The sequence below is a fragment of the Rhinolophus sinicus genome, linkage group LG02 (assembly GCF_036562045.2).
Source record: "Rhinolophus sinicus isolate RSC01 linkage group LG02, ASM3656204v1, whole genome shotgun sequence".
Taxonomy (NCBI): domain Eukaryota; kingdom Metazoa; phylum Chordata; class Mammalia; order Chiroptera; family Rhinolophidae; genus Rhinolophus; species Rhinolophus sinicus.
Window position 1 is genome coordinate 135,967,873 of NC_133752.1, and position 109,428 is coordinate 136,077,300.

Genomic DNA, 109,428 nt, shown 5'->3' on the forward strand with positions numbered 1-109,428 from the left:
GGGCCATGTTATATTTATTAATAACAACTAACTAATCTTTAAAGAATGGTTTTTAAAACTGAGATTTATCTCAGAAACAGTGTTTAGAATGTTTAGAATGCTGAAAGTTTCACAATATTTATGAGACTGTCTAAAATTATAGAAGTAGTCCAAATTCCAAACATCTAGAGATGAATAGTGTTATTTAAAAAGCAAAATCCCAGCAAATGGTGAATACAAACACAGGCTTTTTGTTTCTATTTTGAGAATCAATTAACTTTTTGTTTATTTTAACAAGTTTAAAATATGCAGAAGCATTCAGAACAATTCACATTCAATGTAACCACTGCCCAGAATTCACATTGGTCATTTCTGCTTCAGATATATTTTTAAAATAGAACATTTTTTAAAAAGTTGATAAATAAGACACATAGATGCCCAACAAATACATGAAAATACGCTCAACATTCCTAATTATCAGGGAAATGCAAATTAAAACCACAATGATATATCACCTGACACCTGTTAGAAAGGCTGTTATCAAAAAGACAAAAAATAACAGGTGTTGACTAGGAGGTGGAGAAAAGGGAACCCTTGTGCACTGCTGGTAGGAATGTAAATTGGTGCAGTCACTATAGAAAACAGTATGGAGGTTCCTCAAAAAATTAAAAATAGAACTAAGATGATCCACAAATCTCACTTCTGGGTATTTATCTGAAGAAAACAAAAACTCTAACTCAAATAGATATGTGCACCCCCACGTTCACTGCAGCATTATTTACAATAGCCAAGATATGGAAACAACTTAAGTGTCCATCAATGGATGAATGGTAAAGAAAAGGTGGTACTGTTGGTGGGAATGCAGATTGGTGCAGCCACTATGGAAAACAGTATGGCGGTATCTCAAAAATCTGAAAATGGAACTACCTTATGATCCAGCAATCCCACTCCTAGGTATCTATCCGGAGAAATCCAAAACTCCAATTCAAAAATCTTTATGCACTCCTATGTTTATTGCAGCACTATACACAATAGCCAAGACCTGGAAACAACCAAAATGCCCATCGGTAGATGACTGGATTAAGAAACTGTGGTACATTTATACAATGGAGTATTACGCAGCCATAAAGAAGAAAGAAATCTTACCATTTGCAACAACATGGATGGACCTAGAGAACATTATGTTAAGTGAAATAAGTCAGACAGAGAAAGACAAATACCATATGATCTCACTTATATGCAGAATCTAAAGAAAAGAATAAGTGAATGAACTAATCAGAGACAGTTTTGGAAACATGGAGGAAAAACTGAGGGTTGCTAGAGGGGCGGGGGGGTGGGGATAAGGGGAAGGTGAGAGGTTTAGAAAATAGTCGGTAACCACAAGATGGCCACGGGGTTTTGAAAATTAATTTGGGGAACGTACAGAGGGATAGTGGATGGGGGGAGGGGAGTTCACACAGTATGAGGGATAGAAATGATAAACGTCTAAGTTTTGCTTTGTCTTGTGCACCTGAAACTAAAAAAAAAAAAAAGAAAAAAGAAAAAAAAAAGAAAAGGTGGTATATACAATGGAATATTATTCAACCATAAAAAAAGAATAAAACCTTGCCATTTGCTATGGATGGATCCTGAGGGCATTATGCTAAGTGAAATAAGTCAGACAGAAAAAGACAAATACCATATGATCTTACTTATATGTGGAATCGAAAAAAAAAAAACAAGTTCATAGATACAGAGAATAGACTGGCGGTAGCCAGAGAGGTGTGGCGTGGGGATGGGTGGGGAAAATGGGTGAAGGGAATCAAAAGATACAAACTTCCAGTTATAAAATAAATAAGTCATGAGGATGTAATACATGGCAACTATAGTTAATAACACTGTATTGCATAATTGAAATTTGCTATTAGAGTTAATCAGAAAAGTTCTCATTACAAGAAAAGATATTCTGTAATTCCATGTGGTGACTGATGTTAACTAGACTTATTGTGGTGCTCATTTCACAATATACACAAATATTGAATCATTATATTGTATACCTGAAATGTATATAATGTATGTCAATTATACCTCAAAAAAAAGTTGAAATTCCCCCGTTCTCGTTTTTAATCTCATTCCCCTTCCTCTCTTGAGGCAACCATAATTATCAATTTGATGTGTATCCAGAGAGTCCATGTTTTTGTACATTGACTATAAATTTCTGAATCCATAAACAGTAAGTACAGTAGGCTACATACATACAAGAGGAATTGCTAGGCCATAAGGTATTATTAAGCTTTATAGTCAGTTTCAATATCTAACGGGAAAGTCTCCTTGCTTTTTTCAGTATTGTTTTGGCTCTTCTGGGATGTCACTTTTAAAATCAGTTTCTCTCATACATAAAAAAGAATCCTTTTGGGATTTTGATTCAAATTACATTAGATTAATAGATTAATTTGATATCTTTTCAGTCTGGATTCTTCTCAAACAAGAACATGACATATTGCTCCATTTTTTTCAGTTCTCCCTTTACATCCTTTAATCATATGTTATCATTTTCTCCTTGTATCTTTGGCTAGTTTTTTTTTTTTTTAATAATTTTTATTATTATTATAAATTGTATCTTTTTTCTATTTTATTTCTATTTAGTTATTTCTGAGATATGGGACAATTACTAATTTTTGTATTTTGATCTTATGGCCAGCAATACTCCTGCATTTCATTTTATAAATACGATTAGTTTTTCAGTAGATTCTCTTGAGTTTTATGTAAATAATAATAACATCTGTAAAAATAATCCAGTCTCTTTCTTTCTTATATCTTATTTCATTTTCTTGTCTTATAACCATTAGAACAATTGTTACTTTATGGAATAGTAGCAATGATGGTGGGCATCTTTGTCATATTACTGACTTTAATGAAAATGCTTTTAAAGTTTGATGTTTGCTGTAAGTTTTGGTAGATGCCCTTTATCACATGATATAAGTCTCCTTCTATTCCTGTTTTTCTTAATTTTTTTTAATATGAATAAGTATCCAGTTTTATCTAATGCTTCTTTATGCATCTGGAGATAATCATCTGGCTTTCCTCCTTAATCTGTTAATATGGCGATATTATAATGATAGATTTTCTAATATTGAACCATCATGTATTTACTCCAGTAAACTCTACTTAGTTGTAATGGGTCTTTTTTTTTTTAAGACACTGATGAATTGAATTTTTAGCAGAATAATGTAATAGGATGACATGGAGCATAACTGATATCTAATCCTGTCCTCAGAGGTTACCAAATATTTCAGGGGTTTCAGTAGGGATATTGTCCTGTTGAAAACAGTTACTCCATTCTCCAAGATTAAGTTCAAATAAGGCCAAATTCTTGACCTGAGATTCTGGTTCCCACGAGAGTAATATAAGCTCAACGGGTTTGATGACTTTTACCACTGACAGTTTTAAGGGAGGACCAGGAGCAATATAGGTCATCTTTTAGATGAATGAAGAGTTTGTAATCTCCCATATCCCCCAACTAAATCTGACACTTGTGATCATGCAACTGCAGAACCAGCTCAAAATGGTCCTGTCGTATTTAATAAGGTACTGAGCTGCTTTTCATAGACAACAGACCAAAACTGCAAGTCATGAGGCTAAAGCATGGGCAGAGGAGAGAACTTTGATCTCCAGCTGCACCAGGAGCCAAAGTCTTGCCACCTACCCCCTCACCCCACATACAGAACCAAAGGACCAGGATATAACTGGAGCTTGAACACCAAAACCCTTTCCAAAGCAGAGGGTCTTTTGTCCAGGAATATCCCATGTTGATGCCCCTTACCATAGATGAAAAAAAAAGCTCCAAGATCCTCCAATTAAAACTTGCCCTGCCAGTGCTTCTGCATACATGTTCCTTCTATACCCTTAAAAACCTACCCAAAATCCTAGATTGAGGAGTTTGGGATTTTGAACATTAGCTTCCCATTCTCCTGGGTGTCTCCATTTATAATAATATAGCCAATCTTTTTCCACTGCAATTCTTGGTGTTTAGTTTTTGACTCTGTTAATACTGGGTGGACAAACTCTTTCGGGTCTGTAATAATCATGTCTTGTCTGAAAGTTGCTTAGCTACTCAACTGGCAGAAGAGATAAGCGAGGTTGGGTAGCAATACACTTCCCTTTGATGTGGAAAAGTTGCCAGAATTCTCCACAGGTCAATGGTTCCTGAAGGAGATGGAAGGAGTGTGAGGAGTTTTGCTAGTAGCCTGAAGATGGCCACTGCCTTGGCAATAGAACGCTGGCAGCAGGAACTTTATTGGATCCTGGCATTGGATGTCTATTGGTGGACTGTGCTGAGTTGGGGCATAAGAAGTTGAGTTTCGTTCAGATTTCCCCCGTGCTCTTTACCTCATAACAATAAAGTACAGTATATGCTTGATCAATTTTCTACCGCTGACTTTTGTGATACTATAGACTATAAGCTACACCAGGGCTACTCACCTCTGTACTCCAAGCACTGGCACAATGCCTGGCACATGTTCAGTGATTATCTGTTGAATGATTGACACATGGAGATGGACATATGAGTGTAGTGAAAAAGGTATTCTTTCACCTAGTCTTTTATTCACTATTCCACAAATATGTACTGAGCACTGATTATGACAAGACACTCTGTTTGATGCTAGGAATACAAAATCCCTGGGTGAAGTAATCTAACTGAGGGGACTTTCTCTACTAGATACACTCAAAGAAATAGTCCTTTATTCAGTTGGTAGCATGAATTAAAAGTCCTCTTAGCACATGGAGCACACTGTACTAAACCCAGAAAAGTGGAAAGAAATGGAAGACGTTTCCTTTCATCACAGAGCCCTCCATCTAAAGTCCAGATAACTCAGCCATGTGTAATATACTAAACTTTTATGCAATGACACATATATCAACAAGAAAATATTAACATAACACCAACTGAAACAAATGCTGCAGCTCTCTGAGTAATTGAGTGATTATTACTCATCTTGTCTCTGTCAGACTTTCCGTCTGCCTGCTAAGCTCACCCCACCCTCTGCTTGGCTAACTTCCCCTCATGCAGATCTCATGCAGTCTGTGTCTACATCTATGTCCACATGCTCCTGCCAGTTTCTTTTAAGAAACCAGTTCTTTTCCTTCCAAAAAAATGCAAATTGTGTTTATGTGTTTCTAGTCTTTCTCCTTCACTGCACTGTAAGCTTCAAAAAGGGAAGGACTTTGTTTTGATCAGGCTATCTTTCCAATGCTTTGCACTGTGCTAATAAGTATTTGTTAAAGATATGAATTAAGGTGAACAGTTAAATTCCTGCTTAAAATATTTTCATACCTGTCTGAGAGGATTGCAGTGGTATTTTAAGAAACTCCCGATATGACTGGTCACATGGGATTTATCTTTCCACACTCAGTTAAATGACTGTTTCCACCAATGCTGGGCAAACTTCTAGATTTCTTTTTTTTCAATCAGTCAAATTGGAAAAGATTTTAGTGTGAGGCAATATTCAAATATCTTCATGAAGATTTATGAACAAATGACATTTATCATACCCTAATTTATAACAATAAATGTTTTCCAACAAATTAAATGTCCAACAATATATTAAAATAATGGAACATGGAATATAATGGAGCTATACTCTTAATAGACTTTTAGTAATAGAGGGAAATGCTAAAAATGTTTTTAGCGCAGCTTAGAAAATGATATAAGTGTGATTCAAATTTTTAAAAAGTGTATGTATACAGAGGAGACCAGAATATTTACATCAAAATGTTTAGTGGCGGTTGGAATCTTGGGTAATTTTAATGTAATTTTTATCCTGTTCCATATTTCAAAAATATAGTATTCCCTTTTAACAGGTTTTTATGTGGTAATCTGAGAAGACCATCAGATACTTTTAAAGAAATTAACTCAAATTTATTTGATAGGAATAAGTTGAAATAAATATTAAATTAGGAGATAGTTTAATTATCAGATATCCATAATGGGAATTATTTTGCAGCCACTGACAATTGTTTATGAGACATTTTAACGACCTAGAAAATAGCTCACAGGAGAAAACCCAGATACAAAATTCTATAGAATGATCAAATATGCTAAAAAATAGAAAGAAAAAAAAGGACTCGCAGTAAACAGTACCAAAATGTTGACAGGTTTCTCTGGATAGTGGATTACTAGTGATTTTTACTTTATACTTTTCTCTATTTTCTAAATTTCCAATAATATTTTATTATCAGAAAAAAACTGAAAATGAAAAACATGTTTTAGTACAGCATAATAAGTATGACCCAACGCAGTGCGTTGGAAACATGCCAACTTCCAAATACTGCACTGCTCGTTCCTGTTTCTCCAACAATGGTGCTCTCAAGCATGAGAGGAAACATGAAGTACAATGCAGTTTTTATATGGCAGTTTACTTATGTTAGCATTTTTAATTTCCCCTGGCTTTGATAGAAGATACAAAACACAGACATGTTTGGGAAAGGAAGGGAGTAGAAGACAAAACAGATTTCTATCTGCATGTTTTAAATATCTTTTCTTTCAATGTAAGCTCGAGACCTTGCAGAAAGTATTTGTGGTATTACTGGAATATATTAGGAATCTTGAAAAGCTACTACATAAGCATACAAATTTACATTTTGTAGTTTTTTTAGTGCCTAAATTACTAACGTAGTTGTTGGAAATTAGCCAAGAAAATGGTGCCTTTCTTACATGCTCATAACCGCAGAAGCTTAAGGATTTTTCTTTAAACTCTTTTGTTGACGAGTATTTAGAAAATGAGTAATAATTTCAGTGGTAAAACAAGTTTTGTCTTTCCTAGATGAAAACAAAGCCTCTGAAATCAAAGTCATTTTCAGGCAGTCGAGATTAAAGAACATGACTGGCGGAGCCTGATAACAAATGAAATAAAGAAATCAAAAAGTTCTAACCTTAGAAAATGACAATCAACCTGAAAAAAAAACAAAAACAGAAGAGATGTTGAAAAAAACAACAAATCAAAATAATTGTTTCAGTGGTGAACGGAAGTATTGATGTGGTTTTGACTAGAACAAAATGACTGTTACATATAAAGCTTTACAGAAGTACCCCTTTTCCAACTTTTTCTGATGTGATGAAATTATATTATCGTTTTCACTCAGGAAATGCTTCATTTAAGATAGCAAAGATTGCCAAGTTTGCTCTTAGCATCCAGTTCCCCTTAAATTTGTTGTTCCTCCATATATTATTTCATCAAAGCTCTATTACACCTTCAAAACTCTTCCTTACAGGGCAGCCGGTTGGCTCAGTTGGTTAGACCGCAGTGCTCATAACACCAAGGTCGCCAGTTCAATTCCCACATGGGCGCCCTCCGCTACTAGATGGAAAATAATGACTTGGAGCTGATGGGTCCTGGAAAAACACACTGTTCCCGAGTATTCCCCAATAAAAACAAACAAACAAAGAAAACTCTTCCTTACAGAATACAGCTTATGTATTATACAAGATAGTGACCCTTTGTTATTATTCTGATAAAACTTGACATGATGCCAATTTAACACTCACAAAAATGGTGAGAAAAAAAAATCATAGGCTCATTTTCCAAAAACTTTACTGGTTTTAAAGTAAGAAGATGGCTAAAAAGAAGTGCATTTGGCTCTTTCAACGCTGGTACTATACATCTGTGGGCATCAACTCGCGCCTGGGAAACACTGTCCTTCGTGTAACTTCCTAGCAATTCAAGCATAACTGTTGAAGCGGCATCATTTTTCTCACAATCCACAGTGCCTCATAAAGCAGACTCAAAAGGGGTGGTCCCCCCCCCGCTCTTCAGTGGTGAGGTACCAGTCAGAAATTCATTTTCTAACTTGATCCATCTCAGCTGAAATATACTGGATGGCCCCACAAGATGCTGCCAATTTAACGAGGCTGCAATATACCTTATATCTTACAGGAGTATTCTTATCCATCTCACGCAAAAGGTGGCTTAGCAACTGCAGTCTGAGAAATCACCTTCCCGAAATTTGACCAGCGTTTCACAGAGGTTTTCAATCAGAGCTTCTTGCTTATTTGGTTCCAGAATCAATAGGAGGAATACAAACAACGCTGTTCATCACGTTTTCAACATCTTAATCCTCTTCCTTCAGACATTCATCACAGGCTTCAGTAATTTGAGATAAGTCTACATGAAGTTAACCTTCAGCTCCTTTAGATTTAAGATAAGCTGGAAGCTCAGCTGCCTGATCTTCCTCACCGATGTCAGCGAGGGCCAGGTTCTCATGGTGAAAGCCCAGGCGCAGCAGACACTCCACTCGCAAACCACGCCCCCAGATAAAGCTCAGTTTTGGATTCTAGTTTACTAAAAAAAAAGAAAAAAAAAGAAAAAAAAACCCCACAAAACTACATTTATTTATTTCATTATAATTGTGATACTTTGTTTACTTTCTAAATTGGCATTTAAATTGTGATTTATTTCCACAATTTCATTGATACTGGCTTTACTGAAATTTTAGGAAAAAATGTTTTCAAACATCCACTGATTTAGAAAACGTATCACAAATGAAGTAAACTATATAATTATATATTAAACAAATATCCATTGTTCTTGTACTTTAGTTTTTCTTGCTTACTTTTATTTTTATGGAGATATAATTGACATATAACATTGTGTACAACATGTTAATTTAATACATTTACATACTGCAATATGATTGCCACCATAGTGTTAGCTATCCATCACCTCACATAATTATCATGTCTTGTTTGTGGTAAGAACATTTGAGATCCAGTATCTTAGCAACTTTGAAGTATATAACACAGTATTGTTAGCAATAAGCACAATGCTGTGTATTATTAGGTCCCAGAACTTACTCATCTTCTGGCTACAAGTTTTTACCCTTTGACCAACTCTCCAATTCCCCCAGCCCTACTGTAGACAATAATTTACTTTAAAAAATTACTCTATTAATTTTTGTTCCTATTTTAATGTGGTGCATTTGGATTTATGTCTTTAAATAACTTAAATGTGATGAGGACACTTGTAAGTAAGGTGGTGAGAGAAAACATTTGCCTTACCAAGATTTTTAAGACAGTGGACAGCCTCTAAGCTTGAAAATGAAACCACAGTTAGATTGTGGCATATTCTGGTATTTAGAGGGAGCCATTGCTACTGTTGGCTTTCTAAATCTTAAATTAATTTATAAAGTAACCTCTCTCTGGTATCTTAAAATCAAAGCCTCTTGAAAGTATTTAAATTAAATTTTAGCTCAGTGAATTCCCTTAAATAAGAAAGATCCTAAGAGATAGACAGAAGTGAACAATTGACTAACATTTTAACATTCAGGAATGCTGCCTATTAGAATTTGAATTCATTTTCAGATTTTTCAGAGAAGTTTGAAGGTCCTGCTCTGTTTAGTAACAAGACAATACCAGTTAGAAAACTAGGGAGGGAACCTTTTAAAAGGAAGAAATGACTAATGTCTGACAGTCAGAGTCCTAAGATCCTGGTGAATTAGCAAGTTGCAACACATGGATTTTCCCTAAAAAAAAAAATTCTCTGTTGATTTCTCATTTTGACCCCTGTAATTACTGCTCAGACTATAATTGTCCTTGCTCTTTCATTTCCTCCTTTGATGATAAAGGAAGCCGCAGTTGGGAAATGTTAGAACTGAAAACATCAGTTCAGAGCAACTACACAAGAAAATGAACAAGCACAGGCAGAGCATATGGAGTCTGGGCCCTCTTGCTTTTCCATTTTCCTTTCTCACTCATTTTTTGTCTTCATTTCCTATCATATTACCTTTCTTTCTTAATCTTTTCTGCCACCATTTTTTTCTTCTATCATACCTCTGTCTTAAGCCCACCAGGTAAAGCATTAGAGAATACTTTCTACTCAGACTCAGGAATACTGATACAAACAACACCCCAGTGGTCATTGCAATATAATGTAAGGTGAATTCCTTCCTCTACAAACATAGCATACAAGTTTCTCTAACTAATTAAAATAGTTCTGAAATGAAAACGAAATGGAAATTTTTAACATAACATTGGCAAATATTTTAATTTTCATGGAGACCTATAAATCCATATCTTTCCAAGTTTAGTCTGGGAAAAAGTACCCTCTTATATCGGTCATAGGACTGTAAATTGGCATAGCCTTTCTTTGACCCAGAAAAATCTACTTGCAAGAAGGAGTTGATCCGAAGGAAGTTAAGCTGTGCACAAGGGTTTTTGTTCAGGGAGGTTTATCACAGCACTATTGATAATAGCAAAAAAACTGGAAATCACCTAAACGTCCAGTATTTCTTGGTCTACTAATCTGTGTGATTCCCCAGTCTTCTGGAAAGGCCTGGGGGTTTTACTTTATCCTTGACACCTGAACCTCAGCTGGACACGTGGAACTGTGGAGGTCCATGGACCTTTCCAGTTAATGACTGCTAGTCTTCTCTCATTTCTGAGTACAAATAGCTTGGTTTTCCCTCCATTTTAGATCCACTGCTTAGAACTTCCCACTGCTTGTAATTGCAGCTTCCTCCACCTTGCACTCTGGTTAAATACAAGAACTGTGATCTTTAAAAAAAATTTTAATAATTGTATTAACATCATGATTAATAGGTACTTAGCAAATTTTTCTTGAATGGGCGGATAAATGAATGAAATATTTGCAATCTGCCTTGAATGTGATTAGCTCTACTTCAAGCTGTAGGCCTGGACCCCTCTGCAGAAAGAAATCATTCACATAGTAATACTCTGGGTGGGGGGAATGATTGTGATTCATAGCATTTAACATTAACCTAACAAGGACGATTGTTGGCTCATCCATTCATTAAACAAATGTCCTAAGTACCTTCTATGTGCCAGGTACTATACAAACACTAGAAATAAAACCACAGAAATAGAAATTCAGAAAACTGTATGGCTTTCGCTGCTTAAACTACTCAGTTTAAAAGCTTTTTAATGGACTGATTTGTACACCAGAATATCAATTTCTCAATTCAGAAAGGTAGTGACAAGAAAAAAATTCTAAGATATTCTAAATTAAAATTGCAGTGGCCAGAGAGAGAAAGAGACAGAACAATCAGCCTGTAATAGTTCTGGACCAGCTCTGACAAGAATGCTCTCATTCCTGTATATCTGTTGGAACTTAGGACTAATTTCCAGGTGACTATTTCTGCCAGCATAGCCAGGTGCCATAGAATCCTTGGAGGCTCTGCTTCATATTTACACATGAACTTCCCAATCTGCTGCCCACAGCTAATCCACAGGAGTGGACACTTCTTCTTTGCAGATTCTACTGTGCCTATCCCAGAAGTAGTCCTGATTCACCTTCCCCCATCTCTTTTGTCTACAGATAATGTAAATGCTTTCAGAACGGCATACATCTTTCTTCCAGCTACTTGATGTGTAAAAACACTTGCAAAATTCCTGGAAGGACAGACATGTTGCCTTTTCTACATAGCCATGATGCTGGTGGTTTAAACTCCATGGCCCAAGACCGGTCCTTTTTGTTATTAGGCCATTGTTGTTAGCAATGGCCTAATAAACACTTCCTTTTAAAAAGACTTTTAGCCATGGGAGTTAAAATTTTTGTGTAATAGTAGATATATCTAAAACACTCATTTTCTCTCTATGGGTATCATCTCCTTTTGTATCAAGGGACCTATAAAACTGGACTGACTAGCAGAAAGTTTTTAATGAGCATATAGTCAGAGTTAAGGGAGTAGGCTAGTGTAAAAAGCTATTTCATTCAAGCCATGGAAAGGCCTGGAAATTTTTGTGTATTTCTCTAGTGAATTATTCCCATGCCAGACAATCATGATCAAATCCTTACTATTTAATTCCCCTTTTTATATACTTCTTGTATATAAACTGTGGACGAAAAAGGGGCCATATATTAAACCTGACAAGCTCAGAAGAGGCCTGCATGGCAGGTCCTACAAACTCAGAGACTGAAATTAACCACAGAGGATTATCTGAACATAAAAATTTCTAAACTAAACCAGGTTGTGACCTATAGTTTCCTTGACAAAGGTCAATTTTGCCTTAAGTGAGCCTGTCTATTGTCTTTTTGCATCTAAGATAACATAACCTTGGAATGTCAGAGTAATCTCTTTTTCCTCAGATGCTTTAGGGCGCAACCCACTACAGCAGAGAGCAAGACCACAGAACACTGCATTGTTGTCTTGTTCTTGGAATACCATCTCTATGTGCTGTAAATGTTAATTGTTAACTATCCTGTGCCCACCAATGTAAAAAAGTATGTCTCACCATTTTACTTTTTATCCAATCCCAGAGATTTCCCCACTTGGCCTTCTGCCATCCCCTTAATCTACCACTAATGGAAGCCCTCCTTACATCTCCTCCTTTGATTCTAATGTATTAAATAAACTGCAAAAACTGCCATTCTCCAGAATGTTTTCTTAATCCATTGAGATTTTGCTTCCTAGCAATTGTCATCAGTTTGGCTCAAATAAACTCATTAAACTTCTCTACGGGTTTGGATGCTTCTTAAATATACAAAACATAACCCTCCTTTACTATATACTAGTCTAGACAGGCACTAAAATAACTAAGTTACAGTTTTCATTTTAAGGACACATCCTGTTCACTTATAAGTATGGGGTATTTGTCTAATTCCATCAGCCCCATTTGGGTAAGCCTTTTCTTAGTGTGGGTGATTTCTGCAGATGGTTGTTCACCCAAGTTACGGAACATGTACAACAAAGATGGAATCCCCTCTCAGTGGGGGAAGTACTAACAATTCAGTGAATGGCAGTGAGACAATTGATCATTTGTTTGGATAAAAATAAAGTTAGATTCTCTATTTAACACCAGTCACAAACATAAATTCTGAAAGGATTAAGAACCCAAATATAAAATACGAAACCATAAATATATCAGAAGAAAATATAGAATATGTTTATGAATTTGAGAAACTAGAAGTCCTTCTAAACCAGACCCTAAATGCAAAAGACATAAAATAGATTGATAAGTTTGACCCCATCAAGATTGATAAATTTGAACAGCATGTAAAAGTTCTCTACTACAAAAGGCATCCTAAGCAAAGTTACAATATTGATAAATTTGAATAACATGTACATGTTTAAGCAAAGTTAAAAGATATGTGACAGGGGCAGCTTGTTAGCTCAGTTGGTTAAAGCGTGGTGCTCTTAACAACATGGTTGCCAGTTCGAGCCCCACATGGGCCACTGAGCTGTGCCCTCCACAACTAGATTAAAACAACTACTTGACTTGGAGCTGATGGGTCCTCGAAAAACACACTTAAAATAAATAAAAGTTTGGTTTTTTTTTTTAAAAAAAGGCCAAGTCACAGATTAGGAGACAATATTTGCCATGTGTATAACACAGAAAGAATCAGCATTTGGATCTATATAAAGCACTTCTACAAAAACAAAAGGAAAACTCAAACCAATGGGAACATGAAAAAATAATAGTATAAGTTCTTTATAGAAAAATAAGTACAATTGGCCAATGAACATATGAATAGCTGACCCTCACCAATTATCAAGAAATATTTAGATAATTTTTAACTACTATTTTGGTAAAAATTAAACACATTAATAAGATACTGACACAGGTGTGGGAAAACATACACACACATTGCTAATGGGAATGAAAAATTGATACAGCCACGTCGAAGGGCAATTTGGCAATTTCGAGTAAAATCAAAATACACATATGCTATCGTTACTGACGTTGGGCTCTTTGGCTCTCTATGTAATAGAAATTGCCATGAGTCCAAACCGAAAATTCAGATAAAGTTTATTGAGGCTTATGCGTCAGCACAAGGGAAGCAGCACAACAGGAGGAATTCTCCAGCGGACTCCCAGAAAGGAGACAAAGGAGCCGGGCATCATATAGGGCAGAGTAAAGGAGGGCTTGATGTCAGCTGGGGCAATCCTTTCCTTTCTTCCTGGTTATGGTACTTGCGCAGACATAATCCACGCTGAGGTCCAGGGCGGACTCTGTAGGCTCAAGACGGCAGTGCGGCTCACTAGTGCCACCAAGGAAGGTCATATAGAGGTCAACTCAGGTTTGTGCGCGCCTACAGATGTGGGATCCACTGCTCTGGAGAAGTTTGTGGTTGGCAAGTTCGGTATCTTGGCCCCTGCAAGTAACTGAATCTGGCTGGTGCGAGATCTGGCAGTTAAGGGAGTGGAGCAAAGTCCTGCTCCTATTCTGTCTCATTCCCTGCTGAGAGATTTTATCCTCCTTAATTTTAAGAGGTTAGGGGCGAAGGTCTCTTTCTGTAACCACTTTCTGCTGGGGAAGTGGGCCGCACACTTTGGAGGAATAATCTCTCGCTGACTTATAGGGACTCGAATCCTTTTATAATGGAATAGGCTGGAATTCTTGAGCCACCATCAGCTTCACATGAAATTATTGTTGTCTGGGAGACACGTTTACTAGGAAATTATAAAGACAAAGACTGAAGATTAATAAGATTCTTCCTATGACAATTATTAAGGCAAGGGGACTTAGGAAAGGGCTCAGCCAACTAAACCAGTTGTGAAGTATTTCATTAAAGATGTGAATCCATGACCAGGTTTGGGTCTTTTCTAGGATGTCTCTCTCTATATTTTCTTTAAGTACCTCTAGACTGTCTTCTACTTTTTCTGAAGAGTTTATGTAAAAACAGCATTCCTCTCCCAATAGGGCATAGGCGCCTCCTGTTTCTGCAGTTAATACATCTAGTGCCCTGAGATTTTGGAAGACCACCTCAGCCAGTGAGTTAAGGGATGTTTGTTGTCCCTCTAGGGCTGTGACAGTAGCCTTCCATGATTCCTGTACTAAGATTGAGATGTCCCTAATTGAGCTCTCAAGGTCAGCTATTCCTAAGAACCAGAAGATGCTCCAGTATATTGTGTGTCCCAACGCACTTCTATCAATAATGGGATTACTAGTACTTAGGACTCAAAAGTTTAATGAGGAACTGTAAAGGCTGGGCACTGAGTCCTTCTTTCCTCTCTGGGAGGCTCTTGATGCAGAGAAGAAGTAGCCAATGTTGGGGACTTTTCCTGAGGACCCTAGGTCGGTTAAGTTACATGCTTCAGGAACTACCTTAACAACAGAACAAATCCCTCACCATTTTCTGGGTAAGGTGAGAAGGAGGTTGGTACCACATAACCAAAAGTTTCCTGTGCCTTTGAGGGAAATTGCAGTGGTGAATCCTTATATCCAAGCATAGTGATGTTGGGTGTCAATGCCGACCGAAGAGGGGTTTACCAAGGGAAACCAGGGTCCCCAGGAGTCAACATGGCATGGTCATGTCCCTGAGAAGTAATCATCATTGCATAATGGATGGAAGCTAGGAAATGAGGAGCAAGAATTATGTGAGTGCTTAAATCGGCACCTCAGGTTCCTATATATTAATATGGGGCGCCACCAGGTCTTATTATTTGGGTGGGTGAGGTTGCTCATCGCCTTTTCCTCATTATTTAAGTTCCAGGGTACCCCCGAAAATTGATCAATGCCATATGTTTTGTTACCATATTCATTTCTTAGTGGAAGAATGTCAGCCTCCCACTGGCCTGTGTTATTGGATAATTTATTGCCCCACCACATTGAGACATTAATCGAATCAACCTCATATGTAGTCTCATTATTTACAGGGTAAAGCTATGGTCAGTGACGTTGTATTCTAGTGTATTGTTACGAAGTACATATGGGATCTCTCCTAGACATTGTCCCCGGTCAAATGAATTCCTAATGCAAAGGGACGGCTTGGTCACTAAAATGAGGGCTTGTCCAACAATTTCTGGGTATGTGGCTGTATCCTCTGCCTTCGTCGAGGAACCGTCTAGGGGTCGGGGTCCTCCCCCTACCCCATTATGTTATGTGCGAGTGTATAGGGCGTAATTAAATCTGGAATATGATCTGGCACTGTGTATTAAGGGGGCGAAGCTTGAGTGTATAGCTATGAGGTTAGTGTCCCGCCCCGAATGATTTCTCCGCGTACACATCCAACATTCCAACGACAGGTTGCTTGTTTGTGCTACCTTTTGGATGTCTGGAGTCCATGGATGTCTGGGGGTGGCTGGGGTAGAGAGTCTGAGGGAGAAGAGGGTGAAGAGGAGGAGGATCAGAGTAGACATTGTGTTAAGGGCCCACCTAGAGGTTAAGTATGAGGTCTCTCGTCTGTCTTATAAGATTGGGCCATTTATCTTAAACCTAATAAGGACAAAAAAGTAATTTTCAGGGTTGGGGGGTGGTGTTCAAAGTGGTAAAAGGTAAGTAATACGATGGTAAAAAATATGGTAAACAGGAGTCCAGTCTACTGCAGTACTTATCTGGACGTTATCCAGTTCTCTTAAAGAGATACTTTAGGTTTTCTTGTGGTTCACGGGTGTAGTGCAATGTTTAGGGGAGAAAAGCTTTATCCTGGAAAGGTGCACCCAACCAGGCATTCCGTGGAGTTTGACCATAGTTGGGGTGTCCAAAATTACTTGTTAAGGGCCCTTTTATTTGGGTAATAATTGGTCCTTTGGGGTGCCCTCTCTCCAAGTTTTGAGTAGAACTTGCTCCTCGTTTGACCTGTATGGAAGACGTCTCCCTCTTGGAAGGACTTTGGTAAAGTTTTATTTCTGTATTTTATAATTGCCTGTTGGACTTCCCCTAAATCAACTATATGTTGCAGGTTTGGGTTTATTTTCCCATCCAACAGAAGGTCAGTGGTAAGAAAGGCCTCCTCTAAGTTCTCTTAAAGGCACTGAGCTTTTCACTGTTTCTAGGAGCTGTAGGTTATCACTAGTCTTTCATATACATTTAGGGTGTGAATCCTAATGTTGGGGCTCATCTAACTCCACGTGCACACGTGCACTTTAAAAGCCTATTGGCACTCTGGGATCTAATATAGGGGTTCCCTTTTTTCCCCTTTTTAGAGTCTTATCAGATTCATGGTCATTTAAGAGTGCCAATAAGTGAGCCCCTTGTTCTGGCTCTATTTTTACCTGAATCTTGTCCCTTTCTAGGGAAAGAGTTGTTCTAAATTTATTAATAAATCACTTCCTAATAGCAGGAAGGGGCATTCAGGGACATTCAGAAATGACTGGTGATATTATTAGACTCAATCTCACAAGCAAGGGGGAAAGTAAATTGTCTTACCTTAGGCCATCTGTCTGCCTATTACCATGAAGTCACGATTGGAGAGGGTGCCAATAGGCAGGTCAGGACAGAGTAGGTGACTCTGGAATCCATGAGAAACTCAGTTTCCCAATCTGCCACGTCGAGGGTGACCCAAGGCTCCGCTGGTGATGGAGCGTGTTAGAGTCGGAGCCAGGAAGGCTCTCGGGCCTCATCAGTGGGTAGATGTAGACCTCTCATCTGAGAGGTTGGCAAAGAGAGAGGGTCAGCCAGGGTTGCCTGCTGTCCATCCCGATTTAGGACGGTCAGGGCATTGTTTTCCAGTGTCTCTCTCTTTTACAATAAGCACATTGATTCCATTCCAGGTTGGCTGGCTCCATTCGAGTATCCAGTCATCTGGGTGTCCTAGGGTCACCCCGAGGTGGCAAGGGAATCGGGGCAGCCAAAAGCTTGGCCAGTCTCCTATCTTTATTAGCCTTCTCTGTCCAGTCCCTGTCATTGAAAATTTTAAAGGTCTCCTCTACCAAGGTCAACAGCAGATTTGGGGTCTTGTTTCTAACTTCTGTAGTTTTCTCCTGATGTTTGGAGCAGCCTGGGTGATAAAATGCCTAGTAAGCAATGCCTTGTCTACCACTGATTCTGGACTAAGCATGTCAATGAGAATGTTAGGCTTAACCTAATAAAACTTGTCCCCAATTTTGCCAAGATCTAATTTCTCTATGCCCATCTGTAATCTCCCTAAAAGGAAAGTAGCCCAGGGCAGGTAGTGAGGTGAGGGCGGGTACTTACAGCCTGATTGGAGTCCGACCAGAGATGGCGTTGGGGGTTGTTGACAAGTGGCAATATTACAGATATCACTAATTACAAATACTTTGTCAAATTTACAGTGAGAATGATAATTAATTTTTCATTCCTCTGTCACATATATTGTTGTTTTCATCCCCAAAGTGACTTAAGTTTATATTGCAATCACAAACCTTATACTTTTAAAAGTAATGCTCTAGGGCTTGCTGGATGGCTCAGTTGGTTAGAGCATGAGCTCTCAACAACAATTGCCGATTCAATCCCCGCATGGGATGGTGGGCTGCGCCCCCTGCAACTAAAGATTGAAAATGGTGACTGGATTGGAGCTGAGCTGCGCCCTCCACAACTAGATTGACAGACAATGACTTGACTTGGAGCTGATGGGCCCTGGAAAAACACAGTGTTCCCCCTGTTCCCCAACATTCCCCAATTAAAAATAATAATAATAATAATGCTCTAAATAAGCTCAACCTGAATTTTTCTTCCCCAAAGATATTCGCTGCAACCACAGTTTAAACAAGACTTTCCTGCTTTCTTACCCTCTGTGCTGTGAATGTTCATTCCTTTTGGGTTAGCCCACAGTCTAGGTTTGTTCCCTCTGAATCGATGATCTGTCTTAGAGGTAGACGCTGGAAAAGACAAGCCTTTTTCATAGGCTCAGGGCAGTAAAATGCATTCCTTTAACCTTAGGTCTGATGGGAAAAGTTATGCTAATTAAAAAAGAAGCAAGGCTCTCAGAATAACAGGACATTTTTTTTTTTTTAACAAAAAGTGTGACTTTAGAAATTATGTATTGAAATTTTAAAACAAAATTCTAGAACTAATTTAAATAAAAGGAGGACCTGATCTGGGATAACCATATGTGCTACATTAGGAATAATATTGACATTAGAGAGAACCCTAAAGCCTCCAGTAAAAAAACTATTAGGTCTAATCAATGAATTCAGTAAAGTAGTAGTAGCATAATTAATACTCAGAAAATGGTTACTCCATTTTCTGAAATGGTTATACATCAATAATGAACTATCAGAAAGAAAAATTAAGAAAACAATCCCATTGCAATTGCATCAAAAAGAATAAAATACCTAGGAATAAATTCCACCTATACTTGGAAAACTATAAGACATTGAAGAAGATACAAATAAATGGAAGGCTGTACAGTGCTCATGGATAGGAAGAATTAATATCATTAAAATGTCCATACTACCCAAAGCAATCTACAGGTTCAAGGTAATCTCTATCAAAATACCAATGGCATTTTTCACAGAACTAGAACAAATAATCCTAAAATTTATATGGAGCCGCAAAAGACCACAAATCAGCAAAGCAATATCAAGAAAGAAGAACAAAGCTAGAGGTATCATGCTACCTGATATCAAACTATACTACAAGGCCATAGTAATCAAGACAGCATGGTATTAGCATAAAAACAAACATATAGATCAATGGAACAGAATAGAGAGCCCAGAAATAAACTCATGCCTATACGGTCAATTAATCTATGACAAAGGAGGCAAGAATACACAATGGGGTAAATACAGTCTATTCAATAAATGATGTTGGGGAAATTGGACAGATACATACAAAAAAATGAAACTGGACCACTTTCTTACAGCATATACAAGAATAAACTCAAAATGGATTAAAAACTTAAGTGTAAGACCCGAAACCATAAAATTCTAAGAAGAAAACGTAGGCAGTAAACATTTTTTTTTTGAAAACTTATGGTTTATTTGAGCCAAACTGACAACGATTGCCAGGAAGCAAAATCTCAATTGGTTGAGAAAATGCTCCCGACAATAAACTTTTTGACATTGTTCTTAGCAATATTTTGAGGGGTATGTCTCTCCAGGCAAGGGAGACAAAATAAACAAATAGGATTACATCAAACTAAAATGTTTTTGCACGGTGAAGGAAATCATCAACAAAACGAAAAGACAACCTATGGATTGGGAGAAGATATTTGCCAATGATACATCTGATAAGGGGTTAACATCCAAAATATATAAGGAACTCATACAACTTAACACCAAAAACAAACAAACAAGAAAACAAAACTAAAAACCCCCAAACAATCCAATTCAAAAATGGGCAGAGGACTTGAACAGACATTTCTCCAATAGACATGTGAAAAGATGCTCAACATCACTAATCATCAGGGAAATGCAAAGCAAAACCACAATGAGAAATCACCTCACACCTGTCAGAATGGCCATCATCAATAAATCAACAACAAGTATTGGCAAGGATGTGGAAAAAAGGGAACCTGATATAAGCAACCTAAGTGTCCATCAATAGACAAATGGATAAAGAAGAAGTGGTATAACATATATGCGAGTACAGTGAAATAGCACTCAGCCATGAAAAAGAATGAAATCTTACCATTTGCAACAACATGGATGGACCTAGAGGGCACTATGCTAAGTGAAATAAGTCAGACAGAGAAAGACAAATACAATATGATTTTGCTTATATGTGGAATATTAAAAAATAATAATAATAAACGAACCAGAAATAAACTCATAGATACAAAGAACAAATTGATAGTTGCCAAATGGGAGGGAGGTTAGGGGCTGGGTGAAAAAAGTGAAAGAGATTAAGAAGAACAAATTGCAACTTATAAAAACAGTCACAGGGATATAAAGTACAGCAAGGGAATATAGTTAATATCGTAATAACTATTTAGGGGTACTAGACTTATTGGAGTGAGCACTTCATAAGGTATATAAATGTCTAATCACTTTGTTGTACAACTGAAACTAATATAATATTGTATGTCAACTGTAATTGAAAAATAAATTTAAAAAAAAAAAAAGGGAATTCTGACCCATGCTACAACATGGATGAACCTTGAAGACGTTAATGCTCAGGGAAATAAGCCAAATAGCATGTGATTCCACTTAAATGTACCACTTCCAGGTACCTAGAGTAGTCAAACACAGAGACAGAAAGTAGTATGGTAGTCGCCAGGCGCTAAGAATCCCCAGGGAAATGGGGAGTTAACTGTTTATGGATATAGAGTTTCTGTTTTGCAAAATGAAGAGTTCTGGAGATGGGTGGTGACAACGGTTGCAAAAAATGTGTGTACTTAATACCACTGAACTGTATACTTAAAGAAATAGCTAAGATGTTCAATCTTATGTTATGTGTGTTAGGCCAGGAGCAGAAACCATCTTATCTTAAAAGCCATCTTGTACCTTGTACCTGCTGTCTTGTATTTGCCTTAGGCCTGGAGAAACCACCTGGAGTGTAGAAACCATCTTATCCTAAAAGCCATCTTGTCTTGCTTTGTACCTTGTACCTGCTGGCTTGTATTTATCTCCTAGGGTTATGATCAGTGGGCCTGGGCATTCCAGAGGGTGGCCGGGGAGCCAGGACGTGGAGCAGGAGGTCATGGTCATGCCCTGAAACCCTTTGTTGTGAGAGACTATGCAATGAAAACCCCCTGAAGCGTTGAAGGCGGAACAGCCTTGTTTACCCCCTCCTTTAAAACTCCATATCCCATTTTGCTCAGGGAGGTTATGGTCTTTTCTAGCCTGACCTCCCGCAGCTCAACCATGCCAAATAAATTCCAATAGACCAATTTTGGTCTCCTGCATTCCTTCAGCCGTGCTAACAATGTGTATTTCACCACAATAAAAAATTGTAAAGAAATATTAGATATTAGAAATTGGAGCCAGAGGAGTGGCCCAAAGTGTGCCTCTTGGTCATTCCCTGTATGTTTCTTAGCAGCAACCCATATTTACAGTTGACCTTTGAACAAAGCGGGGGTGAGAGGTGCCTATGCCCCACTCCCTGCACAGTCAAAAATCTGTGTATAACTTTTGTCTCTCCAAAAACTTAACTGCTAATAGCTCTGGGGATGCAAAAAATATTTTTTCCTCTCACCTTCTAAATTCTTCTAGCTAGGTTAATAAACAAATTAACATGAGACAGATTAACAGAAGAAAATGTCCAAAATTTATCATAGCTGTACATGCAGGGGTGCCATAAGAATGTAAGTCCTGAGGACGCAGTTAAGGTTTATATGCCATTTTAGACAAAGAAGAGGCGCAGGGGTCTGGAATTTCAAAGGGAAAGTAGGCAATTCACAGGAAAAGAAGAAAAGAGCAAACATATACTAAATTCTTGCTGGGTCACCCAGAAACGATTGGACACAGAAGGAAGTTCAATAAATAGGCTTTGCTAGATTTCTCCCTGTCTGCCACATTTAGTTTACATTATGATGCTAAGGTAATGCTCCATTCCTTTAAGCAGGATTTTCTACCTGAATTCCTTTAGGCAGGTAATGGGGAGGGTCAAAATTTCTTTCTGAGTCTTTTGTTTCTTAATAACCAGCCTCAAATCGATTTCCCAAAAGGCATATTTTGGGGTGGTACAACTTTGGTCCCCCTCAGCGCCTACTGTTGACTGGAAGCCTTACCAATACAAAAACAGTTGATTAACACATATTTTGTATGTTATATGTATTATGTACTGTATTCTTACAATAACATAAGCTAGAGAAGAGAAAATGTTATTAAGAAAATTATTCAAAAAGTCATTAAGGAAGAGAAAATACACTTACAATATTGAGTGAAAAAAATCCACAGATAAGTGGACCTGCACAGTTCAAACCCACGTGGTTCATGGGTCAACTGTATTTCTTACTCACATCTATTTATTTATTCATTCATTCTTTTAACTTTCCTGAGAAGTTTTACAAATGGCTTCATCAGTTCCCTCCCTCCTCTTGAGCTGTTCTCTTTATTCCATGGTTACATTGTTTCTGGTTCCAGCCATGTATCTTGGGGCAGGACCCAGTCCTAACACTTTTAATCTCACCTGTAGTGATTTCCGAAGCCTCCTTGAAGCCATAACATCACCTGGTTCAATACCTGTATCTTGAAATCTAATCATTCAATATTCTTGTGCATTTTCAGCATTAAGTATCTTAAAACAATAGAAGGTAATTTAAATAAATTATTTTTATAATTTCAATAAATGTACAGAAAATAAAAAACCCTTCGCTGAAACCTACCAACAATTTTTAATATCATATCTGCTATCTTTACTGTTTTCAATGTTCCACAAGTACTTGAAAAGAATGTGTGCTCTCTGCTTGCTGAGTGCAGGGTCCTTGATAAACCTATTAGACAAGCTTACTAACTTTCAGGCTGCTTGCTCTATCAGTTTCTGATAGAGGTGTGTTTAAAACCTCAAATTTCCTTTTAATTTTATTACTGTTTGTTATATTATTCATGATTGTTTATGTTCTTGGTGGACTGTCCTTTCAAAAAAACCCTCTTTGATCTTATTGATACTTTTTGCCTTAAATTCTAGTTTGTCTGATATTAATATTACTTCCCTAGATGTCTTTTTTTCTTTTCTCTCTTACAGAACGAATATAGATTTTGTTTATCTAATGTCTTTGTCTTTAGATAGGTTAATTAATATGAATATAATATACATCCAGTTATGATTATGGATATGTTTGAATGTAATTATGTCACCTTATTTTGTTTTCTCTCTGCTAAACTTTTTCTTTGCTTCTTTTTTTTTCCTTTCCAACTTTCTGTTAAAGAGATGAAAGAGAGGGAGGGTTTGGATGCCTTGTTCTAAACTCCTGCTCTGATGGAAAAAAAAACACAGTAACTCCTGGCACAAATGTACATTTTAAAAGTTGAGAAACAGATTAAGCCACTCATGCACACCCCCGCCACCCCCTGACACTTGTCCTACCTGATACCCAGAGAGACTTGTAAGTGGTGAGTTCTGATCCTTCACCTGTCACCTCTGTGTTTCTGGCCCAACCAGAACGCAAGGATGAAAAACAGGAGGAATAAAAGGCAGGAAGAGTGAGAGGCTGATGCCAGAGCACAAGACTCGGAGTTTTTAGTAGATAATTCAACCCTGAATTTTAATGATAGCTCTTTTATTCCTCCTCTCCCTCTGCTTTCCTTCTTCTAAAACAACAGTGAGGTTCAGGGGGATTCTTTAAGGAAATTAATAAGAACAGCTGTAGGGAGATGAGTTCATTTATTTGTCAAGTATTTATCAAGTGCCTGGCTTTGTATATATCAATGAATAATCCAGATCCCTAACTTCATGAAGCTTACATGCAGGTGAGTAACAGACAGTAAACAGTAACTACAGGAGTACATTAAAATGGTGCAATATAAATGTATAAGTTTTAAGGGGGGGGGGGGAGAAAAAGCAGAGCAGGGTAAAGAGATCCCAGAGTGCTGGGAGTGAGGGCGAGGTAGGCTGCGGTAACAAGGTCAGGAGAGGCCTCACTGAATATGTGAAGTTTTGAAGTGAGTGTTAGCCATGCAGACAGTGGGGGAAGAGCTTCCTAGGTAGAACTTGAGGAAACAGCCCCAAGGTGGGAGCATGCCGAAGTGTGCAGGGACAGCATTAAGGCCAGGTGGCAGGGGCAGAGGAGGAGGTAAAGGGTGAGAGGAGATGAAGTCATATGTTACGTGGCCCAGAGGCCACTGTGATGATTTGGCTTTTTGAATAAAATGGAGGCATCATTGCAGGGTTTTGACTAGAGCGGTGACGTGACAGGACCTCTGGCTGCTACACTGAGAACAGACTGTGGAGAGCAAGAGTAAAAGCAGGGAGCTCCTTTAGGAGGTCATTGCAATAGCAGTGGAAATGGTATGAAGAGGTTGGATTTGGATATGTTTGGAAGATACAGCCAACCAGCCTGCCAGGTTGGATAAGGCAAGAAGATGAGAAATGTCAATAATGACTCCAAGATTTTTCATCTGAGCAAATGGTAAGATAATGTAGAAGGAGTGGGTTGGGGGGGGGGAGTTCAGTTCTGGGTGTGTTCAATTTGAATTATTAGACTTCCTAGTGGAAATGCTGAGTAGCCCATTGGGTAAATGAGTTGTATAGGAGACGCCCCAATCTTATTTCCCCACACACGCTTCTTGCCTCTTCATAAACTCCAAGGCTCCAGTGGACTGAGGAGGTCTGGGGATCCAAAGCCACTAACATAAGACCTGCCTTAAGTGAAGAACCAACAGGGCCAGACTGAGTTAAATACAAAACTCCTTGTAATCAATTTACCTCGTGGCCAAACCTTCGGCCTTATCTTTCCTATTCTCCCCTCATGGGTTGAGGCAGTACTCCAACTATTGGGAGACCAGATTTTACTTTCTTTCTTTTTTTAAAAAAAATTTTATTGGGGAGTATTAGGGGACAGTGTGTTTTTCCAGGGCCCATCAGCCTCAAATTGTCCTTCAAACTAGTTGTGGAGGGCGCAGCTCACTGGCCCATGTGGGAATCGAACCAGCAACCCTGTTGTTAAGAACTCGTGGCTCTAACCAACTGAGTCATCCGGTCACCCCCAGATTTTACTTTCAATCCATTGCAGAGTGATACTTTTGTAAAATGCAAACTCACTTACTTGGCTGTCACAGAAATGTCAAACTGCTATAAAAGTTTTACATTACTTAATCTGAATTTCTGTACTTAACCTTGTTGGAACAGGTAACAAATTGTTCATGGACCAGCACTGGTCCATACCTTGAGTGGCACTGGTCTAGAGGATTGTTATCAATTGCATGATCCAGGAGTAGTTCATCAACCCTGTGATGGTCATTCTTTGAGTGAACTCCATTTCCAGCAGGTTCCAGATGAACATCTTGACTTCCTCTGATTTCTCTGACCCCTGACAGTAGGGAAATTCGGTGCATCTTCACACCAGGAAAGAGGGTGAGGCTAAAGATGGGTTAGAATGGAGATAAACATGACAACATTCGAGAACCCATGATCACAACAGGCCTTTGTCATATTTCTCTGGAGCCACAGTAGGGGCAGCGAGTGGATAGAAATTATAGCTCATCATTTCCTTGGCAAACTGCCTGAGTTTCACAATGGCATTGAGCTTTTTTGGAGGTAAGAGAGATTCACAGGCTTGACATCCCTGTGAGGAATGCTATTTGAGTGCACGTAGTGGGTGTCTTCATTATGTTCTTTGTTTTCAGAAGAATGGTCCTGCATTTGGCTGAATTCTCCATGACAGTCATTCCACGATAATAAGCAGACATTTGCTCCCAGCACACAGGTTCTCACCAATGTCCACAGTCCTGGGTGTGTGGGCACTGGGAGGCCCTCCCGTAAAGCTCAGTTCTCCTATAGTTTTATGGAAGCCTTGGAGCATTATTACAATGAGTTTTTCCTAGGTCCTTGTACTGAATACCTGTAGAATCTTCATACTGACGCCCAGTCCCAAGACCTAGGTATTACCCTGAAGTCATTGGTGATACTTCTTTCTTCATCTACTGATTCAACTTGAAGCAGAATTAGGGGAAGTACTGGGTAGTGGCTGAAGAGGTGTAAGACGGTGGCTGGGACAAAGGGAGTATTGAATAATTGGGGAGTGACCAAAATCAGGGAGCATAAAGACGATGGTGGAGGGCTAGGTAGGCCACCTCTCATTTGGTTGGAAAGTCTGCACCTGGTTGAAACTGTTTCACTCACCACAAGCCAGCAATAACCCAAGGTTCACACTTATCTATGAGTTCCCATGTCCACCAATCCACTTCCACTCTCCATCTACCTCATCCCTGGTGTTTGGTGTAAGGATGGCTGGGGTCAGGGTAGCCACCACTGTATTTTTGTTTTAACCAGCTATATTTACATGTTGCTTCCTGGGTCTTAAAGTCTAACCGATAAAGCAAGCCCTCCATTCTTATCCCTTTTTACCCTAAAATGCTCAATGGCATGCTTTCAGCTGCAAGTAGCAATTAAAAGTGGCTGAAATCAGGACTTACTTTTCACTGAGATCAAGAATCCTAGAAATAGGCACCTGATGGCATTGTGTTAGCAGCTCAGCACTTTCGAATCAGGTTCTCTTCAGCAATCTTTAAAAATTAGCACAATTCTACACATCGACAGCTACACTGGAGGCAGGAAGAAGGCAGGAAGAGGCAGTAACAACCACACCCATCCCTTTTATCAGGAAAGCAAAAGCCTCCCCAGAAATCCTCATCAGACTTCCAATTACGTTTCATGGGTGAGATCTCATATTACTACCCCTAACTATAAAGCAACATAGTGAAAAAGAGAATTTAGCTTTTCGTGCCTCTAGAGTGGAGGTGAACGAAAACAAGGAATGGATGTTTGGTTAGGAAACCAACTGTGTTTTCCACAGCATTGCTGTCTTTTTCCCCCTGTATAATTTTTTGGTAAATTATATAGAACATTCTGATACTACCAAATATGGCCAATGAGTTACTCCATAATTCTCTAAGAACTTCAGTCCAAAGAGGTTAGTCTTGTTTCCAAACTCCAGGCAGAGAAAGACCTGGAGAGCCACAGAATTCTTGTGGTCAATCTCAGTTTTAGAGATCCCAGGAGATTTCAACTGATTAATTTGTTTTGAGACTTCCCATCTCCTGGGCTAAGGCCCACCCACCACTCTCCTGCACTCAACGGCCAGATCTAATTTTAAATTGAGAAAAGAGAAATTGAGAAAACAGGAAACTGACTTATATGGGAGTCTAAGAACAAACAGGAAAAGGAAAATGACATTTGGTTGATACAGATCATTTGATTTTAAAAGAAAAAATAATCTCTTATGGATAACAAAAAAATTCAAAATTTAGAAATGCGTATGAACCTAAAACTGCTCTTAAAGTCAATAATCCCCCTGACTTTAGAAAGCGTATAGCCCTGGCTGGTTAAATAAATATGCAAGCTTATTCTGGTGGCACACATAGTGTTTATGTGATATTTTTAGTTAAATAGAAAAATGTGAATTACTATTGTTGATGAAAAAACATCCAGCCTACAAGAAAGCTTATGAGTTTATTTGAACCAAACTGATGACAATTTCCGGGAAGCAAAATCTCAACAGATTGAGAAAATGCTCCGCAAAATGGCAGTTTGCAGCTCATTTTATATGTAGAATCAAACGAGAAGGGTTACCCGAAATCCATTGGTGGTAGATTAAGGGGATGGGAGACAGCAAAGTGAGGAAGTGTCTGAGATTGGACAAAAGTAAATTGGAGAGACAGGTACTTTTACATAGGTGGGTACAGGATAATTAGTAGTTCACTTTTTATAGCACATACAGATGGTCATCAGGGAACAAGAATACTAATGTGAGATTCTGTAGCTTCCTGCTCTGGACTAGAAAAAAGAAATCACTCTGATATTCCAAGGGTGTGTTATCTTAGATGCAAACAGACAATAGACAGGCTTCCTTAAGGTAAAGATTGACCTTTGTCAAGGAACCTACAGGCCAAGGATGTGACTACAGGCCATGACCTGCTTTTAGTTAGGAATTTTTATGTTCATGCCATACCATGTGGTTATTTTCAATCTCCTGAGCTTGTCAGGTTTAACATGTGGCCCCCTTTCCACCCACACTATGGTTTGGGTGATGTACTGTTTTCCAAATTAAAAAAAGCACAGCAAAAAATATCCCGCAAATAGCCATAAATAATTAATGGAATTATCAATAATTCAGCTCCCAATGATTTCATATGATGTATGAAGCAGCTTTGAGAAATTAAATGAATCAAATCATATGTCTTCTAATATAACAAATATGACAATAAATTATTTAATGTTCTCATTATGCTTCCACGAGTAAAGAAATACAAATGAGCTGCAGCCTCCCTGCAATGCTCAACCCCAGGATCTCCCTGGCTTGCCTGCCCACCATGGCCAATAAAGAAGCAGGCTTTGGTGATGCAGTAGAAAAATGTGTGACCAACAAAGAGTACAAAATATGGCAAAAGAACACCACTTTTCTTTACGATTTGGTGATGGCCCATGGTCTGGTGTGGCCCAGCCTAACTGCGCAGGGCTTCCAGATGTAACCATACTAGAAGGGAAACATCTCAGCATCATTGACTTGTTCTGGGGACACACACACTGGATGAACAAAACTACCTTGCGATAGCCAGTGCTCCCTAACGGTGATGTTCAGTTTGACACCTCGCACTACGACAGTGAGAAAGGAGAATCTGGAGGTTTTGGCTCTATTAGTGGAGAAATTGAAATAGAAACCAAGCACACCCACAGAGAGGAAGTAAATAGGGCACATTATGTGCCCCAGAACCCTTGCGTCATTGCAACAAAGACTCCATCCAATGATGTTCTTGTTTTTGATTATACAAAACATCCTTCTAAACCAGATCCTTCTGGACAGTGCAACTGAGACTTGCATCTCCGTGGACATCAGAAGGAAGGCAATGGGCTTCCTTGGAACCCAAATCTCAGTGAGTACTTACTTAGTGCTTCAGATGACCACACCATCTGCCTGTGGGACATCGCTGCTCTTCTAAGGGAAAGAAAAGTTGTAGATATGAAGACCATCTTTACAGAGCATACAGAAATAGTAGATGTTTCTTGGCATCTGCTCCATGAGTCTCTGGGTCAGTTACTGACAATCAGAAACTTATCTGGGATATTCGTTCAAATAATACTGCCAAACCAAGCCAGTCAGTTGCTGCTCACACTGCTGAAGTGAACTGCCTTTCTTTTTTCTTTCTTTCTTTCTTTTCTCGTAAATTTTTTTTTTAATTTCATTTTACTTTTTTGACATTCAATATTATTTGATATTAATTTCAGGTGTACAGCGTAATGGTTAGACATTTATATAATTTAGGAAGTGATCCCCCTGACTAGTCTAGTACCCACCTGGCACTATACAGTTATTGCCATATTATTGACTATATTCCCTATGCTTTACTTTACATCCCCATGACTATTTTGTAACTATCAATTTGTACTTTTTAATCCCTTCACCTTTTTCACCCTTCCCCAACCCCCTTCCATCCATCACCCCAATAAGTCTAGTACCCATCTGACACCATACATAGTTATTACAATAGTATTGACTATATCCCTTATGCTGTACCCTACATCTCCATGACTACTGTGTAATTACCAATTTGTACTTCTTAATCCTTCCTCTTTTTTAACACATACCCCAAGCCCTCCTCCCATTTGGCAACCATCAAAATGTTCTCTGGGGGCCGGCCAGGTGGCTCAGGCAGTTAGAGCTCTGTGCTCCTAACTCCGAAGGCTGCCGGTTCGATTCCCACATGGGCCAGTGGGCTCTCAACCACAAGGTTGCCAGTCCAATTCGAGTCCCGCAAGGGATGGTGGGCTCCGCCCCCTGCAACTAAGATTGAACACGGCACCTTAAGCTGAGCTGCCGCTGAGCTCCCGCTGAGCTCCCGGATGGCTCAGTTGTTGGTTGGAGCGCGGGCTCTCAACCACAAGGTTGCCAGTTTGATTCCTTGACTCCCGCAAGGGATGATGGGCCCCCTGCAACTAAGATTGAACATGGCACATTGAGCTGAGCTGCCGCTGAGCTCCCGGATGGCTCAGTTGGTTGGAGCTCATCCTCTCAACCACAAGGTTGCCAGTTTGATTCCTTGACTCCCGCAAGGGATGATGGGGAGCGCCCCCTGCAACTAAGATTGAACACGGCACATTGAGCTGAGCTGCCGCTGAGCTCCCGCTGAGCTCCCGGATGGCTCAGTTGGTTGGAACGTGTCCTCTCAACCACAAGGTTGCCGGTTTGACTCCCGCAAGGGATCGTGGGCTGTGCCCCCTGCAACTAGCAACGGCAACTGGACTTGGAGGTGAGCTGCGCCCTCCACAACTAAGACTGAAAGGACAACAACTTGAAACTGAACAGAACCCTCCACAACTGCCGATGCTGGACCTAGAGGTGTGTGGGAGAGGCCACACTGGGAACCAAATACATCTGCCACTAGTACCAGACCTAGGGTAGCTCTGCAAAAAACCAGGACTCCTGGAGGCCTGCTGCCATCTGTCAGCTCCCCTAAGACCTTTCTTTCAGTCCTTAGAGTGAGTTCATTCTTGTTGCAGGATCAGCTTATAAGACTTGGTTCAGCCTTGTGGGAGCTAAGAAATATGAAGGTTAAGTTGCTTTCCTTTGAATCACATAAGGAAGAAATCAGGTTCAGTGGTCACCTCACAATGAGACTATTTTGGCTTCCAGTGGTACGAATCATAGACTGAATGGCTGGGATTTAAGTAAAAGTGCAGAGAAACAATCCCTGGAAGATGCATAAGCTGGGTCACTGTAGTTGCTTATTTGTGGTGGTCAAACTGCCAGGATATCTGATTTTTGCATCAGAAGACAAATTCATGCAAGTGTGGCAAATGGCAGAGAACATTTATAATGATGAAGACCCCCAAGGAAGCATGGATCCAGAAGGACAAGGGTCTTAGATATATATGCATTTCTTGTGATTTTAGACTCCCCTTTTCTCCCTCTAGCCCTGAGGTTGATTTAACACTGGTTTTGAGACCCAGAATTTGTTCAGCTACCCCGCTGTAATAAGTACCATCAGCAATACTATTAGACCAAATTGAGGGTGTTTTATAAATATTAACTGGGAGACTTGATTCAGCAAAGCTACCGACTTATAAATTTTCTTCAGGAATTTTCTAGTAACAAATGTCTAAAGTAACCACTGAAAGGGGAATATTGTGTATGGTTATTTTATTTTTATGCTGTATCTCTCAGTTTTTCACTTATTTAAGTAAGGGCTAGAAGTAAGGAATAGAATGAAGTAGGTATCTGAGCCATGAAGTACAAGCACTGCAAGATATCACTGTTATTCAGGAAATACGGGAGACTTAAGTCATATAAATTCCTACTCTTAAAATTTCACACCTGACTTTCCAGGATGCACATTTTCCTATGTAGACCAGTCTCCTCTCAGTTTCTACAGTTAAAACTACATGCTCCTCTTTCCCCATATGCTTTTTACTGTATTTCTTGAGCTGTTTCCATATTTTCTTTTCTTTCTATGAAATGGTTTTTAAAAAGAACTTGGGACCAACAACTTGTAAAGATGCATGTTTTTACCTGACAGGTATACCACAGGTAGACTGTCCAGTTAAGTTGAGATGAGTGAATTGATAGCTTGTATTTGTTTTTAAAGTCAAATTCATTCAAAATAGTTTTTCTTTTCTTTTTTCTTTTAGGAGTTATTCCTTGATCACTAGATTGATATCATGTCTATCTTGGGTGATGTTTCACCAGGAGGCCTGTTACTCTCCATGACTGTGTAAGTGCTTATAATGGAATAAATTGTTTTTCTACATTAAAAAACAAACAAACAAAAATGCACATGAAAACAGAATTCATGAGTAAACAAATGCACATGAACAAGCAAACAGTTCTTGTAAGGGTGAAACAAATAAGTTCTTTCTCATTAATCAAATCTGCTCTCAATATAAACAAATGAGAAATCACAATTTTACACTGAGAAAGCAGAGACGGGATTTTATAACTGGAGAGCACCTTGGAAATCATTTGGATCCAAGCTCTCATTTTATAGATGAAGAAACTGAGAACTAAATGTCAATCAACTTGCCCTAGGCTACACTAGTAAATGGCAAACTCTGGACCGGAAGCTGCAATCCTGACGTCCAGGCTACCCTGTCCCACGGCACCACACTAGCTCCCAGACTGACAGTGACCTTTTCTTGGCAGGTTTTTCTTTTTATCTATAGCAATACTAGATACAAGAAAAAGCATGACTGGATCAGCCCTTAGTGGGCTTACAAAATTGTTTTTCCAAAGTATGCTACAGTTGGCCAAAGTAACTGTTGATTTTATTAATAGCAACCCATATGACAAAAATACATTCGGGAGCCAAACATAAAACTTCTTTTCAGAGTGAAAGATCATTCCTGTTACAGAAACATGTACATTTCTTCTAGGGGTACAAAGGATTTCTCGTGATTTACAATTTTTTGTAATGATAAATTACAATCGGTCTTAGACTCACACACAAAATACACCCAGTTCATGTCAAGCAACATTCAATATTGCTTGTAATACTGCATGTTGCAATAGCAATGGAATTTTCTATACTCTTGGATTCCATGTCTTTACCTCTCACACACTGACAACTCAATCCACTCCAATTTGCTTTTTGCCTCCACTATTCCACTGAAAGTCTTACTAAGGTCAACAATAAACTGTCAATATATATTATACAATGGCTATTTTTCTGTCCATGTCTAGCTTGACCTCTCAGGAATATGTCATTCATCCACCTTAGCTCCCATTATGTCATCATCCTCATTTTCCACCTACCTCTTTCTCTTCCTTCTCAGTTTCCTTTGCAGAATTATCTTCCTCTACCAGTATATGCTGGAGTTCAAGGCTCAGTTGTGGATTGTTTTTTGCTTTGTGTGGTCTTGTAGGGCAAGCTCATCCTGGCGTTTTCATGCTTATCAGGTGTACTCCAGTCACTCCCCCCGTTTTAGCTCCACTCCAACTCAAAAATGTCCTAACTCCTAGACCTGTATATCTGATTTGATTAACATCTTGAATTGGACATTTCAAAGATGCCTCAAAATCCAGATGGCTATGTATAAACTCATAATCTTCCTCCTCCCACCCCATTCCTCTTCTTGTGTTTCCTCAGAGCACAGCACCATTCTCTTATCAAATTGTGCAAATCAGACACGGGATTGTTGATTTCACCCATTCTCGGGCCCTTCATTTCCAATCCGTCTCAAGGCCGCTGACTCCGTGTATTAAATTTTCTTGACTCTATTCACTTCTATCATCTCACTACCACCACCTTTCCAATTATCACATCTCAAGACAGTAATCTCCCAACTGGTCTCATGGCATCTCTCTGGTTTTCCTTCATTTGTTTAAAGCAAAGGGATTGACTGTGACTATGCTCAGAAGACTCCCTTTTGCTTACCAGACTTCTAACGTAGCCTACCAAATAACCAGATAACCTACGAGCCTTTCCAGGCGCTTACCACACCCTATCCCCCCACTTTGCTATACTCCATCCTTTTAGCAGTTCTTTACACTCATAATTCCTCCAACCAATGGGCCTTTGCGCTATTCCCTTTTACCAGAAATGCAATCCCTTTCCTTTCCTTAGCCCACTTCTATGTATTCATCAGATTTCAGCTCAGCCATCCTTTCCTCATGGATACCATCACTGAAAGCCAATCCGGGCCACATTCTTTGGTGACATGCTCCAGAGAACCATGTTCCTTTTAGAATAAACTCACTGTTTTTATTTAATTAATGCCTATCTTTTCTGCTAGACAAATGTCTCTTGGGAACATAGGACTTTCTTTACATGAAAGGATTGCCTTTGCAATGCCTTGCACAGTACCTGGCACATAATATAAATTCAATAAAACCTTGTCGAGTGAATGAAATTTTCACTGTCTGATGTTAGCAAGTTTAACCCAGTTCAAGTTTGGGAACAGAAATGCAGAACAGAACACGTCTAATAAATCCGGTCTCCATTTTTTAAATCAGAGTTTCACCTTTGGCCATTCTGCATACTTCATTCACCCAAAAACTATTTACTGATGGAACTGATATGGAATGCTGGATGAATGCTGCTGCTTTTAAATACATTAAAAAAAAAAAAAAAGACAACGAATGATTTAAATATAGCCAAGGTTTTAAAAGTATTTTAAAAACTGAAACAGGAGAAAGCTTGCTTCATTTCACAGAGAAAGATTTGTCCTTTATGTTATTTTAAAAGGGAGGAGAGGATTTTCCTATTTGGGAACTGGACAGGACAGCATTACCAGGGCACATACACAGAGATGCTCTCGTTCTCCCACTAGCTCTAACATGCAGCACGAAAGTAAAAGCATCAGGTTCTCTTTATTTGTAACAGGTAAAAACTGAAGTTCAGTCATTTAACGTAGGATACAAAAAAAAAGTGCAGTTACATCTGTAACAAAAGGACAGGGTGCGTTCTTCCACAGCACCGTGTTTCCGGTCTGTCTCTGTGGCTGGTCCTGGTCAGCTGGGACATTTTTTCCCCCACAGGACTTTCCTTTTCAATGGGAAGATCATCTTCAGGGCAAGAAGTGTTTATCGGCCTCTAGTTCCAGTAGTTCGTATTTTATTCACTTATATATCTGTACTCCCACCCTATCTTTCCCCAACCTTCTCAATGCATTCCTATTGACGTCAGTCGTTTATAATAGCCCTCCCCCAACATTTATTATAAACGCCCCCATGTTGTATTTACAGTTAAAAAGAAATTGTACATAGCACAAATCAACTCAAATGTTAGTGCACGGAAGTCACATAATCCTCTCTGTGCTGAAATACTTTTCTCCAGCTTTTGGGAAATAATTATATGCTAATTTAAACATACAGAGAACATTATTAGCTAAACAATGCCTGAGGCTCACTTGGTAAGACAAATTGTTTTGTACTTCTTAGCACAATAAAATATATCCTTGGAAACTAAGAAAAACCAAAGAATATTTAAAACAAAATCAGAAAATCACACATACTAATCACACAACAGACTGACTGATACATTGAAATTCTGTCAAAATAGATTTTCCACAAGGCTTTCATTTTAAACAGGTTCAGGAAAAAAAATCCTAAAAAATGTATTTTATACATGTAGCTCTTTGTCCTCTTAAGAGTTGTTTTCTCATTTAAAATTTATAAATAACATTTATTTAAAAAGATTTATTACAAGAGGGTTTATCTGTCTCAGTCAATTTATTGTGCGAGGCTATCAACAAATACTTTTGATGCTTTAACGTCAAGACGCTGAAAGGCAGAAATACATTTTTGCAATTAAATATGCGGCACTATATATTTCCTTAAGTGGAAATCATGAATTTCCCCTATACCCTAAGCTAAAAAAATTATTCCTTTAAAAACTCATGGAACTAGTTTAATATTGACCATTTTTCTACTTCCCTTTCAAATCCTTCCTAACATTTTCAGTAAGTCTCTGCTTAGTGTTTGGATAGTATTTAGCCTGACTTGTTGCATAAGAATTTTCCTCAGCCACCTCAGAAAGGGTGGACACAGCTCACTCCAAATCCTCAGTGCCAAAGCTCCACATGCCTCAAATGTGGGGCGTGGGAAAGTGGAATTAAGATTACCAACATGAAAGGCTCAGAGGCCGGGAGAACACTTACTGAGATAATACAAAACCTGTTCAATTCCAGCTATAGTCTTTAGTTGGGCCATTTAAATATGGAGCTACGAGGATATTGTTTTTCAACTTCACGTGTAATTTCAAGAGTTCACTGAGAGCTCAAAAACAAGAGAATACCTATAGAAACTGTAGGTTTTTGGATAACGTATAACTTCTTACATCAATTTTCTACTAGAAAAACGGTACTATTGGAATTGGATTTTGTCTTATGGTCTTCTTTACTATACTTTGCTTTCTATAAATTACATTTCATTTCCATAAATTAAATAAGAAGGAAATTATACTACACCAACTAAAATAGGAATGCTAGATTTACATTCTGACTTGAACACTTTGGCCAAAACTATAACAGAGTTCACATTGGGGACTACCTACGAGCAAGTTGAGGAGTCCTATGTTTCCTTCCTTGGAAGAGTTGAATATTTAAAAACCACGACACATTTGTAGTTCAGTGATGTGAAGTTCTTTATAACTATTATAGAACTTTAATTTCACATACTTTGTTTGGTATAATCAAGCCATCCTATTGACTTCATACAATCATCTTTGAAAAGAAGCATGATCCACTGTTTTAGAGGATTACATTTTTGAAACAGTGTACTCTTTTTAAAAGAAAAAGTCATATTTATGAATATTATTTCCTTTGTGTTAACTTCTCGTAAATTACCATTCAATGAACTTTGCAGTGTAATTTCTTTTCTTATTTGAAAGCAACTTACACACTTAACATCTTTTAATCTTCTTGGGGTGACTTTCCTCTCTCCATAAAATCCAATTAAGGACGTTGTACCAATTTACTCTTACTTCCTTCCTGTTCACCGAGTTTAAAATGGGTATAGGCGAGAATGCCAAATAATGTACATAACATGCCAACACCCTGATTCACTGACAATGGATCCTTAAATAAAATATATCCTCCAAATAAAGTAATGCAGAACTTGAAGTGTCCAAACATGTTATAGCTGAGTTTTTTGTTTAAGGATAAAAAGGAGTAACAAGCTAGATGTTACACACACACACACACACACACACACACACACACACACACACACACAGCAATGGCTCCCTGTGGCTGGAAAGAATTGCATGAACCAGAGATTAAACACCAGTCCCCCATCTAAAGAACAACCGAAACTTCAGTGAGGTGCTGGGTCAATCCTAGTTTCCACAGGTAGGTTTTAGCAATTAACCAGAGACAGGAGACAGCCTCAACTATTCTTGTTGACCTCTCCAAAGAATAGAAAAGAGGCTATAAGGTTGAGAAAGGAATCCAGAGCAAGGTACAGAGAAGATAATTTGTACAGCAATTTATGATGTTTTAGAGTGCCAATTCTAATAAACGTCCCTTGGCAAGTGAGGGGAGAGGTGTAAGGTGCCAACCAGAGAGCTGAGTCAAGGTAAGCACATCCAGTATGCTTTAAGTTTAGGAGGGAAATGGGGGAAGGGGAAGGAGTAACACTGAGCAGAATGACACTCCAGGCACTAAGCACCACGTGTCAGCTACGATAATAGTTATCAATAGCAGTAAAGATGCATAATAAACATCTGCCAGGTGCTTGACACATAGCCTCTCAAACACAACAAACCAACATTGTCTGAGAGAATATGTGACAAGAATGAGACTCGAGAGTTCTCGTAGGGACAAGTCAGAGCCGAGAGCGCTCACAACTAGCAAGCATTCCACACTGCGACCCTTCCCCGCCTCGCTTGGTTTCCACACCACTCTCCTTCCTCCCGCCTCGAGTGCTCCTTCCCTGCCTCTTCTGCCTGGCTCCCCTCATCTCTCTGAAAGAAACACTGAAGTGACCCCAGGACTCAATCTTTCGGCCTCTCTTCTACTTGTTTGCTTGGTCATCTCAACCAGTCTCACCGCTTTAAACCACATTTACACACCGCAGGCTCTCTCTGGACTATCTCCAGCTGAGACCTTGACCCTGAGCTCTCAGACATGCTGACCAACAGCTGAGCACTTACTCTGTGTCCAGCATTTCATATCCTCTTTCCTGCTTTCCTTTTTCTCCTTGGCACTTAACACTATCTAACACTGCATATGTATATTTTCTGTTTTTCTTATTTATAGTCTGTCTTCCTCGCCAGAATTTAAGCCTGTGAGAGCAAAGATTGTTACCGATTTGGCTCATTACTGTATCTCCAGTGCCTGACATACAGTAGATATTCAATATGTAAATATTAAGTCAATAAAGGGTTTGGAGTTCGTGTTCAAGAAATGTTTGTTGAATGAACAAATCTTCTTAATCAGGGCACACTTGGATGCCTTGACTTGGCAGCATAATACACGATGTCTGGGGCCAGACTGCATGGTTTGAAACCTGGGCACCACACTTAGCTGCATGACCTGCAGTTATTTAACCTTTCTGCACCTTCATTTTCATCTCTGCAAAATAAAATGATGGACTTTACCTCACAGAGCTGCTGTGAAAATTAAATGCCTAATATACACAAGGTGTTTCAAAAAGTGCCTGGCACAAAATAAACATTTATTAAGTGTTGGTTTTTTTAAAAAATATATTATTGCTGTTATTTGATAGTTGGCAAATATGCTGCTCTTTTGCTTTGATGACATCTCAGTGTTCACTCATTTATATAAATCAGTACTAAACTCTGATAATAATATATAATGTTACTAAACTCTGATTTAAGGAAATCTATTCTTTGCCTTTGCCTAAGAATGGAGCAGAGTGAAATGAGAAGAGAAACAGAGTGACAAGCAGAATGTTAAGAATGGGCAGTTGAGTTTGATTCAGACCTTCAAGGCATGATTTCATTTCTTGAAGTAACATTGAGAAAAAGAGGCACACCCATATCCAAATAAGTACAAAAACATACTCAAAAAGTCAGAGGTCACTTGTTGATTTAAAGGTCTGAAATGATCTTTTGTTATCTGGGTAACCACACCTCTACTTTATTATTATGGATAACTGAGAATTGATTGACAACCCAAGCAGCCATCCCGTTATCCACTCAACAAATATTTATTTAACCCCACTATATGCAAGGAATGGTTCTCTATGTTAATTTTGATAAGGGGAAAGGTCATCTATTAAGAAAATTTAAAAAATGTTCATGAAAGCTAACCCATTTTCTCAGTTCATATTTCTTTAAATTTCTACAGACTCTAGTGTGGAATGAGATAGTAGAATATTAAAGATAACTCACTCGATTCAATTTAGGCCATGCAATAGCAAGTGTGAGACTCAAGGAAATGAATGTGGTGGAGTTTTGGAAAAGACACAAGACTATGCATTTGTAAGTGATTAGGAAAAGGATACGTGACTGGTGAAGTGTTCCCAATGATCCAATAAATCGATAAGTTCACCATGAAAGCTATCACTCCAGAGAGCAGCACCATAAGCTACAAGTAAAGCAAAACAGTTTCAGTCATTAGAATCATCAGGTAAAAATACATTTCATTAGACATTTCTGAAAACTCAAATATCAAACGTTAGGAACAAGATTTAAAACAAGATCAATTTGAAAGACAACAAGAATTCAGGGAAAAAGAGCAGAATGAACAGTATTCAGAAATGTAACTTTATCTACAAAACTCATAGGAAAATTCTCCATTAATATTCTGCCTCTGAATGTGCATGTCCAGGTTCATTTTTCTTATCCATCTGAAGAAAAATTATTTTGTAATAATTTCTTACTATAAAAGTCATATATGTTCATTATAGAAAAATCAGAAACTAAAGATAAGCAAAAAGAATATAAGGAATTCTTATAATCCCAACTACCCACCACCGTTAATACTTCAGCATATATCCTTCAAGATATATTTTCTATTGACTTGCTCATATTTGTTCTTATTTAAATTGAATCAATACGCATTCGTTGGATAAATACAAAACTAGGCCATGCCTTGTGAGGAACACAATCCGTTCTTGTCCTCACAGAGCTTAGAAACCACTTAAGGACATAATAAAAGTCATGATAATCATAGCTTAACACTTACACAGTACTCATTATGTACCAAGAATTGTTCTAAATGTTTTACATATACTAATTCATTTGCTTCTCACAAACACCCGTGAGGTGGCAAAATATTATCACTTTTTACAGACGAGAAAACAGAGCACAAAAAAAATAAAAAGAGAAAGGAAGGAAGGAAGGAAGGAAGGAAGGAAGGAAGGAAGGAAGGAAGGAAAACAGAGCACAGAGAGGTAAAGTAATTTGCCTCAGATCACACAGCAAGTAAGTGTCAGAGCTGAGATTTAAATCCAGGCAATCTGGTTTTGGAGTCCCTGTTCTTAACCCACTCTGCTATGCTACCTCTTGAAACCACATGAAAGTGAGAGTGCAATGCACGATTTCTAGCTCAGGCAATGAAAGAAAATGAACTAGCTCATCAATAGGCAGACAGACAAGAGGTACTATGTGAATTTATATGTAGGACACGCCATTTTGTCTCCTATTTAGGTAAAAAGAATAATACCTTATTTGTTTTATAAAAGTGAGGCCTGTTAGATTTTCAACTAAAAAGGAACTTGTTCCTTAAAGATTTTAAAAACTGTTTCTAGAAACATATCACTATTCATTTTCCTGAGTTCACAGAATGTTACATACATACTTCCTGGTGACTTAACACATCATTGAAAACACAATTTCAAGATCTATTTTGAGGCAATGGTACCCTATAGGGACACTAAAGAAGCAAGATGACTTTCCCTCATTAAATGGCCTCAGATGGCTGTGCACTGTTTCTTTGACTTTTTACGGCCTTTCTGCTGCTCTCCTCTTTTTCAAATCTGTCAGAGGGTCTATCACAAACAGCTTCTCCCTTTCTAATTTAAGGTGTTTACGCTGCAATGGTTTGAAAACCAGATAACCAAGATGGCTAGAGCTTTTGTAAAATTAAGAGGAAATATCATTTGACAGATGGTCCAGGGATTATATGCCAAAGCATACAAATTTGAAACAACTATCACTCTGCTCAGAGGCAGCATAGCGGGTGGTTAAAAACATGGACTCTGGAGCCAGAATGCATGGATTGTAGCTCTGCTTACTAGTTGTGAGATCTCAAGTCAGTTCCTTAACTCTTGGCCTGTCAGTTTCCTCATCAGTAAATATAGGGATAATAATAGTACCCACACAATAAAGTTGCTAGCAGGATTAAGTAAGTTAATATTTGCAAACTGCTTAGAGTGGTGCCTAGAACAAAGAAAGGGCTATGTAAGCTTGATAAGTTAACACCACCAACAAAAAAGGCATGTCATGGGAAGTTATGGGAAGCAGATGTTCTTTCCCCAAGTGGGGGGATTACATTTTCTAATTTAAAATGTCCCCAAAGTATATACCCCTTTGATCTAGCAATTCCACTCTTAGGATTCTATTCCATAGAAAAAAGGACCAGTCCATGGGTCACACGTACAAGGATGTTCATCACAACACTGTGCATAGTGGTCAAGTACAGGAAATGGAACGATGACAGAGACAATGAAAAGAATGAGCTGCGATAATTCAGACTTTCCTGAGATATTGAGAAAAGTCAGATGCAGAAAATTATGTGATATGATCCCACTTTTGTAAAAAGAAACCGATGTTTATTTTGGTTTCAATATTTACAATGTATATAAACATGTGTGCACGCATGTATGTGTTGATATGTGGGTATATATACCATGGAGAAAAATATGTAAGAACAAACACTAGACTGTTGACATGATTTACTTCAAGGGGCAGGATGGGGTAATGTGTGTAAGGGTAGGAGGACTGGAGAAAGGAAATCTGTGATAAAAACAGCATATACGATAAGGTTCCATGTACGTAAAATTACACATACACACATGCAATCACATGCATATGTGTGTCTGGATATATAAAAAAGAGATGCATGAAATAATCGCCAAAATGGTAATTTATCATAAAGTTTGGCAGGATTCTAGGGGACCTTCACGTTCTTTATATTTTTATGTATGTTCAAAATCTATACAATGAGCATGTACTATTTATATTATTAAAACAAAATCAATAAGGCTATATTTTCACTGTAAAAAAATAAAAACAGATGCCCAAATTATTTGTGGGCTATAGCTTGGAAAGGTCAGAGCAATAACCAGGTAACAGGAGACCTGAACGCTAGCCCTGGTTTTACCACTGACTACCTGTCTGACCTTAGGCATGTCCCGTAACCTTTCTGTGCCTCAGTTTCTTCATCTAGAAAACAATCCTCACCTTGCCTCCCTTAAAGGGTGATTACGAAGATTAAATGTGAGAATGGAGCTGATAGTGCTCTGAAAATTAAAATTGCATTCATAATGGAGGATTATTATCTTGTTCCTTAGACACCAAAACAATTAGAACTCACCAAAGCAGAAACTGACCAGGGACCAAACAGACCTCCTTCTCCAAACAATGGTTCAAAGAAGGGCACGGCGACCAGCAACATGGCAGAGGACATCGGGGCCTGGTAGTACAGCAGCTGCATGGAGTTCACTTGCAACTCATGCTGTTTGGCTCCTACCCACTGAAAATTCAGAGATAAAACCCGTTAGGCAGAAAAGAAAAATAGCATTACTCAATAAAGATGCAACGCTAGTCACAAAGATGGGAATGGGGCACAGGGCTGGGGGGAGAGGAAATGCCTAGTCATTCTACAAGATTTCAAAGATCAAAAATATCTGAAAATGTCCTTGAAAAACCTTGGATGAAAGAAGCTTTATAAATTCTACGTCTCGTCCTGTATTTTCTTCTCAATGATAAAGAAGGAGGGGAAAAATCCTCTCTTCCCTCCTGATCCTAGTAAATGAGGAAAGTCAATGCATACAGGGGCCCACGAGCATCAGAGATCTTAGGAAAATAAGGCAGGAATGGAAATTTAGGTGGTAAGTAGGAATACAGATGCAGTGTCAGACTTCATTTCTGTCTAAAAATAGCCCCCCAAAAAGAAGACTAGGGGGCAGGGCAGACTAATTAGAGACTGACAGGAAACTCAGGTATTCTGGGTGGCTGCCACAGTGTGTGGCTAGAAAGGTATGTGAAGTCTTTCCTTTCACTTTAGAAAACCCAACCAATGGTAGAAGGCATTTTCTTTTTTACAGATGACTTTTCTATGGGTAACCCCCACCAATACACCTCAAGAAATTAGACGATCAGAAACCCTAAATGACTATATCATTCAGTAGAACCAATATCTCAAAGTCTCAAATCCCATCATCCTCAAAATGCTTCACAAATATGACTGTTTAAAGAAAGCTTGACAGGACTGTTTGAATAAGATCTGGCAAAAACAGCCAGGATTTTGAGTAACTGCTCCTACACAATTCTTTTTCCTGTAGGTCTGGGTATCTTGTTACATATACTCTAACTCTATAGAAATTCACTGAGACAAAAATAGAAGAGCAGGAAATCTGAAACATACTCCTGCCAGCCGTAACTAAGAGTCTTCTGTGACTATGAAGGACAAAGAACTGATTTTTCTGTTGCTGGCTCCTGGGGCACGGCAGTGAGCAAAAGTGTATGCCTGCCCCTGTGTTCCTTTAGCAGAACCACCTGGAATGGCAGTGACTCTCAAGGCCTCTACTTTCCCTTCCTGCAGTGCAGCCTGGCTTCTGCCCATCACCCCTCTAAGGAAACTGCTCCCCGGAAGGGCACCATCATCTCCTGTGGCCACATCTGGAGGACTCCTCGCCACACTCCCCCTGCTGGAGCTCTCTGCAGAACCTGCAAATTTCTCTGGGATGAACTTGACCTCTGATTTCCACTGTTGCCTCACTCACCTTTTCCTTCACTTACTACTTTTAAGGTAGATGTCTGGCCTTTTTCATCCCCCTCTGATCTCTTTTACTATCCACTGACATCTGTAGCTCAGACCTCTTTCCTTGAGCATCCTTCAACACTTACTGGCCGTCTTCACTTAGATAATCTGCAGAGACTTGTTTAAAATCAAGCTCATTACTTTCTTCTCCAAATTAGTTCCTCCTGTGTTGCCCCAATACTTTACAGAACCTCCTCCAAGGATCAGACTCCTGACTTGCCTGGCTCTCACATTCAGTCAGGTCCTACGAATTCTTTCTCCAGAAGGTTTCTGGAATCTGTTTCTCCTTTCCACGCCCACTCCCACTGCCCTTGCTTAGGGCCTTCCTGTCTTCGCCTTGCATCATCGAGAGCTTCCTAACTGCTCAGCCTGTCACCCTTTCTTTCCTCTCTTGTTCAGTCTTCATTGCCACTAGAGTGAATTTTCTAAAACACGGGGAATGATCGAGTCACACCCCCACCTGCACCCCTTTCCTGGTGCCGCAGGATGAAGAGCACACGTCCTTAGCGTGACAATAAGACTCTGCTATCGGGTCTCACTCACCCCTAAGCCTTGTTCTTCCACAATCGTCTCAGCAAATAAATCAAGTCCTTCAAATGCTCCATACTTTCTCACATCATTGCAAAGAAAGCAAATTCATGAGTGTCCTTCAATTTAAATGAAGTTTTCCATGAAGACTTGACCTCACCACCCTCTCGTAGAACTGCCACTTCCTCCCTGGTTCAGAACTTTCTGTAGACCCTGAGCTGTCCTGCTTGTGATTAGCTATCTACATGTGTTTCTAAAATCTGGATTGTAGCTGCTTTTCATCGTTGTATCCTCAAGCTTGAGCATAAAGTACAAGAAATGTGTGCTGAATGAATGAATGCATCAACAGGGTTTCTACAACTAAAGCTAACAGCTGATCACTCATCTTTTAACTCCTTTTAATGCGACAGCAGTATAAGAAGAAATCACTTAGAAATTACACCTGGATACAATGGGAAAATAGAACCTCCCTCCCTCCCTCCCTTCCTTCCTTTTTTAAGGAGGGCGCAGCTCACAGTGGCCCATACAGGGATCGAACCAACAACCTTGGTGTTATTAGCACCACGCTCTAACCAACTGAGCTAACCGGCCACCTCGAACTGTCTTTAAAATGAATTTTTGGGGAATATACCTATTCTGTAACAGTACTTTTAACATTTACTAATAATGGAGAACTTTGACCATTAGTTAGTCTACAGTCATTCCTTGGTCAATCTCATTTCAAGTATCTACCTGAGGGATATGGAATCCTTTGATTCTAATCTACAGCAATTTTGAGACTAGTGTGAACAAAAATGGTCATATCGGCTCGGGCAGTTGAGTACTCTGAATTGAAATTTTGTATAATGAACACAATAAATTCTAAAATTCAACAAGTAAAATTTATTGCTATACTATTCAATAAATATTTAACCTGTACCGGGCAAAAAAGTTCACTTAGCAAAAAAGATTAAGAAAGTTCATTTATGTATCTAGTAGCAATATTTAAACTCACTGAAGTACACCCAAATACAATTTTCTTAAAGCACAAAACTGAGCTTCCTCTGATTACTGTCTGCAGAAAAAGAATATCTGGGAGCCAAGTGACAAGATGGTGTGGGTGCTCCATCCTTTCATGCCACTGGTGTCTTATTTAGACTGTTTCTCTGCCGCTATAATATTAACCCCAGAACTCTTCCATAACAATGCTTCTGAAATGATCAGTATTAGAAAGTTTAAGATGCTAAGGCTGGGGTGGCCGGATGGCTCAGTTGGTTAGAGCAGGAGCTCTCGGCAACAAGGTTGCCAGTTCAATTCCCACATGGGATGGTGGGCTGCACCCCCTGCAACCAAAGATTGAAAACAGCAACTGGACTTGGAGCTGAGCTGCGGCCTCCACAACTAGATTGAAGGACAATGACTTGGAGCTAATGGGCCCTGGAGAGATACACTGGTTCCCAATATTCCCCAATAAAATTAAAAAAAAAAAAGATGCTAAGGCTCTATTATTAATCCTAACACTCAACAAGAATGTCTTAGTTTATAACCACTGGATGATTCAGAAAAAAGTAAAACTGATTACACATTTTGACTCTGATTTCCCCATGCAGGCACACCCAGAATTTCCAGTCCAAGGTTTTCAGTATAGAGAAAATACTGTTTCACTGTACCCACACCAAGCTATTTTTATCCCCACTATATAAGAAACAAAAAACATACTTGTTTGGATTTTATCGTAATGAAGCAGATCTATGAACAAATTTTTAATGAACGCCTGCTATAGGCGAGGCACTGTGTTCGTACAATTGAAATACCCTTTGCTACAAAATATTGCTATAGACAAATTATTCAAAGCCAATATACAAGTTGTAACAGCAGCATACTTTTTCAGGTAAAGATTTATAAATCTGAAAATTTCCTTTCCCATTCAAAGTTTTGAAAGTGTACTACTCCCTCACTATAATGTTGTACCTTTTAAAGAGCAAATGGCAAATGTAACCAATGAACTAAGTCCTCAAGTAAAAAGTGGTACTACTCATTTTGTAAAGATTTCCAAGAAAATAATATAACATCACCCCAAACTCAGACTATTAAGCATGGGTATTATACACTTACAAACAGGTAGGTAGGTATTTGGTGAGCATCACACACCCAAGTTTCTCTGTCTCCTTTCTTCTCTTCACCTTGAGTCAATTTATGCAATTATGCTTTCTTCCCAACAGTCTATTGTCTCTATACTGTATTTTCTAAACCTTGGGATACAGCTTCAAAATTTATGAAATCTGCTAAAAAGGCACATAGAGAAAAAAAAATTACCAACCACTTGATAAAGGGATGTAACTAAAACACCAAGAGCAGCAAACACCATTCCAAGGAAATTAAACTTCACATCGTAATAAGAATTTAGGATTACACCTAAAGTTATGGGAATCTGTAAAGAAAAAGAGGTAAATGTTGTTCAGATTAAATTCAAGAGCATTCCTTTCACAGTGTCTCACAAGGTTTATCATAAAAACATCACTTGGAAACAATGAACCTCTATACATTTTTCTTCTTTTCTATTTGAAAAAACTGTTAATCCTGTTTCCTCAAAGTGAAATATAATAATTCTACATTATGTGCACATTTAATTCTATATAAAATTTTGGGTAAATGAGTCAATGCATTGCACTTTGCAAGATATGAATACCACATGCATACACATAGGAATAAAAGAACCCCCAAACTAGTGTCTAAACAACATGTAAACATAAATATAAACAACAGCATTCAGATTTTAAATATTGTAAGTTATTAAGGGCTAAAATTATTTTAGTCCATTGCCTTTTATTTGAAACCTCTGCAGTATGTTGCTGCTGACATAGTCTGAGACTTATAACTTATGCTAAACCTTTACCGTTTGTCACACGTGATTTGATTCCCCTGGGGGAGGTGTGAGCTTTTGCAGATATTCTGATACACTGAATTGCACCACCCAGTACAGTTTTCTTTTCTTACCGATCACAACATTTAAGGATTTCTATCAAACCGTAGTTATTAAAAACACACAAGCACACTGCTAGGCTTAAAGCCTAACAGAGTGCCAAGATGGCTTTTTACCACCTCCCCCAATAAGCCTTAAATTTACATGCTCACAGATGATACATGTGTGGATTTCAAGATGATGGGCAAGAGCGTGGCGCAACGTTCCGCATTCAAATTTCCCGGTGAGAAAGACGGTCCAGGAGGTGAGTTGGTGGAAGTGCGCCTTGCGAACTGAAGCTACTCACCAGCGTGAGCTGTATTTTGGTAGAGAAGGTTTTCTTGTAGCAGAGGGTCTGGATGACTATGATCACCGGCGTGGTCATCGCCTTGGCCAGCTGATAGGTGCCTATGGTGTTGCTCTGCAGAGAGAGGTTGGTGAAGACCACGAAGCCACAGAAGCTGAGGGCCAGGAGGAGGAGCTTGGAAGGCGGCAGACTTTTGGGGGCAAAGATGTCCAGCTTCTGGCAGATGTACAAGCCCAGCCAGGTGACCACAAAGTGTACCAGGGTCAGGGTCATGTTGGGGAAGCCGTAGTGCACATAGATCCATTTGTTGAGGAACACGATGCAGATGGACACCAGCAAGTTGAGCAGGAGCCCCGCAGCGATGCGCCCGTTGCCCCGCACTCGTTCAGCCAGCGAGGGCATGGCGCCCACGAAGCCGGGGCTCTTCAGCCCCCGAGAGGGACGCCCGGCCTGTCTCTGGCTGCCCTTGCCCTCCGGCTCAGCTGCCGCGTCCTCGCAGCCGCTGGCTTCAACTTCACGCTGGGGAGAGGGCCCCAGGCGAGCAACAGCAGCGCACACATGCTCTGCCACCGCCCACAGAGCCTGAGCCTACGCGGCAGCACGTCTCACGCGCCCCGCCCCCGGCCACGTGACTCGGGGAAGCGGCACTTCCGGCCCCAGCTGCTAAGACTAGCCTCTACCCTGCGCAGGCGCGTTGGGTTCTAGCTGTAGAAAGTGGCTTCCTGGGTTCTCTACAGCCCCTGGTCGCCTAATCCCGACCTTGGCTAGGCCTATCTGGGACCCCTTTCTTTATGTTTGACGTTTGCTGTGTGTCAGTTGACTATTTGCTAGACAGCTGCTCTCAAGCTAGTGGAGTGGGCTGTGCAGACACTGTTGGTCAATTTTACGAATGAGACAGGTGCAGACTAATTTGTAGTCCTCGCTGGAGAGGGGAAAGCATTACTTCTTGAAAGCACATTTTTAAATATTTTAAAACTCCAAACATGCAGAAGAGTAAACAGTATGATGAAACTTCATATACTCATCTGTTAGCAAACTATTCAGATTTTCTTCTTGATTAATCAGTTTGGCCTTTTATTGTTCTAGAAAACTCCATTTTACTTAAATGTTCTAATATAAAGTTGTACATAGTATCCTACCATATTGTAAATTTATTTCATCTGCTGTTATATCTGCTGTTACACTTATTCTAAACATCATGCTTTTGAGCTTTCTTTGTCTCTTGGCTAGCCTTGCCAGTAATTTGTCGGTTTCATGGGACTTCAAAAGATTACTTCTACTGATTTTGTTTCATGCTGACATTTCCCCCTAATTTCTTCAATAGAATGTTCAGTTCGTTTATTTAAAAATAAAAAGGATTTAAGGCTGTTTCCTCCTGAGGATAGCTTTGCCCACAGTCTTCAGGACAATGTGACATCCTCATTGTCCATAATTCCTAACCAGTCTGATTGAGTTTTAATTTCCTTTTTGATGCAAGAATTATTCAAATATTGAGCACCTGCTTTGTGTCAGGCACTGTATTTGGCACTTGGGAGATAATGGAGAGTAAAACCAATCAAGACCCTCTCTCATAGAACTTAATGAAAGAAGACTCTTCACTAAGCAATTGCTAGGTTGGTGCAAAAGTAATTGTGGTTTATGCAATTATTAACCTTTTAATCCACAGTTACTTTTGCGCCAACCTAATATAAACCATAATAAATGAATGTTCTAAAGTCACAAAATACGGTCCTATGAATATATAAGAGAACCTGACCTAAACTTAGGGAGAGGTAGTCAAGAACTTCCCTAATGAAATAAATTCTTTTAACATTTGAGTCAGAAGTTAGTTAGGCAGACAGAGTCTAAAGTCTACCTAACATGGTCTTTCTGATAAGCATTTCTTCCTATCATGCCACCAAACTCGACCATCTTACTATATTGTGGGCCTTTTCTGTTTTATACAGAGGGTGCCAAAAAAATTTATACACATTTTAAGAAAGGAAAAAACTGAATGAAAATTTTAATACTCTATACCGATAACAAAAGGTGAATACAAGTCATGCGTATACACCCCTGGTATTTATATTATCATCCTCCCTTCCAGTTTGGATCTAAGAACCCAACCTGATCAGTGCTTTATCACATTTACCCTCACCTACTCCCCAGGTAAGAACGGAGGCTTTAGTTAGCCTATTTTAGCCTATCTTCATTTAACCTACTCCATTGTCTCCTTGTAATTATACATTTGGACTGATAACCTTAGCATGGATAAATTATATTTTTTATCATTCCTCTATTTCTCTTATATTCAAAATAGTTAAAATATGAACTCAAATTTGGGTTAGAGATAAAAATATCTAGTGGATTTAGTGTATTCCAACTGCTTGTTTAGGGTTACTGATCCTAATTCTGTTGTTCAAGGCCCTTCTCAGTCTAACCCCATTTTTGACATTCATCCAGTTTCTCACTGTTCCAGAACCTGTACCTCTCCAGGCTGATTTAGTTGGTTAAGTGGCTTTCTCTTCTTTCATCAAAGTGCAGGAGCCATAACCCTTACTCATCCTGAAATGTGATTATTATCCTTATTTTCATTTTTACATGATGGAAATAGAGATTCATGGCTGTTAATCTTGCAGCTAAAATGGGATGAGAGTAAGATTCAAACCAGTTTCTCTGGCTCCCTAGCCTACTTTCCTTCTTTTTGATTATGGAGAATTCCAACCTTAAAGTGCAAAGTTAAAACAGTATGGTGAACCCCCTTGTACCAACAGTCTGGTTTCACCAACTGCCATTCTTGTTTCATGTATACCCTCTCCCCACTCTTCCATTAGATTTTTAAAAGGTAAATTTACAAATCTTAAACTGTTGACAAATGGATGCACCTATGAACCCCACACCCGTTAAGATATAAAACATTTCCATCATCTCAGAAAATTCCCTAGAAAATTCTCACCCTACCACCAAGAGGAAGCCACTGTTCCAATTGATTTCACCAGTTTCGATTCTATAATAGAACTTCATACAATGAATCACACACTATGTATTCTTTTTGTGTCTAAGTTCTTTTGTTGAATAGATCAATTCTTTCCTTTTTATATTGCTGAGTAGTATTTTTGTTATGAACATACAATTCTCCTACTGACAGTGTAAGGTATAGGGGGGGTAGTTCATTTATTTTCCATATGGATATTCAGTTGTTCTGCCACAATTTATTGAAATTCACCCAAATTTTGATTTTGAAAAATTTTAAATCTAGTTAACATTTTGCCATATTTGCCTTACCTTTGTAGACTTTTATTTTAAAGCTAAACCGTTTCAAAGTACAGGCTTCATCTCTAAATATTTCAGCATGCATCTCCTAAGAATAAGAACACTCTTCTACCTAGCCACAATACCATTATCACACCTAAGAAAATTAATATTAATTCAATCATCCCAAATAATACACAATCTGTTTTCTTGCTGGAATATTGATAGGCATTGTGTTAACCTTGTATATCAATATGAGAAGGGACATCTTTACTATCTTGAGTCTTACAATTAATAAACATGGCGTGTCTCTCCATTTATTTTGCTCCTTTGGTTTCTTTCAGCAGCATTTTATAGTTTTCAACATACAACTCCCATACATGTTAGATTTACACTTTTTTATCAGTTCATACTGCTCTACCTCGTTTTTAAAATGGATACATAGTAAGATATAAGAATGAAAGGTTTTGATGACTGAATATTTCATCACTGGATCACTTTAGCTAGAATAAAAACTTGAGGCCGACTCCATTGTCTCTGTACCTCTTCCCAACTGATGCCAGGAAGATAATGTTATTATCAACTCTCGCTGTCTGTGCTGGGTACAGGACTGCCGATACTCATCTCTGACTTAAGCTGGAATGGCCCATGCTTAGCTAGTAAGAATCATCTACACATATTACATTTAAAAATACAAATTCTATGACTCTTTGCCAGGACTCCTGAGCCAGACATCTTAGGGGTGCCATCTATAAATACATACTCGTATTTAACAAATTCCTCAGGGGATTCAGATGATTAGCCCGTTTTGGAAATTACTAACCCAGACCACGTTTTCTATTAGTCACATTCTCTTTAAATTTTTTCCCATTTGTAAGTCCTACGTTCTTGTCGGTTCGGCATCTTGCTGATTCATAAACATGCATTAGCACTTGAAGGCCTTGCTCATATTGGTTTCCTGATCTGTAGTGCCTCACCATTCTTGTTCTGTATCTTTACCTTTGTAAATTCAGTATATTACTCAAACCACAACCCAAATGCTACTTCCTCAGAGACCTTTTAGCTGGAAATAGTTCTTCATGCTCTGATTACTTGTATTTTTTAATGGCACTGAAAAAAAAAAAGTTTATTGTATTTCCCCTAGTAGAAGGGCTGGATTAGATCTTACTCATTTTGTATTCCTCAATTTATTCAGTTCACCATTCACCATGTGCCAGATACTACATTAATTCTTTCCATGCTCCAACTTATTTTAACAGCAGGTTCACTGAATGAAAGTTAATAAACTAGAAATGTCTTCAAAATAAAGAGAACAATAGCTTAATATTATTTTAGAAAACATTTTTGCTATATTCATTTTCTTAGCTTTAATATTTAAAAATTACTAAATTTTATGAGAAATTACACACCTGACTTAAATCTACTTTCCATTCTTTTCAGAATACTTATGATCATAGGAAAAAAATAGGATAACAGGAAATTTAATTTCTTATTACACAACAGAATTTGTAAAGAACAGAAATTTTTAATTTTTATATAATTTTATTAATAAACAGGGAAATAACTGATATAATACACTAAAATTTCAGTGTTACCATAATATTCTGAAAAGTACAAAATTCAAATGTTTAAATTTTACGAATATTTTTCCCCATAATGCAAAAGAAAAAACCCAGTAATTACAAATATGTATATTTTACAAAAAACTCCATTTATCATGGAAATAGTGAGATTACAAAGAGTAGATGAATTATGACTGAATTTCATATCCTAATGGATCAAGCCCCTGATCTAGGAGCATCAGAGAGGATTCTCTTAACTTCTGCAGCAATTTCCTTAGCTCTTCCTTAGAAAATACCTGATTTTAAAAAAAGAGAAAAACAAAAATTAAGAACTTTTAGTCACCTAATCAACTCGATTAGCCTAACATAAGAAATCCCTCTTTGACATTTACGTAGCTAGAGGCCAGTATGATAGCATGGCCTAGGAATTTCAAAGTTATTTCTCTGAGTCAGTCTAAATACTTCTAACTGCTTAGGAATGTATACACATTTTGGGGGAAAAGTACAATAATTAAAACGGGATTATCACTTTAAGAAAATCTAAGTACAGCTAAAAAAAAAAATAAACACATCTCACACAATTAAATATTACTACAGAGCTTACCAAATCATTAAAATGTAAATGTGTAAATGCTCTAGAACTTACCAGATACAGTTTGTGGCGCTCAGAGGACACCATATCTGCTAACTGCAGGCATTCCTGATACTGACCAGTACTATGCAATACAGTGTGAAGCAGAAAACACAACGCCGGCAGACAGAGCTTTCTCAGTAAAACCATTTGATGTGTTCTTTCATGGTCTTCCTCAGCATCCTAGGGACAGACAACATCAAGGAGTCATTTTAACTACTTTAAGCTAAATACTCTGTACGGAATCAAAACCAAAAAGCAACAGGGAGAAGCTAAAGAATTTCTCTAAAGCTTATCATGCCCATTAAAAGTAAAACAAGGCAGAGCTTTCAGTCATGGTATCTAGTAGGCAAGATTTTTTAGCAAAACAACATGAAGATGAACAAAATATACTACAGAGGAGTCACAGGTCTGATAATGAAAACAAAATGCTTCTGATTTGTATTTCTAGTAAACTTACTATGTCTTGAATAAAAACGTGTAATAGGAGTAAGAGTTAGAGACTGAATACCACTAGGCAAAACTCAGAACAGAAACAATCACCATTCCCCTGGACATCCGAGTACAGATGGAAACAGAGGCATATAAGGAGGTCTGAGAAGATGTACCTGACTTGCAGCAAAGACTGTGGCTGAGAAGAAGGGTCAGGATGGGGGCGGGGGGAAGGGGTGGTGGGGGAAAGGCGTGCAGGGAAGGACAACTTCACTGCAAACGTCTTGTTTTTAAACAAAAAACAAATTTATGATATCTTTGTGTTAATTTTTTTAAAATAGAAAAATTGAAAGCACCTATAGATTTGAATAATATAACCAATGAGACAAAACTAACAACTATGTGAGGAAAACTTAATGTGGAGAAAACAAGTAACATTTCTTTTGAGTATGCATAAATCTTTCTAAAAAATTATGTAAGAGTGCAGGAGAATAAACCTTACATTTTCTCCTAACAAATTTGAAAACTAAAGTAATTAAAATATAAAGGTACTCAACCACACTAAAATTTCTGAAATAATCTTAAAAATAGGAAGGAAATCCACAGAACTCATAGTGTAAAACAAAACAGAAAACAGGACACGTTAAAACAACTGGTTCTTTGAAAAGCCTATTGAAGATACACACAATTTTTAAAAGGGTACTTTCTTAGAAGTTTGCATTTTTTTTCCTTATGACAATTATATTAATCTCTAAAAATATCTTCATGTGTGAGGCTGTAATATTAAACTGCTAAAACATTTTTCAAAGGTAGATATAAGTGGAGGTGTGAAACAACAAACTGTAACCTGGTAATTCTACCAATGAGTAATTGTACTAAGTTAGTCTGACCTAGGTCAGGTTTCCACACAGGAAAAATTACCATCAATCTTTTAGTCTTGTTTTGAGATATAAAAACATAAAAGCAAACACTAAAATGCGTGCTTTGCATTTTTAGCTTTAAAAGGGTTAGCACCTTCATTTCTTTTCTCAAATAGGAATTCATCACTACCTTCACAGGGGTATTTAAAACACCTTACTAGTAATTCTTACCAGTGATTCCTACCTGGTGCCTAGAATGAGAGGACTGCTGTCATTCTATTTGTGCTTCAATGTAGTCTTTCCCCCTACACTACAGAGGCCAAGTACCCCTGGCTCCTAGACTCCTTATCCCATGAAAGTAGCAGCAGGTTCATCAATAACCTCACCTCACAGGATGGATTCCGTTTGTCAATAACCTCACCTCACAGGATGGATTCTGTTTATCAATAACCTCACCTCACAGGATGGATTCTGTTTATCAATAACCTCACCTCATAGGATGGATTCCATTTTTCAATAACCTCACCTCACAGGATGGATTCCGTTTATCAATAACCTCATCTCACAGGATGGATTCCAGGAGCCGCTTCTCCTAAATCCTTCTGCTGCCAAATATCAGGGTATGTTCCCAGTGATCTCCTCTACTGACTATATTATATAATGGATTCCCATACCAGCAGACGGGCTGCTGCTATCAACCATCCAGAATCATGCCTGATGGGCCTGGTGGGCCCAGCAATTTACCACAAGGAAAAGGGAATTAACTGCTCTGCCACAACCTAGGATATTTTTCTTATCTGAATGAAGAAAAGCTTTGAAAAATCCTGTAAATATAGAAAACAAGACGATTCTTTCCATCAGGGACATACAGTGCCTTATATATGAGAAAAACTCATTAACTCAAAGTGTTGATAGCAAAAGTGGACCTGTGGTGACAGGGACCCCTGAAATGAAGACAATGCATTCACCCCAATAATGTAGTACTATTCATTTACCAAGTAATTTCTGAAAGCCTCTTACGTTTTAGGTATTATTTGAAGTGCCACGGTCAGAGAAATGAAAACAAGGTTTCTCCCTTCATGAAGGTTATATTCTAATGGGGGCAGACATACAAAAACAAATAAATTGATATACATTGTATCAGACTGTGGTAAGTGCTATGAAGAAAACTAACTCAGGATAAGGAGACAAAACGTTGACAGGTGTGTGTACATATATGTATATGTTATTTAGGATAGGGTGGCTGGGGCGGGGGAGAGTCTAAAAGATGACATTTGAGCAGGCTGCTCAAGGAAGGAAGGGAGCCATCCATGCAGATACCTTGGGGAAAGAGCATTCTAGGCAGAGGGAGAACAGCAAAGAGGTTCAGAAGGATAGAGTATAGGGAGGGGAGAGCTGTAGGACACAAGACAGGGGACGCAGACAAGTTCCAGTGTACATGTGACCTTGTACATCAAGAAAAGTACTTTGAGTTTTATTCAAAGAGTAATGAGAAGACATCAGAAGGTTCTAAGTAGGAGAGTGACATCTATTTCATTTTAAAAGGATTACTAGCTGATCTATATGAGGAAGAGACTGTATAAGGAAGAGTGGGAAGCAAGGGAAAGACTGTTGGAGCTTCAACTAAAATGTAGTGTAAGCAGAGATGGTGAAAAGTAGGTAAAAATGGCCTGCCTGCTCCACACCCTGCTATCGCTGTGTGCCACCAGCCTCCAACACTAATGGGACCATTCCACAGTTACATAACAACTTGGAGGTGTCAGTAGAAGAGACAGTATATAATGCCTTGGCTATCTTGTACATCTGTGCTTTGCACAATAGTAGCTGGCCAGGCAAATGAGTGGGGGCTTAAGTCATGGCTGTGCTCCACTCTACAGGTCATGCTCACCTGGCATGGAATTGATCTGTGTAAGGGAAAGGGTATCATTTCCTACTTCTTATACAAGTGACACATGTGGTAGCAGAAACCCTGATAATTCCCTGTTTTGTTGAACAAGTAAGAGTGTTAAGCTAAACTAAACCACGGTGATTCAAAATGTCATTATTTACCATTTGATTGTTCAAGAAATCTCTTCTTGTCTGGATTATTTGAAGCGGTTGAGACTGAACATTGATTTTTAAATGTTTGATAAAAAAAATGGTATCATTCATTGCCTTCTATTCCACCTCCATTTTTACACTACTCCAGCCTGTTTTGTGGCTTTCATGATCTAATCTACTAAGATTAATTAATAACTAGTATAACAAAGATTTGTGTATTAAGGCACTCAAGTCTTTTTAAAATTTAAATAGCATTTAGCAACACAAAAACTTTTATCTTTGTGAACACAAATTAGAAAAGTTGAGCCTGAGGAACCTGCTAAAACTTCAACATTACTTATGAAGTCAGCAGAGTTCTATTAAGAATTTTAGGGTAAGAAGAAAAGACTTTAAAGATATTACTGTATCAGGGATTAGTAACAAATAGGAGCTCAAAGCTAATCTCCTAGCCCTATTGTTTTTTTGCTTCTGGGAAGCCAGAGAAGCTAGAAAAATGTTGTGGCTAAAAAAAAATAGTGAATATGTTAGGACACGGTAGAAGATACTAGGAATACTCCTATGGTTTTCTCTGTTCAAAATAATGTGCCAGCTATCCAGAATTCAGCATTTCCAAGTCTCTCTGGATAGACCATCAGGTCTGCAAAGGCAAAACTGAGGTAGTTTCTGTCGTGCCCCAGGTTCAAGCTTCAGTGTCCTTCCCTCACTGATTATCACCAGTATCCTTCCTTTCCCCCATCTCAGCTCATCCAAATTCTACCCGATTCCTTCAAGATTCAGTCAAATGCTATACCTTTCAAGCATCCTGTCCAGATCTCTTCCAGGCAGAGGAAGCCTTTTTTCTCCCTGAACTCACAAAATACTTAATTTGTGATTTTCTTATGGCATTAAGTACTTCTGTAGCTGGTTCTCAACCCAGGGTACACATTAAAGCTTGCTATTCAATTAATAAAAAATCAAAAATAAAAAGCCCGTCCCTACCTTAGACCAATTCAACCAGAACCTCTGGGGACGGAACCCAGCATTTTAAAAAAGCTTTCAAGATAAATGGATAGCTCAGAGGTGACAGTCACTGCTTTACATGTCTTACTCATTCTACCAGACTTATCCTCATATCCCTAAATTGAGTTGAATGCTTGTATAATTAAAATTGTAGGTCCAGAATTTAAAAAAATTAGATTTTGGTATCCCGAGTGAAGATATTAAACATGAAGAAACAGTTTACCCAAGAGTTGAATATTCCTATTCCCTAGCTAGTATTTTCAGTTTAGATTTAAATTATGGGATGTTCAGTTTTAAATACAAAGGTTATGTAAGAACTATAGATGCTCCTATTCAGAGACAAAACTTTTAAAAAAAGAGATACACATATTTTTTGCTTTTAGCTACAAACAATGCACACAACTTACCTCTCTAACATCCACCATCCATCCTCCATCAACAAACAATAAGACATTGTACATTTTCTCCTTTACATCAGCAGTTAGGGCATCCAAATGCCCTTTCCAAATACCATAATCCATCTGTAAAACAAACAGAAGGCAGATATATAATGGACTAAAACCAATAAATAATGTATTTGTAAGGTGCACACAGGAATATATATAATATGGAGTATCATTCTGAAGAGTTGACATTCAGCCAAATATAAAAATAAACATCAACAGACTGCATTTAAATAAAACACTAAAATAATAGCTTTGTAAATGAATACGATTGTCATCTGAAGGTATGTTTCATCTCTGGCTAATTATCTACTTTAGAAAGAAAAGTAAACAGATGGCTTTTTCTCAAAGCAGAACATTAACAGGAAGATCACCTGTTATAATAGAAATACAGTTGCTGAAAAAAATGATCTCGTTAAATATATGGCATGTATAAAGATGCAACAGACAGGTCTCATCTATATTCAACTTACTTCGTATTTCTTTTCTTTGTGTTCATGAGCCACTTTCTCAGTAAAACTTGGTTGAGGTATCAAAGCAGGTTTTTGTGGCGCTGAATTCATATGCTTAAACCACTCATTAAACGTTTCATGGGCTTCCTAAAATAGAAAATACAAAAATACAAAAAAAGAACTTTTTATATACATTCAACAAAGCTTTTAAAATTTGGTTCTTAGAAATAATTTTGTGGCATCAAGAAACAAAACTGTTCAGTATTTAAGTTTTTATGCAAAAAAATCACTGTGAATGTTTTGTCTAGTGACAAACACCAGCAAGACGTGTACGCGTGTGTGTACACATCGTTTTCTGGCACCGACTCCTATCTCAGCACCCTGATCACATACGTATCTTGACACTTAGCACTCTGTGAGGTGCACATGTTTACTTGCCTGTCTTTTTGACCAATCTTTTAGCTTCTAGGGGGCAAGGACAGAAAGCCATCCACAGACTAGTCCCTGTAGTCACTTCATTATTGTTGAATGAATTTTGAATGCGCATGTTGTTTTTTTAGTCATAACAAATAGAGAATATCTTGCTTTTCTCAGTTATTGCCAAAGGCAGGAATATTAAAGTCTAGATAAGCATTCAAAGAAAACATTAGCTTCAGACATCACATACACTATCTCCCATGTGAGGTGTCTTGTTTGGTTAGCACTGATTAGAGGCTCATATTAATGAAGACCAGGTCATGGTTTCAATGCCCTTGTGGATCAGTCAGTACCACAGTCACAAGAAAGGTAAGATAATGAGTGAGTCAATCACCACTTCTGGAAACAGTTCCAAGTCTGAGAGTGAATCAGAAAGACCATCATGAAGACAGGCACTTAGTCCTTTTCTTCCCACCCTCCCTCCTTCTCTCCACCCACATTCTGGTTCAAGCCGTTGTTTCTTAGTCTAGTTGTGTAGGACACAGCTCCCTGGCCCATGCTGGGATTATGAGCCTTGCGCTCTCCCCAGGCTGAGGCAGTCGGTCACCAGTCATCAGTGGGCTGCTCTCGGCTGGCTGCTCGCCGATCACCTGCGGCAGCCCAGCTCCAGGGAGAGCGGTTGTTCACAGTCTTAGCTGTAGAGGGCGCAGATTACTGCCCCATGTGAAAATCGAACCTCTGACCTCCGTGTTAGGAGCAAAGCGCTCCAACCACCTGAGCCACCAGACCAGCCCCTGTCTTTTTTTTATAGTCTTACCAAATAAGCTCTAATGCACAAATGTTCTCTGATAGCATTATCATCTTCAGCAGGAAGTGGGCTTTCCATTCCTTGTTCCTCCCATTGATTATAGATTTCTGCTATAGAATCCTGAGGAATTTTCACAAATACTTCTTTTGCAGCTTCATGCTTTTTTGAGGCTGTGAAAAAGACATACAATTTTTCAATATATATGTGGATTTCTGTGTAACGGTTTCTAAAGAAGTATAATCATTGGTTTGCAATTTTTACAGTCAGCTGTAACCATTTCAGGTACTTCAGTTAAAGGTCTGGGCGACCTTTCTACCTAACGGCTGGGCCTTTTCCTTATTTCAAAGCTATAGGCACAAAAGGTTTTATTAAATGCAGTTACTTTTACATACTTCTGAGTCTTAAAAAAAGGATTACATTTTTCAAAGCCTTGAGATTATACACAAAATTGAGCAGGACATGAAAATTCACTGTTAAACATGTTTTGTTTCATAATACCAGGTTTGATATATATATGAGTGGCTTTTTGTGCCCTCCACTATTGGAAAGGTTTGAAAAACAAAACAAAGTTTGAAGAATATATAGATTTGAACAAAAAACTTTAAAAAGAATATAAAAATACAGCATACCCAAGAATTTTCTTATTATTGCATTGCCTTGTTTTAGTGCTTCGGCCCTCTGTGCTGGGTCAAACACCAACCAGTCAATTACATCAATTTTTAAACGGTCCTCCTATTAATTTGAGAGAGAGAAAAAAGAAACATCAATTTTGTTGTTTTCTAAGATATTCTGCAAATTAGAATTAACTTACACCTGCGCTTCTAGTGAACATCACTGTCCCTCAAATTATACAAAACTATGAAAGAATCCAGCTTTCCTTAGCTTATTTTCATATTTAATAGCTTTCTATTAAATTATGGATAAACCTACTTGACTGTGAATCTGGAATTATATATTCTATGTCCCACCAACTTAACCATGTGATTCCTTTAAGTGTTACTCTAAAAATTTTTTCTTTCCTAGATAAAACTTTCAATTCCTTTCTGAAAATAGGAATATGTAAGTATCATAAGAGTTAGTGATTGATCAAGTATCTAGAATAATGCGATGAGCAAAAACCCAAAGCTCAGATTTTTTTCAATTAAAGAAGCTTCCTCTAACATAATACTACTATAAGTAATCCCTTATATAAGACTTGAAGTTTGCTTTCAATTTTTATAATTTAAAAGGTTTTGGCTGACAAAGAAAAATTCTTAAAGAAAAGAAGCCAGAGAAGTTTAAGGTAGAAAGTCACCAAAGCACAACACAAGGGATTACTAGGAGTTACACCTAACACACTTCCCCTCACCCTTATATTACCTCAGTAGTGCCAGTATCTAGGGCTGGGGCCAGGTCATGATGACTGAATTCACCATTGTCCTTCTTTCGAATATTCTCAACTACAGTTTTTGTTATAGTTGCAATATCCAAATCTGAAGAATTTTTTGAAGAGACAAAAACAAGACTTAATCGTTCACACCAATATTCTCTAAACAGTCACAATGATTTGGTAAATTTGGGATAGAAATTTTTAAAAACTGTAACATAAAATATGAAAGACATTATGACAAATATATGGTGATGGAAGGAGAACTGACTCTGGGTGGTGAACACACAATGGGATTTATAGATGATATAATACAGAATTGTACACCTGAAACCTATGTAATTTTACTAATAATTGTCACCCCAATAAATTTAAAAAAAAAGAAAAAAGACGCATTAGGAAAAAAAAAAAGACATTATGAAAGAAAATGCCAAAATTTAAAGATACAGATTTTTACACAAGTTACAGTATATTTTATTCCTAAAACAGAATTTCATTGAAATTCTCTTAAGAGAAATAAGATTTAAAACTAGAAGGATGTTACTAAAGCCAAAATGATAAATTTGCCTACAAAGCCCAATGATGAAGTTCTCAAACTACTTTTACCTGCTTCTTTAGCCAGCTCCAGGCAATGGTGGCGCTGCTCAAGTTCTGTCACACCTTCCAAAAACAGTGCGTACTGGGCAACAGCTAGGTCTTGAGGTAAATGACAGGTATAAAATGCTATGAGATTTATATGCTTCTCATTTATTAAAAGCTGAAAAATAGAAAAAGATCAAAATATGTCAGTAATAAAACAAATGTTTGAAAAAGTTCAAACATATTTAGGAGAAATTCACACAAACACGGATTTGTGCTGCTAAACAGAAAAATTCTTAAAAAATGAACTTATGATAATTAAAGGTCTCTTACAAATTCTGATGAATTTCCTGCCACTGGATATTAAAATACCATCATTCTAATTTTTATTTTCATTAAAATAGTAAAAAAAAAAAAATCAAATGGTGGATTCTCCAAGTTTACCTGTATATATGTCTTTAAAACCTCAATGGAAACTTCTTCCTTCATTGGGAAAAAAGATATAATTCAATTATAAACACAACTGCTTATGTGTATCAGCAATATGTCTAATAAAAATTCTGCTATTAAATTTTTAAATATTTACTATTGAGCAAAAACTATATGCAAGGCTAAGTGCTTAGCCAAATTCATATACTGCCTGATTTAATCTTACCATACTCTTTGTGGGTAGTTACTATTATTGTCACATTTTACAGAGAAAGAAACTAAGACCTATGGAGGTTTTATTTATCCAGAACAACAAAGCTATAAGCTGCTTAGAAAGGCTGTGAACCCAAGATTCTTACTCCAAAACCCAAGCTTTCAACTGCTGTATCATTCTGCCTTCTACATGTACTCTGACCAAATGTTATGATTTAGGAAAAAAGAAAAAAAGAAAACAAAGATTTATAATCTCACATTGAACTCTGTCTTGTTCAATTAGCCTAGCTGCTTGAGTTAGATTTAGAGTTGGGTCCTGATGAGGATTAAAGTTATGAATTTGCCAAAAACCAGATGACCATCAGCATTCTGCAACCACGTATTAGAATCCTAATAGGTCACCCACAGCGAGTTACCACTGAATGACCATATGAGACTATATAGAAGACTTTGGCACCCTTATGACTATTTCTAGAAAACAACAGAAAAGCAGTATTTTCCTGACGACAAGTCTAAAGCATCCGTCTTGTAGAGAAGGTAAATAGTTCATTTTTATTTACTTTGGTCTGTAGTCCCAGAGTGCGAAAAAACAAAATAAGATGAGTCATGAAGCGCAGGAGGTGTCCAGGTAGATTATTTCTGCTTTTGGAAAGCCATTTGCTAAACTCATCCATCAAACCTACGAGCCATCAAAGCAAAGATTCAACAATAGGAATAAGAATCAAAAGAAGATACATAAACATTACCAAGAACATTTACCACATTCCTATAGTGCTATTTAGTCACTATCTCATTGTTAACAACCATCATATAAAACTGACTCTGGATTAAATCCAAACTGTTATATTTAACAGTTAAATAGATGGTTGCATCAAAATAGACTTTTTATGAAGATTAAAAGATGTAGTGAGTCATACGCATTGACTTGATAACTTTTTACAAAATTACTATAAGAAAACAAAGAGCTCATACAAAGTAAAATAAAATTATAATATCTTACCATCAATGTCTCCCAGGATAAGGAATTTTTGAACTATATGATAATGTTCTTGATTCTCTTCCAGAACTCTCTGAAAAAATTTTTACATTTTCCATAAATCTCCTAGTGGTCATTCTGTATTATGTACTTATTGTTAAACTAAAAATATCAAACTTCAGAAGGAACACACATAAAGAAAAAGCTGGAAATGAATGATCTCAGGAGATCAAAATAAAACATGGGAAAGATACTGCCTTTGGGATTTAATCAAGGCTTACAAATCCAGGACTGAACAATATGTTTGAAAGCAGAGAACTGTGATAAAACAATTTAATCTCTGTGAATGTTATTAAACTTTTTTTTTTTTTTTTTTTTACTACTGTTTTTCCTTGACACTCCATGATGGACCAGAAAGGAAGTGCATATGTGACCTAAGCAAAATAAACTATAAAGATTTCTTTCAACATGAACAGTAGTTATTAAAAGCATTCTTTGGGTATTCTCTTCTGCACATAGCACCGAGAGTAAGAAAAACCGTCAAAATAGTGAATAGGCACAAAGTAGGAAAAAAAAACATCTACAAGTAACCTTCAGCTGGGTTTCTTGAAGCTTAACAGTTTATTTTTTGTCAACATTTAAAATTTTTACTTAGTTGTCTAAATTTTCTTGCAACATTTATTTTTAACATTCAAACTTTTGTTCCATCTGGAATTTATGTTAATACATAGCATGAGGTAGGGATTTAGCTTTGTTGTCTTTCCAAATGGAAAGTTAATTTTGTCCACTTCATGTATCTAAATAAACCATCCCAGTTCCTCTAAAATGAAAGGTCACCTCTGTCATTGTTTATTTCTCATCTATTCTTACATCTAATGTGGACTTTTGGTTCCACTGATCTATTATTTATTCCTGTGCCAGTTTTATACTGTTTTGCTATATCTTTATATTGTTTTATTATTAAGACAGTATCCCATAACTATTGTTATTTTCCAAATTTTCTTGCCATTCTTACTCATTCATCTATTTGGAAATTTTCTGCCTAGAAATAATCCCCAAAGGTTTAGGTTTCTATGTTAATTTTGGAATGAATGACATTTACGTTGAGTTTTCTCATCCAGGAACGTGGTATATCTATTTACTCATCTTTTTCAATAAAATTCTACAGTTTTCTTTATGAAGGCTCTCAAACCTTTGGTAATTTTTATTCCTAGGTATCTTAGAGTTTCAGTCAATAATTTAAATGGGACTTTTGGGGAGGGCTATATGCTTTTCTAACTAGTTATAACAAGTACAGAAAGGCTACGATTTTTTGTAACTTTGTTTTGTATTTAGATACTTTAACAACTTCTTATCATCTTATTAATTCTAGTAACTTTCTGAGTCTTGAGTTTCTAGATTTACACTTTCAGCATTATGTAAATGTTCCCCCTTTTCTAACATTTATATCTATTCTTTGACGTTCTTGTTTTATTTTCATTAGTTGGAATCTCCAAAATAATAAACACTTGACAGAAAAAAACATTAATTTCCTTACTATACAAAGAGTTCATATACAATAATAAAGATAAAACTCAACAGAAAAATGGGTGAAAGATCTGAACAGGAAATTCACAAACGGTCAATAAACATAGGAAAACTTACTCAGCCTTATGAATACACAGAAAAATGTGAGTAGAACAGTGCACTCTCATTTCTCACCTAATCTGATGGATTGGCAAAAAATAAAAAGGGTGACACACGGGACTGGTGAGAATGCAGGGAAATGGACACAATAAATTACTTGTGAGAGTATGAATTAAATGCTATAACCAGTTAATTAATTTAATACACATACACCCTTCAACCCAGCAACCCTGCTTTCAGGAAACCTATCCTAAAGAAACAGAACTAGTAGGTGAGCATATATGTATATAAGAATGTTCACTATAGTGCTAAAAACAACCTAAATATCAGCAAAAGTGCAATGATTTAAAAATTACATATAGAACATTATGTACCTATTAAAAAAGAACATTAGGTTGTCAAATCTATATCCATGAACTTGGAGACAGTATCATTGAATTAAGAAAAAAAAAACAAAAAACTCCAAGTTGTGATGTATATGGTATGATGTGAAAAACAACAAAAACCAAAGTCCTACACCAGAATATCTACATTATTTATACGTATTTGCAAGAGTATGGACAAAGATATAGAAGGATACACATCAATATGCTTTATCATCTCAGGGGAATGAGAAACACCATAAAGGGACTGGGAGAAAATTATCATACAGGTTTTATTTATACACCTTTGGATTACTTTGTTCCAAGAACATACAGTATTACTTTGGTTATTTTAAAATTCTTAAAGAATATTACTTTTAAGAAGGTTATTTTGAGATGTAGAAAAAGAAAGTCTTACTAATTTATCATTACATGTTTTAATTTTTCAAAAGGAAAGCTACAAATTAGATTACATGCATATCACATATTTAGATGAAACAAATAGGTTTCACGTATTTTTTTGCCTTTCAACTACAGTGCACAACTGCATAACATTTATAGTTTCCTATTTCAGTTATTATAAAATAGTCATAGTAATATTTACCTTTTTATCAGTAGCTTGAAGTTCTTCGAAAACCTTTTCTAAGGTCCAACTTTGAAAGAAAGAACAGGATAAAGGATAAAATAATATTAATAAACTTGACAGAGCATACTACAAACCACCATGACTAATACAAACCAACAAACTCACTTTGCTTCCAAATATTCTCTAGGGAGCTCTTCAGTTTCATCCAGAGTCATGACTGAGGTCCGGATCTCCTGTTCTACCAGACTGTCCACCATCACCCGAAAGTAGGCCCACACTGTGTCTTCCCAGGTGTCACAGACAGGAAGAAGCTTTCCCCCCATTCCAAAACAGAAAAACATAGACATAGTCAACAAAAAAGAAAGGAAAATCAAAATCATATAAAGGCACTATAATGACAGAATATTGTGGATTGTGAAATATCATATTGAATAATCCACCCACCCCCCTCGCCAAATCACATCTTCTAAGAAGTCTGAACTCCTGTTTCCCCGAAAATAAGACCTTACTTTCGGGGAAACATAGTATTAAGATTTTTTCCATACTGAGTTCACAATAGCATCAATTTTCCATGCTGATATAAGATGGTGTTTCAACTAATTAATGTAATCCCTCAAAAGAGCTGTAAAATGTAGAGGGTAATGGGGTCGTGAGAAGCACACACACGTAAGACAATCCACACAGTCACTGTGCCTTAGTGGCAACTGCTGCACAAAACTATGGGTACTATCAGTCTTCAATAAACGCATGCTGTAATTAAATTTACAATCTTAGAAACTGAAGTCTGATTTCACATAGTAAAACATCATTTGGTGTATGGGATACATCACATTGAGCAGCTCAAGTCGCTATTCTATTCCATTCTCTTTATCATTGCTACTTTTGAAAAGTAGTTTAAGTTTATAAGATTTATTATACACAATTAGAATATTTTCTGTATATGATTTCACTGCACAGTAAAAGAATTATAAAAATAGACTGCATACCTGCTTGAGATTCCCACTTAAAGCTGCATAAATTGCTCTTTCATATCTATTAAAAAGCTCCTGAAATACAATAAATACAATAAATACAAATAAATTTGGAATACTGTTTTTCTTAGTATGTCAATTATTTTCAGAATATGGAATTTTGCAATGTTTTCTAAACTGAACTTATTTATTCGATAGTTTCTAAACTTTAGTGAAAGATCTGGTGGGGTAACCAGCAGGAAGGACCCCTTAGTTTGATGATATAGTCATACTGAAATCTTTAGGAAAAATCAAAGATCTAAATTTCAAATACAGGGTGTAAAATCAGATCCAACTCTAATGGAAGATTTATAAGTCAAATTTTATTCCAGATAGAACCTGCATAGGTGTTCTTCCCTAGAAAAGTTTCTAAATACCTAACACTACCTGACACTGACCTAAAAACAACATCAAAACAAGACACATGGAAGTTGTCAGGCCTCAGTTTGTATCAAATTCCTAAATTGAATTAATTATATTCATCAAATTATCCCATTTTACTTCCAGATTCTATTAATGGCACTTCGTTTTCTTATCATCCAAACAAGATACTTCAGAGACTGTTACTATGTAACTAAGTGCTCCTCTGCCTTCTGTCTGCAATTACTCATCGTGACAATTCTTGCTTCGTTCCTTTCCACTCTCAAATATTATCCTAGATGAGGACCTTATTACTTAGTGTCTGAATAATTCTAAGAGACTCCTATCCTAGTTTCTCAGCCTTTGGTCCACTCAATTTTAAGCCTATTTTCCATCGCCACACAAATTTTAAAACACTGCTGTCAGGTGCCCTTGAGGTTTTAATGGTTCACCACTATCTACGATTAAAAAAGTTCTCAATCCTTAAGCTACACTTGAGGACCACCATTGCCTGTTCTTAATTTACCTCTTTCAATCATCTTTCCCATTACAGTCAGTTCTTCTACAAAGCTTGTTTTAAAAATGTGAATTTGTTCCAAAGCAATTGACATATCAAGGAACAATCTGAACATAATGCAAATTTCCCATTTGCTTATGCACAATTTCATCCACAAGAAATGCTAAGTGAATGCAGAAAACTACATCCAGGTAAACTGGCCACCAAAATACACAAAAGTAACACATCTCAAACATCTACCAGCTAACTCAGTTTATCAGGTGTTTTATAAGCTAAACTGATACACATCAAGTGTTATATAGTTTTGTTTGATTTCAGATAACCTCCTTTTACCACTTCCCAATAACTCACAAGCTGCAACCCTCTGACACCCAATTCCACAAGCAGTCTTCAGGTCTCTTTCAAGGTAAATGCCACATTTATTGTAATATTTATATATTTCCTAACCATTTAACAGTGTGAAACTGTGCTGCTTCTATTAAGCTTTTATCTTTCTATGTATCACTGATGGTTTTCGAGTATTGTATGCTTAACTCCTTTTCCCCCAAAGTCCTGTGGGTTTTTGTACAATTTTTTGCATGCTGCAATGATTTTTAGGAATGCATAGGTCATGTCACAACCTATGCATCCTACCTAGAGTTCCTTTTTATTTTCATGCCCAACAGCCCATATCCTACTAATCTTTAAAAGTTCAATTCAATTATTTCTCCTGGGAACCAACTTTAGCTCAAGGCTTATTATTCTCAGAATTCATTTGGTGCCTCCTTTATATTTTTGCCTTATGTCAGTGTTTAATCTTACTACTTAGTGTCTGAATAATTCTGATTAGTGGTTAAGTCAGCCAACTCCTATTCCTCAATTTGATTGGAAGTTCTTTCATAACAGGAATTTTAGCCCGAACTACAGTACCTTCAGGCCTTTAATTAACTAGAGTAAAAATCATTGTCAATAAATATTTGATTATATCTTACATCTTCAGCCATTCTCCAACAACTTATTTTCCAAATGCATCTGTATGGATTCCCTTCAACAGACTCTAATTCTGTTCCTATAAAACAGCAAAAGAAAACAAGTATGTAGTTTAAAATGGTATCTTTCATTGATTTCTAAAAACAAAAGCTGTACTTCACAGAGATTAGCATTTAGAGCTAAATATACCCCAACTCTCAGAATAAAATCCACTAAAATACCTCCATTCACATTAGGGTCATGATAGAGCTTCCAGCCTTCAAGTGTTGCAGCTCTCCATGCCTGACCACAGCGCTTACAGAGCCGTTGTGCCTTCAGAAACAAGAAAGAGCAGTTAGTCATATAACCGGTGTAGTACTGGAAAAGTGCTTGTGCCTTATAGAAGAGTGATAAGCAGCCTATGACAGGATTAGGTAACTTATGGCACAGATATTACAAAAAATGATGTAGATAACAAGTAACGGTGTTTCACTTTATCACCATATCCATGTCTTTCTGTGGTTGGTCTCTGCCTTTTTTTTTTTTTTTTAAGGACGGCACAGCTCAGAGGCCCATGCAGGGATCGAACCAGCAACCTTTGTGTTATTAGCACCACGCTCTAACCAAGTGAACTAACTGGCCACTCCCCTGCCTTTCTTTACTAAATAATCCTTTATTTGCTCTTTGACTTTGGGCTTACCAACAGGTTCCTATGGTGCCCACAGGCATTTAATTCTGCTACAGACAAATAGGGCTAAAGAGGTTGATGACCCTTGATTTATGTAAACGAATTACAAAAACACTGTTAGTTTCTAGAATGACAGGGTGCTATTGTTTATTCACTGTACCAATGATACTTCTGTATGTTAAATGTGAGCAATCAGATGAACTTGATATACCAGTTTGTTGTTCTATCATCTCTTCCCCATTTTTAGTTCATATGGTTTGGGAAGGCCTAATCCCATCTCTGAACTCTAGGGTTAGGCAAGTGATCTAATAAGAATCACCCTCAGGGCTCTTGCTGGAGATATTGAGAGAGAGAGATACACTCCTTTTGCTGGGATTATTAGCTGGCAGGAAGATGTAAACTGCTGGAGGCTACCACAGACAGACACAGAGGAGTGGCTTCTAGAGAATTAAGCCAGAGAAGAGGAGGGCAGAGCCACGAGCTCAGCAAAGACACAGTATCCTAATGACATCTTTTGAGTCCCAGGATCCTGCTGAAAGTCAGATATAACCCTCTAGACTTCTCTGTTCCATGAGGCAATCCATTCCCCCCTTATAAGTAATTTCCGTTGGGTTTCTTGAACCTAGAAAACCTGATTAATTCAACCAGTTAAAGACTATCTCAAACACCATTCTGGATTTATGGCTTTAAAAATTATGAAATGAATAATGAAAGTTATGTAGAAACATGGAAAAATGTTTTGATATGCTATCTAAAAAAGAGTGATAAAAACTGAACGCAGAACTTTGAAAACATTATTCTAAGTGAAATAAACCAAACACAAAAGGACAAATATTGTCTGAGTCCACTTGTATGAAATATCTAGAACAGGCATACTCATAGAGACAGAAAGCAAATTACAGGCCACAGGTGCTGGGGGAAGAGGGAAAGGGGAATTATTTTGCATAATGGTTACAGAGTTTCTGGTTGGGGTGATGAAAAGTTTTATGGTGATGGTTTCACAATGAATGTAATTAATGCACTGAAATGTACACTTAAAAATAGTTAAAATGACAAATTTTGTTATACAGATTTTGCCACAATGAAAAACAATTAATATACCAAAACCACTCTAGTGTACACTTTAAATGGGTGAACGGTATGGTATGTGAATTAGATTTCAATAAAGATGTTAAAAAAGGAAAAAAACCCTGAACGTATACTATGATTACAATTATGTTAAAAAGAGGCATAAAAGAAAAAGGGCTGTAAGACAAAAACCCATTATCTGTGGTTATGTAAAGGTAGTGGGACCTAGAGAGTTTTTGTTTACACCCTTTCTGTAATGTGATTATTTTTTGTTTTGTTTTAAAAAATACATCCCTGTTTGCCACTGCAATTCCTAGTACCTTACACATCACCTGGCAGAGTGGCTGGGACTTAAATATTTTCTGAATAAATGAATATGTTATATGAACTTCTCTTAATTAAAAAATAAGAACGATCTTAATAACCCCAGACTTACTACTATAAGAAATTACTTAATATATGCTAATGGTTTATAACACAGAAGAACAAACACTTTGAATTAACATATTTCCATCTAAAAGAACATCACGGATAATACTGCAAAAGAAGTACTCATATAACGTAATACCTAAAGCTTGAAGCTTCTATGCATCAGACTGCTCATCTAGAGTCAATAAAGCCGTTCAGTAAGCTAATTAGATACTTAATATTCTACAGGCACACCTCATTTTATTGTGCTTCGCTATACTGTGCTTCACAGATTTTGCGTTTTTTTCCTACATGTTGCAGGCAAGACCCTCCACCAGCAAAAATATACCACTCCTATTGTGGTGTTCTGGAACCAAATCCGTAACATCTCCGAGGTCTGCCTGTGCATATAAGACCTTAACTATCACAAAGGAGATTACATTTTTTTTTTCCTTAACTAGGGCGCAGTTCAGTGGTCCATGTGGGGATCGAACCAGCAACCTTGGTGTTATTTTGCACCACGCTCTAACCAACTGAGCTAACCGGCCCCCCGCCCCCCGCCCCCCCCCCTTTTAAAGGAGATTACATTTTAAAGAGTGAGGTTTAAACTGGCAAATAATTATGGTGTACACCTGAAATTAATATAATATTGTGTGCTAGCTATAATTTAACAAAAATCTTTTAAAGAAGAAAAAAGAGGTGAGGTTAAAAGGGAGAAGTCCGAGGGCCATGACAGTCTACAAATGCATAAATAGAGTCACTATTCAATAGAAGAGCAATTTGGGTCAGACTTATTCTTAATGCAAACATCAGAACTAGAAATAATGGGGATATGCCTAGGATACACAGTACAATATAGAAAGGCAAAGTCTGACTCCTTATAAAGAATTTTCTAGTAGAGTTGTACAAACTAGAGTGCACTGCTTTCTGAGGCAATGTGTTCTTATCACTGGAAATGTTCAAACGGCAGTTACATCTAGATATACTGTGAAAAAGATTACTACTGCACTGAGAAGGCATAGGAGGTGGTCACAAAGACGCTTTCCAACTTAAAGAGTCTATGACATTTAAAAACTGCACAGCAGGGTGTACATGACTTACCTCTTCTGTCATTCCAGCGCGGATTAGTGTGAAAAGATACTTGAGTAATCTAACTTCATCTTCTCTATCCAGATCATCAAGGGGCATTTTCTGTCTTATAGGAGCATCAGGATCCTATAATAAAAAGAAAAAAAATCAACTATAAATCCTTTCTATCCACATACATTTAAACACTATCAAGATATGATAAATCTCTCCTGATTACTGAAATAAATTAATTTACAATTGAGTTAATTAACAAAGGAAATGAAGGGTCACAAGTGTTCCAAATAGTCACACAACTGTTCACTGCCCATTCTAAACGGACTCTGTTGGCCCTCAAAGGTGCATGCCTAGGTGAGGAAAGGTGGAAGCACCACTGGTCCAGTCCAGCAGGTGTGCTATTCGTAATTCAAGATGACCTGATCTTTACCCTGTTATAGGAACTACATGGCCAAGTGAATTCTAAACAGAATCAGGCCTAGATAGAAATGAGTGCAGAGGAGAAACGGAAGGAATCGTCATTTATTCTGTGACTAGAAAGTACCTCCTGAGAAACCTATGAGAGCCCATGATGGGTTAATGCTACATAAAACACATCAATGCCCCGAAAAATTGTTTTTTAAAAACAGAGTTCTAATAAAGATCTCCCCGTCCCCGAAAAACCCGTTATTCCTACCTACTACTTTTCACAGATAGAAAGGAATGTGCTTTTAAACATCTGGGATGATATACTGCCCTCACTTTTCAGCAAAGAGCACATGATCTGCATATGGAATTTCAAGTGAAAAATTATAATATTGTGACTTAAGAAAGGAAGTAATTGTTATTCCAAATATTACTGTGTATGGTAATACAAATTATCAATCCAGAAAATGAAATGCACAATAGATCAATTGGCTATTTTCACAAATATTTTGTAGACAGACACAATTATTCAATTTTGGAACATGGTCTCTTTCTTGGAAAAGGAAACCACCACTTTCCAGATGTTAAGAGGAAATGATTTTCTGTTGCTTGCTACGGGGTAGTTTAGCTACAATTTATTTTAAGCTCTACCAGTAGTTGCCAAACAGTTTTCACAAAAAACCTCTTTTGTTACCAAATGGAATTTTATCCATTTTTTCATAACCACTTATTTCTCCCACTGCTCACTATAAACATTTAATTCACATACTGAGACCTGTCACGAAGCTTTATTCCTTTATTTCTACAATTAGACTACTGTTCTTTTCAAATCCACTGTTGTTCCTATTACTCATATCCTAAAATGACCAGTCTAACCTCAAAGTAATTCACAAAGTCCCCCCCCCCATTTTCTATTTAAATGATCTTTCATAGGTCACCATCTTCTAGTTGAAGAATCAAACTTTGCTATAAGACCAAAATTATTTTGTTTTTAATGCTGGCAAATCAGGGACACTTTTTATATCTTCTTTTAAAATTTACAACTCAGAGATCGTAGGTATGTTCAAATTCCACCAAATTCAAATGCAACTTAGTAGTTTTAGAGTTAAATAGTATGAGCAAACCTTCAGGAACCAAAAACAAGAATCCAAGAGAAGTTCTCAGACTTTAAAAAAATAAATAAAAAATCACCTAACTTTGAGGACAACTTCCATTTCAAAGAACACTTACCAATTCAGTGACAAGAGGGCGGACACTTCCTATATAAGAAGACAGCTGCCGCTGTTTCAAGGTATGCAGAGTATTTTCCCTGAAAGAAAAAAGTAGTTACTTTTTAAAGGAGTTATTTTAATAGGTCTACTTAAAAAAAAAAATCAAAGTCAAAGTAAGAAAAATAGTACAAACTCAGAAAAAAACATGCAAAAATGCTAAGTATGAAAGAGCATTTTACATTTTAGCACAGATGACTATGTTAAGCACATTTCATGTCCTTATTGGCCACTCATCTAGATGCTTTAGTGAGTTTATTCAAATCTTTGCCCTTTTTATTGGGTTATCTTCTTATTACTGAGATGCAGTTGTTTATGAACTATAGGTTCTACATGTTTTTCTAGTCTGTGGCTTGCCAACAATTCATTTCCTCAATGATGTCTTTTAATGAGTTTTTAATTTTGATGAAGTCAAATCATTTTTGTCCCAATTTATTGCTTTCTGTGACCTAAGAAACACTTGCCTATCCCCAAGTCATAAGATGTCCTCCTATATTTTCTTCTAAAAACTTATGGTTTTAGCTTTTACATTTAGGACTGTGATCCATCTTGAATTAATCGTTGGGTATGATGCGAGAGGGGTGTCAAGGTTAATTTCTTTTCACATAGATATCCTTTTTTTTTTTTTTTTTTTTTGCAGTTTGTTGAAAAGGCATCTCTTTCCCCATTGGATTGCTTTGACTCCTTTGTTGAAAACTAAATGACCAAGTCACTAAGTGTGGGTCTGTTTTTGGGTTCTTTATTCGATTCCATTAGTCAGTAAAAAAGGGAGACTAAGTCATAAAAAACTTACAAAAACCTTAATAGGTTATTTTAACTAAATAGGTTATTTTAACTAAAACAAATTTTTTTCCTGAAAATTGAAATTTTGTTTTTGCTCAGAAAAATCACAATTATTTTTCTGGGAGACAGGAGTGGAAGACCAGTGAGTTGGTCATAATGGCAGGAAAGGAAATTAATGAAGACTATCCAGCAAAAATTCATGACTATTTATCAACATTTGAGAATTCTATTGGTGCTGTAGATGAGATACTGAAGACCATGTCTGTTTCTAGAAATGAGTTGTTGAAGAAGTTGGAGCCACTCAAACAAGCAAAAGTGGATTTAGTTTCTGCTTATACATTAAATTCAATGTTTTGGGTTTATTTGGCAATTCAGGGAGTTAATCCTAAGGAACATCCAATAAAGCAGGAATTAGGAAGAAACAAGAGTGTACAGGAACAGAGTCAAGGAAATAACAGACAAGAAAAAGGCTGGCAAGCTGGACAGAGGTGCAGCTTCAAGATTTGTAAAAAATGCCCTCTGGGAACCAAAACCTAAAAATGCATCCAAAGTTGCCAATAAAGGAAAAAGTAAATATTAACCTTCGGTTTTGATGTACCCATGTTCAAAAAGTACACTATTTTTATTGTTTTACACAAAATAAATGATTATGTGGCAACGCAAGGTTTGCCTTATTGAATCCATTACTGAATTCCTTATAAGGTATTCCTTATTGAATTCATATATAAACTTTACATTTAAATTTGTAATGCTAAACTTTTTCCCCCAGAAAAATTACATTATCCTTATTGATTTTCCTATAGAGCACTACGAAGTTTTTAACACTGTGGTATATTTTATATTTATAGTTTACCATCTCTCTTGACAGGAACTTATTTCCTTATACAGGTCAACCTTTCAAGTACCACTTTATAAGCAACTATGAAATTTATATTAAATGTTCTTTGCAAACATTTGTCTATTTTAAATGAATAATGCTATCTGAAATATGCTATGTGAAGTATGCTATCTGAAGCCTGAAGTTATAAATACATGTTTTCACTATATATGAGAAAAATGAAATGACTTAAATGTCCATTATTTTTCTGTGTAGTTATTTTACCATGTCTTCATGACTTTGGGAATTGCTTCTTTTGATATTTGAAGTGCGAATTTAAGACTTTAAGGCTATACTTTAATTCCTGGCTCTCTGCATCTGTGTTCCATTTAAAGGAAAACATATTCTCATTAATTTTAGATGGGAAATGAGGTTGCATATTGATGGGTGAATTTTGGCATAATGGTTATATCCTGTCAGTAAAGGCTGTAAATGTTGTATAAAATAAGAAAAATCAAACTACTCAAGATTTAATAAACATTTAGTAGCACTAATTTCCTAGTTGAGCAGAGAAAAAATATAATTGACTTGCAAACGGTGTGTACATGTATTAGTGAATTCAAAGGCAATCTGAACTTTTTCTACAAGTCTTGAAATAAACTGTCCTTCCCTCCAATCTTTTTTATTTAGCTACGTTTTTTTTTTTGTTTTTTTTTCAAGGAGGGCGCAGCTCACAGTGGCCCATGTGGGGATCGAACTGGCAACCTTGGTGCAACCAGCACCATGCTCTAACCAGCTGAGCTAACCAGCCACTCCATAAACTGTCCTTTCAACCTAGGGGTACTTTCTGGTGTCAGTGTCCTACAATAATTTAAAAGTACTGAAAGATATTGGGAAAATAAATATTTAAAAAAAAAATTTTAAATTAAAAGAAAAAAAAGTAGTTAGAAACATAGCACACGTGTAATCAAATTATGATTAAGAAAATAAAGCAGGTGACTGTTTGAAAACACGAATCAGATCATATCATTCTTTTATTCTCAAGGTTTCCCATCACATTTAGAATAAAGTCCCAAACCTTAACCTCTGCCTGTCCATAAAAGTCCTGCATGAGCTGGCTCTCTTCAGTCTCATTCCCTACCATTTTTTCCTTTGCTGTGTTCACCTGCTTCCTGTGCAAATATTTACCTTCTCAGGGTCTTTGTAGTTTCTGTTCTTGCCCAGATCACTTGTCCCTCAGAGTGCTGAATGGCTTGCCTCCTTTATTTAAAGGACTCTTACTACCCGTTATATCCTTAGAGAAGCCTTCTTTTACTTAAAGTAGTACCCATTATCACCCTCTATTCTTCACCTCTGATTCTTTTTCTTCCAAAGCTCTTAATACCCAACATGATATGTATTTGTTTTTACTCTCTTAAACAATTATAAATTACATAAAGGAAGGGTTATTTATCTGTTTTGCTCTCAGACTGAATAAGCAGTAAGAAGTATTCGCTGAAAGATGAATAAACAAAATCAATGTTAAGTGTCCTTGGGAATAAAAGTGACTTACCAATACACTGATTTTGCATAAAATTCAATATTATCAGAAAAATCTCCAATTTCATCTTTGGCAATGCTTTCTAACCAATCTACCACGAGCTAGGAAAGGAAAACAAGGCAAAAAAAAGTATTAACTATAAAATCTGTATTTTATTTGAAGTAGTACTCCTACCCTTAATTTCAAAAAAAGCTTCTGATTCAAAAATACCAAGTAATTTTTCCAACCTCTATTTTTACTTTAAGATATATACATATTATGGCAAAAGAATGAAATTTTCTATAGGAATAACACAATTTTTAACAGGCTATTCCTAGAAATACTAGGGCTATCACTCGAAAACCAAATAATTAGGTTCTTAATTTCTTTTAATTACAAATAAAAAGACTAGAAAGAGAAAATTAAGAAAAAAGTTTTAAATTAAAACAACTTCAGTTCTTTTATTTTATTTGCCTTTTCTCCATGTTTTATAAACACATATTTAAAAATTCTAGTCATACCTGACTTTGCCGGACAAGTGAATCTCTCTGAAATAATGCTTCCACCACTGCTTTTTCACTAGCATTAAAAGCCTATTAGAAAAAATATTTACAGGAAGAAAAAAGATGCTCTAAGAAAATTATTTCAATAGAATGGTAAAAGCAAATCTGAAATAAGTATATTTAATCACCCACAAACATTTTATCACACAGCAAATTGGCATATTCATCTCTGAAAAAATTTTTATAAATAAATTTCAAACTGCTAGATCAATTTGTGGCTACTTTTACTTGATATTTTAATTCTTTGGCTATACTTGGAATTTAAAAACTGTTTTCCCCAGAGATATTGTTTTAGGGAAAAGTAAAACACAAAACAAAATGAAACAAAAAAAATCATAACAAAGAGATGGATGCAGTCACGTGACATACTAGAAAATTAACATTTTAAAACTTTAAAATCTTTTTATTCTACACAGCAGAAGTTGATAAGTGATAAAACTTAACAATCCAAGGCTCTTAAGACTGACTTTAAAAGATAACTTGACAAAAATATTAGCAAATAATATTAAGCAGTATATTAAAAGGATAATATATGGTGACTGAATCAATTAATCCATCTTATTTGAGGATTCAAGGAGAAAAGCCACATGAACATCTGGATAGATGTCAAAATGTCGTCTGATAAATTACAAACAGAAGAATGTTTTGCTAACATAACAGACTATCTACCTAAAGTCTATTGCAAATATTATATATAACCGTAAAGAGAGACACTCCTTTTAAAACCCAGAAGGTAAAAAGAATAAGAATTCCTGCAATTATTCAACTTTACTTTGAAAGTTCTAATTAGTATATAAAACCAGGAAAAAACCCTAAGTAGTAATAAGCATAGAAAAATTGTCAAAGTCGTCACTATTTGTAGACAATAGGATTACCTACCAAAAAACAAAGACAATCAATGGAGAACTATTAAAACTTATAAGTTCAATAAATAGCCAAATATAAGATAAATAATCTTCCTAGATGTGCACATAACTTGGTTGGAAGGAAATAAGTATTTGTAGAATAAATTAAAAAATTGACGGGATAATGAAATATTTTAGGTGAAAAAGCAGATTAATAGACGTGTGGCTGAAATCATTTATTATAAAAATGTATACTTATTTTCTCCTATTTTCACTATAGTTGCTTCAAACATGAATTATTTTTGTAATCAGAAAATAAAAAGTAACTAAACCCCAAAAGAGTATCTTGTCTTTATGGTTTTAAAGGCATATTTTTATCAAGCCATCAAAGGACAGGTAATTCCTATATTCTTCAAACAGAGCACACAAAAAAAAAATAATGGAAGATTTATGAACTTGTTCTGGAGAGCTAGCACAATTCTAGACACCAAAACTGGATGAGGGTAAGTCACACACACAAAAAAAATATGTTTGGGAAAGTTCTAAATAAAATATAAACTAAGAAAACTTAGTAGTATATTTAGGAATACATCATGACTCAAGAGTTTATTCTATTTCAGGATAATTCAACATTAGGAAAACTGTTAATGCAAGCTATTACATTAATAAATTAAAGCAGATATACAACTATAGAAGCTAAAAAAAATATTTGACTATATTCAATATCTGTCCCAACTCTTAGCTGGTTAGAAGGAAAAAAAAAACCCTTAATCTACAGTAAAACAAAAGCATTCTTAATAAAAGGCAAGAACACAAAAAAAATTCATACTATTACTGATATAATTGTATGGGTGCTCCGAGTCAATGGAATAAGGTAAGCAAGGAAATAAGACAGCACAAAGGATTAAGGGAAACTCACTATTTATAGATTATTGCCAATATAGAAAACCCAATAAAATAAGTGGAAAACTTACTGGAGCTAATAAAAGAGTTCCAAAAGATGGCCAAATGTAGCTTTACACATAAATCATTAACCAGAGACGATCCATGTATGAATAGGATAAATATATTTGTTTGATAAATGGTGCTTGAATAAATGGATAGCCACACGAAAAAAGTTAAATCTCTTTCTACCTAAATCTCTTTCTAGACAAACTTACTCCAGATGAATTTAAGGGCTTATTATATAGAAAATAAGATTTAGATTTAGAAGAAAACATTGGAGACTATTTTGTAAATAGGTAAGTAAGGCCTTCCTTAACAAGAAAGAAGATAGTGAATGAATAACTAAGGAAAACATGACAGATGTGATCAGTTAGCTATGAAAATACCTGCTTTATAATGACCCCTTAAACAAGTTGAAAGGTAAGTGACAGAAATGAGATAATATTTAACATATGAGTAAAGAATTAATCAAAAAACAAGCAAAAAATATTAATATAGAATTCATATAAAATAAACGTTCAAGAATGAAAAACGCTCTACCTTATGAATGGTCAATAATATGCCTATGAAAACAACGAGGTATCTTCCCTCCAACTGGTAAATTCAAATGATTGATATCAAAGTAACATTTTCACAAACTGTAAGCATGTAAATTCGTACATTCTATTAGGAAGGTAATATGACAATCGCTGTCAAACTTTGACCCAACAATTTCACTTCCAGAGATATATGAAATACTCGAATACGTAAATAAGTATGAAGAATGTTCACTGCATCATTGATTGCTACACCAAAAATACTACAAACAACCTAAAAATGTCCGAAAAAATTATGGTACATTTATTCTCTGGTATACTATGAAAAAATAAGGTAAACAAATAAACACATAAACAAAACAAATAAATATTGATGAATGAAAAACCTCTCAGCATAATGTATAAATGAAATCATACTATATATTAAAAAAACAAACCATGTGTGTATAGAGCCAAGGAGACTAGATGAAAGCTACTGTCATAATCCCTGCAAAAAATGATGATGGCTCCAGTTAGTGGTGGCAACAGATACAGATGAATGGTCAGAGCTGAGACTCAAGAGATAAGAGTCAACAAGATTTGATGGATTAAATTTTGGAGATGAGACAGAGACAGGGTCTAGACCAGGGGTGTCCAAACTGCGGCCCGCGGGCCAACTGCGGCCTGCAATCCATTTTTTATTGGCCCGCAGCAAATTCCAAAAATATATTTAGTTTACTTAAATAAACCAGATGAGACAATACGTACTTCACGTCGAGTGAGTGGCCCGGCTGTTTGTGTATTTTACCGCATATGGCCCTTGGTAAAAAACGTTGAAAAAAGTTTGGACACCCCTGGTCTGGAACTTTGCTCCTCCAAGTGTAGTATATAGAACAATAGCATCAGCATCACCTGGGAGCTTGTTTAAAATGCAGAACTTAGGCCCCGCCCCAAACCTACTTAATTAGACTCTACATTTTAACAAGATCCCCAGGTGACTCATGCACAGAATCATTTGAGAGGTGCTAGTTTAGAGAATTTCAGTTTCCTTGGAAAGCTGGCTATCGTGCCATCCAGTCGAAGACAAAATTGGGTTTGGCTTTTGGCAGGTTGGAGTTATAGTGCTTGAAAATGATTCTGAATAAACTAAAATTAATAAAATAAAATAAAGTAAATAAAATAAATAAATAAAAGGTACTGGCTCCTGAAAGGGGGCAAAGTGGCTGGGTTCCCTGAGTCTGCTGGGAGAAAGAAAAGAAAAATGTGGGGAGACCATTTACAGAATGAGACAGAGCCAGGGGACTCCTTCCTTTCAGGCTCTATCTTCTCTCTGTTTGGAGTCTCTTTGGAAAGAAAGACATTCCAGGGCTGCTGAGGAGTCCGCACGATTTAACAACCGGACTAACATCCTAGCTAGGAACCAAGCCACTGAATCCTGCATCACTTTACCCAGATTACATAAAAAGTAAGTCCCCAGTTTCTGCTGAGCAGTCTGAAGGACAACCCCCTTAAATTCCCTAAAAATTCAATATTTGATTTAAAAGACAGTGAAGAACACCTTTCTTTGCCTTTGAGGGCCTTCTGTCTAAAGGAAGAGATCTCTAGAGCAGCATGGTGGCCAGTTAAAAGCTTTAACCAAGCATTTCACAGTGACATTCTCATTTTTTCTTAAAAAACAACAACAAAAATCCCACACAAAAAACCAAACTGTTTGAGTATATGTATATATAAAGATGCAAACAAAAATGTCTGGCAGGATACAATACCAAATTGTTAGACTGAACAATAAGAGAGGTAAAGAGGACTTTTACCTTTTACTCTATAATACAAATCACTATTTGATTTTAACTTTTATTATATCTATCTACTTGTAAAATTTAAAAAATGAAAAAAACTCAAGATGGAGGGTCAAAAATCAACTACTATAAAAACATTTTAATTTTTAAGCATTTATAAAATATAAATGCTTATAAAACTTACAGTAACTGCAAACATATTTTCATCTTCTAAAGCAGACTGTATCCTGTCTCTGGAGAAAAATACACAACAAAAAAGCCTTATTTCACATAAATATATAAAGTCACCTTTTAAGCTATATATATGAACAAACCTACATTCTAATAAATGAGTTTCATTAACTTAGCCATCATGCTTTAAAAACAAGATACAGTGGTAAATGCCTTCTGAGTCTGATATTGACTCCTAAACAAAATTGGTATTTATTAAAAATACACACTACAAAGTCTTTAACATCCACTTGCTAATACACACATTTAACTTTTTAATATGTTTCACATGACAAAAATAAAATATGCTTGTCATGCGGGAGACCCTGCTCGCTGCGCCATTTGTCGTGCAGGGAGGCCTGCGGGGTCTCTGCTCCCACTCCCCACATAAGAACGCAGGATATGGTGAGGCCAAAAAGGAACACCCACGGAGCCATAGGTAGGGGAGTCATACCACTGTATTCTCTCTGGCGGCATCCGCCTCTTTGCAATCCGCTCTTGCTAGCTCAGCCACCATCTTCTTGCTAGCCCCCATTTTCTGCTAGCCTAGCCACAGCAGTTATATTAGTGGCCAATGGCTCACTGGTTACAGCTGACGGCCAACTAGCCACAGCTGATGGCCATGCAATCACAGTTGATGGCCACTTACTACCTGAGCCAGCACCTGTCTATGTGAGGCCAAGAGCCTGGAAACTACTTTCTGGGGCTCTGCCCCCACAATGATTTTCTCTCAAGAATGAGAAAGCAACAGAATGAGAGTCGAAACCACTGAGCATCTAAGAGAAGGACAATTTGGTAAACTTCTTTCAAACGTGCACATTACATAAACTCTATCTTTCAGTTTTTCTTAATCTATCCTCTCCTAAGTATTGCAGTATTTTTAATGCTTTCCTTAAATCTTTATACATATCTAATTTGTGGTAGCTACCAGCGTTTTGACCTGATATTCCCCTCCTCCCTAACTCACTGCTCACAACGAAGGCATTAGAAACGATAGACATCAAAAATAGCAGAATCTATTTCCAAACACATCCTACTCTAACTTTTAAATTAATGTGCCTATTGGTTTGGTACATTGTGCGTGTTTCATTTACAACTCCTACACAACTTCACCTGTACAAAGACGCCAGCAGCCTCCACGTGACCATCTCCTGTTGAAGAAGCCAGAGCATACTGGCTGTTTTCGAAAACTTTTGGAGTCCAGGTGTTGCTCGGCTCACTATTTTACCCAGTATATTTACCTGAAGTACAAACACAGATGTAAGGTTTTCTGTAATTTTGAGTAACAACTTTGTATTCTTCAAGTAGATTGTGCTAAAACTAATTACATGTATATATTTGTATTACAAATTTTTCCTGCCTATCTACTGTCTTTTTTAACTGAATGTCATATAACATTCCCACTGGAAATGGCCCTAATTTGAAGTAATGTGTGTTTGTGTGAGTACATATCTAAAAGTTTAACATACTCTAGATTTCAGACTCAACAACAGCCTTGGGTACATTTTCCTTAATCAGAAGATAAGCTAAATCTAACCTATACTTGACAAAATCACAACACGAACCAATGGAGTACCAATGAAAATTAAAAATAAGACATCTTCAAATTATGTTTGAAAAATTGATACCATATGTCGTGCGGGAGACCCGGCGGGGTCTCTGGTCCCGCTCCCCACATAAGAACACAGGACATGGTGAGGCCAAAAAGGAACACCCACGGAGCCATAGATGGGGGAGTCATACCACTATATTCTCGCTGGTGGCTGGGTTGGAGAAACAGGAAACAGGAGCCATACAATTCTCAACCCTCATTGCTCCGCTTGCAGGCTCAGCCACCATCTTCTTGCCAGCCCCCATTTTTCCTTTTTGCTAGCGTAGCCACAGCAGTTATATTAGTGGCCAATGGCTCACTGGTTACAGCTGACGACCAACTAGCCACAGCTGATGGCCATACAATAACAGTTGATGGCCATTTACTACCTGAGCCAGCACCTGTCTATGTGAGGCCGAGAGCCTGGAAACTGCTTTCTGGGGCTCTGCCCCCACACCATACAACAAATTAAGAAAATTATTTTCCTAAGATACACATTAAAATATTGTCATGTCTAACCAAAACTTCAAAGTCCCTCCTTGTTCTCAAACAGTGGTTCTTAACCTTTTTTGGACTGAGGCATGTGTGAAAAGCTAATGAAAGGTATGAATGTTCGCCCCAAAACACACACAAACTGTTTATCAGAAGGTTTAAGGAGCCAGGGTACTGTAAACCTTTCTCAAAGGTTATGAATAGTACCTCCTTATTTTATCAAAGGAAATTAAGAAACAGGATTATTCTCATTCAGAACTTGAAGAATCACAACAGGTTTTCCCTCCCTTTAAAAAGTATTCACAAAGTAATGTTAGTTCTGTTTTAAGGCCAGTATTTATTAAAAGTATTATCTGTACTCTCATTCCTTTATTAAATTTTCTATTGGAATCCTAACTCCAGTGATTCACTAAGTGATTATTGTTGCTTCTGTTAATGAAGCCACTGCTTTTTATAATGGACAATTCAGAGACTGATTACTGAAACAATATTAAAAGCTCAAAAAATGTCGGCTATTATTTCAATTATTCTTGAATGCAATAGTTTCTTAAAGCCCTTTTCCTTTTAACGGAAGTCTCAGAACAGTTTTAGGTTCACAGCAAAATTGAACGGGAAGCACAGAGCGTTCCTGTTACTCTGTCCACATCTGCACAACCTCACCCCCTACCACCAATATCCAGCACCAGCACAGTACACCTGTTATAATCAGTGAACCTACACTGACACGTCACTATTACCCCGATTCCATAGTTTACATAAGGGTTCACTCTTGGTGTTGTACCTTCTGTAAGTTTGACAAATGTATAATATGTATCCATTACAATACCACACAGAATAATTTCACTCCTTAAAAATCTGCTGTGCTCCACTTTTCATCCTTCCCACTCCCCCGAATTCCTGGCAACCACTGATCTTTTCACTGTCTCCAAGTTTTGCCTTTTCCAGAATGTCACAGTTGGATTCACACAATGTGTAGCCTTTTCAGATCGGCTTTTTCATTTAGTAATATGCATCTAGGGTTCATCCTTGTCTCTTCATGGCACTTATTTCTTTTTAGTGCTGAATAATACTCCACTGTTTGGATATACCACAGTTTACTTATCCATCACTTACTAAAGGACATTTGGTTGTTTCCAAGTTTAGCCAATTATGAATAAAGCTGCTATAAACATCTATATGCAGGTTTTTGTATAAACATAAGTTTTCAACTCATTTGAGTAAATACCAAAGAGTACAAATGAATGTTGGCTCACATGCTAAGAGCATGCTTAGTTTTGTAAGACACTGAGAAACTGTGTTCCAAAATGGCTGTACCATTCTGCATTCCCATCAGCAATGAATGAGAATGAGAGTTCCTGCGGCTCCCATCCTCGCCAGCATTTGGTGGTGTTTGCATTTTAGATTTTTGTCATTCTAATAGGTGTACAGTGGCATGTCACTGTTTAATTTGCAATTCCCTAATGCTGAACATCTTTCCACAAGCTTATTTGCCATTCATGTATCTTCTCTGATGAGGGATCTATTAACATGTTTTGTCCATTTTGTAATTGGATTGTACGTTTTCTTATTGTTGACTTTTAAGGGTTCTTTTTATATTTTGGATTTTCCTTTTTTACAGCCGCAGGATCCTTTTGTCCCCCAAATAACCTTATATGGACCCTCAAGATGTAAAAAACAGAGCTATTCTGACTAACCTCCTAACCACACCACCCCTGCCAATATACCCAAGACATCTCCCTTAAATACAGTATGGAAATTCACAGGATGATGCTGTTCAAAAAAACCAAAGAATACTGAAGTTTGACCAACAATGGAGTGAATTAACTTACCTGACCACTACAAATGTTTTCATACTCTTCTACAAGGTCAAAAACTGTAGTTGAAGAGTGCTTCAAAAAAGACTGCAGGAAATCAGAAAACATACTCATGGATGCTAGAACACATCAAAAAGAAAAGGAACAAAAAACATTAACTGATGTACTTCTAGGTAATTGTTTGAAAACTTAAAAACATAGCTGTGAGTCCTTTTTTACTGCCACATTTTTTCAAAAAAATATTGTGGTAAAATACACATAATAAAATTTACCATTGTAACCATTTTTAAGTGTACAGTTCAGTGGCATTAAATACATTCACAGTGTTGTGCTACCATCACCATCCATCCACAGAACTCTTTTCACCTTGCAAAACTAAAACTCAGGACAGTCAAAGCAATCCTGAGAAAGAAGAACAAAGTTTAGGGTGGCCAGTTAGCTCAGTTGGTTAGAGCATGGTGCTGGTAGCACCAAGGTTGCCGGTTCAATCCCTGCATGGGCCACTGTGAGCTGCGCCCTCATTTAAAAAAAAAAAAAAAAAAAAAAAAAGCTGGAGGCATCACATTTCCTGATTTCAAACTATACTACAAAGCCTATAGTAAGCAAAACAATATGGTACTCACATAAAAACAGACACATAGACCAATGGAACAGAACAGAAACTCCAGAAATAAACTCCCACATATATGGTCAACTAATACTTGACAAGGGAGCCAAAATACTCAAAGGGGAAAGGATAGTCTTTTCAAAACATGATGTTGGGAAAACTGGATATCCACATGCAGGAAAATGAAATTGGACCCCTATCTTACACCACTCATAAAAATGATTAAAAATGATCAAAAGGTCTCTTATACATGAGACCTGATAAAGTAAAACGTCTAGGAAAAAATATAGGGAAAAAGCTTCTTGACATTGATCTTGGCAATACTTTTTTGGATGTGATACGAAAAGCAACAAAAGCGAAAATCAACAAGTGGGACTACATCAAACTAAAAAGTTCTGCACAGCAATAGAAACAATCAACAAAATGAAAAGGCATCCTATGGAATGAGAGAAAATATTTACAAACTTCATACCTGATAAGGGGTTAATCTCCAATATATAGCACTCATACATGTTAACTTATGATACTGATAAAATGATGAGAAACCTATGTAACAACGTGTAGGTAGAGACACACTATAGTCAATTTTTTCCCCCGAAGGGGAATGGTAATAACCAAGCTAAAACTAGAAAGGTCAAAATACTATGTGAAAAAAAAAAAGCATCAGCATCCAGGCCAAAGCAAAACATGTCAACAATGTTAGATAAAAACTAAACCTAAAGAAAAAGAGGAGCTCTTTCAATAGCACAAATATGAAAATAAAAATATTACAGACTTGTCTAATCACCTAATAGGCTGTTGTTTACACTGAAGGATAAAATGGAAAGATACTGCTCCAACTGGGAACTAAGGTGAAGTTCTAACCTTCTAGAGCTATTACATCAAATGGCTTAGCCATTCCCATAACAAATTAGCTTAACAACAACAACAAAATTAATGATGACACCCAGGAATAGGAGGAGATAGTTTCCTTGACCTCAGTAAATGACAAGCTAGTTTGGTACAAAGCTCCAAGTCATCTTACCAGCTTCTCCAGGATCATCCTCACGTAACATCACAGCACTGAGAGTTACGTCCTCTGTTACACTATGGGGCTCAGCATTTGTGAAGAGGCCTGGCCGCTGTGCTGAGAATGCAGCCGTCCAATTACTGTCATCCAGATTAGTCACCTGATAAAAAAAGGAAGATACAGAAGAGGAATGGAGCTATTACCATTGAGTGAATAAACCTATTAACACTGTTTTTTTAAACCTTATATATGTGTTTTCCATTTTCAAGAGGGGCTATTTTGTTAAGGAAAGTATGGCTTTTTTGATTGTTTTCTTTGTACTACTCCATATTTTAAAAAAAAAAAGTCAATAAAGATCGTATTTTGTAATATTTAAGCTGACAGTGATAAGTTAAGCAAGGAGCTCCTACTGCTCTAAGTTCACATCAATTCTTCACTTTGGGGAAACTGCACTGGACAAATAACCCAGTTTCTTCAACAAACAAGTGGCAATTAAAACAAAAAACAAAAAACAGATGACGGGGCAACCGATGGCTCAGTTGGTTAGAGCATGAGCTCTTTTTTGTTAAGGAGGGTGCAGCTCACAGTGGCACCCTCCTTAACAAAAAACAGGTTTGCTGGTTTGATTCCCACATGGGCCAGTGAGCTGCACCTTCTACAACTAGATTGAAAGACTACTTGCAGCTGATGGGCCCTGGAGAAACACACTATCCCCCAATATACCCCAATAAAATTTTTTTAAAAAATGATGATGGGGTGGCTGGTTAGCTCAGTTGTTGAGCGTGGTGCTGGTAACACCAAAGTTGCCAGTTCGATCCCCGCATGGGCCACTGTGAGCTGCACCCTCCTTAACAAAAAACAAAACAAAAAAACAGATGATGAGGGAGAAACTTAGGGATTAAAAGACTTAAGAAACATATCAAGTAAATACAATGTGTTGATCTTACTTGGTTCCTGATTTGAATCAATGAACAAAAAAATTTGACACAACTGAGGAAATGTGAATACTTAATGAAATATGTAACAAAAAATATAAAATGGATTTGTGAAATGATAAAGGAATCAGTCTGTGTGTGAACAGGGAAGGTTAGATGTGCTAATAGTATGGCATACCTCAGAGGTACTACTGCAATAAAGCGAACAGAGAAAGCAGTCAAGTAAGTCACATGCATTTTTTGGTTTCCCAGTACATAAAAAAGTTACGTTTGAGAACTGTATAATTTCACTGATATGAGGGATATAAAACTGAAAACAAAAAAGGACAAGACAAAGAAAAAATCAGAAACTCATAAACACAGATAATAATTTAGTGGTTACCAGAGGGTAAGAGGGGAGGGAGGTGGTAGGTGAGGGTAAATGTGATCAAATATATGGCGATGGAAGGAAAATTAACTCTGGGTAGTGAACACACAGTGTGATATACAAATAATGTTACAGAATTGTACACCTGAAACCTATGTAACTTTACTAACAATTGTCACCCCAATAAACTTTAATTAAAAAAAAAAGTTATGTTTACACTGTACTATAGTCTATTAAGTGTGTAATAGCATTATATCTAAAAAACCAACGTATATACCTTAATTAAAAAATATGTTATTGTTAAAAAATGCTAACCATCATCTGGGCCTTCAGCAAGTCATAATTTTTTTGCTGGTGGAGAGCCTTGCCATCAATTTGTAAAAAAAAAAAAAAAAAAAAAGGCATTATCTGCGAAGCACAATAAAATGAGACATGTCTGTTTTGTGCTTACGTTACAGAAAGTGTCCTTATGTCTCAGAGGTACATAAGTATTTCTGGATAAAATGGTTATGAAGTCTGGGAGTTGTAAAGTAATATAGGGGAAATGCTATGGGTTTAGATGAAACACGGTCAGCCATATATGTTGGTAAGTGTTGAAACTGTGTAATGTGCACATGGGGGCTTATTCTATTCTTCCATTTTTCGACATATTTAAAAATATCCATGATAAAAAGTTTTTTAAAATTCACCTTTAAAATTCAGGTATGAGTAACAACAAAAATGTACCTTTAAATCAGTCTCCCGAAGAAAAAATGCTAAACATGGGTGCTAGTACCCTATATATTCATGAGGTAGTAACTATGGGCTGGGGAGAACTTAGCTTCAGCTCTTAGAATGATTAATAGTTCACTCCCTTCTAGGTATTTATCATTATCATTAATATAAGAATAAAACTGAAAAATCTTACACAGCAATGGCATTTTACATTCAGAAAAATACTTTGCTCCACAATCAAATCTTAGTAGATGGACATATGGCAAAATTAATGTCTCAAGTAATTTTATTCCTTCAGGGAAACCTAAATATCCAAGACCACCACTTACAACCAATATTAAAATTAGCAAAACAAATCAAAAACATACCTTGGACTACAAAGTAATTTCCAAATGTTTTATAATAATTAATACATACTATTTCATCCTTTGAGAGTAACAACTTTACTATTAGTCTTGCAATTCTGAAGCAGTAAATAAAAAAAATCATCATCTCTTGCTTAAACATAGGGGCAGTCAATTCACTCATATTTTTAAGTACAAGATAAACCTTGCCAAAATAAACCAGTTTCATAAACAGAGTAAAATTGTTCAATGACTAGATCATTATTAGATATTAACACTCTAAAAATCCACAATATAATAATATATTAAAGATTGAGTTAACCTTCTAAGACAAAGAGAGGCTTAACACGCAAAACCACTCTTCAGAAAACATCTAATTTAGACAACTTCAAGTGCATGTAAAAACTTCTATGACTGTTTAATAAGCACAAAGCCAAATACCGAAAAATCATTTTTATATTGTTTTTGGAAGTAAATGTGCCATAATACGCTACTATTCCAATAAAACTCTTGTTTTCTTCTTCTCAGTGAGATCCAATTCTTTTTTTTCTACAGAGTATTTAAACACCTAAGTCAAGTCATTCATTCTACATCACAGTTTATGTGACATTTCTTCTGCTATTTTAAATATCGTACCACAGTGATTCTTAGAGTGTCATAGGATACTTTCACAAAAAGAGAGAAAATTTCAGCCCCATTTTTCTACATACCATAGACAGATTTCCCAAGAACACGGAAGACTGTGTAAACCGGGGAGACCTCACTCCTGTTCCAAGAATGCTGGAAATATCTGGCTGCCTGAGTAAGCTTCGGTTTGGTGGAGTAACTACAAATAAGAGGTTAGTAAAAAACTCATCCAGAGAGCATGAGCATTGATCATGAAAACAAAACAAACAAACAATATGAAGAACAAATAATTTTCAGTTTTCAATTATTTAGATTCTAATCAAATAAATATGTTAAGTATTAACATTTGCATGATATAAAAATTTAACTCATTTTGGTACTACTAAGCCCATCAGGAAAAATTTTACTACAAATAGAGATGCTTTCATTATAACATAACTGAGCAGTAAAAAAGGACACTAATGACCCCATTAGTCCAACACCCCATTCAACATTAGATCCTTCGTATTTTAATTTTATAAAACAGCACACTGAGGAGGCAGTATAGAATAGAGGGCACAAATTTTGGAGTAAGCAGATCATTATTTAAATTTTGGTTCTATTACTTACATACTTAGTTATGTTATCAGCATTAATTAACTTCTTAGTTTCACTTTCAGTTTTGGCAAAATAGAGATAATACCTATGTCCCAGTTATTGAGCATGTAAACTAGTGCCTTACACATGGTAAGAGTTCAACAAATAGTAAATGCAATCATTATTATTTATTCTTAATTACTGAAGTTTCAACCAAATATATTTATTATGTGTATAAGTGTTAGCTGCTATTATTACTATTATTATTATTATTACTACATGCTTTAAAAAATCTTACAAGGCGGTCGAAATGAGCTGGGAGTTCGAGGGAGAACCTGGTTTCTTGGTGTAGTATTAGCAAAACTTTCATCTTGGGATGCCCGAACTATAGGAAGTTAAGAAAAATCTTCCACGTAGAAAAGACACCATTAAAGTTAGAATTATCCACATTTACACTATATAAAATACGTGATACATTTTTAAAGGACAAGGTATTTTATGGCTACCATTTTTTCCTATGCAAAGAGTAAATAATTCCATCATTTACTTTTTCAAATATATCTTAAGATTAGTACACATTACACTAAGAGTTCTTAGTCAGATTTCAAATTTAAAAAGGCTATCTAACCTCCACAAAAGCTAACTATAATAGCAGTAAAATCGAGCACCCTTATTTTCAGGAAAACATAAATCTAATCTCATTGAATTTCAGCATTGTATTTACCAAATAACATTATCTGGGGAGTCAAAAAAATAATTTCTGCAGCATTTTATTATTATAGCTAGTGTTTAATATCTCTCATAAAAAGAAAATTCTATAATCCTGATCCCAAACATTCTGCAATTTTTATAATGATGCTTAAAATGCAAAGGATACTTAAAACTCTTTTTTGAGCACTCTGTTTCCGTGCAGTCCGTGTCACCTCTGCCTCCCGGATCACAGGGGATAACATCTCTCCAAAGCCACTCCTAAAAGAGCATAATCAAGCCCACGTGAATGAAACGAGAATGTGGCATTTGCAAAGAATTTCATCATCAGGACTGGAGCAAAGGACCCAAGTCAGTCAAGGTACAGATCATTCCAGTAGCCATGTCTTTGCTTTTTTTGTTGACAGTGCCCTCTGGCTCCAAATCCTACTTATCCCTCAAAGTCCTGCTTAAATTTTACCTGCTCAGACTTCTTTAAGACTTTCTAGCACTCACTGTTATTTTCTCCTTTGCAATTATTTCAACACTTGGAATCTATATTACTGTTTTAGATAATTGCTTCATGAAGGCAATTTTTTCCTCAGTTGGATTGAGGAGTTCCCTAAAATTGCTGGACTATATCTCTTAAAAAGGATTTTCTGTGGTTTCCAAAATACTTCAAACTATGGAAACTATGAAGAAATGTATTGCTTTACTTAACTGGTGAGATGGGAGGCTAAGTAAAAAAAGAATTCTAGTAAACTGGAGAAAAGAATATTTCAAGTTATTTCTCTCTAGGATACAATAAGGATGTCTCCTGTCTCAGCATTTTGTAGTCACAATGCTTCAGATCTCCTGTCATTCTCAGCCCAAGGTCTATAAAATAAAGTGTGTGAATTAAGAGACCTGTATTTTAAAAGAAAAATCTAATATGCTTTTCCACTTAAAACCTTCAGATAGGTAGCTACCTCTGGCCTACAGAATCAAGTCCAAATTTCCTACCACGGTTTTTACAATCTGACCTCAGCTTACAGGTTCACGCTTATATTCAGCTACAAACATCACCGCATACAAACATACATTTGACCATTCAGCCACACAAAGCATGCACTTTCATATCCTTACATCCCTGTACACGTTGCTTCTTTTAGAGGCGGACATTTGCCCCATTGGTCAATCTGGTGAACACTTACTCACTGAAAAGCTTCCGTACAGGCTGGCAACTTGGTTCTATTTATTATTAATAGTTTCCCAACTTTGACCAAGTTTCTTAACCTCTTTTAATCCCAGTGTTATCTATGAAAAGAGTACCTATCCTCACAGGATTGTTACGAAGATTAGCTAAAGGTGCTTACGGTACTCAATGTTAGCTATTATTATTCAAAGACCAACTAGAAAGTTACCTCCCTTGAGAGGTTTTCCTGATACCTCCCGTAACAGGGAGACTTAATTGCTTCATTTCCTTTCCCACATAGCGGTAGAAAACGGCCTGATCTGCTTGTCTCCTCCACTACACAACCACTACCCCGAGGCCAAGAACCTTGAATAAGTCATCTGTATGGCAGGCGGCTAGCGCAGTATCAGGGTCACAGGAAGAACTCAATTCCGTAACTATCTGATAGCTGGAACTTGTAATCAGAAAGCCTGGGATGAGATTCCCAGCTGCCTCACTGGCTGGCTTTGTGATCCCGAGCAGGTCATTCTAGCATCTCGAATGCCGGGCCACCTCCTACCCCGCCCACCCCAGTAACGAAAAATGTTCCGCGAAATCGCAGAACAGTGACAGAGCTCCGTAGGAACGCAAGGGACTATCATTATCCGTATCCCTCTCCCAACATAGCGGCCTTTCTTCCATCAGCTGCAGACTCTCCCAGCCCGGGAAAGTCCTACGGTCAGCACCCGGGCCTTCCTTGGCTTCCTCTGGAAGTCGAGTTCCATTTGTTTCGTTCCGCCAAGCAGGAGGGACAAGATTCCAAGCTCAGCAGTTACCACCTGAACTGACCTGTTCATGGCTACAGCCTTGTCCACCGAGAACCTTGTAAATTAGGATCCAGTTTAGCCACCGCGTTTCAGCCTTCCCGCTCTCCGGAAGCAAACCCTTCGACCCGGAAACAGTCCTCGTTCAGTCGCCGTGGAGAAAAGAGGTGTCGGACAAGAAACAACTTTCCCAAGGAGCGCTGGCGCAACTTCCTCCAAGCGCATGTCCGGTGTGCGCAGGCGCGAAGGTGTGCCAGTTTATGATGGCGTAAGGCGGGGCTGGGCCGGGCAGGGGGCGGGGCTTGTCCGTATTTAGCCTTGATGCGCGGCCGCCACTTTGCCTGACTGGCATTTGTGGGCGTGGTCCAGGCGCCGGGTTATCCTGGAACTATTTACTGGGAAATTTGACGTATACTGATAGTTTAGAAAAAAATGTGAAGTCATTTCCTGTGAAAAAGAGCATGGATTGGGGTTTCAGACATTTAGACTCTGCCCTACACCTCGGGGCTTCGTCTCTCTCTCACTGTACTCACTTTGAATTGTACTGTAAACCCCCTACAGGTTTTGAAATTGTTTTCCATAATGGCTATTCTTTACTCGGTGTGTTTCCCTAGTAAGGAAAACAGGATCACCTGTCTTAAAAAGCATGAAAGGTGATGGTATTATCCTGTATTTCCAAGTGCCATATAGACAAAAAGTAGTACATCCTGGCCCTGCAGGAATTAGCCGATGTTTTGCCGTAGGTATTTACAGTCTGCTCTAATCCTGGGAAACTTCATACTTTATTCCTGCTGAGACAACATGACGTTTTTTAAAAACACGTGGCTTTGGTCTCCATTAGGTTCGAACTCCCTGCAACCGCAGATTCCACATCTGTGGAATGGAAATAATGCCTTTATCACTGAGCTCTTGTGAGGATTAAAATCAAGATGTCAAATGTACACGGCACATAGTAGTCATCGAAGTGTTAACTTTCTCCTCGTTCAATAAGCTTACTTGATGAGACCCGCCCTCTCTCATTCTTCCCGTCTAATTTTCCTGTATAAAAGTGGACTTGTTTTTTTATGGAAAGTGAAATGTGATCCTAATGATTTTTGTCAGTGCCAGGGCAAGTTTATTCTAAGTGAGCCAGTGGTTCAGGTTCTTGCCATATGTTTCCTGGCAATTGAATTCCAATGTGTTGTGTTTATATATATATAATGTACTTGAAGTGATTGATCATAAGGCACACAATAAAGAGGAAGAACAGTTTTGCGCAAAGGATTAGCAGAATGTTGAGTTCATATGCCACAAGGGAACACTTGTTGAAAAGTGCACTGGTCTTCATTTTTGACACACTCAATTAGTGGGCATGAACACCATACAACCCTAAAATATTTCAAAATATATTCATTCATTTGATTTCTTTTAAAATGCGTGGAACAAACTTGTGTGGTGCATATTGCATACATTCTAGCTTTATTTTTAGGGTTCTTGGTTTCAGTGACAGAAACTCACTATAGTTAACTTAAGCAAAAGGGATTTTACTAGAAACCTGTCAGGAGCTCACAGAAGCTGGAGGAAAGCTTGGGAAAGAACAGCTGCTCAGGAACTAAAGGCCAGGAAGCAGCCATCCCCAAATACTCAAACCACTGTTTCCTCTCCCTCACCACCAACAGCTGAGGAAATCAAACATCATAGCTTTCCCCGCCTCCCTGACCTTTTATTTTGAAAAAATGTCAAACCCACAGAAAAGCTGTAAAAATAGTAAAATAGGTATTAATATACTCTTGACTAATTGCTAACATCTCCCAATAAGTGTTTTCTCTCTCTTTTGTTTTTTGCCTGAACCATTTGGAAGACATCTTGACACGTCACCCCTAAGTACTTCAGAATGCATCTCCTAAATCAAGGACAAGACATTCTCCTACCTAACACAATAAAATAAACACTCAGAACGGTAAACATTGACAGAATATCACAATTAACATATTCAAATTTCCCCAGTTCTCTTAATAATGCTCTTTATAACAGCTTTGCTCCAATACAGGATCCAGTAGAGCATTATGTATTTAGTTGTCATGTCTTTTTGTTCTACTTTAGTTTAGCATAGTCTCCACTTTTTTTTTTCCCCAAGAGTTCAAACCAATTTTTGCAAAATATTCCTCAGTTTGGATTTGTCTGATTGTTTTCTCACAGTAAGCATTTAAAAAAACTATTTGGAGGGACAGGTGCAGGAATACAGAGGGTGCCGGAAAAATGTACAATATATACATTTTAAGAAAGGAAAACACTGGATTAAAATTATAATACTCAATATATACTGATAACAAAAGCTGAATACAAGTCACATGTATACATTTTTTTGGCTCCCCCGTACTACATAGGTATTGTTGAGTACTTACTTAATCACATCAGATGGCATATGGGGTCAGTTTGTCTCAGTTTCAAAATCTGCCTGACCTCTCTCCTCTCTCAAAAGAAAGCATCCTTTCACCTGGCACTCCTTTCTCACTGTTGCCTTTTCTCTGTTCCTTTCCCAGCCAAGCTTGTTTTGGTTGCATTGTAAATGTAAATGACTCAGCCTTCAGGATCTGATTTGCCTATCTGGCAATGGCTCTACCTCAAATTCTATATTCTACCCATTTTCAACTATAATTCCCAACATTCTGAGGCCATTTGGCATATATTCTCCACTCCTACAGATTGGAAGCAGGAAGAGAATAAACCAATGCCCACCTCATTGACTGCTATGCAGTCATTACAAGGATGTTTAGAGAGAGTTTTAATAACTAGGAAGTGTTTGCTTGAAAAGAAGGGAGCAAGTTGTCATATATATCAGTATGCTCAGAAACAAGATAAAATGCATAAAACATACTGAAGCAGGGGTGGAGTGAGGATGATGAAGGGATGAATAGGCAGATAGGGCAGTAAAAATACTCCGTATGATACTATAACGGTGAACACGTCATATATATTTGTTCGTACCCATAGAATGTGCAACACCAAGAGTGAAGCGTTATGTAAACCATGGACTTTGAGTGATTATGGTAAATGTAAGTCGTCTATTATAACAAATGTCCCACTCTGGTGGGAGATGTTGATAATGGCGGTGGCTGTGTATGTGTGGGGAGAGGGGTATATGGGACATCTCTAAACCTTCTCAATTTTACTGTGAACCTAAAAGTGCTCTAAGAAAAAAAACAAGTCTTTTTAAAAATATATTTGTACAAAGATCATACCAAATGTTGATAGGAGTTGTCTTTGGTGAGACTGGATGATTTTGTTTTTATTGTCCAGTTCACTGTGAGGTGTTTTATTTAAGACAATTTATTTTCATAGCATGGCCCAATTGAAATTCAAACAAATGTCTTAAGGAATTCATTAAGAATTCCAATGAGTCAGATATGAGTCTAGTGAATTAAATTATGGAAGGTGCTTAAACAGTTTTTGTCATGTCCAAAAGACAATTAGAAGGATTCTTAATACAGCTGTAGGATATACCGCAATTATATAAAACAAAAGGAAGTACTTAGAGTTTAACAGCTTGTTCAGCTATGAGATGGTGTTTTTGTTGGTGTTTTTTGTTGTTGTTGCAGTTTTCTTTTTTGAGCTCAAAACATTGCAAACATACTATTGTAATTTAATAATATTCTTTTTATCTAAAGAAGTAGAATTACAGAAAGATTAGTAATTTACTTCAGGTCATGGACTTGAACTAAATTAAACCACAAGCCAAAAGTATAGTAAATAACAATGAATCATGAATTGAACAGAAATATCAGTTTTTGGCTGAACCATGAATGAACCACAATATGCAGGTTTTAAAACATGGCTTGGCTTAGGAAACAATATTGCCTGGAGGTTAAGAGCAGTCTTGGAAATCAGGCTTGCCAGGTTTGAATCTCAGTTCTGCAGTTTATAAGCTATTTGACTCTTGTAAACCTCATCTCTGTAAATGAGAATATTCTCTTAGGATAGCTATGAGGACTAAATATAAAAATAACAATAGAGCAAAGTGGTCAATAGCTCAGACTCCAGAGCTGGATTGCCTGAGGTCACATCCGAATTCTATACATGACCTTGGGTGCAAGTGTGTGCCTCAGTTTCTTCTTGGGTGTAACAATAGTACTAGATCATAAGGTCGTTATGAGGATTTAATGAGTTAACATGTGTAAAGCCTTAGAATCGTACTAGGCATTATAATATGTGTGGCATATTATACATGTGTTCAAAAATGATCTAATTTGTATTTATAATAATTATCAGTTCATTTGGCAACATCAAACTTGTGACATAGTGATAGAGGCATTAGTAACAGATCGAATTGATCCAATTTCAATCCTTATTTTCTGTGATGCTGCAATAATAGCACAAGCATTTTTTCCTACCTATATGAAGAGCTCAAAATAATTAATACTTTATATTGATAAATATAAATATGATTGCAAAGTCTCCTTTTGTTTTCCATTTAAAGCAGTTCAGTGGAAATAATCTTGAAGTATATTTCACTCCTCCACTCACAAATATTTATTAAGTTTCAACTATTTACGAGGCACTGCATGGAACTGGGAGATATAGATTGGGGGGGAAAGGAAATTCACTTATAAAAAAATCATGTAGGGGCGGCTGGATGGAGCAGTTGGTTAGAGTGCGAGCTCTTAACAACAAGGTTGCAGGTTCGATTCCCGCATGGGTTGGTGGGCTGCGCCCCCTGCAACTAAAGATTGAAAACGGCAACTGGACTTGGAGCTGAGCTGCGCCCTCCACAACTAGATTGAAGATTAAATGACAACGACTTGACTTGGAGCTGATGGGCCCTGGAAAAATACACTGTTCCCCAACATTCCCCAATTAAAGAAAAAAAAAAGAAAAAAATCATGTAAACTTACCTATTCAAACATACTTAATTGATCATAACATGGAATACATAAATACGTTAAGTCACTAGTGTAGTTACCAAATAAAATTTGGCCTTTAAGATATTCTTACTTAAAATCTATTGTGAGGTAGAACTGTTACATCTTGTGAATTCATATCAGTCCTTGGTTGCCAATGTATTATTCTTTTTCCCCCCTTTATGTCAACCAGCTCTTTTATTTATTTATTTTTAAAAATTGCGGTAACATATACACAACAAAATTTACCATTTTAGCCATTTTTAAGTATGCAGTTCAGTGGCATTAAAAACATTTACATTGTTGTACAAGGCAATATTTTAGTCATATGACTATATATGTTTCAGTCATTTATGTTTTATATGTATAATTATATATATTTTATAAAACCATGTATATATGTTTTAATCATAAATATGACATATATATATATTCCAAAATAAGCCCCAAATGATTTTTTTTAAATTCAGTTTGGCTTCATGCTCAGGATATATCAGATCGCAATCAGAATAAAATTCTGACAAACATTTTATGCATAAGTAGCAGTGATATTGCCAAGTAATTAAACATCAGTGATGTGAAGCAAAACAGAGCTTTGAATGTATTTTAGGGGGAATCTGCAAGATATGAGTTTGATCTAGACAGATTAGGCAGCAAAAAAGATAGAAAAATAATGTTAAATTTCAAGAAGTTCATGAACCAGAGAAGGAAAAAAAATTAGTGTAAACTGTACGTGCCCTCGAAGATTGGATGTGTTATACGAACTTCAGATATAAGAAAAAAGATAATGGAGGGACTGAATGGGACGCTAATGTGATTCAAGGAAAGAATGTGGTTGTGGTGATAATAGTGGGAAGCTATTGATTGAGTACATTGTCTTTTCAGATGTTGATGCAAGAAATATCCAAACCTGTAGAGGACTTATGTTAAGAGTTTATTTGAGCCAAACTGACAACAAATGCCAGAGAGCAAGATCTCAAATGTTCCAGAGAAGTTTTTCAGCGTCTTTTATGCATTTGAAATTAAGGACGGAATTTAAGGAAGATTACGTGGAGATAGAAGAAAACAAGGTAGGGATTGGATTACAGGATAGTTAAGATTATGCACTCTCTTGAGGGTGTTACCACTTGTTTCAAAAGTGTGTTAACCTAGGGGGCGGCTGGTTAGCTTAGTTGGTTTAAGCGCGTTGCTCTTAACAACAAGGTTGCTGGTTCGATCCCCACATGGGCCACTGGGAGCTGCACCCTTCACAACTAGATTGAAATAACTACTTGACTTGGAGCTGATGGGTCCTGGAAAAACACGTAAAATAAATAAAAGTTAAATAAAAAAAAAGTGGTGTGTTAACCAAGGTGCACAGAACCAATGGACAGGGCTTGCTTAAGGCAAAGATAAACCTTTTCCTAAAAGGTTTATCCACCATGACCTACCCAGTTAGGAATTTATGATCAGATCACCTGTGAGGTCACTTTCCATAGAAGCCCTTTTTTTCTGTCCACACAGTTACGATATTTTTTTGTGGGGCTGGGGAAGGGAGGGAAGTGGGGTGGTGCTGGTTAGTATCTAGTTTGAAAAAATAAATGCTTTATTCCAAGGTCAAATGGGGTCAAAGTTTACATGTGGAGCCCGGTTGACCCTTGTTTATTTATCTTCCCAGTAAAGCAGTGTAGCATAGTTTAATGGGTAGAATCTTGGCCAGATCACATTGGATGAGTTATTTCACCTCTCTACATTTCAGTTTCCTCTTCTGTAACATTGAGATAATAAGAGTATTGTCCTGAAAAGTTTATACTGGGGATTAAATAATATTTATATAGCAACTTTAGAGGTGGTACAGAACATAGATTCCTTGGGTTGAATCCTGGTTGCCCCACTTACTTAGTGGAGCCTTGGACAAATTACCTCCTTGCTATAGCAGAAATAGATATTTCTGCTCATAGATTACCTACCTCATAGATTATTGTGAGGATTAAATGAATATATATATATAACTTAGAACAGTGTTTATATATATAGTTATATATATATATAACTTAGAACAGTGTTTGGTATATAATAACCACTCAATAAACATTGGCTAATGTTATAATACACCACATACAGTAAATATTCTATATAAATGTTTGCTCTTTTGTTTAACTCCAGGAAGGCAGGGACCTTGCCTGTTTTATTCACCTACACCTTTTGTCACTTGGTAGGTGCTCAAATTTTTCTTGAATGAGTGGGTCATTTCCAATCCATACGATAGCATTCAATTCCTCAAAAAATATTCTAGTAAGAGTATCTACATTTGTATAATCAGATTAAATTTACTTTCATTTATAGTATACTCTGTCATATATAGATACTTCACAGTACTCTCTACCACTTGAAAAGATTTCTTTATCATCTTAATCTTGTGGGGTTTAAAAACAGGAAGAACCATCAAATACTTTGTGTTATAGCTTCTCTTAATTCTTTCAAATTGTGTTCAATTTGAAGAGGAAAATAAATTGGTGAAATGTAAAACTTTGTAATTTCAAGTTATTCTTTTATTGCTGAATTGTAATTTAAACATTGATGTCTGGGAAATTTTAATATGAAATCATGTATTATTGCTTCGTAGAATTTTAACAGTGAAGGGTTAACTCAATGTAGGTTTCACGGTGGCTTGTGCTTCTAGTGTCTTAAGCATAGCGGAGCCAGTGACATTTTCAAGGTAGTGGTGAATTTGCTGACAAAAAGTTTGTTAGACAAATAAATCAATTGCAATGACTTATTTACAGACATCTCAGGCCTCAATAGTAGAAGTGATCTAGGGGGCGAGTGAAAAACTAAAATCGTTATTCCCTGTTGATATAACACATTTTACAGCTACACCACAAAACTATTATTGCAGCTTAGGCATTTACCTTGCTGTGTTCACATACTTCTCTGCTTGGCATAGAAATCCTGTAAGTCAAACACACATTTGCGTTTCTGAAGAATGATTTATTAGGGCTCTTGAGAGAGCATTGCTTTGGTCTGTTTTTTTCTAAATAGCACGCTTTATAGTCTTGTTTAGATTTTATTATTAAAGGAGGTAGCTCACATGAACTTTACCCCAACTTACCCCAACTTTACCAACTGGGTAAGAAAAGTCTCGTTAACATTTTTTTCTTTTGTGTTGGTAGTTCCGACTGCGCTCTCCTCCTGCGTGGTTTGTTGAGTTGAAGGCAGGAAATTCAACCTCACACATCACAGGGGTTTTCTCCTCTTTTCTGAGGTTTGCATAGGAATCCAGGGAGTGGCTTCTGTGGTGCTAAAAGCACAAATGAAGGCATTTAGTCTTCAGTCCACTTGACCTAATGCAGATCAGCGTCCGGACCTCAGTGTTTGCTGAAGATGGGAGGCACGTGCTGCCTGCATACTGGGTGAACCGGTGAACCGGAAGAGGGCAGGCAGGGAGGGGGAAAGAAATACGGGGGGAAGTAAACACACATCATTATTTGACTAAATAACCTTTTGAGAAACAATGTAACAAACAATAAAACATGTGAATGGCTAATTAGTTTCCATTGTTCTACAGTTTTCTTTGTCTAATTAGAGGATCTATGAAAATGTTATCTATCCTTAAGAGGATGCAGCATGCATCCATGATGCTATGAATCTATTCTTTAACAACAAAATTTTCCAGGTGTTATTTTAATAATTGAAAATGTAGTATATTTAATTCATAAATCAAGAGCAGGAATTGACTTTTAAAATACTTTATTTTGAGCTACAAACATATTGACATAGAAGAGCAAACTATGCAAATTCTATAAATAGAAGTGCAGTTAAAAGCATAAACTGATAAAATGTAAGCATTGGCAGTGCAACATAATGCCAAGGAAAAACGCTGTCTGTCTTGCACATTGTCCTTGAAACTTGTTTGGAAGCTTGAGTCTATGCTGCAAAAGGGCATTAGGTAAATCTGTGCTTCAAAATCCATCCTGGCTTCCTATTTGCAATTTTTAAATGATTGAGTTTAATCTTTAGGAAACTGTTCGCCATCCTAGGGGAGTCCTTCCGCTTCTTTGTCCGTCACAAGATCAACTGAAGTTCTTCAGCTGTGTAAAAAGGTTGACTTTCAGGTAATAATCAAGAAAGCTAAACTCCTTTGGCTTTTAGAATGCTGATCTGTTTTCCTGATTTAAGTATGAAGTTATGATGGTGCCTTACTTACTTAAAAACTTTACATTTATTTGTATTTAAAGGTAGCATAACAATGTCAGGGAAAAAGAAATAATTCAAAAGTCATCCATGTTATTAGTGCTAACCATAATTTTTATTATTGCACATTATACCCCACGTTGAAATTCATATTTTATATATAGTAACATTCATATAGCTTTTAAAATTTATATTCCAGAAACTTATATGCTTGCTACTGACAATGAACATTCTGAGTACCTTTGTGCTGTTTCCCCCCCCACCACCATTGTAGTTTTGCTTTTCTTCTCCCATCTGCAGAGATCTCCCTAACTTCCTAACCTCTCCCTTCCCCTATAACCATGTTAACAAACTGGTATGTAGTCTTCACTACCTTTTCCAGGCTCATGTAACACACATACATGAAACACAATCCTTCTCTGTATTTTGCTTTGTTCACTTTCAGTGCCTCACAGAAATCCCTCTAAGTCAACTATTAAACATCAGTTTTTAATGGTTGTATAATGTTCTGTGGACCATAATTTATTCATTCTTAATTGAATGGTCACCCTATTTCTGCTTTTTCTTGTACAGTGTGGCAATAAAGTCTTGTGTATACACCCTTTCATTTCTTTGGTCTAGCTATCAGGTGTGGGATAGCTGTGTCAATTTGCTTGCTTTCAATTTTAAGAGACATCAGAAAATAGCAAATTAAAATTTTAGTTTACCCAAAGACTCTACAATGCACATTGCTTTCAGCAATGTATTACTCCATTCTTGCCCTCTAACCTCCCTTCTGAAATGGTAGTGTTATTTCTTTGTAATTTTTGCCCAGGTGTTGTGTTCTTTGGTACTTTGTTTTGCATCTCTTTGTCTACTATTTAGTTTGAGCATCTTTTTGTTTATGGGTAATTTGGAATTGCTTTTCTCTGAATTTATTAGTATCTTCATCCATTTTTGGAGGGATTCTTCTCAGTTTCTAAGAACCCTTTGTATTTTATAGATATTAACTCTGTATATTTTGTTTTCCCAAATCTACTGATTTTGTAATGTGTTTTGCCAAACGTTTTAAATACACACACACACACACACACACACATATAAATTCTTTTAGTAATTTAAAAAGTATTTTAATTTAAATATAGCTTCTGAGTTTCTTCGCTGGCTAAGATGGTCTCCCCTGTCTCTAGACTACACTTCCAGTCTCTTAGATTTCCTTCTAAGATTTTTGTTTTACTTATGGCTTGATCTGCAACGTGCTTTACGTGTAATGTAGGGGTTGAACTTTTATTTTCTTTAGATGGATAGCTAGTTGTGCCTGCATCATTTACAAAGTAACATTCTTATTGAAATGTATTTTTGTTATATATTAACTTGTTATATATTAGAGTCTACTTCTGGACTCAATTCTACTCTACTAGTTAATGCCATTTCTTCTTTCCCTAAACTTTAATATCATTTAGTTCAATTTAAATTTCAAAACCTTATCCAGCTGAAATTCAAATTGGAATCGTATTACATTAAAATGTTAATTTGGGAGAATTGACATTTTATGATATTGTCTTCCCATTCAAGAATATAGTATTTGTTCAGATCTTGATGTATGTCCTTTAATAAGACTTTATAATAGCTTTCTTGTTAGCTTTATTCCTTCAGACTTTTATAGTTTTTGTTGGAAATATTTCCCCAGTATCAACTTCTAAGTGCTTATTGTGAATATAGAAAAAAAGCTATTGATTTTTGGCATACTTATCTTGTATCCAGCCACATTCCAAGTTCCTGACTAATTTTTATGGATATTTTGAGCTTTTGAGGTATTCACTTACAATATCAGCAAAAATAATTTCTATTCCAGTGTTTATAATATTTCATTCAATTAATTTAATGCATCCATTAGCACTATTAAAGGACACTTATAGCCCCTATTTCACAGCACTGTTTTGGGGGCTAAGTCAAGACAATTACATATAAAGTGCTTAGAGCAGTGGGTGGCACATAGTAGGTGGTCGAAGAAATGGTAATATTACTTCTTAACTATCAGAGCTTGTGAATTCTTCAGTCTAGAAATATCTTGTTAATGGAAATACCATGCTGAAGAACCAAGAATTAAGCTATCATTTGCTGTTTTTCCTTATTCTTTCACCATTCCCCACTTTAATTGGTTTGGACAGCATGGGTGACAGCTTTCTTAAACTTTTGTGATTCTTTCACTTTGATAGGATAGCAGGAGAGAGGAGCAGAGAAAGAGCCTACATATGGAAATGATTTCATAGATTGTTACATGACAAATTAATAATTATTACCTAATATTACTATCCCACAGATTATTTTCCTTTGAAAAAGAAGTTATAGTCGAATGAGTTTTAAGGCTAGATATTGAATATATTTTTAACTCATTTGGTGTTTTAGAGTTCATTTTGTGCAGGTCAAGGAGACCTGTCAAAATCATTTGCTTCTTATTCAAAGTGAGATACAGTAGTTGAGCCAATTGTGACTAATTCTACTGCTCTTCTCAGTGAATTTTACGAGTAACTGCATTAAGAAAAAAAGTCTTTATGATGTAAAGTTCACCTTGGGCAGATGAACTCTTGGGGAGATGCAATTCTGACACACTGGTAGGGGAGGTGGCACTGTAAATTGTCTTCACTTTCCAGGGCTGACAAATTACATCGATCCTGTTCGGATGACACCCTGAGACCTGTCCTCTGTACCATCCCTGAACAAGAGCCTTGGCAGGGGGCCTAGGGCAACAAATCATTAATTCTGTATCCAGCATTAGCCACGTCCTGGCAAGCGGAGAATGCCCTGACCACAGGACGATCCTGTACTACCGTGTTTCCTCCAAAATAAAACCGAGCCGGACCATCAGCTCTAATGCGTCTTTTGGAGCAAAAATTAACATAAGACCCTGTCTTACATTAATATAAGACAGGGTCTTACATAATACCGGGTCTTATATAAGACCCGGTCTAATATTAATGTAAGATCAGGTCTTATATAATACTGGGTCTTATATTAATTTTTGCTCCAAAAGACGCATTAGAGGTGATGATCCGGCTAGGTCTTATTTTCGGGGAAACACGGTAGTTCAGAGTGGAGGATGAGGGAGAGGTAGTGAGTATCACTTCCTTTTTTAGTGACATCCTCTAAGAGAGCACTGGTGGAATGTAAGTGGCATGGTAGTGGCTCTTTGTTTCTGAAAAGCTCGCTGTTGTTTGCCAAATAGTAAATTCCTGCTGGTCCAGTTTCTTCAAGGAGCTCAAGATTTATTTCAGGAATTATTGTCTTTTAGTCTAACAAAATAGACTCTAAGTTAAAATCTTCTATGCTCCAAATCATATTTTATTAAGTTAAAACTCAAAGAAGTGATGGAACTTATTTCCAGAATAGTGCTAGTAGAGGATGATTAAATTGACTTCTGGGACCATGTATCTTAAACATGTAAACCACACAGATTACCATCTCCTTATATCATTCAAATAGTTGAACAAATAAGGCCTACCCAGGGAAGTTCCAAAAGACAGAAACCTCACCCTAATGCAGGTTGTGCTAACAAATATAACCCCCCCTCCCCCCAAAAAAAATCATTGGGTTGAATTAATCCCTAATTTGCTTGAATGTTCAATGTATTTCATTCCAACCAAATGAACTGTTACAATTTAATTCTTATGCCTGTGCATCACTCCCATTTCTAAAAAAAAGAAAAGCAGCAGTAAAAGAATAAAACAGGTAGGGTAGGAGGAGGCATGCTAACGTTAAGTGGAAGGCAATTCAGTGGGATAAGGTTAATAACATTCCATGCACACGATGACACTACATGACTCTGGAATCATGGAACTAGCCCATACTGGACCTCTTATTGACTCCTGAAAGTCGTATCTGCTTCCAAGCTTCCCTCAGAAGACTCTCTACATAGAGTCGCTTAATTCTGGGGCTTTCCTCGGTGGGATCTCTCTAGGGAAATCCCTAGGTCTGCTGATTCTATTGAGCATGTTTCGGGTTATTCTAGAGCAGACCCATGCTGATCTTTGTTACTGCAAAATTAGTAAAACACTGTGTGGTCACCTGATAATGGTTCCCAAAGACATGTCCATGTCCTAATGCCCAAACCTGTGATGGTTACCTTTATTTGAACAGTCTTTGCAGATGTAGTGAAGGATCTTGAAATCATCCTGGATTGTCCAAGTGGGTCCTAAATGCCATCACAAATATCTTTGAAAGAGAGGTGAGACACAGCTATGAAGATGGAGGCAGTTTGGATTGTGGCCTAATGCCAAGGAATGCCAGCGGCAAGGAATGCCAGTGACAAGGAATGGATTCTCTCCTGGAGCCAGTAGAGGGAGAGAGGCCTTGCCAACACTTTGATTTTAGACGTTTGGCCTCCAAAACTGTGAGAAAGTTTGTTGTTTTAAACCACCAAATTTGTGGTCATTTGTTACAGTGGCCCTATGAACTAATACTGTTTAATGAGGACACTAATATCTTTTTAGAAAAGAACACATCAACATGGAACCCAGTTAATAAGAATTAATCTCCTTAACATATTTTTGTGGGTAATCTAAGTGCCATCTAAGAAAAACAAGAGGAACAAAATGTTTGTATTATTGGAAAGGTATATACAGAAATATTTCAATGATACGTATTTGAGATGCCCATGATCTTGGTGCAATTGCATTTGAAGCTCGTCAACACTGGTTCTGAAACAGACTATAGTTCCTGCAGACATCCATAGACCTGGTACAAATTAGAGGCTGGTATTTCCAAACTATCCTATCATCTTCTTAGATATGTAGCCAATGCCTCACTAAGAAAGAGACCGACATAAATTATGATGTGTTTAGAGAATGAAATTACTGCTGGCCTGCATTATAAGACGAGTGGAGGGGAACATTATCTTGCTCCTTGCCATCAAGGATGTCTTCTCAGACTGCAGAAGGCTATTTGCTGCCTCATCTGCCCTTGTGTTTCTAACAGCAATCCTTTGGACTCCAACCTTCTCTTCCTCCTCCCCAGCCCACTTAAGCCAGGCTGTCCTACTTTTCTTTCTTCACGCTTAATCCTTAGGAAAATAATTTCATTAACATTCATGGTTTCAGTTGCATCCTATATGTAACTTCAAGGTCCAACTGTTAAAATCTGCCTCTCCTCAGAAAATACTGCACTTACTGTAAACTTTGTCTTAACAAGTTTTTTTTGCTCATGCACTAAAAACCATTGATTCCTTGCTGGTTTCTCTAATTTATCATTATTGGTGTTCAATCCCTCTGGTTCTGCTAATACAATCAGATATTTCACTTTTTCCTTCTGCCCCCACATATAAGCCATTAATCAATTCTCTCATTACTGCTTTTAAAAATTTCTTGGGCTCTCCTTATCACAGTCCAACGCTAATTCCTTCATGCTTTCAGACCCAAGCAGCCCACAACTTGGCTGGGTTAACTCCAGCTCACCATCACTCCTCCCCGAGCAATTTTTTCAGTTGTCAAAATCTGTGACGTTGGTATGTTACTCTCCCTTGGAACAGAATGGCTTCCTGGTAACTATCCACTCTACATCCTATCAATCTGATTGTACTCCATTTCCAGTATGGAGATACGTTTTTTTCTATCAGCCATGTAGTTCTCCATCACTGGTTGATTTGCTCAGAGAATCTAACCACTGACTGGAGTAAAACTAGTCAGAAATAGAAATCAAATAGTCCATACACTAGTCCATACATTTTAAAGCAAATACAATTGTCATTGTTAGTCACTTGCATTAGTATGGATAACACAGCATGAAATATCTGAGGCTAGATATGAGTTATTAGATTTTCACTTATTTGATAGTTTTGGACTGGTCTTCCTCACCACTGATGTATTACGCACCTTGCCAGCAGGGACTGCTGTTTATTATATCATCTGTTCTTTGCTACTTCCCTCTGCCCCAAGCACAGCATATTGCACATTCGAAAGTTTGACAGTACAGTCACGTGCTGCTTAATGATCGGGATGCAATCTCAGAAATGCAAGGTTAGGTGACGTCATCATGCCCCAGAGTGCACTTACACACAGCTAGATGATACAGCCCACCGCACATCTAGGCTGTATGGTGCTCCACCATCCTATAGGTGCCCCATCGTTGATGGAAACGTCATTACAAGGTGCATGACGGTAAGTTTCCTGTTCTGAACATAGTGCTCACAGGGGACATAAACTATCACACTATAAATTAAAATTTGAATGAGCAATGATGGCAGATGACAAAAACATTAGTCTTTAATTTCTGCCTATTTAAAAACTGCTGTAACCTTTTGACTTAATATTCACATAAAAATACCGTAAGGTTTATGTTTTAAGGAAAAATCCTGCATTTGGACCCAGATGATGAATCTGGATAATTTCATTTATGTCACTATATAAGAAAAATCAGGTTCACCTAGGTTTGTATACCAAAATAGTAAAAATTCTCTCCACATCCTACAGACAAATCAGAAATTATTGATTGCGTATAAATGATAAAACATGGCTGACATGCAATACTGAATACATTTGTTGATTCTTTGATGCAAAAATCAGGTCTATGTCCCTAATTTGGGGCAAAAATCTCTTAATTCTTAAGGTTAGTAATCTAGAGGCTACTAAGGATGTTTTAAAGGAACAAATTCAAATTATGTGCAAGCGGTGGAATACTTTTTTAAAAATCTGCAGCTTTTAGAAAACAGCTGTTTAGGAAAAAGTGTGTTATTCCTACCTTTCAAAGCTAAACTGTCAAGCCTATAAACTCAGTTCTCCATTAACAGGTTTAGCAGCCGATTTTGACAAGTATTATCAATATCCTAACAAACACTCATGCACATTTCTCTTGGTAGTCAGTTGAGGGAACGTTAGTTCTGCTCTCAGTCTATTATATTACACTTCTCTCATGCATTCATAAAACACCAACTGTATTGATGCACTGTAACAAATTATAGAACAGATTTTTTAAAAGTTTGCATCCTATAAATCACAATTGGTTAAGGCTCACTGATAGTTTAAAAAAACCCTGCAGACTAAGGTTTATGCTAAGATAAGGTCATAGGAGTATTAATTATGAAATACTGTAACTCCTTCCTACATTTCCAACATTTAAGAGAGAAAGACAGGACAACACGTGGGGATTAAATTCAATGAAGACACAGACTGAGATAAAACGAAAGAAAAAAACAGTGAGGAATTTTGCAGTGAGGAATTTTGATTCTGAGTTTGCTGCCCCACTGAAGACGACTAAAAAAGCAAAGTAAAACTTATTTTCAATAATGGAGGTTTTAAAACTTTGTACTCATAATATGCACGTGGCAAAAATGATATATTTAAGGAAAAAAAGTTGAATCAGCAGAAAAGTCAAAATAGGGTTTTTATACTTCTTAGAAAAATTAAGTGAAATATCCTTCTGGTTTTGTCCTAAAATTCAAGTTTCTCCAAGTATCTTTGGGGACATGAAAAGGAACTCATGAATTGTCTGGCTGAATTTACTATTTTTCCACTTAAGTACCAGAAAAGTCCATTTACATATGATCTGCA

General features: G+C 37.1%; 2 protein-coding genes and 3 pseudogenes across 2 annotated transcripts; 2 read left to right on the forward strand and 3 right to left on the reverse strand.

Annotated features, from left to right (window-relative positions):
• Positions 1-6,906: 6,906 nt before the first annotated feature.
• On the reverse strand, positions 6,907-25,533 carry LOC109456556 (eukaryotic translation initiation factor 3 subunit M; annotated as a pseudogene).
• A 2,976-nt stretch (positions 25,534-28,509) lies between these two features.
• LOC109456596 (histone-binding protein RBBP4) lies at positions 28,510-29,779 on the forward strand (annotated as a pseudogene).
• Positions 29,780-34,480: 4,701 nt separating this feature from the next.
• On the reverse strand, positions 34,481-47,965 carry SLC35E3 (solute carrier family 35 member E3). The gene is made up of 5 exons (XM_019748977.2): positions 47,359-47,965; positions 46,410-46,520; positions 42,134-42,292; positions 39,099-39,181; positions 34,481-36,770 (listed from the first exon to the last, which is right to left on the reverse strand). The coding sequence occupies exons 1-5, from the start codon at positions 47,758-47,760 to the stop codon at positions 36,584-36,586; spliced, it is 942 nt and encodes a 313-aa protein (XP_019604536.1). The 5' UTR covers positions 47,761-47,965; the 3' UTR covers positions 34,481-36,583.
• Positions 47,966-52,281: 4,316 nt separating this feature from the next.
• Positions 52,282-93,022, reverse strand: NUP107 (nucleoporin 107). Its single transcript, XM_019748987.2, has 28 exons — positions 92,884-93,022; positions 91,072-91,163; positions 90,493-90,579; positions 89,702-89,817; positions 86,647-86,791; positions 85,031-85,134; positions 82,232-82,359; positions 81,093-81,141; positions 76,766-76,837; positions 76,278-76,366; positions 73,088-73,166; positions 71,471-71,584; positions 68,448-68,538; positions 68,229-68,305; positions 66,357-66,416; positions 65,536-65,681; positions 65,389-65,437; positions 62,821-62,890; positions 62,381-62,499; positions 61,623-61,661; positions 61,206-61,356; positions 60,593-60,705; positions 59,863-59,965; positions 59,243-59,403; positions 58,030-58,155; positions 57,521-57,634; positions 52,798-52,965; positions 52,282-52,447 (listed from the first exon to the last, which is right to left on the reverse strand). Exons 1-28 carry the CDS (start codon positions 92,889-92,891, stop codon positions 52,340-52,342), a joined length of 2,778 nt encoding a protein of 925 aa, XP_019604546.2. The 5' UTR covers positions 92,892-93,022; the 3' UTR covers positions 52,282-52,339.
• LOC109456550 (nuclear nucleic acid-binding protein C1D) lies at positions 74,065-74,547 on the forward strand (annotated as a pseudogene).
• Positions 93,023-109,428: the final 16,406 nt, after the last annotated feature.

What these genes read in the sequence shown, in the direction of transcription:
- SLC35E3 (XM_019748977.2), bottom strand. Translation starts at nt 47,760, where the DNA reads ATGCCCTCGCTGGCTGAACGAGTGCGGGGCAACGGGCGCATCGCTGCG. An exon ending in TTACATCCCTTTATCAAGTG is followed by an intron (nt 42,293 to 46,409) that starts GTTGGTAATTTT and finishes CTGAATTTTCAG; the next exon opens with TGGGTAGGAGCCAAACAGCA. An exon ending in CCTGGTCAGTTTCTGCTTTG is followed by an intron (nt 39,182 to 42,133) that starts GTGAGTTCTAAT and finishes CTTTACTTGTAG; the next exon opens with CTTATGGTGCTGCTCTCTGG.
- NUP107 (XM_019748987.2), bottom strand. An exon ending in GGATGATCCTGGAGAAGCTG is followed by an intron (nt 85,135 to 86,646) that starts GTAAGATGACTT and finishes GATGTGTTCTAG; the next exon opens with CATCCATGAGTATGTTTTCT. An exon ending in AGCGCCACAAACTGTATCTG is followed by an intron (nt 52,448 to 52,797) that starts GTAAGTTCTAGA and finishes TTTTAAAATCAG; the next exon opens with GTATTTTCTAAGGAAGAGCT.